The 140,700-nt window shown below is 55.8% G+C and overlaps 3 protein-coding genes and 1 pseudogene across 5 annotated transcripts; 1 reads left to right on the top strand and 3 right to left on the bottom strand.

Moving 5' to 3' along the window:
* Nucleotides 1–13,820: 13,820 nt before the first annotated feature.
* On the bottom strand, nt 13,821–15,613 carry LOC102531374 (tryptase-2-like). The gene is made up of 6 exons (XM_072942349.1): nt 15,572–15,613; nt 15,313–15,373; nt 14,974–15,145; nt 14,601–14,866; nt 14,274–14,437; nt 13,821–14,197 (listed from the first exon to the last, which is right to left on the bottom strand). The coding sequence occupies exons 2-6, from the start codon at nt 15,371–15,373 to the stop codon at nt 14,033–14,035; spliced, it is 828 nt and encodes a 275-aa protein (XP_072798450.1). The 5' UTR covers nt 15,572–15,613; the 3' UTR covers nt 13,821–14,032.
* Nucleotides 15,614–31,409: 15,796 nt separating this feature from the next.
* LOC116284114 (tryptase-like) lies at nt 31,410–34,052 on the bottom strand (annotated as a pseudogene).
* A 14,316-nt stretch (nt 34,053–48,368) lies between these two features.
* LOC116278558 (tryptase-like) lies at nt 48,369–51,010 on the top strand. 2 transcript variants are annotated; one of them, XM_072942073.1, is made up of 6 exons: nt 48,369–48,449; nt 48,648–48,708; nt 48,876–49,047; nt 49,155–49,420; nt 50,413–50,576; nt 50,651–51,010. In XM_072942073.1, the coding sequence occupies exons 2-6, from the start codon at nt 48,648–48,650 to the stop codon at nt 50,813–50,815; spliced, it is 828 nt and encodes a 275-aa protein (XP_072798174.1). In that variant the 5' UTR covers nt 48,369–48,449; the 3' UTR covers nt 50,816–51,010. The 2 variants fall into 2 exon arrangements, with proteins under 2 accessions (XP_072798174.1, XP_072798175.1); XM_072942074.1 differs by having other exon boundaries at nt 48,426–48,449; nt 48,606–48,708.
* Nucleotides 51,011–52,750: 1,740 nt separating this feature from the next.
* CACNA1H (calcium voltage-gated channel subunit alpha1 H) lies at nt 52,751–116,724 on the bottom strand. 2 transcript variants are annotated; one of them, XM_072942347.1, is made up of 34 exons: nt 116,437–116,724; nt 115,836–116,151; nt 78,377–78,489; nt 78,143–78,276; nt 77,604–77,701; nt 75,300–75,459; nt 74,679–74,997; nt 74,458–74,550; nt 72,538–73,297; nt 71,040–71,482; nt 69,179–69,330; nt 68,246–68,431; nt 67,477–67,594; nt 67,029–67,184; nt 66,754–66,844; nt 66,398–66,606; nt 64,739–65,155; nt 64,231–64,331; nt 63,970–64,093; nt 63,823–63,891; nt 63,522–63,706; nt 63,089–63,215; nt 62,755–62,880; nt 62,456–62,545; nt 62,050–62,242; nt 60,087–60,238; nt 59,183–59,292; nt 58,849–58,982; nt 58,534–58,604; nt 56,951–57,029; nt 55,911–56,032; nt 55,395–55,818; nt 55,122–55,282; nt 52,751–54,548 (listed from the first exon to the last, which is right to left on the bottom strand). In XM_072942347.1, exons 2-34 carry the CDS (start codon nt 116,131–116,133, stop codon nt 53,544–53,546), a joined length of 7,020 nt encoding a protein of 2,339 aa, XP_072798448.1. In that variant the 5' UTR covers nt 116,134–116,151; nt 116,437–116,724; the 3' UTR covers nt 52,751–53,543. The 2 variants fall into 2 exon arrangements, with proteins under 2 accessions (XP_072798448.1, XP_072798449.1); XM_072942348.1 differs by lacking the exon at nt 74,458–74,550 and having other exon boundaries at nt 72,538–73,246.
* Between the last annotated feature and the right edge of the window lie 23,976 nt (nt 116,725–140,700).

The following is a 140,700-nucleotide window of genomic DNA, read 5'->3' as shown; positions in this document are numbered from 1 at the left end:
CAATGTGATATAACACTTTAACAAATTCAAGGAAAAACTATGTGATCATCTCTATAGATGCAGAAAAATATTTGAAAAATCAAAATCCATTTATGATAAAAAAAAAACTCTTCAGAAAGTGGGTCTAGAGGGAACATACCTTAACATAGAGGCCATATATGACAAGCTCACAGCTAACATCATACTCAATGGTGAAAAGCTGAAAACATTTCCTCTAAGGTCAGAAACAAGACAAAGATGCCCACTCTTGCCACTTTTATTCAACATAGTATTAGAAGTTCTAATCACAGCAATCAGATAAGAAAAATAAAAGGAACCCAAATTGTAAAGGAAGAAGTAAAACTGTCACTGTTTGTAGATGACGATACTATACACAGAAAATCCTAAAGATGCCACCAAAAAACTAGAGCTCATCAGTGAATTCTGGTAAAGTTGCAGGATACAAAATTAATATCCAGAAGTGTGCAGCATGTCTATACACTAACAAACTATCAGAAAGAAATTAAGGAAACAATGGATTTGCAATTACGTCAAAAAGAATTAGATACCTAGGAAAAGACTTATCTAGCGAGGTAAAAAGACCTGTGCTCTGAATATTGTAAGACACTGATCAAAGAAATTGAAGACAACGCAAACAGATGGAGAGATATACTGTGTTCATGGATTGCAAGAATTATTGTTAAAATGACCATGCTACCCAAGGCAACCTATAGGTTCAATGCAATCCCTTTCAAAATACCAATTGCATTTTTCACAGAACTAGAACAAATAATTCTACAATTTGTTTGGAAGACACAAAAGACCTGAAACAGCCAAAACAATTTTAAGAACAGAACTGGAGGTATCACACTCCTTGACTTCAGACTTCACCACGATGTTGCAGTCATCAAAACTGTATGGTACTGGCACAAAAACAGACAGGTGGCTCAGTGTAACAGAACAGAGAGCCCAGAAGTAAACTCACACATTTACAGTCAATTAATCTATGACAAAGGAAGCAAGACTATATCATAGGAAAGAGACATTCTCGTCAGTAAGTGGTGCTGGGAAAACTGGACAGCTACATGTAAAAGAATGAAATCAGAACATTGTCTTAACACCATATACAAAAATAAATGCAGGATGGATTAAAGACCTAAATGTAAGACCAGAAACGACAAAACTCCTAGAAGGAAACACAGGCAGAACACATAAATCATAGCCATATTTTTTGGATCCATCTCTTAAAGCAAAGGAATAAAAGCAAAAAACAAAAAGAGAGAGAGAGAGACCTAATTAAACTTAAAATCTTTTGCACAGCAAAGGAGACCACTGGCAAAATTTAAACAAATCTAGTGAGTGGGAGAAAATTTTCCGAAAGGCGTGACCAGCAAGGAGTTAATATTCAAAATACATAAGCAGCTAATAGAACTCAACATCAGAAAAACAACCCAATTAAAACATGGGCAGAATGGAGGGGGAAGGGTATAGCTCAGTGGTAGAGTGCATGCCTAGCATGCATGAGGTCCCGGGTTCAATCCCCAGTACCTCCATTAAAAAATAAATAAATACACTTAATTATACCCCCTCCACACACAAAAGAAGATTAAAGAAAAGAATTTTTAAAAATTAAAAAAAATAGGCAGAAGACCTGAATAGACAAAGAGGAAATGCAGATGGCAAACAGGCACATGAAAACATGCTCAATATCATGAATCATCAGGGAAATGCAAATCAGATCCTCAATGAGGTATCACCTCATACCTGTTAGAATGCCATCATCAAAAAGAACACAAATAACAAATGTTGGCAAGGATGTGGAGAAAAGGGAACCCTTGTACACTGTTGGTGGGAATGTAAATTAGTCTAGCCACTGGTCGAAAACAGTATAGAGGTTTCTCAAAACAAAACAAAACAAAACAACAGCAACTAAATATAGAACTACCAAGTGACCCAGAAATTCTACTCCTGGGTATATATCTAGGAAAAAAAACCCCCCAAAACACCAATTTGAAAAGATACATGCACCCTAATGTTCATAGTAGCATTATTTGCGGCGTTGGTGGTATAGTGGTTAGCATAGCTGCCTTCCATAGTAGCATTATTTACCCTTGCCAAGATATGGAAGCAACCCTGTGTCCATCAACAAGTGAATGGGTAAAGAAGAAGTGGTATATATACACAATGGAATACTACTTAGCCACTAAAAATGAAACTTTGCCATTTGCAGCAACATGGATGGACTTGGAGAGTATTTTGCTAAGTGAGTAAGTCAGACAGAGAAAGACAAATATTGTATGATATCACTTATATGTGGAATCTAAAAAATACAACAAACTAGTGAATATAACAAAAAGGAAACAGACTCCCAGATATAGAGAACAAACTAGTGGTGACCAGAGGGGAGAAGGAGAGGGGGAGGGGTGAGATAGTAGGGGATTAAGAGGTACAAAGTACCATGTATAAAATAAATAAGCTACAAGGGATCTATTGTACAGCATAGGGAATACAGCCAACATTTTATAATAACTGAATGGAGTATAACCTTTAAAATTGTGAATTACTACGTCGTGTGCCTGAAACCAACACTGTAATTTAACGGTACCTCAATGCAAAAAGATGAACAATGGCTTCAGGGTGTGGCGTGTTAAGTGGCATTACAGGGCTAGGTTCAAGTGACAGTGGAGGCACTGGAGTAGAACCAGTCTCCTGGAAGCAGTAAGGAAAACATTCCAACGAGGAGATGCCTGACTGTTTTCCAAGGAGAGAAAGGGTGTCTCTTGATGGGCGTGATGAGAGATTCCAACGTGTGGAGGTGGGCACAGGTGCCAGCGGGCATGTGCCTGCAGCGCCAGCCTGAGGCCAGGTCTGTGGGGCACCAGGCGGAGGGGTCAGCAGGTGCCAGACAAGAGCAGACGGAGCCTGTTTGCGGGTGTGTGTGAACCCAAACACCGTCTGGGAGATGCCTCGGGCACAGGTGCACACATCCACGTCTCTCCTGCGCCTGCCAACTCTAAGGAGTCATCCAGAGCGTGACAACATCCTCCTGCCCCTCCACCCTCCACCCTCACAACCTCAGCCCTGCCTGATGCTGAGACATCCAGGAGGGTGGCCATGGTCTCCCTAGCCCTGGCTTTGACATACACGAACAGGAGCAGATCACAGCTGAACACCACGAACCAGGCAACCTTCCCAATCCTTGACTAAGTTTTCTAGGGAGAGTCTTGTAAATGCATCTTTTGTTACTGACGTGGGGTATTTGATTTCACCATTTTCATTAACTACCTCGGTAAATATTGAGCCTGAATTTCTGCTCCCAGAGCTCACTTTCAGCTGCCTCGTATTTGAAAACAAGCACAGGCTAGGTTGTTCCTTTAAACTTGCTCATCCATCAAAATAAAGGCAGAAACCCTTGCACGTTTTTAAGTTAAAAAATACACTTCTAAAAAAACCCACTGGGTCAAAGAAATGTCGTAATGCAAGTTACAAAACATTTAGAATCACCAACGGCAAAAGTACCATCTACTGACAGTCACGGGGAGACATGTGCTGAAGGGAAAAACCAGTCACCCTCAGATTAAGTGAAAATAATCAAGAATGCAACGTTTGAGTCAAGAAGTGAGAAAAAAACACCAGGGGAATCAAAAGAAAGCATAAGGAATAGAGTAAAAGATAATTAAAGGAATAAATTAAGAGGTGATTTATGATAAAACAGGTGACATAGGTAAAGAAACTGTAATAGAGCTAAAAGTTCCTTGAATCTAATGAAACAGGCACAGCTCTGGCCGGATTAGGCAGGAAGAAGATGCACAAATGATCAGTGATAAAACGAGGAAACACAGCTCGGAAAGGGCAGGGAGTTTTACAGGTCACAAGAGATCAGCATGAACAACAATAAACAAGTTGGTTGGGCGACTTGGACCATTTGTAGCCAAGTATAATGCAAGCAAACTGACTCGAGAAAAGGGAAACCCAAACAGATCCGTAAATCATTAAAGAATAATGGCATAAGGGAAATTGAAACCTTACCCAGAAATTAAACAAGTGAAAACACGTGTCCCTCACAGTTTCGCGGGAGAACCGTATTAAAGCGTCAAGGACCGTAATCCCCGCTTAACATGGAGTTCTTCCAGAGAAATAGAATAAGAGGAAAATTCCCCAGCAAGTTTTATTGTTACAACCTAGAGAACAAAACCGCACACACAAAGTCAAGGAAAGTTTCATGCCAATTTCCACTGTGAACAAAGATTAAAAAAATCCAAAATAAAACACTAACAACTGACTCCAACCACATGTATAAAAAAATCACAATAAAACTGAATAGGGTCTAAACGTGGGTGGTTTAAAACAAGGAAAAAAAATCTATGGGTACAATTTACCACGTGAACAGAATAGAGATAAATGGACAACCAAGTGATAAGCTCAGTAGATAAGGAAGAAGCGTTTGATTCTTTGGGTTGATAAATTCAGGGCTCTTGGTGAAGCTGGGTGAGGGGGACTTCCTCAGCTCAATAACCCACAGCAAACGTTTGGCTCAGTGGTGAGCTCTGGAGGGCCCTCCTTTGATGAGGGAGGGACAGGTGGGGGTGCCCAGCACAGCCCAGGTCATCCCTGACAGCACAAAAGCAAACAGCAACTCTTCCAAGGTGTGGAGATCAGAAAGGAAGAAACGAAGTTGCCAGGACAAGATGGTACTCTACGCTGAATTCAACATCTTCTAGATCCCGCTAGAGCGAATCCGAGGCCAGCAAAGCAGCTTTGTACAAGATCAGGGGAAGAGCAGTACACTAAAGATGAGCCGTGCTTCCAGACACTGGTGTGATCAACCAGAAGGAGCATCAATAAGATGGCGTCACCAATAACTATAAATCACCTGGACAGAAATCTACAAACCACCGCAAGAATTTACAGAGGACGTCATCAGTTGAACTGAAGGACATAAACTAAATAAGTGGATGGAGGTGTCATGGCCTGACATCGTAAAGATGTCAAGTCTCGTAAATTCACAACAGTTCCAACAGAAATACTAAATACATTCGGGAAGCACTGTTAGCAAACCGGATTCATGTGCCTGATGAGCAGTAAGCGCAACACTGAGATGCGGAGGTTTGCAGCCCAGGAGAAAGGGTTTATGAGACAGCCACTCAAGGAGATGGGGACACAGCTCAAACCTGCCTCCCTGATGGTGAGGGGCTGGGAGACTTATGGGATAAAGAAGTAGGGTGGTCTGGGCGTGAGGAGCGTGGGGAAAGGTGATTGGAGAGAAGAAAAAGATGACACAACTGATGTTCTGAGCAGGTGCAACTCAACTACAGGCTTCTTCATGAGGCCGCACGTTTGGAAAATGGGGGCTTTGCCTGTTCTGAGGGTGGAGTTTTGGGACCTCTGACATCAAAAGGTCACTTACTTAGGCCCTAATGGAGGGCCCGTGTCCTAACTAGTCTTAACCAGCTGGAGCTCCAACTGGACACAGCTGACTCCAAGTTCCTGGAAAACAACTCAGGCAAACAGCTTATTATTTAGGCCCTGTTTGTGGCAACAGTGAAAGGACCTTGGATCAGTGAAGGCAGGTAACGGGTGTAGTGGATCCACCTGAAGAGTGCCCTCGGTTTCTGCAAGACAAGCTAATTTTTAAGTTTTGATGACAGGTCTGTGGGAGTGAAAGTTTATCATTAAACTCTTTGATGATTAAAAAGAGAATGAACCTTGGGGTTACAAGGCACAATGGTATTTGACAACAAACTCCTTGAGTGGAATACGTTTTGTTGACACGTGATGGAAGAAATTTTCACATATTGAGGTATGAGGAAGTTCTTCTGGCTTATACATGAATAACTTGAATTTTGTGCCAACTAAAACAGCCTGTTTGTGGCCTGTCAAACAGACATTGTACATCTGCCTTAATCATTAAGTAAAGGGTGTGCTGACCAGAAGTAAAGATTGTTCATTTTATGGGCAGAAGACCCAAACAAACATTTCTCCAATGAAGACGTACAAATGGCCAATAGGCCCATGAAAAAATGCTCAATATTGCTAAGTATCAGAGAAATGTAAGTCAAAACTACAATGAGAATGGCCATCATCAAAAAGTCCATAAATGATAAATGCTGGAGAGGGTGTGGAGCCCTTCTACACTGTTGGTGGGAATATAATTTGGTGCAGCCACTATGGAAAACAGTATGGAGACTCCTTAAAGAAAACCTGAAAATAAACTTAACATATAATCCAGAAATTCCACTCCCGGGCATATGTCCAGAAAAAAATTCTACTTGGAAAAGATGCATGTCCCCCAATGTTCATAGCAGCACTACTGATAATAGCCAAGACATGGAGGAATCTAAATGTCCATCGACAGATGAATGGATAAAGATATTGTGGTATATTTGTTCAATAGAATACTACTCAGACATAAAAAAGGAATGAAATAATACCATTTGCAGCAACATGGATGGACCGAGAGATTATCATACTAAGTGAAGAAAGTCAGACAGAGAAAGACAAATATCATATGATATCACTTATATGTGGAATCTTAAAAAGATTATACAAATGACTTATTTACAAAACAGAAACAGACATAGAAAGCAAACTAATGGTTACCAAAGGAGAAGTGGGTGGAGGGAGGGATGAATTAGGAATTTGGGATTGCCAGATACACACTATTATATGTAAAATAGATAAACAACAAGGTCCTACTGTATAGCACAGGGAACGATATTTGACACTTTGTAATGGCATATAGTAAAAAAGAATATGAAAAGGAATACATATATGTATAAATGAACCACTATGCTGGACACCCAAAATTAACACAACATTGTAACTCAACTATACTTCAATTTAAAAAGAGAATGTCCATTCTAGCAATAAAGATTAAATGCCTCCCTCCTTGGGATGCCAATGCTGGTCCTCCTTCCACTAAGACCCCCTTCCCAGGTGTCAAGGCTGTACTGATTTGCTGTGTACATACTGATCTGTTTTTTTTTTTTGAAACTTAAGAGAATGTTACCCTGACTTTCTCTGTTCTGACAAGATATAAAGCTGTGCTGAAAACCATGCTTCACCAGAGCAGTTCCGCAGAGTTACCCGAGATGAGTAAGACCAAGTTGCCTTCTTGACAGACAGCTCTCAGTCATGAACCAAAAGAAAAAAATTTTTAATAAAGTTCAGATGTGCACGTTGCTTGTAAGAATTCTTAAATTTTAATGAATTGAGTCAGGGTGTCTGTGATAAGTAAATTCTAACTACTGAGGTTATAATATCCCATCTCAAGGTTATGTGGCTCTCATAAAAATATTTATTTTCAAAATTGCATTTGTTCCTATGTTTATAAAAGAAAATTGCTTTTGTTCATTGAAAGCTATAAACAATATTTGTCATTGGAAATCAAATTTATGCATTGGCTTGTGAAAATGAAACTACTGTCTTCATTGATCCTACATAATTAACTAACTGTGAAAGTGAAATAAACACAGTGATTCTGTCAGATTTAAGTTAAAACACAACAGGAAATCTCATCTTTTATAAGGTACGGTGCCAGCAATAGCCAAGGCAGTTTTGAGGAAAAAAGTCACAAGGAAGGGGCCCTACCCTCCAGAAACTGAGACTAATTATGTCATTGGTCCAGGGATAGAGAAATACTCTGATGGAATAAAAGTAGAGGCCTCAGAGGCAAATCTCTGCATGCATAAGTTCCTGGCATCTCAGAACTGGCATTACAAATCAGAGAGGTGGGTGACTAGCTGTATGGTAAAAACAAAAGTGGATCACAAAATTCACACCATTCATAAAAATAAATTCCAGTTATATTAAAAATGAGAAAGAAACACAAATGTTTAGAAAAAATATAAAATATCTCTTAGTGTCCATAATATATAAAGAGCCTCAAGTATTCAATAAAAACAACAGTCCAGTAGTAAGTGAGTAAAGGCTCTTTCAGAGGGAATGGTGAATGGTGGGCAGGAGCCAGTTGGGGTGGGGCCAATGCCACCAGACTCACCATCCTCATGGCCCATTGTGTCTCTTCCTGCTTCTCATACAGCTCTGTGAATCTGCAGGACCTGACTGTCCAGCTGGGAGAGTCTGTCCTGCACACCAGCCTCCAGAGCTCTGTCTCTGCAGCCACCATCAGCAGCATCTGGCACCCCTCCTTCAACAGGAACGCACTCCAGGGTGGCGGCGTGGTCCTGGTGAAGCTGGCGCGCCCCGTGCCTTTCTCCTGCACCATCAGACCCATCCCTCTGGCCTCGCTGGGCTCCAGCTTCCCCGAGGGCACCCTCTGCTGGGTGACCGGCTGGGGGGACATCAGGCAGAATGGTGGGTGAGGGGTAAGTGGGTGGGGCTGGAGGCAGCTGCCCAGAGGTGAAGCAGAATGCACTGTCCCGGGAGCAATGAATCACCCCCCGCCTCTCTGCCCCGACCCCATCCCCTGGGGCCTGGCCCATGCCTCATCCTGCACCACCATCTTTGCTCAGGCAGCTGCCTTGCTGACTGCACGGTGTGCCACTGCTTACCCCGGGAAGGAGCCTGTCCAGCTGCTGCCCTGAGCAGGCTTGGCCACACACCCTAACTGGTGGTCCCCGAGAGCCTCTTCTGCCACCCTGACTGTCCACCCCACCCATAGTGGCCCTGCTGGAGCCCCACAGGCTGCAGGAGGTAGATGTGCACATCACTGGCCTGCAGAGATGTCACAGGTTCTGTCACTCAGAGCCCATCACCAAGGAGATGCTGTGTGCTGGCTACTTCCAGGGCCAGAAGGGCTTCTGCGAGGTCAGTCCCTCTGGCTGGCACTTTGGTCCTGATCCTCCGTGAGGCCTGGGGAGTCACTGGACCCCTCTGGACCTCAGTATCTCAAGGACAATGGAGTGAGGACGTAGAGCTCTGATCATAGGGAATCTGTGATGTGCCTCCCTCATGCTTACCAAGGACCCCCAGGTCCCTCTCTAACCTTAAGTGACCCCACAAGGCAGGCAGGATCCTGGACTTGGAGTGGGGGGGTCCTCTGTCTTATCTCTGCGATAGAACAGTGTCTGTTTTGGAGCTGAAGCTTGATGAATATTTAGTATAAGACTGAGTCCAGAGTCATCCTGAGAATAAAAAGCCAGGAAACTCCCTCTGCCTTGCTGTCCCTGCCTCTCCCACTCCACACCCTGACTCCCATGTGGCCAGCGGACGCTGGAGCCCATGGCCTGGCTTTAGCAGAAAGATGGCCAAGGCATGTGGGTGGTTTGACTTGCACCTGTTCAAAGCAAAGAGCTGGACCAGGATGGAAACACAAGCTGGGAGAGGGACTGTCCCTGGGGGCTGTCAGCAACCATCCCCAAACACTAAAAGCTTAGTAAACCTGCTCCCCTGGCCTGTTCATCTGAGCCGTCAGGGAGGGACTGCAGGACCACTTATCCTAAGCAGAGACCCCCAGAGGTGTACTGGATGCCCATGGTCTGGGGTGGGGTTGTGCAGTGGGGGTGGGGGATGTAGAGGGTGCCAGCTCTCAAAGCAGAGCCCTAATGCTCCCCCTAGGCAGGGAAAGCTACGTAATTGGCAGGGTCCCTTGTTAAAAAGGAAGGAAACGACTTTTTTCCCCATTTTTTTGGAGTTTCCCCACGGGTTTTTAATTTGCTATTTAAGGTCTGGCTCCCGTGGGCATGCGGACACCCAGAGAGTGAGCAGAGACGCTCCCGGGCAGGGTGCAGCTGGGCAAGTAGGGAAGAAGGCCTGTCCTTGCCTGGCTCCACCGTCCCCCACCCACCCCCGTCCCACGTGGCGCGCCTCCCGGCTCTCCTCAGTCCTCGACCTCACCCGCAGCTGCCCACTCGTGCCCTAGAGGTCAAGTCGGACGCTCGGCCCGACGCTCCGCCAGCCGCTGGGGGTCTGCGCCCGGACTCCGGGCGCGGCTGGGACACAGCGTCTCTCGGACCTGCGGAACCGGCGCCCAACTAAGGCGCGCGGGGCATCCAGCGGTGCTGGGGCGCACAGCGGCCGCTCCTGATTGGCTGGCAGGCTCGGCGCCCGCGCGCCCGTGTCCTCTCTTTGGCCGCCGGGAGAGGAGGGCGGCCCCGATTGGCTGCCGCACCCGGTGCGCGCTCAGTCCCCGCCCCGAACCTACCACGCAGCAGTCCCCAGGTGGGCTTCGCCTCTCGCAGCCCTTAATCCCGCGAGCCCCGCTGGAAAGAGGGTCTCGGCCCCGGTTCTCGCCTATCCTCCCGCCAGGCACCGGATAGGAAGAGGGTCCGAGGGGACATTCCACAGTCCTGGAAATGAGGACGGAGGGTTTTAGCTCCTGGGTCCAGACAAGACCAAGAGGGGCCTGGAGTGGGGTCTTGTGGCCTTGGAGTCAGGAGGAGTGGAACTTGGAGTTGGAACAGCGAGGCTGCGCCTGCCTCCTGTGCAGGTGTGGGAAAGCCTCTCCCCTCCCTGGAAGAATCTAGGGTCATTGTTGAAAGCCTGCTGGAATCCCCTAGTACCTCCCTTTAGAAAACACACACTTACATATTTAAAATTTGCAATTTTAAGTTCACTGTTCAATGAATCGGACGAAAGTATCCAGTCATGTAACTACCACCATAACTGAGTTATGCAATATTTCCACCATCCCCTCAACGGTCCCTCCTTTCCCTTTGCAATCATTCCCCTCCCCACACACCAACCGAGGAGGGGGCGGGAAAGTCCTGGGAGGGAGAGTGGGAGGGAAGAGAGAGGAGCTGAGGGCCAGGTTCCACTGGCGGGTCCGACCTGTTCCTTCTGCACACCTGGCAGGAGGACATGTCACCTCCAGTTGTCCCCATGTGGACACTATCCCCTGGCAGCAAGTGGCAGACTCAGGGGTGCACAGTCAGACCACAGCAGGGCCAGGTGTCCTGGCTGCAAAGCTTTTTCTCCCAACTAGACTGGGTTGGAGTTAGAGCCACCCCTTCCAAGAAGCCCTCCTTGGTTCCTGTGGAACACACTGCCTCCTCTTTGTCTTTCAGGACCCTGGTCTTTGAGGTTCCTCAGGAGGGTCCCAGTCAAGGCCCAGATTGAGCCCAATGGAGACAGCTCCTGCCCCCAGGACTGGAGTCTCTGTGCCAGCATGCCCTCCCCAAGGTCCCTGTCCCCCAGCCTGTCCCTGGGTCCTGTGGTCTCCAGCACAGATCAGACAGACATGGCACCAGCTGCCTGGCCTGTGGCAGCCCCTTCCTGTCTTCTGTCCTGCCAGGGCGTGATGACTGAGCTGATTAGGGTCCCTGGGAGGGGCTGGGACATCCACCCCAGCTCCTTGCCCGGGTCCTAGGCCCAGGCTAGGGGGTCTCTCACAGACCCTCTAGGTCAGTACCCCTCTCTTAGGCTGAGGAGACTGAGGCACAGCAGGGCGACCTAGTGGTCCACCAGGACATGGCTTCTGGGTGGGGGTGGGGTGAGGGCAGGGCCCAGACTTGTCTCCTTCCTGTCAGCACCCGGCTGCGACTCAAAAGTACGTGTTCCACATTTGACCTGATGACAAATAAGGACGACAGGGTACCACCTCTGTGTGCAGGGCCTGCACCGACCCTATGAGGACTTCACACTTGTGAAGGTGGCCTCATGGGAGGGAACCTGGCCCGGTCAGCCGGGCATGTGGAGGGGACGGTGAGGGGAGCAGGGTCAGAGCCCAGGCCACCTGTCCCAGTGTAGGGTATGGGGGCAAGTCTGGAAAGACTCAAGTCCTCTGACTCTGGTACCCACCTCCCTCCCCCAGTACCCAACCCTTGTCCTCCCATACCACCCCTCCCCCACACCCCCATCCCCTGAGCCTTTCCCCATGAAATACCCCTCCTTCTACACTCCACCCCGCCCAAGGTCAAATTATACAGGCTTAAGAAAGTTCCAGAAGTTGTTCCCCTAATAATGGACAGTGATGCCCCCTGTGGAATGGGGGAAAGAGGAATGAGGAATGAGGGTGGATTTCTATGTATCTTCTCAAAAACGTCTATCCTCAAGGGTTTACAGCAAGAGTGTGCTATGTTTGTAATTTAAAATGATTCTAGGGAGTAGGATTATAGCTCAGTGGTAGAGTGTGTGCTTAGCATGCATGAGGTCCTGGGTTCAATCCCCAGTACCTCCATTAAAAAAAACAAACAAATAAACTTTAAAATGATTCTAGATTAAGACAGAAAATGAGAAACTCAGTCCTTGCCCTAATATGTAGCTTCAAATCAGAGTTGCAAGTTGATGAAGAGCTAGGGCCCTGGTCTCCGTTTCTCTGGGAGGTGGACCCCCGGGGCCCCTCTGTCCCCTTCTCTCAGTGGGGCTGCAGGGACAGAAGTCTGTGGGGCTGGGGATAGACTTGGAAACACGAAGGAGGCTCCTGCCTCACTTGTTCTGGAGACTCATCTGACACAGAAATCAGTTCAGGAGGATTAGCTTCAAAGTATGTCTGTGCGTGAGGATGCACACATGTGTTTGCATGTGTCTCTGCACGTGTGTGCAACAATTTAGATCTTCAATGTGTAAACACAAACACCTCCAACTTTAAAAATCAAACAAAACAATTTTCAGCAACCATATAAGACAAAGTGTCAATGCATTAATTTAGTCTGAAACCTCAAATGACGAAAAGAAACCCAGAACTCCAATAACCTCATTGCCAAGGAGAGACAGAGTTGCCAGAGGAAATGATCTATTAGACAAACACAGGGAATGAGCTAAATGCAATTTGCAAAATGAAACAGCAAAAGGATGCTATTCATTATAAGAATTGCAAATACTGAATATATATTATGCTTTCCCCCACAATGTAGCATATGATACATTTATTTTATTATGTCTTGTGTATCACATTTATTATACTATATATTCTGCATCATGTTTACAGTATTACACTTTGACATGGTCTATTATATCTCATATCATATCAAGGTGTTGGATTCAGAGAAAACCAGAGACAGGCTGACGTTAAAGTGGCAAAGGCACACTTTCTTCAGGACTGTTGTAACTGGGGAAAAGAGACTCCAGTACAGAACTGGCCTCTATTCTGAACAGAGCAGGGACAAGTGGGGATTTATAGCCAAGGAGCAAGGGGTTGGTGGATGGAGAATTTCTAAGAGTAACTGTCTCACCAGTTCTGGGGGAATTCTGGTTAAACCAACAAAAGAGGTTCCTGCTGACACAGCCCAGGGAGATAAAACCTAGGACAGGGGGTGAGGGATTTTGATCAGATAGCAAGTGTGACCAGGTACCAAGGGCAGAGGGTTCTTTCTAAATTGGCTCAGCAGGGTTCTGGGTAAAACTGAATTTAACGAGGAGGGTACAGATGGGCCCAGGAGAAGGTTCAGGAGCCTGAATAAAGTTTGGCCAAGCAAAGAATATGTGTCGTTGGTCAGTGATGTAGGGAGCACTGTGATAGGTTGGCGGGAGGCGAAAGGGAAACAGCCCTTCTGGAAATAATATATCATTGCCACGGCGGTGGAGGGGGGCGGTTCTCTGGGAATCTTCTCTAGAACACAATCTCCAATAAGGAGGCAGCGCTAGGAGTACATATAGCAATAGCAGCATTATGCATTAGCAGGAACAGGAAATAGCAGACATTTCCAAAAAAAAAAAAAACCCACATTGGGCGATATGGGACACAGATGTGTCTGCAAGGTGAGATGTGTGTGTGGTGGGGCAGCCCTCTGGGGACCTAGATCTGACAATAGCAGATCACTAATGTGTGTTCTATACAACACAAGCTAGTGTGCTGAGAAGTCAGCCCTGGGCACAAGGGGCAGGGGCTGGGGGCCATCCCCATAGCAAGGCCTGGTGCTCAGGGGCCGTGCCCTGGACCCCTTTCCTCTCCCTCAGTGACACCTGCAACCAGAAACACAGCGACCTCCAAGTTTGCTTTCCATGCTCTTTAATGAGGATTAGTCCCTACTGCCTGCACCCTGGGCCAGGCAGGGAGGGGCTCAGGGCAGGGAGAGGCTCAGGAAAGGATGGGAGCTCAGGGCAGGTGGATGGAGAAGGTGGGGGAAGGGTACCACCTGGCAGGAAGCAGTGGTGTGGGGATAGGACAGGGCTGGTTTCTCCACTACTCAGGTGGCAGCCACTAGGACTGGGCTCAGGGCTTCCTGGGGACATACTGGTGGATCCAGTCCAAGTAGTGGGTGACACGGGTATAGATGCCTGGCCGGTTGTGCCGAGCACAGCCTTTGCGCTTGCTGACCACGCCCGCCTGCAGCCAGGTACAGTTCACCCTGCAGACCAGGGGCCCTCCAGAGTCGCCCTGGGAGGGAAAGGGGCGGTCAGCAGTGTATATGAGACCCCAGAGTGTTGGGGATGCAGGGGGAGATGTGGCCCACCTTGCAGGAGTCCCTTTTGCTGTTCCCAGCACACAGCATGTCGTCCTGGACAATTGGGATATTGTCTGCTGTGTACAGGCCAGTGTGGTATTTCATGTCACAAATGCTGTTTTCCACAATGGGGACCTTCACTTGCCTCAGGGGAAATGGAGGTGGCAGGGGTTCTGGGGGTGAGAAGAGAGGAATAATGCAGCATCGCAAGGGAGGGCAATAGCCATTCTGAGCCAGCCCATTGGGATCCCGTTCTTCGAAGTGAACCCAGAATCTAGGTTATGTGTGCGCCCCATCCCTGGGTGCCCAAGTCCTCCAGCTGTCCCCAGTGCTCACGTTCACTGTTCACGTTGCCCCAGCCTATCACCCAGCACTGTGACCCCGGGGGGAAGGTCTCTGAGGCAGGGGGGAGGGGGACTGGATGGACATGGCTGGAGATGTTCACGGGGTCCTCGAGCTCCAGCAGGGCGATATCTGCCCCGTTCTCAGCTCTGTAGTAGTTGGGGTGGGGGATGATCCGGCTGATGGGCAGCAGCCTGTCCTGGTAGTAGAGGTGCTGCTCTCGCAGCTGCACCCTGAACCTGGTGGGGTCCTCCATTTTCCTGGGGAGAGAGGCATGTACTCAGGGGCTGAGCAGCCTCTGAGACACCAAGGAGTGTGGCTGGAGCCCCAGGCCCACCCCCACATGCCAGGACTCGGGGAGACTCACGGTCCGATGCAGTGTGCCGCGGTCAGCACCCAGTGGGGGTGGATCAGGGAGCCCCCGCAGATGTGTTGCCAGTACTGATGCTTGACTCTCAGGCTCACCTGCCAGGGCCACCTGCTCCAAGGGGCCTCATGACCCCCAATGATGCCCGCTCGCTCCAAAGCCTGGCCTGGGACTGGGGAAGGAAGCACCTTCAGGGCAGGACCCAGCCTGGCCACTGGGCTCAGCCCTCCCCTGTGCCAGCACAACCCTGGGCTTCTCTGAACCCACCCACCCAAGGCCGGACCTGTGCGGGGTGGGGTGTGGGGACAGAGATAGCGCGAGCCCGGGATCAGGACTCACCAGGGGCTGAGTGGACCAGGCTCACCAGGAGGGGCAGTGCCAGCACCAGTAGACTGGGCATCTGGAAGGAGAAAGGAGGGGCAGCAGGAGCGTGGCTGAGGGACTGCAGGGTGGAGGGTGCAGCTAGAGGCGGGGTCACCCAGGGAGCAAAAGGTCAGACGAGGCTAGGGGTCTGGGTTCTCAGGGCTCCAGATCTGAGGTGCGGACACCCTGCTCCACAGTGTCACCCAGATGTCGGGGTCCTGGTGGGGCTCCTCACCTTGGCCTGTCCCTGCTGCTGTTTTCCCCAGCCGGGCGTCCCCCACCCATTTATCCTTGCAGAGCAGGACAGGGTCAGAGGAGGGGTGCTGGCCCTCCAATCCAGAGTGGAGGAAGTGGATGACTCAGACCCAGGGCCCAAGTCCCCCTGCCTGGAAGGGGCCCTGCCGCCTTGGCCCCGGACGGTAGCCCCGAGCCCTCCCTGAGGTCTGACAACGTCCATCTCCGGGTGTTATCTGAACAGTTAACGCTGCAATCGGCGGAACCTTGTTATCTGGGGATATGAGCACCATCAGCAGAGGGACAGGCAGATGGAAGTGATGGGGAGATAGCAGGCGAGGCCGGTGCCAGCTTCCCTTCGACACTCCCCTACCGGGCCCTGCCACCACTGTCCCCCGCCATGCATGGCCAGGGTGACCCTTGTTCCTCCCTGTTTACCCACTTCACCTCCTCACTGCTCTCTGGGCCTGCTGGCCATCTGGGATGTTCAGCCCACGTCCCCACCTTGCAGCTTCCTGGACCCCTGCTTACCCCAAGACCGCCATCTGGGTGGACTCTCCTGTACCCAGGGACACCTCCCCCTGCCTGGGCACATATTTATATTGAAGGTCAAATTTTTTTCACTGTGAGCTACCACAAGATCTTGTATATATTTCCCTGTGCTATATGGTATAATCTTACCTATCTATTCTGCATATGCCTGTCAGTATCTACAAATTTTGAAATCCCTGTCTGTCCCTTCCCACCCCATGTCCCCTTGGCAACCACAAGTTTGTATTCTATGTCTATGAGTCTGTTTCTGTTTTGTATTTATGTTCATTTTTTTTTTAGATTCCACATATAAGCTAGCTCATGTGGTATTTTTCTTTCTCTTTCTGGCTTACTTCACTTAGAATAACATTCTCCAGGGACATCCATGTTGCTGCAAATGGCATTATGTTGTCGTTTTTATGGCTGAACAGTATTCCATTGTATAAATATACCACCTCTTCTTCGTTATCCAGTCATCTGTTGATGGACATTTAGTCTGTTTCCTTGTCTTGGCTATTGTAAATAGTGCTGCTATGAACATTGAGGTGCAGGTGTCTTTTTGAAGTAGGGTTCCTTCCGGATATATGCCCAGGAGCGGGATTACCAGGTCATATGGTAAGTCTATTCTTATTCTTTTGAGGGATCTCCATACTGTTTTCCACAGTGGCTGCACCAAACTGCATTCCCACCAGCAGTGTAGGAGGCTTCCCTTTTCTCCACAGCCTCTCCAACATTTGTCATCTGTGGACTTTTGAATGATGGCCATTCTGACTGGTGTGAGGTGATACGTCATTGTAGTTTCAATTTGCATTTCTCTGACAATTAGTGATGTTGAGCATCATTTCAGGTGCTCGTTGGCAATCAGGATGTCTTCTTTGGAGAAATGCCTTTTCAGGTCTTCTGGCCATTTTTTATTGGATTGCTTTTTTTTTTAAAATATTAAGCTGTATGAGCTGTTTCTTTATTTTGGAAATTAGTCCTTTGTCAGTTGCATCATTTGCAAATATTTTATCCCATTCTGTAAGTTGTCTTTTCATTTTGTTGATGGTATCCTTAGCTGTGCAAGAGCATTTAAGTTTAACTAGAGCCCATTTGTTTATTTCTGCATTTAATTCCATTATTCTAGGAGCTGGTTTGAAAAAAATACTGCTGTGATTTATGTCAGTGAGTGTTCTGCCTGGGTTTTCCTCTAGGAGTTTTATAGTGTCTGGCCTTGCATTTAGGCCTTTAATTCATTTTGAGTTTATTTTTGTATATGGTGCTAGAAAGTGTTCTAATTCAGTCCTTTACAGGCAGCTGTCCAGTTTTTCCAGCACGACGTGTTGAAGAAACTGTTTTTGTCTCCATGGTATATTCTTGCCTCCTTTGTCATAGATTAATTGATCATAAGTGTGTGGGTTTATTTCTGGACTTTCTGTCTTGTTCCATTGATCTGTGTGTCTGTTTTTTGTGCCAGCACCATACTGTTTTGATTATTGTAGCTTTGTAGTATAGTCTGAAGTCAGGGAGTGTGATTCTCCCAATTCCATTCCCCCTTTTCAAGACTGCTTTGGCTTTTCAGGGTCTTTTTTGTTTCCATACAAATTTTAACATGTTTTGTTTCAGCTCTATGAGAAATGTCATTGGTAATTTGACAGGGATTGCATTGAATCTGTATATTGCCTTGGGTAGGATAGCCATTTTAACAATATTGATTCTTCCAATCCAAGAACACAGTATATCTTTCCATCTCTTTATGTTGTGTTGAATTTCTTTCCTCAGGGTCATCGTTTTTGGGGTACAGGTCTTTTGCCTCCTTGGCTAAGTTTATCCTAGCTATTTGATTCTTTTTTTGGTGTGATGGTAAATGGGATTGTTTCCTTAATTTCTTTTTCTGCTATTTTGTTGTTAGTGTATAGAAATGCAAATGATTTCTGCATATTAATTTTGTATCCTTCAACTTTACCAAATTCATTGATGAGCTCAAGCACTTTTCTGGTTGCTTGTTTAGGATTTTCTACATATAGTATCATATCATCCATGAGCAGTTACGGTATTCCTTCTTCTTTTCTGGTTAGGATTTCTTTATATTCTTTTTCTTCTCTGATTGCTATGGCTACGACTTCCAAAGCTATGTTAAAGAAACGTGGCAAGAGTGGGCATCCTTGTTTTGTTCCTGATCTTAGAGGGAATGCTTTCAGCTCCTCACCAGTAAGTATGATGTTAGCTGTGGGTTTGTCATAGATGGCCTTTATTATGTTGAGATATGTTCCCTCTATGCCCACTTTCGGGAGAATTTGTATGATAAATGGATGTTGAGTTTTATCAAAAGCTTTATTTGCATCTATTGAGATGATCATACGGTTTTTATTCTTCAATTTGTTAATGTGCTTTATCACATTGATTTGTGGATATTGAAAAATCTTTGCATGTCTGGGATAAATCCCACTTGATCATGCTGTGTGATCTCTTTAATGCATTGTTGGATTTGATTTGCTAATATTTTGTTGAGGATTTTGGCATCTGTATTCATAAGTGATATGGGCCTCTAATTTTCTTTTTTGTGTTATCTTTGGCTGGTTTTGGTGTCAGGGTGATGGCGGCCTCATAGAATGAGTTCAGAAGTGTTCCTTCCTCTGAAATTTTTGGAATACTTTCAGAAGGATAGGATAGGTGTTGACTCTTCTCTAAATGTTTGGTAGAATATGCCTGTGAAGCCGTCTGGTCCTGGACTTTTTTTTGTTGTTGGGAGTTTAAAAATTACTGACTCAAATTTAGTCCTGCTAATTGTCTATTCATATTTTCTACTTCTTCTTGTTTCACTCTTAGCAAATTGGATCTTTCTATGAACTTATCCATTTCTTCTAGGTTGTTCTTTTGTCGGTGTGTGGTTGCTCATAGTGGCCTCTTATGATCCCTTGTATTTCTGTGGTGTCAGTTGTGACTTCTCCTTTTTCATTTCTAATTTTGTTTATTTGGGTCCTCTCCTTTGTTTTCTTGATGAGTGTGACTAAAATTTTATCAATTTTGTTTAGCCTTTCAAAGAACCAGCTTTTAATTTTATACAGCTTTCCTATCTTTTTAGTCTCTATGTCATTTATTTCTGCTCTGATCTTTATCATAGCTTTTCTTCTTGTAACTTTGGGTTTTGTTTGTTCTGCTTTCTCTAGCTGCTGTAGGTGTAAGGTTAGGTTGTTTATTTCAGAGTTTTCTTGTTTCCTGCAGTAGGCTTGTATCACTATAAACTTCCCTCTTAGAACTGCTTTTGTTGTGTCCCAGAGGTTTTGGATCATTGTGTTCTTGTTTTCATCTGTCTCAAAGTATGTTTTTATTTCCTCTTTGATTTCTTCAGTGATCCATTGGTTGTTTGGTAGCATATTGTTTAGCCTCCACGTGTTTGCAGTTTTCGCAGTTTTTCCCTTGTAGTTGATGTCTAACTTCACAGCATTGTGGTCAGAAAAGGTGCCTGGTATGATTTCAGTTTTCTTAAATGTACTGAGGCTTGATTTGTGGGCCAGCATGTGATCAATTCTGGAGAAAGTTCTGTGTGCAAAGAGAAGAATGTGTATTCTGTTGCTTTCAAATGGAATGTTCTATAGATGTCAATTAAGTCCATCTGGTCTAATGTGTCATTTAGGGCCTGTATTCCCTTATTGACTTTCTGTCTGGATGATCTGTCCATTGATGTGAGTGGGACGTCAAGGTCCCCCACTATTATTGTGTTATTGTCTATTTCTCCTTTTATGTCTGTTAACAATTGCTTTATATATTGAGGTGCTCCCATGTTGGGTGCATATGTATTTATAATTGTTATATCTTCTTTCTTGATTGATCCCTTGACCATCATGTAGTGTTCTTCTTTGTCTCTTGTAACAGTCTTCATTTTAAGATCTCCTTTGTCTTATATAAGTATTACTATTCCAGCTTTCTTTCGGTTTCCATTTGTGTGGAATATTTTTCCCATCCCCTCACTTTCAGCCTCATGTGTCTGTAGCTCTGAAGTGGGTCTCTTGTAGACAGCGTGTATATGGATCTTGTTTTTCAAACCATTCAGCCAGTCTATGTCTTTTGGTTGGAGCATTTAATCCATTTACATTTAAGGCAGTTATCGATATGTATGCTCTTGTTGCCATTTTGTTAATTGTTTGGGGTTTGTTTTGTAGATGTTTTGTGTGTGTGTTTTGTGGGGGGTTTTTTCTTTTCTTTTTTTTTTTTTTGTCTTTCTTCTTTTTGTTCTCCTTTCTTGTGGCACTAAAATCGAGTATTGGGAAGCTCTGTTCCTCCTGGAAGTTCCAGGGAAGAATCTGTATCCTGACTTTCTCAGCTTCTAGAGGCAATGCCTCCCTGGGCTCCTGGCCCCTCCTCCATCATCGAAGCCACACTTACATCTCTCTAACTCTGCTTCTGTCTTCACGGCTCCTTCTGACCTCAGCTAGGAAAGATTCTGTGACTTTTAAGAACTTGAGATGTTGTTGGGCCTATCAACTAATCCAGGATAACCTCCCATCTCCAGGCCAGGGACCTTAGCACATCTGCAAAGCCCTGTCAGTGGGTGCCATCTCAGTTTTGGGGGTTAGGATGAGGACATTGTCGAGGGGCCATCCTTCTGTCCCCACGTGTGTAATGGGGTGCAGGTCGGGAAAGGGATCCCCAGTGCTGGATGTGAACTGAGGCAATACAGGTGGCTGGGCAGTGACCCAGTCTCCCCCTTCAGGTCTGGCTGACCAGGGAAGGTCTCCCTGGAGGCCACCTTCCCAGGTATGCAGGCTTCACGGGATCAGTGCAGACCCCGCCCACAGAGGTGGTGCCCTGTCATACATTTTTGTCATCAGATCAAATGTGGAACATGCACTATTGAGCCGCATCTCTAGGCCAAGGTGCTGGCCGGAAGGAGACAAATCTGGGCCCCTCCCAGAAGCCACATCCTAGTAGGGTTCCGGGCACCCCCACCCCCACCACTGTGTCTCAGTCTCCCCCCACCTAAGAGGGTGGCACTGACCTAACGGGTCTCTGAGGGGACCCCCCCAAGCCTGGGCTTAGGATTTGGGCAGGGAGCTGGGGTGGGAAGCAAGCACAGCAAACTCCCAGCCCCTCCCAGGGAACCTAATCAGCTCAGTCATCAGGCTCTGACAGGACAGAGGACAGTTAGGAATGGACGGCCCCAGGCTGAGCAACTGGTGCTGTGGTGGAGACCACGGGACCTAGGGGCAGGTGGGTGCACAGGGACATTGGGGAGGGGGAGTTGGCAGAGAGACTCCATCTACGGGGGGCCTGAGTTATCTCCACTGGGCTCAGTCTGGGCCTCAAACTGTATTTCATTTTTTTAACATTATTTTTCAAAATAGGTCTAAGTTTATAGACAAATTGCAAAGGCAGTATAGACATACCCATATACTCCACACCCAAGCTCCTCTCTTACTTACAGTTTACATTGGTAGGGGTCAGTCAATTATGAACGACTATGATGCATTATATTAACTACACTACACAGTTTACTCACACTTCCTTACTTTCCTCCTAGTGTCCTCTTTCTGTCCCAGGCCCCCGTCCAGGTCCCTCATGGCATTTAACTATCTTGTCTCCCTGGGCTCCTCTGGGCTGGGACAGAGTCTCAGACTCCAGGCTCATCAATGTGTGTTTCCTGCCTCAGTCCCAGAATCAGCCCCACAATCATTTCTCCAAGGAGACTCGGTCCTTTTACTGGAGAAGGACTTAGAGGCCCCAATCCAGGCACGGGGTGGGCTCGCTGCTCTTGGGTTGTCATCGACCCGAGGCACCCTCGGCTGACAGCGCGAGGACGTGTTGTGTGTACTAACTGCTGTGTATACGCGTATCCGTGATGTCTTTTTGTGCATCCATCTGTGTCTACATGAGGCTAAACAGGACCTCAGACTCCGGTCTCCACCATCAGCACAGGGGTCCCTCCATGCTCCGCCTCTGCTGACCTGGAACCTCCCGCCCAACAGCGAGAAGCCCGGCTCCCACGGCAGTCACTGGACGGCAATGTGGGAACCACTCCCTGCGCCCTGTGGGGACTGACTTCATCAACAGTGTGTGCCATGTGCAGTGACCAGGCATCAATGTGCCCCCAGGGAGGTGATGTCCCACATACTTGACTCTGTGGGTTATCCTGCCACCGCCTGCACTTGGGTCCGGTTGCAGGGCTGCACCTGAGGGGGTTCATCCCTCACCGGATGATGAACTTCTGGCTGTATCCTGTTGGGGCCCATATCACTAAAGCTGCCATGAACTATGCCGTTTAAGTTTTTTTTTCTGGAGGGCTCAGCTTGCTTTGACTGTTTCCCTGCACAAGAGGATCCATTGCTCCAATCCCCTCCAGCCCAGGTCTTCAGGGGCTGGTGATATTAAGAAATCACGACCCGGTAATGGGTGATGCTGAGACTCTGGGGGTTTTCCTGGGACAGAGCTGGAGAACGTATGTACACACACATGCACGCACACATGGGCTCACACGTGAGCTCACACGCACACACGTGTGCACAATCACACGTGGGCTCACACACAAGCACACATGTATAGCCACAGTCGCATGCACACACGTGCACACCCAAAAGCACACACGTGAGCACACACGGGCTCGCACAGCCCACATCTATAGTTCTCTGCATTGAAACCACCAGCTCGGCTCAGAGGTTGGGGAGGAGAGGAGGGTGTGGGCAGAGCCGAGACCGTCCGGTGTTTCATGGTGGGTGTGGCAGTGTCTCCCTTTAATCTGCACCTTCCTCATGAGTGAGCAGGTGCCTCTTCTCATGTACTTCTTGGTGGCTGTTCACCAGGTGGAGGGTCTGCACCAGCTGCTGCCCTTTTTAATCACCTTGGCTGTCATCCCAGGCAGTTGTAGGGGTTCCTTTCTCCCTCCCTCCCCCCTTCTACATGTGGGCACAAGTCCTTTAGCAGATAGATGTATTGTGTATATTCCTCTCCGCTTGATGGATAAAGCTTTCGTTTCCTTCAAAGTGTCACTCAAAGTGTAGCTTTTAAAATTTGGCCAAGCCCCAGTTACCACCTTTCTCCTGTGTCCATTAGTGCTTTTTGAGTCCCCTCTGCCTTTCCCCAGGCTGGCAAGAGGTTCTTCTGTGGTTTCTCCTAGGGTCTTATAGGTTTAATGTCTACATTTAAGTCTAGGATCCACTCTGAACTGATTTTTGTATGTCATGGGGTAAGCACTGAGGCTTGTGTCTTTTCCCGTACAGATTACACAGCTGTTCCAGAAACGTGTGTTAAGGCCGTCCTCTCTCTGTTTGGAAAGCAACTGATCATGTATGTGTGGGTCTCTTACTGGGCTGTGATTTTATTCATCTGCACATTATCCTCCCTGCTTACTGCAGCCTTATGTTAAGTCACCAAGGGCTCAATGTGTAGTTCACACTGTGTGTCGATGCCTGGGGTCCAACATGTTGGTTCCTATCTTGGCAACACCACAGCACACGGTTGCTGCCCCCGTGCCTCCGCAGCTTGTCCCCTCCCCCAGAGCCCCTGCGCCTCTATCTAGAATGGACCGAGACTTGTGCCAGGACCAGCTGGCCCGGAGTGTGGTCCCCACTGGTAAGACGTCTGGGGCCCCAGTGATGCCCAACAGGTGAGCCTAGGTGGGTGAATTGGAGATGGGGACGCCTCAACTCTCCGGCATACTGGTCCTCACCCAACAATTCCCCAAGGACAACCAGGAGGGCGTCTAGTGGGCCAGGGACCAGGACCTGGCTACAGGAGGCGTGGTGAGCAGGGTGAGGGCTGTGCAAGCCCCTCTGACTCCCCTGTCCTGGTCTCTGCAGGGCCTGGGTTGGCTCTCCAGCCCTCCTGGCCCTCCCACCCTCTAAATCTTGACCCATGACCCCTCCCTAGCACGGGCACGGAGGGTGTGAGCCACACGCTGGGCTTGGAAGGAGGACCGCTGCAGCAGCCCTGGGTCCAGCCCAGCTCAGTGTCTTCTCCCCGTGGGAACTGAGGCCGAGGTCACACGCAGGAGGGTCTGCAGACCCCAGAGCTCCAGATCTAGCTGGGCACCCCACGCTCACCCTGCATGGCTGCTGGCTCCTGTCAGGCTATTACCTAGACCCGGTAAACAGGTAAGGGGTGGGAGGAAGCCAGCCCCTACCCCTGCACCTGCCCAGCCCCATCCGGCAGGTGCTAAGGGGCCTCTGCTTCGCACAGCCAGGCGCTTCCTCTAGTGGACACACAGGGGACTGGGGGACTCCGGAGGGAGCTGGGCTCAGGACAGAAATAAACCTGCTTTATTCCTGGGTGACATGATCGCATACATAGAAGAGTCGGAGTCTTCTACAAACCCCGGAATAAGAGAATCTGGTGAGGCTGTGAGACACAAAATCAATATGCAGAAAATACTGTGTTCCTAAATATCACCCACCCATGAAAATTATACTACTACTTGCCATAGAATTAAAAACAAACCAACAAAATCTAGTTACTCATTTAAAGAAAGGTGTGCGAAGTCTCTACACCAGAAAGTACAAGGCATCGCTGAGAAAAAACTTTAAAGCCCTAAAGAGATAGGGATATGTCATGTTTCTGGACTAACAGATCAGTTCGACCCATTTTGACTTAGAGTGTCAGGAAATCCAAGTCAACATCCCATCAGCCTTCCTTCTTGCAGACATTCACAGTCTGATTCTAAAATTAAATGAAAATGTGAAGAACCTGGAAGAGCCAAGACAATTTTGAGGAAAAAGACAATGATGCCCCACCCATGCTCTCCGACTTCAAAACAGCCTAGAGTTACCGTAACTAAGGCTGTGCATTGGGGAAGGACGCACACACAGATAAAAGGAACAGAACAGAGCAGATAGAGATCCAAAAATGACAGCGCCACCTGAGTAACGGGAACAATGTCCCCGATACTGAACGGGTAACGGGTGGCCTCTTCAATAAATGGTGCTGGGCTGATAAGATAAGCGTGTGGGGAGAAGTGAGACTTGGGCTCCCCTTCACATCAGACACAAAGATTAATCCGAGATGGTTTATGTGAAGTGTGGGTGTTGATACTATTAAGCTTGCAAAGCAAAGCAGGACACTATCTGCATTACTGTGGAATTGTTCCCACCATGAAGGGCAGTGGGCTACCTACGCACCCTCTGCCCCGGGTGAAACTCAGCACTGATCCGCTGAGCACGCGAGGCAATTCGGCACGGACAGCGGTCCGTGCTCAGTGCTAGGACCGGCAAAACTGCCCATGGTGGCTAAATGATGACAGCGGCTGCCTCCGGGGGTGGAGGAGGGTCTTGACTAGGAGACGTGAGCAAACATTCCAGGTGATGACAATGTTACATATCTTGTTTTGGGTGGTGATTTCATAGGTGCTACAGTCGTCAAACCGCATTGAATTTGGTTGTATGTCAGCAGATCCATATGTGTGTGTATATAGACTTCGGGTTTCTGCTCGGACAGGTAGACAGCTTGGAAGTTGCTGCTTCTGTCCTAACAATGAGAAAATGCAGAACACACTGAAAAGCAAGGGAAGCCCCATTGCAGGTCACAGGGCAAACCACTGTCCCCAAACTGGAGAGATGGATGATCAGAGAGAAGCTTGCACGGTGAGCAGAAGCTGTGCAGCCTGAGAACAGGCACAGAGCGGTTGTTGGACACTCAGCCTGGGCGGGGGAGCGTCCCAGTCTCCTGGGGTGCCAGTCTTGGGGATGCTTGCACTTTGATGGGTTTTCCCTCCAGGAGCTCCACCAGGCTGTCAGGGAGAAGATCTGAGAAACAACCCTTCAGGCTTCAGGCAGAAGGAGGAGAAATAACCCATGAGAAACGTACCCAGAGCTTTCTGTTCTCTGTCACAGAAGCCTGCCTTCAAGGAAAACCACGTTACCAGACCCAAGGAAGGACCGGCAGACCACTCAGCCCCCTCCAGCCTTCCTCTCAGCCCAGGGACCAAAGCCCACCAAAACACGGAGATTTGCTCATGGGATATGAGAGCCCTTCCCCAGCCTCATCCACAGGGTTCGGGCATATTAACACTGGATCACAGCTGGGAGGACTCTGCACGTGCATTCTATTTGAGGAAGAGCTTCTAGGGAAACCAAAGGCAACAGGAGAGGCACAACCAGGACACCAGAGAAGTATGAAGCCTCACAAACAGTGGACACAGCCCAAGGCCAGCCAGGTAAACATAAATCCTCACTCGAAACACCTATTTACCTCCTGTTAGCTGGTACATCGTGTCCACTTTCCTCCAAACTATCACAAAGCACGCTAAAAGGCAATAAAGGCAGTCGGAAGTGACAAAGCAAGCAATAAAGCCAGACCCAGACATGGCAGAGACTGGGAACTGTCACACTGAGACCTTAAAATAGCTATGATCACATGCTCAGGCCGCTCATGGAAAAAGTGAACGCCATGCAGGAACAGATGGGTAATGTCATTTCTTTTCATGCTTGGTAACTTTTTACCTTATTGCACATTGTGGCAAAATACACGTAACGTGAACTTTACCATTTTAGCCATTTTCTGTGTCCAGTTCAGCAGTGTAAAATGCATTCACCTTGCTGTAAGCCTCTCTCCAGAACTGCTTTCCTCTTACAAAACTGAAGCTCTGTCCAGATTAAACAACCCCTCCCCCAGCCCCTGGCACCCAGCTTTCTACTTTCTGTCTCTATGAATTTGACACCTCTAGGGACCTCATGCGAGCAGAATCATATAGAATTTGTCCTTTTGTGTCTATGCCTGGTGGTTTTAAATTGGATGCCAGACCTGGTGTACACTGTGTGCTTGGTGGCTGGATTTTGCTATGTGAGTTGAAAGAGTTTGAGGCTGTATGCTGGCATTCCGTTAAGTAATTTGGAATCCCTCAGATCCTTCTGAGGCTTGCTTACAAACTTTCTTAGGGTGGGTCCGGAGAAGCCGTTACTCTACGGCTAATTCCACTCCAATGCGAAGATGACAGGACTTTGCCAGTGCAGGGTCTTAGGAGGTTTCTCCGATCGACCGGCAGAACATGACATATTCCCAGCCTTGTGTGAGCTCCAGGAATCCATCTGCCTGCTCCCCTCAGATGGATCTCATCCCTGACCTCCTTCCTGACGTTGATGCTTTCCTCCCAGGCATTCGGAGGACGCCACTGGACCCCTCTGTGGGTTTCTGCAACCCGCTGTGCCCAAGGACCTCCTCCCTGGAGTTCTGGCTGCCTTCGCCTTCCCACCCTGCGCTGGGGCCTCGAAGCTGCCTCCAGGGGGGCTGTGGTCATTGTACATCTCTCCTCATCCTTATCCTTCTCTCAGGGACAGCCCCGTGCTGCCTCTCATGTTTGTCAGAAATCGGTATTTCATGTACTTGCCCGAGTGTCCTGCTGTCTACCCTAGGGGGGTCACAGGTGGAAACTATTACCCCATCTTGTCCAGAAGCAGTTGTCTGGGGCTGGGGATCCTTACTGACCACACGGGGCTGGATTCAGAAAGGTAGAGATGGCCTGTGGCACACGTTACCCTCAAACAGAACGAGCGCCTCACAGAGCAGAACCTCTTCTTTCTGCTCACGAGAACCACGCTCGGAGTGTACTGAGTGGGAGACCCTGAGGGTCCTGAATTGGCCATGTCCTCTGCCTTTCTGTGCTTATGTCCCTGACCTCACAAGGGCCATTAACTCCAAGTAGTTTGGAAGACATGGGGCAGCAGTCCAGGTACACGAGCTCTGTCTCTCAAGCATGGATGGCAGGGTGGCCGTGCCTGTCGTGGAAGGTGAGTGCTGTGGGACCAGGCCCCTCAGTGGTGGACAGGTCCTTCCTTCACTCAGCTGTCACCATTGCTGCAGAAAACATAATTTCCCCACAGACATCACAGACAGACGTGTTGTCAACTCTGATCTCCAAGCTCCCTCTGTCATCCCCAGAGCCCATCCATGGGGAGGTGCACCCCAGATCCCTCCTTTCACCTCAGGGCAGCAGCCTGACCCAGCCCCAATTTCTTCTGAGTCCCCCCGTCCCCAGCAGGCTAAGGTGCTCTGGGCATCTCCCAGCTTCCTCTCTCGAGAACTTCCCCCTGACACTTCTCACTTCAGGTCCTACCTCAACACAGTGACTTGCAGTGTCAGGAGAGGCAGGACCCCAAAGACCTCAGCCACGGCCAGAGACTTCCACAGGGGCGACCCCTGGAGCTGGCTGCACCCACCAGCGTTCACTCATTCACTCATCCATTCATTCCACAGTTACGAATCCACAGTAAAGTCAAAGAGGTCATTTCTTTCAGGGCCCTTGATGGACACCAACTGTGGACAGCATCTCTCGCCAATGTCATGGGACACATCCTTGCAACACAGGGTACTACGTCTCAGGAACTTGCAAATTTGAACCTCAAGATGATTGCCCAGTTTAGATTGCATTTTCCTTATAGGCGGCAATATTTTATGTGCCCACGGTCACTTACATTTCCTCAATAAATTGTTTATTTGGTTATTATTGATTTTATTTTCAACTTTTTGTTATTACTCAGATGCAGAGTGAGGAGGTGGTCCTTGAGAACTAAGGATACTCACCCTGTGAGGGTCTTCCCGAGGACCCAGGTGTTGCCCCAGAATCCAGAGCTTCGTCCTCAGGTGCTACGGAATCTCCGGAACCCAGCAGACTGAGCCTCCCAGGCCACCTGGTGACCCCCCAGGGGAGGGACAGGGGCTTCACCTCACAGTCCTCCAGGGCCCCTTGAAGAAATGGTCCCCCCCTCGCCACCCGCACCCTGGGCGACAGTGTAGTTGAGCCCGTGTAGCTCGGGGTGCAGCACTGACTTGGGTCCTGGGGTTGGGGTGCACCCAGCAGGGTGTTGGCCCCAGGTTGCGCCATCCATGGACCCCAGGTCAGGCCCCACCATAGGCAGAGGAACCGGGAGAGTGTTAGCCCAGTTCGGGTGATTCAGACACTGTTCTGGGTGCAGCGGAGCCTGGGGAGCCTGCGGCCCGAAGCCTCCCTCCCGTCCATTCAGGTTTGGAATTTCCGAGTTTGCCGCCCTGCTCTGAGGCCGGGTTGCCGCCTGGTCATAAGTCCTGTAATGAGAGCTGTGTCCAAGGGACAAGGAGCAGAAAACGACCACAAGGAAAAGGCAGAGGCCGCCCAGCAGAGCCCTATACTCACATCCACTTAATTTTCTAGGAAACATGCTTGGGGCCACTTGTACATGCTGGATGGCAGCTCCGTCCCCAAGGCCACGCGGTCACGCTTCATGTCACTCACATTTGTTTGTCTCCACCTCTCATCACTCCCCTCTGTGCCCTCTCCCCACTTCTGTCCCCTCAGCATTTGGAGAACACCCCTGACTGGACTCCCGGAAATGGCCAGGCACCAGGGAGTGGGGACAGTGCAGTGAGTCCCCTCTGCCCGTGGGGCCTGGGCCAAGAGTTTCAGATGATGCTTCCTTGTTTCATTTCATTTCTTTTATAAATTCAGGTAATCTGAAGCAGAAAACCCACTTCACAAGTCAAGGGAACTTAGGGTGGGGGGCAAAGCAGAGCAGAATAAATATTAACTTATTTAAGAAAAGCATTGGATTTCCACAGTCAGAATCCATCCCCTGCGTGGGAGGGTGGTGAGCCCGTGGCCTGGACAACGGTAGAGCTGGGTGATGCCACCACCTATAGGGCTACGTGGTTCCACAGAGCTCTCCTGTCTCCAGCAGTTCCCCTACTTGGGCAGATCACAGATACAAAGGCCTCCTTCCGAGGGGAAAGTCGAGCTCACCTTGGCAGCTGGAACCACGTAACCACATGGTGTCATTCACACGCTGGGGAAATGAAGTGTGCTGCAGTGTAGGCAGAAGTTTCTCCCGGCAGAGATGGTGCTGGGTGGGCAGAGGGGGACCCCCACTGGGGAGAGCTTCCCCACTGGGCAGTGGCCCGGGGCTGGGGGGCCACCCTGCTCTCCACTGTCTCCCTGCCCTGACGCTAGACCCACCCTGCGTCCTGCTGGCCTCTTGGCCCAGGGCTCTCATCTGCAGCCCCTCTGGTTAGATCCCCCACCCCTTACCCGGGAGAGCAGGAGAAGGGGGCCAGGTCAGGATAGCACTTGTGATCCTTCGAGCTGAACGGTGGCTGTGACCACGGTGGGGGACTGTGCCCACACAGAGCTGGTCCAAGATGGGGCCTTCCCTCCACGCAGCACAGCAGGAGCTCGCCGCAGCCAGGAAGTCCTCCTGACCCACCATGGCCGCCTCCGAGCTAGTCTAGGTGGTGGGAGGTGCCTTCAGGGGCCCTACCTGGCTGAGGCCAGGGCCTATTTGCTCTGACCCAGCTGAGCAGTGAATCCCAGCACAGGGCCCCAGGGCTGCCCAGCAGGTGTGGGGTGGGGTGCTGGGGCTCCCTCTGGTGGATAATGGGGACCTGCAGGAGCTCGAGGTGTAGGCTGTCCCTGCAGAGTGGGCTTGGGGGACATGGCTGGACTTGAAGCTCTAGGGTTTTCAGACCCTCCTGCATGTGACCTTGGCCTCAGTTCCCACAAGGAGAAGACACTGAGCTGGGCCAGACCCAGGGCTCTGTACTGTTCTTTCTCCAGGACCAGCATGTGGCCCACCCCCTCCATGCCCATGTCTGGGAAGGGTCATGGATCAAGGGTCAGAGGCCAGGAGGGTGGGAGAGCCGACTAGGCTCTGTGTAGAAGCAGCGATGTGCGCCAGTGACGGCGGCCACAGCCCTCACCCACCTGACCATGACGCCTGCAGCCAGGTACTGGTCCCTGGCCAACTAAAGGCCCTCTGTGTCACACTGGGTGCAGAGTAAGGTGAGCCCAGGATGCCAGGGAGTCAAGGAGTCTCCTTCCTCCACCTTTCTCACCTGGACTAACCTGGCAGGGACCCCAGGGTCCCCAACACACAGCATGTCCCGCCAATGGGGGCCGCCCCCAGGGCCAAGTACTCATGGCTACAGGTCTCGGGGGGGGGGCGGGCAGGGGGACTGGTGGGCATGTAGAGTTTCTGGGGGAGGGGACAGGCTGCAGAGAAATAGAGCCACCTGGGTGTGGGAGCAATGCTTTGAATCTTGACCCCATTTCTGGGACCTGTTGCCTCCTAGAATCACCTAAATGACCTGTGTCGCTTTCTGTGTTACAAAGCCTGATGCCACTCACCAAAGAGACATAAGCCAGTGTGCTGAGAAGTGAGCCCTGGGCACAACGGACAGAGGCTGGGGCCATGCCCACAGCAAGGCCCGGGGCTCAGGGGCCGTGCCCTGACCCCTTCCCTCTCCCTCAGTGACACCTGTAGCCAGAAACACAGCGAACACCATGTCTGCTCACGATGCACTTTAATGAGGATTCGTAATCCCTGCCTGCACCCTGGCCCAGGCAGGGAGGGGCTCAGGGCAGGTGGGTCAGCGCAGGGGGCAAGGGGAGATGGGGGTAGGGCACCACCCCAGCAGGAAGTAGTGGTGTGGGGACAGCAGAGGCCTGACTTCTCCGCCAACCCAGGTGACAGCCCCCAGGACCGGGCTCAGGGCTTCTTGGGGACGTACTGGTAGATCCAGTCCAAGTAGGAGGTGACATGGGTGTAGATGCCTGGCTTATCGGTCGCAGCACAGCCTTCACCCCAGCTGACCACACCTGCCTGCAGCCAGGTGCCCTTCGTCTTGCAGACCAGGGGCCCTCCAGAGTCACCCTGCGAGGGGAGGGAGTGGTCAGACTTGGCTTCATGACCCCGAAGGTTGGGGCTGCAGGGGAGAGGCGGCCCACCTGGCAAGAGTCGTGTCCTTCTCTCCCGGCACAGAGCATGTCATCAAGGACAATTGGGACGTCATCCGCGGTAGAGAGGCCAGCGTGGTACTGCTCATCACAGACGCTGTTTTCCATGATGGGCACCTGCACTTGCTTCAGGGGGAACGGCGATGGCAGGGGCTCTGGGGTGAGAAGAGAGGGAGAATGAGGAAGCCTGGGGGTGGGGCTGACTCAGCCAAGCCTGTCACTGACACCGAGGGGTGGGAGGGCGGGGGGTCCAGGCAGGACTGAGGAGCCTGGCTGAGGCCTCTTCTGTTCCAGGGCCTGGCGTCTCCCAGGACACCCAGGGATGAGCTCTTTCCCTTTCATGGCTGGACCTGATCCTTGGCCTCATTTAAGGCCCATTCAGGGAAGGGAAAGGCGCAGGGTTCCTGGGGTTGGCAGCACCGCAGCCCAATCTCCCCTCGGCTCCACAGCCTCCAATCTGAGTGGGGGCCGGCGTCTTGGGTTCCCCCCAAGGCCTGCCTCCTGGCCAGCCTCTGGCCCCAGACTCAGTTTCCCACTTTTTGTAGGGGCATTGTGTCAGGATGCTGCGTCGTCAGCAGTGACCCATTCGGGTTACTTTTGCAGGACCCTGAGGACACATTTCAGGGCTATTGTTCATGCTAAATGTCCCCTAGGCTTGGCCCTGAATTGTGAATAAAGGGGCACAAGACTGTTCGAGAGAAGTGGAGGCGGTGCTGGAGGGGTGAGAACAAGCTGCACCCATCCCCACCCTCACATCCCTGTCTCCTTGTCCACGGGCACAGGGACAAGATGCACGCCGCCCCGATTAGTGGTTATTGGTAATGTAAGACACTTTCTGTGTGTGATTTTTCTCTTTCCTCACATCATATCCATGAAATACCAGCTGTGACTGTACCCATTTCATGCAAGGAGAAACTGAGGCACAGAGGTGCTGACTGACTTCCCCAGGCATCTAGAGCGGGGATCGGATCTGGTGGGCTCTTCGCACACACTGCCTCCCACCACCTCTCCTTCATCTCGGAGTCTTCCAACCCCACCTTATGAGTCAGCCCATCTGGACCCTGTTTCCCAGAGGAAACCCGAGAGGGTGAGCTGCTATGTGACCAGCTCTATTAAAAGCTGTCCCCAATGCTCATGTCCACTGGCCACATTGCCCCAGCCTGTCACCCAGCACTGTGACCCTGGACGGAAGGTCTCTGAGGCAGGGGGCAGGGGGACCGGATGGACATGGCTGGAGATGTTCACAGGGTCCTCGAGCTCCAGCAGGGCGATGTCCGCCCCGTTCTCAACTATGTAGTAGTTGGGGTGGGGGATGATCCGGCTGACTGGCAGCAGCCTGTCCTGGTAGTAGAGGTGCTGCTCCCGCAGCTGCACCCTGAACCATGCGGGGGTATACCATTTCCCTGGGGAGAGAGGCATGTACTCAGGGGCTGAGCAGCCTCTGGGATACACAGGAGCGTGGCTGGAGCCCCAGGCATACCCCCAGGCCCGCCCCCACATCCAGGCCCTGGGGAGACTCACGGTCCGATGCAGTGTGCCGCGGTCAGCACCCACTGGGGGTGGATCAGGGAGCCCCCGCAGATGTGTTGCCAGGACTGCATAGCTGATCTCAGGCTCACCTGCCAGGGCCACCTGCTCCCAGGGGCCTCATGCCCCCCTACGATGCCTGCTCGTTCCAAGGCCTGACCTGGGGCTGGGGCAGGAAGCACCTTCAGGACAGGACCCAGCCTGGCCACTGGGCTCAGCCCTCCCCTGTGCCAGCACAACCCTGGGCTTCTCTGAACCCACCCACCCAAGGCCGGACCTGTGCGGGGTGGGGTGTGGGGACAGAGATAGCGCGAGCCCGGGATCAGGACTCACCAGGGGCTGAGTGGACCAGGCTCACCAGGAGGGGCAGTGCCAGCACCAGGAGACTGGGCATCTGGAAGGAGAAAGGAGGGGCAGCAGGAGCGTGGCTGAGGGACTGCAGGGTGGAGGGTGCAGCTAGAGGCTGGGTCACCTGGGGATCAGGGGGTCAGACGAGGCTAGGGGTCTGGGTTCTCAGGGCTCCAGATCTGAGGTGTGGACACCCTGCTCCACAGTGTCACCCAGATGTCGGGGTCCTGGTGGGGCTCCTCACCTTGGCCTGTCCCTGCTGCTGTTTTCCCCAGCCAGGCTTCCCCCACCCATTTATCCTTACAGAGCAGGACAGGGTCGGAGGAGGGGTGCTGGCCCTCCAATCCAGAGTGGCGGAAGTGGATGACTCAGACCCAGGGCCCAAGTCCCCCTGCCTGGAAGGGGCCCTGCCACCTCGGCCCCGGACGGTAGCCCCGCATCAGGTCCGACAACGTCCATCTCCGGGTGTTATCTGAACAGTTAACGCTGCAATCGGTGGAACCTTGTTATCTGGGGATCTGAGCACCATCAGCAGAGGGACAGGCAGATGGAAGTGATGGGGAGATAGCAGGAGAGGCCGGTGCCAGCTTCCCTTGGACACTCCCCCACCAGGCCCTGCCAGCACTGTCCCCCGTGCTGCAAGGCCAGGGTGACCATTGTCCCTCCCTGTTTACCCACTTCACCTCCTCACGGTTCTCTGGGCCTTCTGGTTACCTCATGGTTTCCTGGATCCCTTCTTCCCCAACACACCAGCACCTGGGCGGCCCCTCCTTTACCCCAGGGGAGCTTGCCCTGCTTCCACCCTGACCAGAGACACTAGCCTAGCTCTTGGGCCTCCCTGTCCCTAGGTGTGTTTCTTCACACTCCAGAGGTGTACTCAACTGGATTTCTAAACGATCACACCCTTAGAGATTGGCACGGTCTGTCCAGCCCCATCTGAGGCCTCCCTCTAGCAGATTTTATTTCTTACTCATTCTCTTAACAAACTTGCCCCAGGGCCTCCAGGTGCTGCATCAGGTCCACCAGGTGGACGGAGATGGGATCCCAGAAGCCCACAGTGGGTGGTGTTGGTGATGGTGTAGCCACAACAGGGTGACATTCTGGTGCCCAAGGCTTGCAGGGTACAAGGCTGGGATTTGGGAGGGCAGAGGGCCCGCACCTCCAAAAAAAGGTCTAATTGGCTGATGTCTCGGAGGAGGACCAATCAGTAGCTGGTGGATGTGAAGGCTATGATTCGCTAATATTGGACCAATCAGAGAGGCCCTGGATCCTCCCCTTGTGGGGCCATAGCAGGTGGGAGGGAACTAGGTGATTGGAAGGAGTTAACAGACCCCACCTGGGTCCTCGAGAGGAATCTCACAAGGTGAGTATCCTTAGTTCTTAAGGACAAACTCCTCACTCTGCAATTCAGTAATACCAAAAAGTTGAAGTCCCTCATACATGAAATACTGATTTCTGAAAAACATGAGAGGCAGCACGGGGCTGTCCCTGAGAGAAGGATAAGGATGAGGAGAGATGTACAATGACCACAGCCCCCCTGGAGGCAGCTTCGAGGCCCCAGCGCAGGGTGGGAAGGCGAAGGCAGCCAGAACTCCAGGGAGGAGGTCCTTGGGCACAGCGGGTTGCAGAAACCCACAGAGGGGTCCAGTGGCGTCCTCCGAATGCCTGGGAGGAAAGCATCAACGTCAGGAAGGAGGTCAGGGATGAGATCCATCTGAGGGGAGCAGGCAGATGGATTCCTGGAGCTCACACAAGGCTGGGAATATGTCATGTTCTGCCGGTCGATCGGAGAAACCTCCTAAGACCCTGCACTGGCAAAGTCCTGTCATCTTCGCATTGGAGTGGAATTAGCCGTAGAGTAACGGCTTCTCCGGACCCACCCTAAGAAAGTTTGTAAGCAAGCCTCAGAAGGATCTGAGGGATTCCAAATTACTTAACGGAATGCCAGCATACAGCCTCAAACTCTTTCAACTCACATAGCAAAATCCAGCCACCAAGCACACAGTGTACACCAGGTCTGGCATCCAATTTAAAACCACCAGGCATAGACACAAAAGGACAAATTCTATATGATTCTGCTCGCATGAGGTCCCTAGAGGTGTCAAATTCATAGAGACAGAAAGTAGAAAGCTGGGTGCCAGGGGCTGGGGGAGGGGTTGTTTAATCTGGACAGAGCTTCAGTTTTGTAAGAGGAAAGCAGTTCTGGAGAGAGGCTTACAGCAAGGTGAATGCATTTTACACTGCTGAACTGGACACAGAAAATGGCTAAAATGGTAAAGTTCACGTTACGTGTATTTTGCCACAATGTGCAATAAGGTAAAAAGTTACCAAGCATGAAAAGAAATGACATTACCCATCTGTTCCTGCATGGCGTTCACTTTTTCCATGAGCGGCCTGAGCATGTGATCATAGCTATTTTAAGGTCTCAGTGTGACAGTTCCCAGTCTCTGCCATGTCTGGGTCTGGCTTTATTGCTTGCTTTGTCACTTCCGACTGCCTTTATTGCCTTTTAGCGTGCTTTGTGATAGTTTGGAGGAAAGTGGACACGATGTACCAGCTAACAGGAGGTAAATAGGTGTTTCGAGTGAGGATTTATGTTTACCTGGCTGGCCTTGGGCTGTGTCCACTGTTTGTGAGGCTTCATACTTCTCTGGTGTCCTGGTTGTGCCTCTCCTGTTGCCTTTGGTTTCCCTAGAAGCTCTTCCTCAAATAGAATGCACGTGCAGAGTCCTCCCAGCTGTGATCCAGTGTTAATATGCCCGAACCCTGTGGATGAGGCTGGGGAAGGGCTCTCATATCCCATGAGCAAATCTCCGTGTTTTGGTGGGTTTTGGTCCCTGGGCTGAGAGGAAGGCTGGAGGGGGCTGAGTGGTCTGCCGGTCCTTCCTTGGGTCTGGTAACGTGGTTTTCCTTGAAGGCAGGCTTCTGTGACAGAGAACAGAAAGCTCTGGGTACGTTTCTCATGGGTTATTTCTCCTCCTTCTGCCTGAAGCCTGAAGGGTTGTTTCTCAGATCTTCTCCCTGACAGCCTGGTGGAGCTCCTGGAGGGAAAACCCATCAAAGTGCAAGCATCCCCAAGACTGGCACCCCAGGAGACTGGGACGCTCCCCCGCCCAGGCTGAGTGTCCAACAACCGCTCTGTGCCTGTTCTCAGGCTGCACAGCTTCTGCTCACCGTGCAAGCTTCTCTCTGATCATCCATCTCTCCAGTTTGGGGACAGTGGTTTGCCCTGTGACCTGCAATGGGGCTTCCCTTGCTTTTCAGTGTGTTCTGCATTTTCTCATTGTTAGGACAGAAGCAGCAACTTCCAAGCTGTCTACCTGTCCGAGCAGAAACCCGAAGTCTATATACACACACATATGGATCTGCTGACATACAACCAAATTCAATGCGGTTTGACGACTGTAGCACCTATGAAATCACCACCCAAAACAAGATATGTAACATTGTCATCACCTGGAATGTTTGCTCACGTCTCCTAGTCAAGACCCTCCTCCACCCCCGGAGGCAGCCGCTGTCATCATTTAGCCACCATGGGCAGTTTTGCCGGTCCTAGCACTGAGCACGGACCGCTGTCCGTGCCGAATTGCCTCGCGTGCTCAGCGGATCAGTGCTGAGTTTCACCCGGGGCGGAGGGTGCGTAGGTAGCCCACTGCCCTTCATGGTGGGAACAATTCCACAGTAATGCAGATAGTGTCCTGCTTTGCTTTGCAAGCTTAATAGTATCAACACCCACACTTCACATAAACCATCTCGGATTAATCTTTGTGTCTGATGTGAAGGGGAGCCCAAGTCTCACTTCTCCCCACACGCTTATCTTATCAGCCCAGCACCATTTATTGAAGAGGCCACCCGTTACCCGTTCAGTATCGGGGACATTGTTCCCGTTACTCAGGTGGCGCTGTCATTTTTGGATCTCTATCTGCTCTGTTCTGTTCCTTTTATCTGTGTGTGCGTCCTTCCCCAATGCACAGCCTTAGTTACGGTAACTCTAGGCTGTTTTGAAGTCGGAGAGCATGGGTGGGGCATCATTGTCTTTTTCCTCAAAATTGTCTTGGCTCTTCCAGGTTCTTCACATTTTCATTTAATTTTAGAATCAGACTGTGAATGTCTGCAAGAAGGAAGGCTGATGGGATGTTGACTTGGATTTCCTGACACTCTAAGTCAAAATGGGTCGAACTGATCTGTTAGTCCAGAAACATGACATATCCCTATCTCTTTAGGGCTTTAAAGTTTTTTCTCAGCGATGCCTTGTACTTTCTGGTGTAGAGACTTCGCACACCTTTCTTTAAATGAGTAACTAGATTTTGTTGGTTTGTTTTTAATTCTATGGCAAGTAGTAGTATAATTTTCATGGGTGGGTGATATTTAGGAACACAGTATTTTCCGCATATTGATTTTGTGTCTCACAGCCTCACCAGATTCTCTTATTCCGGGGTTTGTAGAAGACTCCGACTCTTCTATGTATGCGATCATGTCACCCAGGAATAAAGCAGGTTTATTTCTGTCCTGAGCCCAGCTCCCTCCGGAGTCCCCCAGTCCCCTGTGTGTCCACTAGAGGAAGCGCCTGGCTGTGCGAAGCAGAGGCCCCTTAGCACCTGCCGGATGGGGCTGGGCAGGTGCAGGGGTAGGGGCTGGCTTCCTCCCACCCCTTACCTGTTTACCGGGTCTAGGTAATAGCCTGAGAGGAGCCAGCAGCCATGCAGGGTGAGCGTGGGGTGCCCAGCTAGATCTGGAGCTCTGGGGTCTGCAGACCCTCCTGCGTGTGACCTCGGCCTCAGTTCCCACGGGGAGAAGACACTGAGCTGGGCTGGACCCAGGGCTGCTGCAGCGGTCCTCCTTCCAAGCCCAGCGTGTGGCTCACACCCTCCGTGCCCGTGCTAGGGAGGGGTCATGGGTCAAGATTTAGAGGGTGGGAGGGCCAGGAGGGCTGGAGAGCCAACCCAGGCCCTGCAGAGACCAGGACAGGGGAGTCAGAGGGGCTTGCACAGCCCTCACCCTGCTCACCACGCCTCCTGTAGCCAGGTCCTGGTCCCTGGCCCACTAGACGCCCTCCTGGTTGTCCTTGGGGAATTGTTGGGTGAGGACCAGTATGCCGGAGAGTTGAGGCGTCCCCATCTCCAATTCACCCACCTAGGCTCACCTGTTGGGCATCACTGGGGCCCCAGACGTCTTACCAGTGGGGACCACACTCCGGGCCAGCTGGTCCTGGCACAAGTCTCGGTCCATTCTAGATAGAGGCGCAGGGGCTCTGGGGGAGGGGACAAGCTGCGGAGGCACGGGGGCAGCAACCGTGTGCTGTGGTGTTGCCAAGATAGGAACCAACATGTTGGACCCCAGGCATCGACACACAGTGTGAACTACACATTGAGCCCTTGGTGACTTAACATAAGGCTGCAGTAAGCAGGGAGGATAATGTGCAGATGAATAAAATCACAGCCCAGTAAGAGACCCACACATACATGATCAGTTGCTTTCCAAACAGAGAGAGGACGGCCTTAACACACGTTTCTGGAACAGCTGTGTAATCTGTACGGGAAAAGACACAAGCCTCAGTGCTTACCCCATGACATACAAAAATCAGTTCAGAGTGGATCCTAGACTTAAATGTAGACATTAAACCTATAAGACCCTAGGAGAAACCACAGAAGAACCTCTTGCCAGCCTGGGGAAAGGCAGAGGGGACTCAAAAAGCACTAATGGACACAGGAGAAAGGTGGTAACTGGGGCTTGGCCAAATTTTAAAAGCTACACTTTGAGTGACACTTTGAAGGAAACGAAAGCTTTATCCATCAAGCGGAGAGGAATATACACAATACATCTATCTGCTAAAGGACTTGTGCCCACATGTAGAAGGGGGGAGGGAGGGAGAAAGGAACCCCTACAACTGCCTGGGATGACAGCCAAGGTGATTAAAAAGGGCAGCAGCTGGTGCAGACCCTCCACCTGGTGAACAGCCACCAAGAAGTACATGAGAAGAGGCACCTGCTCACTCATGAGGAAGGTGCAGATTAAAGGGAGACACTGCCACACCCACCATGAAACACCGGACGGTCTCGGCTCTGCCCACACCCTCCTCTCCTCCCCAACCTCTGAGCCGAGCTGGTGGTTTCAATGCAGAGAACTATAGATGTGGGCTGTGCGAGCCCGTGTGTGCTCACGTGTGTGCTTTTGGGTGTGCACGTGTGTGCATGCGACTGTGGCTATACATGTGTGCTTGTGTGTGAGCCCACGTGTGATTGTGCACACGTGTGTGCGTGTGAGCTCATGTGTGAGCCCATGTGTGCGTGCATGTGTGTGTACATACGTTCTCCAGCTCTGTCCCAGGAAAACCCCCAGAGTCTCAGCATCACCCATTACCGGGTCGTGATTTCTTAATATCACCAGCCCCTGAAGACCTGGGCTGGAGGGGATTGGAGCAATGGATCCTCTTGTGCAGGGAAACAGTCAAAGCAAGCTGAGCCCTCCAGAAAAAAAAACTTAAACGGCATAGTTCATGGCAGCTTTAGTGATATGGGCCCCAACAGGATACAGCCAGAAGTTCATCATCCGGTGAGGGATGAACCCCCTCAGGTGCAGCCCTGCAACCGGACCCAAGTGCAGGCGGTGGCAGGATAACCCACAGAGTCAAGTACGTGGGACATCACCTCCCTGGGGGCACATTGATGCCTGGTCACTGCACATGGCACACACTGTTGATGAAGTCAGTCCCCACAGGGCGCAGGGAGTGGTTCCCACATTGCCGTCCAGTGACTGCCGTGGGAGCCGGGCTTCTCGCTGTTGGGCGGGAGGTTCCAGGTCAGCAGAGGCGGAGCATGGAGGGACCCCTGTGCTGATGGTGGAGACCGGAGTCTGAGGTCCTGTTTAGCCTCATGTAGACACAGATGGATGCACAAAATGACATCACGGATACGCGTATACACAGCAGTTAGTACACACAACACGTCCTCGCGCTGTCAGCCGAGGGTGCCTCGGGTCGATGACAACCCAAGAGCAGCGAGCCCACCCCGTGCCTGGATTGGGGCCTCTAAGTCCTTCTCCAGTAAAAGGACCGAGTCTCCTTGGAGAAATGATTGTGGGGCTGATTCTGGGACTGAGGCAGGAAACACACATTGATGAGCCTGGAGTCTGAGACTCTGTCCCAGCCCAGAGGAGCCCAGGGAGACAAGATAGTTAAATGCCATGAGGGACCTGGACGGGGGCCTGGGACAGAAAGAGGACACTAGGAGGAAAGTAAGGAAGTGTGAGTAAACTGTGTAGTGTAGTTAATATAATGCATCATATTGGATCATAATTAAATGACTCAATCCTACCAATGTAAGAGAGGAGCTTGGGTGTGGAGTATATGCGTATGTATATACTGCCTTAGCAATTTGTCTATAAACCTAAATCTATTTTGAAAAATAATATTCAAAAAAAAAGAAATACAGTTTGAGGCCCAGAGTGAGCCTAGTTGAGATAACTCAGGCCCCCCGTGAGTGGAGTCTGTCTGCCAACTCCCCCTCCCCAAGGTCCCTGTGCTCCCACCTGCTCCTGGGTCTCCACCACAGATCAGATGAGCACAGCACCAGTTGCTCAGCCTGGGGCCGCCCATTCCTAACTGTCCTCTGTCCTGTCAGAGCCTGATGACTGAGCTGATTAGGTTCCCTGGGAAGGGCTGGGACTTTCCTGCCCCTGTTTCCCACCCCAGCTCCCTGCCCAACTCCTAAGCCCAGGCTTGGTGGATCCCCTCAGAGACCCATTAGGTCAGTGACCCACCTTAGGTGGGCAGAGACTGAGGCATAGTGGTGGCGGTGGGTGCGCCCTGTATGCCACCAGGATGTGGCTTCTTGGTGGGGCTCATATTTGTCTCCTTCCTGCTAGCACCTGGCCTGGAGCTGTGGCTCAAAGTGTGTGTTCCACATTTGACCTGATGATGAATATGGATGACAGGGCACCACCTCTGTGTGTGGGGTCTACACTGACCCTGTGAAGGCTGCACACCTGGAAGGTGGCCTCCAAAGAGGGGACCTGCCGTGGTCAACCAGGCCTGGAGGGACAGGCTGGGTCACAGCCCAGCCACCTGTCCTGGCTCAATTCACCTACAGCACTGGGGACCCCTTTCCCCACCTGCACCCCATTACACATGTGGGGACAGAAGGATGGCCCTTCCACAATGTCCTCATCCTAACCCCCAAAACCACTGACAGTGCTTTGCAGATGTGCTAAGGTCCCGGCCTGGAGATGGGAGGTTATCCTGGATTAGTTGATAGGCCCAACAACGTCCCAAGTTCTTAAAAGTCACAGAATCTTTCCCAGCTGAGGTCAGAAGGAGCCGTGAAGACAGAAGCAGAGTCAGAGAGATGCACGCGTGGCTTTGCAGATGGAGGAGGGGCTAGGAGCCCACAGAGGCAGTGCCTGTAGAAGCTGGGAAAGTCAAGTTACAGATTGTCCCCTCGAACTTCCAGGAGGAACAGACCGTCCCAACACTTGATTTTAGTGCCACAAGAAAGGAGAACAGAAAGAAGAAAGACAAAAAAAAAAAAAAGACCTACAAAACAAACCCCAAACATTTAACAAAATGGCAATAAGAGCATACATGTTGATAATTGCCTTAAATGTAAATGGATTAAATGCTCCAACCAAAGGACATAGACTGGCTGAATGATACAAATGCAAGACCCATATATACGGCGTCTACAAGGGACCCACTTGAGCTAGAGACACATACAGGCTGAAAGTGAGGGGATGGAAAATATATTCCACACAAATGGAAAGCAAAAGAAAGCTGGAGTAGCAATACTTCTATAAGAGAAAGTAGATCTTAAACTAAAAATTGTTACAAGAGACAAAGAAGGACACTACATGATGGTCAAGGGATCAATCCAAGAAGAAGATATAACAATTATATATGCACCCAACATAGGAGCACGTCAATATATAGAGCAATTGTTCACAGACATAAGATGAGAAATACACAATAACACAAATAATAGTGGGGGACCTTTGCATCCCACTTACATCAATGGACAGATCATCCAGACAGAAAGTCAATGAGGAAGTACAAGCCCTAAATGACACATTAGACCCGATGAACTTAATTGATCTATAGAACATTCCATTTGAAAGGAACAGAGTATACATTCTTTCAAATGCACACAGAACTTTCTCCAGAATTGATCACACGCTGGCCCACAAATCATGCCTCAGTAAGTTTAAGAAAATTGAAATCAAGCCAGGCACCTTTTTCTACTACAATGTTATAAGGTTAGACAAGGAACAAACTGCAAAAACTGCAAACACGTGAAGGCTAAACAATACGCTACTACACAACCAATGGATCACTGAAGAAATGTAAGATGAAATAAAAACTGCTTTGAGACAAATGAAAACAAAAACACAATGATCAAAAACCTCTGGGACACAACAAAAGCAGTTCTAAAAGGGAAGTTTATAGTGATACAAACCTACTGCAGGAAACAAGAAAAATCTGAAATAAACAAGCTAATGTTACACCTACAGCAGCTAGAGAAAGAAAAACAAAACCCAAAGTTAGTAGAAGAAAAGAAATAATAAAGATCAGAGCAGAATGAAATAGACTAAAAAGACAGAAAAGCTCAGTGAAATTAAAAGCTGGTTCTTTGAAACAATAAACAAAATTGGTAAACTTTTAGTCAGACTCATTAAGAAAAAAAGGGAGAGGACCCAAATGAATAAAATCAGAAATGAAAAAGGAGAAGTCACAACTAACACCACAGAAATACAAGGGATCAGAAGAGGCTACTATGAGCAAGTACACACTGACAAAAAGGACAACCTAGAAGAAATGGATAATTCCTTAGAAAGGTACAATTTGCCAAGACTGGATCAAGAAGAAATAGAAACTATGAATAGACCAATTACCAGGACTGAAACTGAATCAGTAATTTCAAAACTCCCAACAAAAAAAAAAACAGTCCAGGGCCAGACGACTCCACCCCAAATTCTACCAAACTTTTAGAGAAGAGTTAACACCTATCCTTGTGAAGCTATTCCAAAAAGTTGCAGAGGAAGGAACACTTCTGAACTCATTCTATGAGGCCACCATCACCCTGACACCAAAACCAGGCAAAGTTATCATAAAAAAGAAAATTAGAGGCCAATATCACTTATTAATATAGATGCAAAAATCCTCAACAAAATATTAGCAAGTCGAATCCAACAATGCATTAAAGAGATCACACAGCATGATCAAGTGGGATTTATCCCAGACATGCAAAGATTTTTCAATATCCACAAATCAATGTGATAAAGCACATTAACAAGTTGAAGAATAAAAACCATATGATCATCTCAATAGATGCAAATAAAGCTTTTGATAAAACTCAACATCCATTTATCATACAAATTCTCCTGAAAGTGGGCATAGAGGGAACATATCTCAACATAATAAAGGCCATCTATGACAAACCCACAGCTAACATCATACTTACTGGTGAGGAGCTGAAAGCATTCCCTCTAAGATCAGGAACAAAACAAGGATGCCTGCTCTTGCCACGTTTCTTCAACATAATTTTGGAAGTCGTAGCCATAGCAATCAGAGAAGAAAAAGAAATGAAAGGAATACTAAGCAGAAAAGAAGAAGGAATACCGTAACTGCTCGTGGATGATATGATACTATATGTAGAAAATCCTAAGGAAGCAACCAGAAAAGTGCTCGAGCTCATCAATGAATTTGGTAAAGTTGAAGGATACAAAATTAATATGCAGAAATCACTTGCATTTCTACACACTAACAACAAAATAGCAGGAAAAGAAATTAAGGAAACAATCCCATTTACCATCACACCAAAAAAAGAATCAAATAGCTAGGATAAACTTAGCCAAGGAGGCAAAAGACCTGTACCCCAAAAACGATGACCCTGAGGAAAGAAATTGAACACACCATAAACAGATGGAAAGATATACTGTGTTCTTGGATTGGAAGAATCAGTACTGTTCAAATGGCCATCCTACCCAAGGCAATAGACAGATTCAATGCAATCCCTGTCAAATTACCAATGACATTTCTCATAGAGCTGAAACAAAACATGTTAAAATTTATATGGAAACAAAAAAGACCCTGAAAAGCCAAAGCAGTCTTTGAAAAGGAGAATGGAGTTGGGAGAATGACATTCCCTGACTTCAGACTATACTACAAAGCTACAATAATCAAAACAGTATGGTGCTGGCACAAAAACAGACACACAGATCAATGGAACAAGACAGAAAGTCCAGAAATAAACCCACACACTTATGATCAATTAATCTATGACAAAGGAGGCAAGAATATACCATGGAGACAAAAACAGTCTCTTCAACAAGTGGTGCTGGGAATACTGGACAGCTGCCTGTAAAGGCCTGAAATTAGAACACTTTCTAGCACCATATACAAAAATAAATTCAAAATGGATTAAAGGCCTAAATACAAGACCAGACACTATAAAACTCCTAGAGGAAAACATAGGCAGAACACTCACTGACATAAAACACAGCAGTATTTTTTTCAAACCAGCTCCTAGAATAATGGAATTAAATGCAAAAATAAACAAATGGGCTCTAGTTAAATTTAAAAGCTCTTGCACAGCTAAGGATACCATCAACAAAATGAAAAGACAACTTATAGAATGGGAGAAAATATTTGCAAATGATGCAGCTGACAAAGGACTAATTTCCAAAATATAGAAACAGCTCATACAGCTTAATATATGAAAAAAAAAGGGAATCCAATCAAAAAATGGCCAGAAGACCTGAAAAGGCATTTCTCCAAAGAAGACATCTGGATTGCCGACAAGCACCTGAAATGATGCTCAACATCACTAATTGTCAGAGAAATGCAAATCGAAACTACAATGACGTATCACCTCACACCAGTCAGAATGGCCATCATTCAAAAGTCCGCAGATGACAAATGCTGGAGAGGCTGTGGAGAAAAGGGAAGCCTCCTACACTGCTGGTGGGAATGCAGTTTGGTGCAGCCACTGTGGAAAACAGTATGGAGATCCCTCAAAAGAATAAGAATAGACTTACCATATGACCTGGTAATCCCGCTCCTGGGCATATATCCGGAAGGAACCCTACTTCAAAAAGACACCTGCACCTCAATGTTCATAGCAGCACTATTTACAATAGCCAAGACAAGGAAACAGACTAAATGTCCATCAACAGATGACTGGATAACGAAGAAGAGGTGGTATATTTATACAATGGAATACTGTTCAGCCATAAAAACGACAACATAATGCCATTTGCAGCAACATGGATGTCCCTGGAGAATGTTATTCTAAGTGAAGTAAGCCAGAAAGAGAGAAAAATACCATATGAGATCACTCATATGTGGAAACTAAAAAAAAAAAAGAAAAAAAGAAAAGAACATAAATACAAAACAGAAACAGACTCATAGACTTAGAATACAAACTTGTGGTTGCCAAGGGGGCTGGGTGTGGGAAGGGACAGACTGGGATTTCAAAATTTGTAGATACGGACAGGCATATGCAGAATAGATAGACAAGATTATACTGTATAGCACAGGGATATATATACAAGATCTTGTGGTAGCTCACAACAAAAAAAAATGTGACAATGAATATATGTATGTTCATGCAGAACTGAACAATTGTGCTCTACACTGGAATTTGACACAACATTGTAAAATGACTATAACTCAATAAAAAAATGATTTAAAAAAATAGAAGACCTGAATAGTCATTTCTCCAAAGAAGACATCCGGATGGCCAACAAGCACCTGAAAAGATGCTGAACAACACTAATTGTTATAGAAATGCAAATAAAAACAATGAGATATCATCTCACAGCAGTCAGAATGGCCATCATTAAAAAGACCACAAACAATAAATTCTGGAGAGGGTGTGGAGAAAAGGGAACCCTCCTACACTGTTGGTGGGAATGTAAATTGGTGCAGCCACTATGGAGGACATTATGGATGTTCCTTCAAAAACTAAAGATAAACTTAACGTATGATCCAGCACTCCCACTCCTGGACATATATCTGGAGGAAAATATAATTTAAAAAGACACATGCACTCCAGTGCTCACAGCAGCGTTATTTACAGTAGCCAAGATGTAGAAACATCCCAAGTGTCCATCAACAGATAAAGAAGATGTAGTATATATGCAGTGGAATTCTACTCAGTCATAAAAAAGAATAAATTCATGCCATTTGCAGCCACATGGATGGACCTGGAGATTGTCATTCTAAGTGAACTAAGTCAGAAAGAGAAAGAAAAATACCATATGATATCGCTTATATGTGGAATCCAAAACAAAAGGACACAAATGAACTTCTCTACAAAAGAGAAACAGACTCACAGACATAGAGAAGAAATTTATGGTTACCAGGGAGTAAAGGAGGTGGGAAGGGATAAATTGGGAAATTGAAAAATTTGCACCTCTTGGGAAATGACAGACATGTTGGCTATTTTGATTGTGCTGGTGGTTTCATTGGTGTGTACGTCTATCAGAATTCATCAAACTGTACATCTGAAAGACGTGTCATTTAGTATACAGGAATCATATCACAGTAAAGGTGTTAAAAAATTAGAAAAAAGGGAACTATATAACTAATTTCCACCCCCAAAATAAACAAAAAGAATGACACATCATGGCCAAGTACAATTCATTCCAAGAATATATGGTTGGTTTAATAGGTGAAAATCAATCAAGATAACTCAGCCTAATTAACAAACTAAAACAGCAAAATTGTGATCATTTTCTTAGATGCAAAGAAAGAATTCTAAAAACTTCAACAGCCATTTGTGATGAACTGAGATTCTCAGTAAACTAATCAAGGCAATGTGCTCTCGTTAAAAATCCGTGGAACTGAAGAGATAGCCTGAAATAGACTTACACAAATCCAGGTGATTTTTTGAGAAAGATAACAGTGTGATTCAGTGGGTAAAAGATGGCTTTTCAAAAATATGCTGACCAACTAGATTCCTCTATGGAGAAATCAGCCTGGGCCTGACCTCACATCATACACGAACGCTGGGTCAACTCAGAGATGCTTGCAGCCAGGAAGAGCGTTGCTCATACCCCAGATGAACTGCAAATGAGTACATTTCCTTGATTCCTTTAGATATTTGAGGTTACGGGGCAAACAACTAACCCGAAATCTGGAGAGGGGCAGGGCTGAGTGCTTGGTCACCTGGGACAGCTTGTGCTGAAACCGGCCAGGGACAGGCAGGTCCCAGAGCCAGGCTGGTGCCCAGGCAGGGGGAGGTGTCCCTGGGTACAGGAGAGTCCACCCAGATGGCGGTCTTGGGGGAAGCAGGGGTCCAGGAAGCTGCAAGGTGGGGACGTGGGCTGAAGATCCCACATGGCCAGCAGGCCCAGAGAGCAGTGAGGAGGTGAAGTGGGTGGACAGGGAGGAACAAGGGTCACCCTGGCCATGCATGGCGGGGGACAGCGGTGGCAGGGCCCGGTAGGGGAGTGTCGAAGGGAAGCTGGCACCGGCCTCGCCTGCTATCTCCCCATCACTTCCATCTGCCTGTCCCTCTGCTGATGGTGCTCAGATCCCCAGATAACAAGGTTCCGCCGATTGCAGCGTTAACTGTTCAGATAACACCCGGAGATGGACGTTGTCAGACCGCAGGGAGGACTCGGGGCTACCGTCCGGGGCCAAGGCGGCAGAGCCCCTTCCAGGCAGGGGGACTTGGGCCCTGGGTCTGAGTCATCCACTTCCTCCACTCTGGATTGGAGGGCCAGCACCCCTCCTCTGACCCTGTCCTGCTCTGCAAGGATAAATGGGTGGGGGACGCCCGGCTGGGGAAAACAGCAGCAGGGACAGGCCAAGGTGAGGAGCCCCACCAGGACCCCGACATCTGGGTGACACTGTGGAGCAGGGTGTCCGCACCTCAGATCTGGAGCCCTGAGAACCCAGACCCCTAGCCTCGTCTGACCCCCTGATCCCCAGGTGACCCCACCTCTAGCTGCACCCTCCACCCTGCAGACCCTCAGCCACGCTCCTGCTGCCCCTCATTGCTCCTTCCAGATGCCCAGTCTACTGGTGCTGGCGCTGCCCCTCCTGGTGAGCCTGGTCCACTCGGCCCTTGGTGAGTCCTGATCCCGGGCTCATTCATTTCGGTCCCCTCACCCCAACCCCACACAGGTCCGGCCTTGGGTGGGTGGTTTCAGAGAAGCCCAGGGCTGTGCTGGCACAGGGGAGACCTGAGCCCAGTGGCCAGGCTGGGTCCTGCCCTGAAGGTGCTTCCTTCCCCAGTCCCAGGCCAGGCTTTGGAGCGAGCGGGCATCATTGGGGGTCATGAGGCCCCTTGGAGCAGGTGGCCCTGGCAGGTGAGCCTGAGAGTCAAGCATCAGTACTGGCAACACATCTGCGGGGGCTCCCTGATCCACCCCCAGTGGGTGCTGACCGCGGCACACTGCATCGGACCGTGAGTCTCCCCAGGGTCTGGCATGTAGGGGTGGGCCTGGGGCTCCAGCCACGCTCCTGGGTTTCCCAGAGGCTGCTCAGCCCCTGAATATGTGCCTTTTTCCCTAGGATGAAAGTACCCCATGCAAGGTTCAGGGTGCAATTGCGGGAGCAGCACCTCTACTACCAGGACAGGCTGCTGCCAGTCAGCCGGATCATCCCCCACCCCAACTACTACATAGTTGAGAACGGGGCGGACATCGCCCTGCTGGAGCTCGAGGACCCTGTGAACATCTCCAGCCATGTCCATCCGGTCCCCCTGCCCCCTGCCTCAGAGACCTTCCGTCCAGGGTCACAGTGCTGGGTGACAGGCTGGGGCAATGTGGCCAGTGGACGTGAGCATTGGGGACAGCTTTTAATAGAGCTAGTCACATAGCAGCTCACCCTCTCGGGTTTCCTCTGGGAAACAGGGTCCAGATGGGCTGACTCATAAGGTGGGGTTGGAAGACTCTGAGATGAAGGAGAGGTGGTGGGAGGCAGTGTGTGCGAAGAGCCCACCAGATCCGATCCCCGCTCTAGATGCCTGGGGAAGTCAGTCAGCACCTCTGTGCCTCAGTTTCTCCTTGCATGAAATGGGTACAGTCACAGCTGGTATTTCATGGATATGATGTGAGGAAAGAGAAAAATCACACACAGAAAGTGTCTTACATTACCAATAACCACTAATCGGGGCGGCGTGCATCTTGTCCCTGTGCCCGTGGACAAGGAGACAGGGATGTGAGGGTGGGGATGGGTGCAGCTTGGTCTCACCCCTCCAGCACCGCCTCCACTTCTCTCGAACAGTCTTGTGCCCCTTTATTCACAATTCAGGGCCAAGCCTAGGGGACATTTAGCATGAACAGTAGCCCTGAAATGTGTCCTCAGGGTCCTGCAAAAGTAACCTGAACAGGTCACTGCTTGAGGTCCGCTGACGACGCAGCATCCTGACACAATGCCCCTACAAAAAGTGGGAAACTGAGTCTGGGGCCAGAGGCTGGCCAGGAGGCAGGCCTTGGGGGGAACCCAAGACCCCGACTCCCACTCAGATTGGAGGCTGTAAAGCCGAGGGGAGATTGGGCTGCGGTGCTGCCAACCCCAGGACCCCTGCACCTTTCCCTTCCCTGAATCGACCTTAAATGAGGCCAAGGATCACGTCCAGCCATGAAAGGGAAAGAGCTCATCCCTGGGTGTCCTGGGAGACGCCAGGCCCTGGAACAGAAGAGGCCTCAGCCAGGCTCCTCAGTCCTGCCTGGACCCCCCGCCCTCCCACCCCTCGGTGTCAGTGACAGGCTTGGCTGAGTCGGCCCCACCCCCAGGCTTCCTCATCCTCCCTCTCTTCTCACCCCAGAGCCCCTGCCACCGCCATTTCCCCTGAAGGAAGTACAGGTGCCCATCGTGGAAAACAGCGTCTGTGACAAGCAGTACCACGCTGGCCTCTCCACCACAGACGATGTCCCAATTATCCTCGATGACATGCTCTGTGCCGGGAGAGAAGGACACGACTCCTGCCAGGTGGGCCGCCTCTCCCCTGCAGCCCCAACCTTCGGGGTCATGAAGCCAAGTCTGACCACTCCCTCCCCTCGCAGGGTGACTCTGGAGGGCCCCTGGTCTGCAAGACGAAGGGCACCTCGCTGCAGGCAGGCGTGGTCAGCTGGGGTGAAGGCTGTGCTCAGACTGAAAGGCCAGGCGTCTACACCCGTGTCACCTCCTACTTGGACTGGATCTACCAGTACGTCCCCAAGAAGCCCTGAGCCCGGTCCTGGGGGCTGTCACCTGGGTTGGCGGAGAAGTCAGGCCCCTGCTGTCCCCATATCACTACTTCCTGCTGGGGTGGTGCCCTACCTACACATGCCCTTGCCCCCTGCACTGACCCACCTGCCCTGAGCCTCTCCCTGCCTGGGCCAGGGTGCAGGCAGGGATTACGAATCCTCATTAAAGTGCATCGTGAGCAGACATGGTGTTCGCTGTGTTTCTGGCTACAGGTGTCACTGAGGGAGAGGGAAGGGGTCAGGGCACGGCCCCTGAACCCCGGGCCTTGCTGTGGGCATGGCCCCAGCCTCTGTCCGTTGTGCCCAGGGCTCACTTCTCAGCACACTGGCTTATGTCTCTTTGGTGAGTGGCATCAGGCTTTGTAACACAGAAAGCGACACAGGTCATTTAGGTGATTCTAGGAGGCAACAGGTCCCAGAAATGGGGTCAAGATTCAAAGCATTGCTCCCACACCCAGGTGGCTCTATTTCTCTGCAGCCTGTCCCCTCCCCCAGAAACTCTACATGCCCACCAGTCCCCCTGCCCGCCCCCCCCCGAGACCTGTAGCCATGAGTACTTGGCCCTGGGGGCGGCCCCCATTGGCGGGACATGCTGTGTGTTGGGGACCCTGGGGTCCCTGCCAGGTTAGTCCAGGTGAGAAAGGTGGAGGAAGGAGACTCCTTGACTCCCTGGCATCCTGGTCTCACCTTATTCTGCACCCAGTGTGACACAGAGGGCCTTTAGTTGGCCAGGGACCAGTACCTGGCTGCAGGCGTCATGGTCAGGTGGGTGAGGGCTGTGGCCGCCGTCACTGGCGCACATCGCTGCTTCTACACAGAGCCTAGTCGGCTCTCCCACCCTCCTGGCCTCTGACCCTTGATCCATGACCCTTCCCAGACATGGGCATGGAGGGGGTGGGCCACATGCTGGTCCTGGAGAAAGAACAGTACAGAGCCCTGGGTCTGGCCCAGCTCAGTGTCTTCTCCTTGTGGGAACTGAGGCCAAGGTCACATGCAGGAGGGTCTGAAAACCCTAGAGCTTCAAGTCCAGCCATGTCCCCCAAGCCCACTCTGCAGGGACAGCCTACACCTCGAGCTCCTGCAGGTCCCCATTATCCACCAGAGGGAGCCCCAGCACCCCACCCCACACCTGCTGGGCAGCCCTGGGGCCCTGTGCTGGGATTCACTGCTCAGCTGGGTCAGAGCAAATAGGCCCTGGCCTCAGCCAGGTAGGGCCCCTGAAGGCACCTCCCACCACCTAGACTAGCTCGGAGGCGGCCATGGTGGGTCAGGAGGACTTCCTGGCTGCGGCGAGCTCCTGCTGTGCTGCGTGGAGGGAAGGCCCCATCTTGGACCAGCTCTGTGTGGACACAGTCCCCCACCGTGGTCACAGCCACCGTTCAGCTCGAAGGATCACAAGTGCTATCCTGACCTGGCCCCCTTCTCCTGCTCTCCCGGGTAAGGGGTGGGGGATCTAACCAGAGGGGCTGCAGATGAGAGCCCTGGGCCAAGAGGCCAGCAGGACGCAGGGTGGGTCTAGCGTCAGGGCAGGGAGACAGTGGAGAGCAGGGTGGCCCCCCAGCCCCGGGCCACTGCCCAGTGGGGAAGCTCTCCCCAGTGGGGGTCCCCCTCTGCCCACCCAGCACCATCTCTGCCGGGAGAAACTTCTGCCTACACTGCAGCACACTTCATTTCCCCAGCGTGTGAATGACACCATGTGGTTACGTGGTTCCAGCTGCCAAGGTGAGCTCGACTTTCCCCTCGGAAGGAGGCCTTTGTATCTGAGATCTGCCCAAGTAGGGGAACTGCTGGAGACAGGAGAGCTCTGTGGAACCACGTAGCCCTATAGGTGGTGGCATCACCCAACTCTACCGTTGTCCAGGCCACGGGCTCACCAGTCTCCCACGCAGGGGATGGATTCTGACTGTGGAAATCCAATGCTTTTCTTAAATAAGTTAATATTTATTCTGCTCTGCTTTGCCCCCAATCCCAAGTCCCCTTGACTTGAGAAGCGGAGTATTCTGCTTCATATTATTGCAACGTTTAACCTGAATTTATAAAAGAAATGAAATGAAACAAGGGGTATCAGCTGAAACTCCCCACGGGCAGCAGGGGTCTCACTGGAAAGTCCCCAAAGCCCTGGTGACCGGCCGTTTCCCAGAGTCCAGTCAGGGGTGTTCTCCAAATGCCGAGGGGGACAGAAGTGGGGAGTGGGCACAGAGGGGAGCGATGAGGGGTGGAGACAAACAGATGAGAACTCAGACTGTGAGTGACGTGAAGCGTGGCCACGTAGCCTCGGGGATGGAGCCGCCACCCAGACGGCACAAGTGGCCCCGAGCGTGTTCCCTATAAAAATAAGTGGATGTGAGGATCGCGCTCTGCTGGATGGCCTCTGCCTTTCCCCTTTTGGTCATTTTCTGCTCCTTGTCCCTTGGACACAGCTTTTGTTACAGGACTGATGACCAGGCCGCAACCCGGCCTCAGAGCAGGGCGGCAAACTCGGAAATCCCAAACCTGAATGGACGGGAGGGAGGCTTCAGTCCACGGGCTCCCCAGGCTCCGCTGCACCCGGAACAGCGTCTGCCTCCCCGCGCACTGGGCTGACACTCACCCGGCTCCTCTACCCATGGTGGGGTCTGACCTGGGGTCCACGGATGGCCCAGCTGGCGCCACCACCCTGCTGGGTGCACCCCAACCCCAGGGCCAAAGCCAGTGCGTACTGCACCTCGAGCTACACGGGCTCATCTACACTGTCACCCAGGGTGCTGGTGGCTGGGGGGGGCCCTTTCTTCAGGGGACTCTGGGGGACTGTGAGGTGAAGCCCTTGTCCCTCTCCTGGGGGGTCACCAGGTGGAGTGGGTGGCTCGGTCTGCTGAGGTTCCGGAGGTGCCGTAGCACCTGAGGATGAAAGTCTGGGTTCTGCGGCAACACCATGGCCGCCGTCGAAGAACAGGCCCCCGCTAGGGCCCCCCATGTCCAGTGTCTCAAAGGAAAAGTTTGGGATGGCCAGGTGTTCTGCACGGCAGGGGGCCTGGCCCCACCGCTCCCCTTTGGGAGCAGCGTCCACCCCTGCATTGTCCATGGGCTCCAGGGGGTCCCTGTGGGGTGCGGCCTCGCAGGACGGGGTTCTCCGCCGCAGGGTGGTGCTGCTGCCCTCCGCCGCAGGGGGCCGGGCCGCGCCCTCATCCTCCGCGGGGGGGTCTATGGAGATGCAGGGGGGGCTCATCTTCTTCTTCCTGCGTGACCCCAGAGCCAATTCAGCCTCCTGGGCCCGGGCCGTCACCTCACCGGCCTCTGGGCGGCCGTCTACGCAGCCTTGCTCCACTGAGGGCCGCCTCTGTTCGTCGGCTCGGCCCGGCTGTTCCAGGAAGCCCTGGGCGCCGACACTGTAGAGCCCGTGCCGGGCTGGCTCACCACCCACCACCCCACGGGCAGCAGGCGAGGCCGAGGGGCTGCGGGCAGAGCTGGTGATGTGGCTGACCTCCTCATCGGCCGCGTCTGGGGCCTCGCCCTCCTCTCCGCCTGGGGCCGGCGGCCGGCTGGAGATGCAACGCTGTCCAAAAGCGTGCTTGCGGGTGCGGACGTTGGCGGGCCTCGGGGAACGGGGCGGGGACCGCAAGGAGGCCCCCAGGGACGCTTGCCTCACAGGGGTCTTCCCACCAGGCTCTGCCCAACCAGGGCTGCTGTCCCCGGGGGCGTCAACCTGCCCTTCCAGGGACTCGGTGTGCATGGCCTCCTGCAAGGATACGAAGTCGGGTGAGACCAGGCAGAGCACAGGCAGCAGCTGGGGCACAGAGATACCTCCCCACCTCTGGGTCAGGGTGGGCTTGTGACCCCCAAGACTAGGAGCTGGGAGCTGCCGGTGTGGGTACACTGTCCCCCAGACTGCATGCAGTATCCAGCCACCATGCTGGTCAAACTGGGGAGGGGCTGTGAGGAGCAGAGGGCTTGGGCCTGAGCTCCTATGGACATAAGCTTCTATAGGCCCCTGGAGCCCCAGCGACCACCCCACCCTGTGAACCAAGAGCCCATCCTGGCACTCTTGAGGAGGGAGGAAAGGAAAGGGGCTGAAGCCACGGGGCGGTGGTCTGTGGGTACAGGTAGGGTCTGAGAAATCACTGCTGGTGGCTCCTGGGGTCCAAGGTGCTGCCTGAGGAGGGAATGCAGGTCCCCATGGCCAGGTACCATCATCACAGGCTCCAGGGACATGGCACCCACTTCCCTAGTGTCCCCATCACTCATTCCTCAAATGGGGAAGGAATCCCCACAGACCCTCAGGCCTCGGCTAAGGATCGGGGGCTCCTCCTACCTGTCTGCAGAGCAGCCGGCTGAGGCTGGGGGAGCAGGCTGCACCCCGAGGGGGCAGAGCACGGAGAGTGTTGCTGGTCATGGCTGGGGAGGCTGTGGCTGATGGGACCTGGAGAGAGGCACAGGACTCCACAGGTGGCGAGTTGGTGGAGGTGACTGGACCTGGGGTGGGGGAGGGCCTGTAATGTGAAGCTGTCACCAGGCCCATGACCCCGACCTGCCTGCCTGCTCGCCTACCCACCCACCACCAGGCTGCCTCTGCGAGGGGTCGTACCCAAGGTGCCTGGGTAGGTCTCCATCTCCACCTCCTGCAGTGGCTGGGGGTGAGCGGCAGCGGCGGGCGCCACGGGCCGGAACATGTAGCTGTCGTTGGGCAGTGAGAGCATCCGAGAGACGGATACCTTGCGCACAACCAGTAGACTGGGGGTGTCTGGCCCGGTGCCCAGGCTCTGCGGGGCCCCAGGCCTGGAGCGGGTGGGGGGCCCCTGAGCCATCTCCAGCTCAAGCTCAGCGTCCAGCTCGGCATCCTCACGGGCCTCCTTGTTGCTCTCCTCCAGGTGCTTCATGAGCACAGCCACCACCACATTGACCAGCACGAACTGGGCCACCAGCACGAAGGTGACGAAGTAGATGGGTGAGATGGCTGGCAGGTAGCTGAGGCAGTGCTTGTCCTCGCGTGCGCACTCCCGAAGCGTGTCCTGTGGACGGAGGGTGGCCGGCAGGCTCCCCTCTCCGCTGCCAGGGCCACCCCACCGCCTCCCACCTCCCGGCCCACTGCCCAGGCTGCTACCTTCATGATCCCATTCCAGTTGTCCCCCGTGGACACTCGGAACAGCGTGAGAAAGGCCATACCGAAGTTGGAGAAGGTGGCGTGTCTGCTCAGGCCCTCACAGGGGTTGTCCTCACTGCACTCTGCCGGGAGGGACCCGGGTAGCCCGCCCATTGGTGTGGTGCATGCTGCTGCCCTGCCCCTCCCCCAGGGAGAAGTTATGCTCCTCTGGGATGCGGCAGGGGCCTAGCTCTTGGGCCCTGGCATGCAGCCATCTACAGGAGGTAAGGGTCAGGGGGCACGTCCCTTCAAATTAAGGTGGCTCCTCCTAGGCCTGGGGTCTGCCTTGGGGAATGCATGCTGTGTCTGGGTGCACTGGCCAAGCCCTTGGTGTGAGCCTGGCTCTGCTCAGCCCCAGAGGACAGCACTGCCAGCTCCCCAGGTCCACCTATGGTTTGGCATGCCCTCGGGCTCTGCACAGTGATGGGGCCACCCTGGGGCATGAGGTGCCCCAGATCCTGAGCCAGGGGCCAAGAGTGCTCAGTCACAGGGTCTGGACAACCAGCTACTAAGCCACCTCAACCACCTAACAGGCAGGCCCACTAATGACTCTTGGAAGTCACTGCGCCTCTTCAGTGGCACCTGGACAGGAAAGAATGGGGGCCCCCCAAGGTCTGAGCTGCCACCAAAGGTCCCCACGGGTCCCATCCAGTCTGGCCAGAGCCTCAGGCCTGGGGGTCTAAGGAAACTCCTCGTGATAATTAAGAAGGACTTGCTGCAGCATGTCCCGTGTCAACCAGGTGGGGTTCAGGTGGACACCCGTGTGTGTGCATGTGCACTGACACGTGGCTCTGTCCTCCTGGCCACAGTCGGAACATGTGTGCGTGTCTGTGTGCGTGTCACGGGTGTGGCACCACGCTTCTGCAGGAGCTGCTTACATGTCCACCTCCCGCAGCACCCCGAGCTGTGAGCGGGCTGTGTGCGCATGCGTGAAGCTCTACCTTCCGAATCCCATGTAGGGCGGGTGGGGACGGAGGCCGGCACTGCGCAGGCGCACTCACCGAGCCTCCCGAACAGCTCCACTCCCAGGGCAGCATAGATAAAAAACAGGAGCATGAAAAGCAGGCCGAGGTTCCCTACCTACACGAGGAGAGAAGTAGAACGAGGTCAGGGTGGCCTCGGCCCCTCCCCACCCTTCTCACCGCGCGCAGCTGGCCGGGGAGTCACTGCGCTGGCCGGGGAGTCACGTTCCCAGGGACTGCCTTGACGCCTGCTCTTAACTCCTCCTCCTGGGCCCCGAAGCTCCTGTGGCCCCCAGGGCTCCCTGTCCTGCCTGGCGCCCAAGGCCCCTCTGCTGGCCTCTTGCCGCTCCTTGGCTCCTCCGCTCACCCTGCACCCAGGACTACCCTGCCTCCAGCTCCTCCACCCCTCAGGGTCTGGAAGGCCTCCCTGGGACTCTGGTGGACTCTGTGCAGGGCCTGCCTCCAGCTGCGGGGTCCCCATGGCGAGAGGAGGGCTGCAGCTCTGCAGACTCAGCGAGGCCTCACCTGACCCCTGCCCCAGGCCCTCCTGTGGACTCACCGCCCACCATCCCTGCAAGTGCTCAGGCTCCACCCCAGGCAGGGAGCCACGTCCTCACACGCCTCCCATGACCCTGATGTGACTGCTCCCCCTTTTCTCCAGCATCTGCTCCAGCCCTCCGAGGTAGTATACTGGGGTGTGGCCAGGCCCAGGCTTCCCGCCTTGATCCCCTCCCATCTGACAGACACCAGGCAGTCACAGAGAAGCACTGAGGGCTGAGGAATGCTGCTGAAGGGATGAGTGAGGACCGGCTGCAGGCAAAGGGCATGGGGAGCTGCTGAGTGCATGGATGAGTAGATGGTTGGTGGATGGGGTGCTGGGTGGACAGGCAGCTGTCGGAGTGAGTAGGTGGCTGGGAGGCAGCTGGCTGGGTAGGAACAGCTGGACTAGTGGACAGAGAGCTGGCCAGCAGGGCTGGACGATGGGTGGTGGACACATGGGTGGATGAGTGAACAGACAGCTATCTGGATGGATGAACACAGGATGGGCAGTTGGGTGGATAGATGGTTGGTTGAGAGAGATCCATGAAGAATGGACACATGGATGGCTGGCTGGTAAGGTGGATGGGAAGGACTGGGTACTGCAGAGATGAGACAATGATTCTTTCAAGTCTAGAGGCCAGAAAGGATCGGGGTGGTGGCTGTGGGCACAGGATGCAGGGCCTCAACTGGCTCTAGAGAAAAGAGACCTTTGGCCAATACTTGAGCCCTGGCTATGGTCCTCCAAACTCAGGCAAGCCCACCTAAGCCACAGGCTCCGCCCTTGGCCTGAACCCCACTGCATCCTGAATTGCACTGGGGGAGGTGGGCACTGGTTATCAGTCTTCCCCAGAGAAACTGGACTGAGGCCCAGAAGGCAGTTGGCCCACCCCTCTCACAGCACAGCTGAATACTCCCTGTAGGAGGCAGTTACTGCAAGAACGGCGGAACACATGCATGAGTGATATGTGATTGACAGCAAGTGAGGCCCTCCCTGCAGCCTCATCCTCCCGGAGGCACCTGTGATGCCCACCCTGGGAGGAGGGAAGCCAGACCTGGGTCAGGCCCTGGAGCTGCTGACCTACCTGGGGCAGCGCCTGAACCACCGTGTCCAGCAGGGCCCGCATGCCAGTGGCCATCTTGAGCAGCTTCAGCACTAGGGCCGGGAGCCAAGCATTAGCGGGGGGCAGTGGGGTCTCAGGCCAGTCTGACCCTTCCACGGCTGGCCAGACCCAGACCACTCCCCATCACCAGCACCTGGTCCATTGGTGTGTGGCAAGGAAGGACGCAGTGGGGGTGTGGACAGCGGAGCCCCGCTGAAGGTCCCATGCCAAACTGGCCATCAGCAGAGCCCTCTTGACTGCCCAGGGGCATCTCGGCAGGATGGGCGGGCAGCATACCTCGGGCGATTCGAAGCACACGCATGATGCGGATGATTGTGGGGTTGATGGGCAGTGCTGCGTTCATCTCGATCTCCTCCAGGGTGATACCCATGATGGACAGCAGGACGATGGCCAGGTCTAGCTGGTTCCATCTGGGCCGGGGGGACAGGCGAGGCTCAGTGTCAGCCACCACCTCCTCCTCGGCACCCCCAGCCCTTCAGAGCAAGAGGATTCTCCTCCCTGTCCCCTGGGATTGTTCTGGTGTCACCACAGGGTGGCCTGCACCTCTACAAGGCACCATTACCTCTTCGGGCCTCAGGCTGAGGCTCTCACCCGCCCCTGCCCCACACACCTGTCCTTGAAGAACCTCCGGAATCCAAAGGCCACCAGCTTCAGCACAGCCTCGAAGACGAAGACGATGGTGAAGACGTAATTACAGTACTTGAGGGCCTCGTCCAGAGACTGCGGGCGGAGCGTCAGGCTTTGGAGGCACCCTGCTCGGGGTGCCCCTCCCCTCCCTGCCCCCCACCCCCGCCCCGCCTCTCCTCCAACAACCACACTGGGTGCCCCACCCACCCCGTACCTGGGCCCTGACCACCCTGCCCCATCTCTCTTCTCTGCTGACTTGGAAACCTCTCCTCGCATGAGACAGGTCTCTCTGAGACCCAGTCACTACTGGACGTAGGTCTTGCCAGGACAAGGAGGGTCACCTGCATTTACCCTCGCAGCATTTTGAGGATAACCCTCAGGTGGGGAGAACCTGTCCCTCAGAGCACAGACTCCTGGCCCTGCCTAGACCAGCCCCACCCACAGCCAGAGCAGGGGCCGGCCCAGCACATGAGTCAGCTTCACATAAAGAGTCAGAGGCTCTCTGCTCCCGGGGAGGACGGGGTCTTTAACGGAATGGTGGAGATGCTACCAGAGGACGTCTCCTGCCCAGTCCCCTCTCTCAAGTCTAGCTTTTCCTGGACTGTGGAATTCACAGCCTGGGAAGCTGGACTTGGGCACAGTCCCACTGCCCACATTTTGGATCCAACTTCTCTTGGCGTCGGGGAGGCCCTTGGAGCAGGTGGCTCTGGGAATTTCCACCCGTTTTAAAGGAATGAGGACGCTTTGTTCAAGCCACACCTCGGTGGACCCCATAAACCCTGGAGAGGGCTGAGGCATGGCTGTAGACCTGGGGCCCCCGGTTCCCCAGGCAGTGGCCCCGCAGGGGGTTATCTCCTGGCTACTGGCCTGCAGGCAGCGAGCCCCACCTTGGGCTGGTTGTAGTGCTCCATGGACATGGTGATGACGTTGACACCGATGATGAAGGTGATAAAGAGATCCAGGTAGTGGCTGGTGCACAGGGAGTGGATGGAGCGGCGTGTGGGTGAGTAGTCTGCATAGTAGGGCCGGCGCTGGGCCTCTGCAGAGAGACGGTGCAGATGAGTGGGGTGGACAGGGCTGGGCGGGGTTTGGGGGGGCTACCTCCTGCAGGCTGGAGTGTGGGGGTGCTGGGGGAGGGCCGGGGCTCAGACATGGGCCTCAGGGGCAGGTCACCCACCAAACTCCTCCACTGCAGGGGCCCCAGCCCCAGGGCAGACCCCAGGAGTGGGCCTGGAAGCGAGACCCCACCTGGGTTCTGCCCGGACCTCGCCCTGATTGGAGCTCCCAAGCCGGGGCCCATGTGGTCCACTCTCCTGGGCTGGCATCAGGGTTCAGAGACACCTCAGTGATGAAGGGTGGGCAGACGAGAGTTTTCTTGGGTAGCACAGCCCACCAGATACCCCATCTCCCAGGCTGGGCACGCGCTGCCTTCTGGCTGCCAGGCCCAGTTTCCTTCCACTCCCTGTCCTCCGCGGGGGCCAGAGGCCAAATGCCCGCTGTCTGGGGTCTGCCCAGTCTATGATCCATCTGAGATTGATGGCTGTGACCTGGGAGTGGGGGTCATGCATCCCCCAGCAAGCCTGTCTGCACTAAATGCTCCACGTGCAATAACCCTTTAGGGCAGATTGGTGCCTGCTGAGCTCCCACTGGATGAGGGAATAGCCACCACCACTACACAGGGAACCCACCTCGGCCACAGAACCCCATGGGCGAGGACCAGGGCCCGACGGGAACTGATCCCTCCCTGGGGTCTGCATGCTCCTTGCTCTGGCATGCGGTCACTAGAGAGCTCGGCTCAGCTCTTGCAGCCAAAGAGGCCAGTGGCCAGTTGGGCCAGGCCAGCACTGAGGACATGGAGCAGCCAGGAGCCAGCAGGCGTCCCAGGTGTGGCTGAGAAGCAGTCAAGCATGCAAGCCGGGCAGGGGAACACAGATGAGCTTGGAGGCAGCAGTGTGGACACCAGACAGGCTGGCTGGCAACCCTTCCTCCCTCCCGCTGGCACCTGGCACCCACCCTAGCTTCCCATGCCCACCCTGTGGTGGACCCCAGCGGGCTTGGCACCGCCTGCAGTGTCCACCTTTTCCTGTGGCAGTGGCAGAGGGACGGAGATCAGGCCAGTCCACAGCCCCGTGCAGTGGCCGGCAGAAGCAGGGGGGCTAAGGCATGCGGGGCGGGGGCAGGTACCTGGGCTGGGGAAAGTGCCTGGAAAGACAAGGAGACGATCTGAGCTGGCCACAGTGGGCAGGGCCAGGAGACTCCACACGGGGCGGGCGGGGCGGGGGATGCTTAGCAGCCCCTCCTGCAGAAAGCCCTCTTTGCTCCCAAGCTGGGTGGGGTTTTCCTAAGACCTTCTCTCTGTCTTGGATGGCTTTGCTTGCTCCTCCTTTGGCATGAGAACTCATGGAGGTGAGCCTGCCCTACAGTGATCGAGCTCGGAACTGGGTCTCATTCATCACCTGTGTCTCCTGGGAAGGGACCTCTGCCTCTTGCTGCAGCTGCCCTCCCCGCCTGGGCCCTTCCTCTGAGGGCAAGAAGAACAAGCAGGCAGAGCTATTCAGTGAGGCTGGGGCTGGGGGGCCAAAGGGAGCGTGGCCACATGGTGGGCTCCAGGGTGCAGCCACTGAGCTGCTGCCTGGGTGCTGGCTGCATAGCACGGCTCAAGTGCCGGGGAGACCCAGGCTCGGGCCAGTAGTGGCTGGGTCTCGGAGCTGCCGCAGGCTGGTCCTCTGGTCCCCTGCCACCCTCAGGGACCTCAGGGACAGGCGCACAGGGAGCTGGGGCAGGTGGAAAGGACCGGGGTGGCACACAGGTACCGACCAGCCACCGCCACCGCCACTGGGAGTGCCTTACTCCTGCGTTTCCTCTCCAGGCGCCGCTGCCGCTTCTCCTCCCGCCGCCGTGCCTCCTCGGCCTCCTGGTGCTGCCGGCACTTGTGGAAGTTCTCCACCACGACACCCACGAACATGTTGAGCACAAAGAAGCTGACGATGAGCAGGAAGGAGATGAAGTAGAGCAGCATCCAAGGGTTGTGGTTGGGCACTGGCTGCAGCACAGGAGTGGTGCGTGGGTGCCTGCCGGCCGGGGCGCCCCTCCCAGGCACAGCCTCGCCTGCAGGGGAGCTCTAGCCCACGATGAGGAACTCTGGAAGTCCTCAGAGGCCAAAGGCGGCCTCTTGGCAGAGGTTCCCTAAGATGACCAGAGGATACAGGAAGAACGGTCCACTAGGAGGCCCAGGGCTACCCACTGCCCACCGCACCTGCTGGTCTATGCCCACGGCATCCAGCCCGTCGTACATGATGTTCACCCAGCCGTCCTTGGACGAGAGCACGAACAGGGACATGAGCGCCTGCCAGGCCAGAGCAAGGTGGTGACTGCTGGGCGTGTGGGCACGGGCTCCCCCAAAGGACCACACCCCCGACCACAGCCTCACTCACAACACACCAAGGTCCTGCCACTCCTGCCTTTCAGACGAGGGCGAAGCTAGCTGAGACCACTCCCACCAAGCCTGCCCCGACCCTGACCCCTCCCCAGCCCCCAGCCCCCAGTCCCACGTACCTGGCCCAGGTTGTCAAAGTTATACTTGCGCCGCACCCAGCGGTAGCGAGCTGCCCGGCACTCGGCCTTAGTGGAGATGTTCCTGGTGTCGGCACCGTCGCAGTAGTAAAACTTCCCTTTGAAGAGCTGAGCAAGGCAAGGAGGGCACTCGAGGGTCATGCACTGCAACCCCACCTTCCAGATCCGCCCACCTGGGGCACCTGGAGCAGCCAGGCAGAGATTAGGGTTTCTCTCCCTGTCGGCTGGGGCCTTGGCCCTCCCGGGACTGCTATGCTGTTGCTGACCACCAACCACCATCCTGTGGAGGGACACCCAGGTAAGCAGGGCCACGAACCTGCACCCCCAGGATGCCAAAGATGATGAAGAAGGCACAGCAGATGAGGACAATGTTTCCAATGGGCCTGAGCGATGATATCAGAGTCTCAACCACCAGCTTGAGGCCCGGAGCGCGGCTGATGACCCTGGGCGAGGGGCAGAGGGAATGCGCTGTGTGACCCACCCAAGGGAGCAGCCACCAGGACAGGGCCTAGTGCTGCTAAGACCCCAACCCAAGCTGGCCCCAGTCCCAATCTCCCCTGGACTCCACCTGCCCCACCATCTGGATCCACCCCATCCTGTCCTGGACCCCACCTCCACCCCAGCCCCACCCCCCCATCTGGATCCACCCCACCCTATGTCCCTTCCCTGGTCCCACCCCATCCTGCCCCACCATGCCCATCTAGCCCTACCCCACCCTGCCTTGGCTCCGTCCCACCAGCCCCACCCACCTCAGGGGCCGAAGTGTCCGCAGCAGGCGCAGCACACGCAGGATGCCCAGGATCTTGGCACCACCGGCTGAGGCCATGGCCACGACGATGTCGACCAGGGACACCAGGACCAGCAGCCCATCCAGCACGTTCCAGCTGCTCTGCAGATAGGCGTGCTCGCCAGAGACCAGGCCCAGGGCCACTACCTGACAGGCGCAGAGGAGAGGCCCAGTGGAAGGTGGGCTGGTGAGCTGAACAGAGGCCTGGGCCTGGGCCTTAAGGCCAGAAGGACAGACTCCCGGCCCCCCTGGACATGCTGTACCTTCACCATCATCTCAGCCACGAAGATCGCTGTGAAAATGTAGTTGGAGACGCTGAGGAAGACGCGCTCCTGCAGGAGACAGGACTGTGGGAGGGGCCTGCCACGGCTGCGAGACCCCACCCCTCCCGGACAAGAAGGGCGCCTCACGGTGCTGCCAGGGTCGATGTCTGGCCTTTCCAGGGCGATCGTGATGCAGTTAAGAAAGATGAAGACGAGGACAACATGATCAAACATCTTGTGAGCGATGATCTTCTGGCATGAGATGCGGAACCTGGGGGCCAAGGGTAGGGGGTTAGGGAAGCCCTGGCCAAGCCCTGGCTTCCCAGTCCCTGTGACTCCAGAGGAGGCATGCTAGGCGCTCACCGAGTGGTGGGGACACAGGGGCCCCCTGTCAGGCACAGCCCTCACCTGTTCTGAGGGGAGAAGAGATACAGGGCCCAGGGCTCTCGGCTCCGACAGCACTCGGGCTTGTAGGGCTCCAGCACTTTCTGCAGCCGGGAGCAGCAGCTCTGAGGAGGCAGGGGTTGGGTCCTCAGGGCCCCTCCCAGTCTGGTCAGCCCCCAGCCTCTCCTGCCCTCAGGCCCAGCCCTGTCCACCCACCCAGGTACTGGGTGAGGGACCCATGCTGGGAGTCCGTGGAGGCTAGGTGAGTGCCCCTCTCAGATTGAGCCCTCAGCTGGAGCTGGGGCTGACACAGGGATGAATCCCACTCCAGAGCTCCTGGGGGTTCAGCTGAGGCTACATCAGCTGGATCAGGTCCTGTCCAGTTTGTTCTGCTTCCCTCTCCCTTCTGAGGGCCCTCTGTGAGCACCACACCCCAAGTCACACCTTGGGGAACCAGCCCATGGCCAGAGGGAAGCAAGGGGCCAAACCAACTCCCCACAACTAGACTGTGATGCAGTACCCCCCAACTCACATCCTCCACGTCATCATCAAACTCAGCCAGGTCCTCCTTGTGGCTGTCGATGCGCAGGAAGAATTCGCTGGGCAGGGCTAGCACCTGCCCATTGCAGTCGTGAAACTTAGTGGGCAGCAGGGTGGCCGGCCGTGGGGGCTGTAGGTCCAGTGTGCTGCGGTGGTCCAGGGACTCGGCACGCCGCAGTGGCGTGGCACGTGTGCCTGGTGAGGCCCCTGCCCCGGGCCTGCCGTCCTCAGCCTCCTCGTCTGTGCTGCCGCTGCCCTTGCCCTCGCCAGACAGCAGCGACTCACGCTCCCCACGCTGGCTCCGGCGCTTGAGGCTGGGCGCACGGCCCAGGCTGTTCCAGCTCGAGCGCCGGCTGCTCCAGGCGCTGTTGGGGCCCCAGTGGGTGCAGGGCGAGCTGCGCAGGCTGGACTGTGGGGAGGGAGCAAGAGTGAGCAGGCTAGGTCCCCCAAGTACCCCAAACATCGAGCCTCAGGGGTACCCAGCAAAGGGGCCTTTCCTATCCAGTGGTGCCACCATTAACACCTGTAGGTGACATCTGTACATAGATCATCTTTCAGGAGCACACAGCCCTGCTCAGGGGATGCTGGCAGCACTGCATCTTCAGTGAGACTCCTCCAGCACATAGTGGGGTCGACAATGAACTGGAGACAAAGCCAGCCAGTGTCAGAGCACTAAGCAGGCCCCACAGGGCTGCTCGCGGACCAGAGGGTGGGCAAGGGTCATCAAAGGGTCCGGGACCAGCTACGGACCAGGCATCCAAAGATGCCACTGAGATGCTGACCATGATCTCTCAAGTAGGGCCTCAAATCAGCTTCTCATTGGCATACTCTGGACTTGCAAAGAGAAGCTGGGCCATGACCTCAAGAAGTAAACTGGACTGTGACGCAGGGATTTCACCTGTGCTGCACCCATCCCCACTGCCCTCCGTCATTTTTACCTCCTGGGTCTAGCAGGAGCTGAGCTGGAATCCCCACTCAACAGCCCATCCTCTGCCCTTCAGCTCCTAGCAGCTTGGCTGTGATGCATCTTGTTGCTAAATCACTCTGCCCATCCAAGGCTCAGCCGTGAAGCTTTTCCCTTACTGACACACACGATCAATCGGTCTTGATAGTTTGCCCATACTTCCTCCGGGCTCATATCCCCTCCCCCCTCATTAGCTCATCCTGCTCAGCCCACCCCTCTGGGGCTCTTCAGAGAAGCTGGTTTTGGCTGTGTCTGCTGGGGGCGTTGTTTCCTGGGTTTATCTGGAAAGACTTCAGGGGTTCCAGCTCCACAGGGCGCTGTGGATCGTGACGCATGGAACCCTCCACCCAGCTTCCAAAAACTGTTGTGTATATTCAGTTTTTATACCTTTTTGCCATCCGTTCTCTATTTTTCCTTCTCATGTACGCTCTGTACCCTGACAGCTTTTATCTTTGATTACAAATTTGGAAGATAAACTTCCAGCCCAACGTTCTACTTGCCCGTTCGTACTCCTTAGAACAGCAGCTTCTGGCTCCATTTACAGAAAACAAGGCACTCGGGGCCAGAGATTCATGGTGTATGACTGTGGGGCATGTGGGACCCTCAATCATCTCTGGGGAAGGCCCTGGGGAACTGAGCAGGTGGAGCCTGAAAGTGCCCAGAGGCCGAGGAGGGGAGGATCCCTACCAGAGACTTCTGGTCCCCTAGCTGGGGGTCCACGGAACTGCTGCTGCCACGCCGAGAGTCCAGGAGACTGTGGGCTGCGTCCAGGTGTGGGGAGCTCTTAGGGGTGGGCATGGGTGTGGCTGCCGTGCGCATGATGACGGGAGGGGGCAGGCTGCCCCGGCCCTCCAGGTGCCCGTTGGGGGTCACCGCCAGTGAGTACATCTTCATCTCTGGAGGGGAGGAGGTCACTCAAGGCTGCAGAGCTCCCAGGAAGGAGAGTCTGCCCACCCAGGACTCACCCGCAGGACTCCAGCTGCACCTGGACCAGGTGGGCAGCATCCCCTCCAGCCCTGCCCCGCCCTCAGCCGCAGGCACACCTGTGGCCCTGAGGCCTCTGAACTTGTCCAGATCCTCCTCCACATGGGTAGATGTCTTGTCTTCATCTGTGTCAGACCTGTTGGCGTCACCCTGTGCCCATGGAGCAGATGGTACATGTGAGGCTTCCCTTGGAGGCTGGGGGCGGGTGGGGATGGAAGGGCCCAACAGGTAGAGAACCGAGGCCTCTTCACGTCGGTCCGGGCAGGACTCCTGCACAACATGCCTGGCTCCCACTGCCTCCCCCTGGAAGCCTCCCTCACCTCATGCCCCTCACCTCGGCCTGGAAACCCTCCACCAGGATGGCCACCAGCAGGTTGAAGAGCACGTAGTTGCCAAAGGTCATGAGAGCCACGAAGTAGAGGGCGGCCCAGGAGGAGGTGGAGGCCATGCCGTTGTAGAGAACCACGTTCCAGTCCTCCTGGGTGAGGATCTGGGGGAGGAGGGGCAGCCAAGCAGCTCAGGCTCAACATGGGGGCCAATGGGGCACCAGGATGGTGGGCATGGCTGTGGAAATGCTGACAGGCCCTTAGGACCAGAGAGAGCGCTGGACAAGCGAGACCAAGTCCACCTCCCTGGGGCCCAGTCAGTATCCCTGCCACCATCCCCAGCTCTTCACCTGTGCTGGCCTCAAAGGGGCCTCGGTCAGCTCTGGGGTTGCTCTGAGCAGGGCTGTGGCCCTCCAGGGACCATTTACATCAGGGGATGGTCCTACCAGGTTTTACCTGGAACACGGTGACAATGGCCCACAGCAAGGAATCAAAGTTCTTCCTGTCAGGGACCGTGTCTCCGGTGTCCGTCTTCAGGCTGAATTTGCAGCCAAATAGGTGCATACCGAGGATGCTGAGGACGGGAGGCAGGGATGCAGTGGGGGTGGGGGTGGGGTGCAGAAGGGGGGAAGGAGAGTGCTCTGCCTGGTCACCTCCACACCCAGCAGCTGCTCCTCTACACCTCCCCCACCAGGCCCCTAGCTTTCTGGTTCACAGGGCCCTCCCATTGTACAGGTGGGAAGACCAAGGCTAGGGGCAGAAGAAACAACCAGAGGCTCTGGCTTCTGGCAGTGGCCAGGACCGGGACTGTCTCTGCCCCAGCCACTTCCCCGAGGCCTGAGCCCCAGTCCAGGATGGGCCGCGGCAGGGGCTCAGCAAACATCAATTAAAATCAAGGAACTCCAGCCCAGCTGCCCTGCCATTCCTCTGCATCCCATTATTCTTGCCTTTTCTTTAGGCGAAGTCCCCAATCCATCCAGCTAGGAGCCTGACCCATCCCCTCCTCAGCTGTGAGCCCACGAGAGCAGAGCCCAGCATCAGTGCTGTTAGAGGAACTAGCAACTGAGTTTCTGCTGCCACTTGGAGGCTCCCGGGTCTGATGCCAGAAGCACAGGGCTGGTGTGGTGGGAGAGGCCTTCTCTCTGGGGCAGGCACATGTGCTGAGCCCCAGGCCTTGCCCTCACAGCCAGGCTCGGGGTGGGATGACCCCTCAGCGGGCACCCACCTGAAGATGAAGATAAAGAGCATGAGCAACATGCAGAAGGTGGCCACGTTGTCCATGGTCTTCATGAGCACCACCAGCTGGCGCCGCAGCGCGGGCATGAAGCGTACCAGCTTCAGCACCCGCAGCAGCCGGAAGGTCCGCAGCACCGACAGCCCACCATCCGCTTGCCCAATGATCTCCCAGACGCTGCAGGTGAGCCAAGGATCAGGTGGGCCTTTCTCTGGCCACGTGTCCCTGTGCGCACCCTGACCCTGGGATGCCCTCTTCCCAACAACGGGAACAGAGCCCAGGAGCCACTGTGGCCTTTGCTCAACTCCATGTGGGAAGCAGGTTGGGCTGAGGGATGGAGGCCACATCTCTGAAGCCCCCAATCAGCTGCCATCCCTGGTGGTTGCCCGACCCGCAGCAGCTGCCAGAACCTTGGTGCTGGCCTAGTCAGTAGCTCCTCAATTAAGGGCCTTTCCCAATCCTGTGTCTTTTAAGCTATGCCTGGCTTGTCTATTCTCATTAGGGTGGGAGAATCCCTTGACTCCTGAGGGCCCTGCTTCTTCCTGGAGGAGGGAATTCCCCAAGATTATCCTGTTCTTTCTGTGTTGATTTTGCTCCAGCAGATGCCCTGGGGCAAGCTGGCCTTCCTCGCAGGGGCTGAGCCCTCAGTGGAGTCCAGACTCCAGATGAAAGCCTGCCGAGCGCCCACTCTGTTCCTGCAGGGAACAGCTCCACCGGATCCTAGAAACATCCATCTGAGATGCGCTGACCTACCTGTGTGTACCCGACAGTGCCCGTGGGGAGGGGCAGGGGGCCCTGCTCAAGACATTCCCCTTTTGCTTGTCATGAAATGCTCCTGGCAGGGCCTCATCCACTGGCTGAGGCTGTTGCCTGAGGCTGGAGCCTCTCAGGCCCCTGTGGGCTGAGCAGGAGGTGGGGACCCACCTGATAACGACAATAATGCCATCGAAGATGTTGTAGGGGTTCCGGATGTAGCCCACTGGGCCGCAGGCCAGCAGCTTTAGCAGCATCTCCAGGGCAAACATGCTTGTGAACACAATGTTGCTGATCTCCAAGGCGTTGGTCAGCTCGTCAGGCTGGGGGCGGCAGAGGGGCTGTCAGGGCCTGCCCATGGTTCCCACTACTCCCTGAGAGCGGAGGGATACTGCCTGCGTGGTCTAGGAGCAGGGAAGGCTACATCGAGGGGCCAAGGGGCAGTGGCAGCATCTCAGAAGGAGCCCACTTGGCTGCCATCTGGAGGAGGAAAGCAGGACCGCAGGGTACTCCCTCCAGCTGGGCCCAGGCCTGCCTGTATCTCCTGACTGTCCCTGACTTCCCCCCGCCCTGCCCGATCTCCCCACCACCATGTCTGAGAACCAGGGTTCTGGAGACTTCCAAGACTTCCCAAGCGCAGGCCACGGGAACAGGGCCAGGAGCATCTGCACCAAGGATCCAGGGTGGGTGTGGGGGTGCACAGGGTGTGGACAACATGGCTGCTGACTCTGAACAGCTGCCCTGACCCCTAGTGGCCTTGCACACCCCTCCTTGTTGGCAGAAGGCCTAGAGGCCTCTTACTGGGGATGTGCTGGCCTGTGTGTGTGTGCACCTGCACATGTGTATACATGTGCACACCTGCACCAGCATAAATGCTTGCATGTATGTGCACATGTGTGCCAGTCTGTGGCCTGCTTGGGTGCACATGTGAGTTTCCGCCCGCACCCGTGCACGTAGCTGTATGTGCTATGTGTGTGCACAGCCACCTATGTGTGCATGTGCACATGAATCCACATCTGCACAGATAAACTTTATGTGCATACATGTGTGCACCTGTGTTTGTGCTCCTGTACGCACATGTATGCAATCAGGTATATGTGTGCACATTCAAGGGTGTGTACGTGTGTACGTTCAAGGGTGTGTATGCGTGTGTGTGTGCGCACACACACGCATACACGCGCAGAGGCTTTTCCTTGCCAAGGAGTCCTTCATGGCCTGTTGCTGTCTCTGCCTTGGATCTCACCCTCACAAAGAGAACCTCTCTGCCGGGGCCTGCTGGTGGCTAACACTGCTTGGGTTTGTCCCTAAATTGCTCCAGGATGAAAGAACACAGCTGAAGTGACTTGAAAAGCCCAGAGGGCGGAAGACGAGGAAGTCAATTTAGTCGATAAAAGTGAACTGGCCTCTCTCCCCAGAGAGGGCTCCCTCTCCCTGCCTGACCCGGCCGCTGCTCATCTCTGCCAAGGCTCCAGTGCTGGGCTGAGGCTGGAGTGGACCAGTGTGCAGGGTAGGGTCTAGGCATCAGGCAACTGGGGGGCCAGGCATCAACCCCACAATTCCTCCTCTGAAGACCGTTCTACACCACTGGCCTCTTGTAGCCACCTGAGGGCACCCCAGGGGGAATAGCCGGTAGGTCTGGCTCATGTAAGGGGGGGGCCTCTCCCTGCAAGAGCTGGGCTGTGGAGATCCCATCCTGAGAAGAGCACTGAATGGCCCAATGAGCACTTAGGCCCCCTGCTGCTCCTGGGTCTGTGATTTCAACCCTCTACCCAAGATGGGAGGACCCCCGGCTGGGAGCCATGGTTTCTCTGGTCACCACTCATCAGAGGGTGGGCCAAGGATAAGTATTAGTGTTTGCTGAGTGACCAATAAAAATTCCCACAACAGCCAACATCCAACTCCCAGGCCATCCCTGTTCCCCTATCCCCACAAACCCCTCTGTGGGGCCCCGTAAGAAGCTGCATTCCCAAGAAGACACGAGAGATGTGCTCCCGGGGGGTCACTCCAAGGGCCATCCATGCAGCCCACCCACCTGCTCGTGGTACTCGACGCCCATGCTCAGCGTATTGGTGAGGATGGCCACCATGATGCCACGGTTGAAGTACTTGCTGTCCACGATCCTGCGCAGCTTGCCACTGAAGGAGGTCCAGACACGGCCCAACCCACCCAGCTCACCCGCTGCTGCCCGCCGCTGCACCCGCCGCCGTGCCCCACCTGGGCCTGGCGCGTCCACCGCTGGGGATGGCTGCATGGGGTCACGGCGGTCCCCGTGCCGCACATCCTGTGTGAACTCGTAGACCCCATTGCTGTCTGAGTCTCCGCTGTCTGAGTCACTGAATTCCAGCTCCGGGTCCTCCAGGGCGCTGGTGCAGTATGGGCAGTTGCTCAGCTCACAGGTCAGTGTGCCCGCCTGGGGGCTGGGCAGGGGACAGGGCACGCTCAGGCCCGACAGGCGGCTGGGGGCCTGGCCCAGTCCTGCGGGGAGAAGGACACGGGGAGGCTCAGGCTGCTCAGCTGTTACACCAGGCGCCTGGGGTCCACACACATGTGGAGACTGACGTGGGGTGTCCACCTGCACACCTGGGCACACGCACAGCCTGCACAGGGGCTCTCTGTTCACACTCCGGGGCAGGGACACAAATAGGCAGAGAAGCTTATCCACCTGGGGCCACGCCATTCACAGAAGAATAACACAAGCCACTTTCTAGCAGCCATGTTAAACAGGTGAAGGAAACGTGAACATTCCAGCACAGGATGCACTTGAGCCATCATCACTCAGTTACCACCTCCCAGTGCCAAGTCTCTGGGGCCTGGGTGACTCTGCACAGTGGCGGCTTGGACTTGCCACAGTCAGGGGCCCTGTGAGGCCAAGCTGCCTCAGCACACACACACTGTGACACACTTGCTTGCACACCTCAGGCACAGCACGTAGGATGTACACAGCGGTCCAGGCACACATACCCCTACACACCTGCACACATCACCTGGGAGGGCCTCGGTCTGTGTGGGGCCCAGACATCTGGGGGTTGCGCTGTCCTGCCTGACCCAGCTGGGAGGACCGAGTGTACTGGAGGGCACCCTAGCCCCACTCTCCTCGACCCTTGGGGGATCTGTGACCTTGGCTTTTCCTCCCTACCACCCCAGCCTGTCTCCCCACCTATAAAGGGGGCCAGCCACACCCCCAGAGAAGCAACCAGGCTGTGGACATGGGCAGAGGGCCCCTCTCGGTGGGGGCACTGGGACACAGTCCTGGGGGGTTGGGTGGCTTTCCTTTGCCAGCCTCAGAATTCCCATTTCTACATGGCAAATGCTCCTGCCCCACTGAGCTGTCAGCTCTTAAGGACTATGGGCTGGACAGAAACAGTTGCCTTCAGAAGTACCCAGAAGTATCCAGACCCTCCCCCTCTCTTCTTCCCTTCATCCAGGGCTCGAGAGGGGAAAGCTGGGCTCAGGATGGTACCCACACAAGCGAGGATGTCCCCGGAGCCCCGCCCCCACTCCCATTGCTCTCCACAGGGCGGGGTCCTTACCATGCTCCCCAACCAGGTGCTGGAGCTTCTCGCAGGGATCAGGGCTGCTTAGGCTCAGGGGGCTGTGCCCCCCAGCTCCCAGCGGCCCGCTGGACTGCTTCCCCTTGCTGCCGCCTGCAGCTGAAGGCAGGATGGTGGGGTAGTTCATGGCGCCCATCCCAGTGGCCAGCTTGAGGCTGGCAGCAGTGGTGGCCGCGGCGTGTGCCACCCTGGCCCTCTCCTGTGGCCCTTCCACATGACAGTCTGCATGGTACACGCTGTGCACTGACTCAGCGTCAGGGGGCCCACGCCCAGGTGAGGGCGGCACTCCAGCCCGCACCAGCCTGGTGTCCCCGGCACCCTCCTCGGGGCCCGGCCGGCGCGGGCTGCCATGGCTGAAGTGGTAGTGGTGGTGGTGGTGGTGGTGGTGATGGTAGACCAGGTGGTGGATGGAGGCGGTGCGCCCACCCGCCCGCCGCGCCCGGCGCCCAGGACCCTGGCCATGCAGTGCACTGCTGGGGTCGACCTTCTTGCACCAGCGACTCTGCCAGCGGGCGTAGAGGCGCAGGCCTCGGCGCTTCACCTTGCGGTAGATGTGGCCCACGTACCGGAGAAGCTCCTCGTAGCAGCTGCCTGGCTCTGAGAAGCTGGCGAGTGTGCTGTCGTTGGACAGGTAGCGGGCCCGCTGCTCCCGCATCAGCTGGTTCTCTCGTTGCTTCGTCTCTGAGAACTGTGTGGCGATCACCACCAGGCACAGGTTGATCATGAAGAAGGAACCCACCTGCGGCAGGCGGGTGGCAGTGAGCCTCCAGGCAACCCGCCCACAGCTCACTCACCCGGCGTGTGCCCCAAAGAGCTGAAGAAGGGGGACACGGAGACCCACCGCCTTGGGTATCAGCGTTGGGTGGGGCAGGAGGCCAGGCCAGCAGCTGTGATTTCCACACAAGAGAGCTGAAGTCCCTGATGGGGGACATACTGAGATCTACCGTGCACTGCTCAGTCTCAGGGCCAGGGACACAGCCAAGTGTGGCTGGTGGGGGCAACCTGTGAGGGGGGTGTCCCTGCTGATTTGAGGCTGGGCCCCAACACTGGGGATGGGTGGTGTGAGGTGGTGTCTCTTGCCTATTTGTGGACAGCTGCAGGACACAAGGGGAGACCCTCCTTGCAACATCTGGGTGGTTTGTCCCCTTCTTCAGATCCGTCACCAACCAGACCTTCCCACCCAGGTCAAGCCTTCTCCAATCCCCACGGCTTCACTGTCCTCAGTGACACTCTCCTCTGCTTGTGCTTATGGTCTGAGATAAGGAGGGGCAGCTGCCTGGTTCAATTCACTGCTGGTCCTTGTATACCCTGCCCCAGACACTGCAGGGCCACTGAGAGAACCAAGTGAGGGCCACACCTGGAGGCCACATGCACTGTGGATGTCTGTGCCTGAGAGAAACACTTATACTGTAGAGGAATGTGCCTGGGCACCTGTGTACACTGGAGGGGTAGGACACCAAGAGGTGGTCCTGACTCTCCTGCAGCCTCCTAATAGGACCTGGCCATAGCAGGGGCCGAGGGGCCATGTGAGGCCTCTCTCCCCTCCCCCTCAACAGGCTTCTGTCCTCCCAGGCCTGCCCATTTCCTCCCTTTGGGGCTGGACAGAAGCTCTGTGCTCCACCAAGGGCCCCCATCCCACTTGCCCTGGACTAGACAACCCTGGGCCTCTGCTGTCCCTGCCCATCCCTGTACCTCAGCCAGGCGCAGGAAACCAGGAGGGCCAACAGAGAACAGGACGGAGCAGCACCGGGGGCACGAGCAGATCACACTGGACCCCAGGGGCAGAAGGATATCCACTAACAGGAGCTTGGGGATCTGAGACAGCCTGTCACAAGGTGTAGCGCCTCCACCCTCTCACACCCTTTACCGAGCACATCCCACCCAGCTGCCCGCACTTACGATGATGAGCAGGATGAAGTAGATGAAGTTGTAAAAGGAGTGAGCATCCATGACGTAGTACATGATGTCCACCCAGCCCTCCAGCGTGATCACCTGGGGGGGCAGGCGGCTGGACACACGGACAGCCCTGGGAGGGCAGCGGGGCAAGAAAGCCCTGCCTGGCACCAGCCCCCAGGCCCCGCAGGCTGGGCGCCCGGCGTTAGGGGGGACCCGGAGCCCACCTGGAAGATGGCGATCCAGGCGTAGCCGATGTTGTCAAAGCTGATGGCCCCATTGTGTGGGTTGGAGTCACCAGAGCGGCACACGTTGTAGTACTGGTTCCAATTGATGCAGGTGTGATGGCCGGCGCCACCTGTGCCCTCGGCCTGCGGCTGCCCATAGGCCTCCCAGCCCAGCGTGCACTCCACGCGCAGCTCACGGCGACTGGGGATGTGCGAGCACTTCTGCATGCCGTTGTCCCGGCGGGAGGAGCAGATGAAAGGGTTCTCCTCGCCCTCCTCCGGCTGGTAGTATGGCCGCAGGAAGCTGAGGTTACTGTTTCTGGGGGCACCAAGATGGAGAGACAGAGAGACACATAGAGATGGAAATGGAGATATAGAGACAAACAGAGAAACACAGAGAAGCAGACACAGAAACAGACGTAAAAACAAAAGGTAAAAAAGATCCAAGCTCAGTAGTGCTAGCGAAGCTCCAGGAAGAGCATGCCCCTGGAGCCCAGCCTGGAGGAGCCTGGAGAGGAGGAACCTGTTGGGGTGGGGCTGGAGGGGAGGAGATTGCTGGGGGCAGGAGGCCAGAGAGATGTGTTAGGGGAGTGGCCTGCTGGGTGGGCGGGGCCTGTGCACCTGGCGAAGGTGCTGTCCAGAAAGCAGCGGTTGCGCAGCAGGCCAGCCCAAAGCTGGACTCCCACGATGCCGAAGATGAAGAAGACAAAGAAGCAGAGCAGGAGAACGTTCCCGAGCATGGGGAGTGTGTCCAGCAGCAGCGTGACCAGGATCCGCATGCCTGCAGGTGGCAGAGCAGCTGGTCAGCATGGCAGAACACTCCTGGGGAATCCCTGAAACCCCCAGTTCCCCCTGGGAACCCTAAGCCACACCCCTCCCCACCCCCTGCCGTTCACAGAGGGGTATCGGTGCCTCTGCAGGAGATCTGCACCTGGCCCCTCCATGTCCAACAGGCCCCAAGAGACAGACACCTGTGGGTCAGACCCCACAGAGGGGAGCAAGGCCTCAGCCTGGAGAGTGTCAGGGAGGGCAGTCCCTGCTCCTCGCAGATGCTGTCCAGGACCACACTGCATACAGGCAGGCCCCTAGGGTGATTGGCCCAGATGCCTCGGGGCCCCAGGCTCCATCATGGGAGCAGCAGCCTCAGGGACCACCAGCAGCTAAGGCTTCAGCTGCCTCTCACACTCAGGAGCCTGGGGGGTCTCGCAACAGGTACAGGGTTCAGGGACCTGCATTTCATTCCATTCTCTGTGAGAATCATGTGGAGCAGAGCCCTGCACTGGAGGGAGGTGGGAGCTGTGTGCACCCCTAGGGCAGGAGACACTTTTGAAGCTCTCATTCTTGGGTGCAATGGGTTGTATGGATGCAAATTAATCCACCGAGTGGACCAGCTGAGCCTCACTTCCCCCTTGCTTGGTCATGGGCCTGCCCCCTCCCCGACCTCGGCAAGATAAGACTCCTTTCTGGAAACAAACAAGGGCCAGGCTAAGGGTGCAGACAGAGCCCTAAACTGCAGGGCAGGTGCCAAGGCTTCATGGAGACCACCTGGGGCTGGCGGATGGCAGAATGGGCCCCTGGGGTCTCAGAGGAGAATCACAGCTGGGAGGGGCACTGAAGTTTCAGAAATACCAGGAGGAAGATTGATCAGGGACAAAAGTCAGTGAGCACTGCCCTGGCCAGACAGCAACAGGCTTAGAAGCCACAGATGGCCCAAGGTTCAGAGTGGACCCCAGGCAGTCAGAGTGAGATACAGCCATGAATATGACCATCTGAGGCTCATCATGAGGTACATGTGGTCCTATCTGGGGGGAAGTACCCTGTATGGGACAGGAGCATGTCCCCAGGGGAGACTGTGGGCAGCAATTCTGGCCACTGGAGGCATTTGGCCTGAAAAGGAAGATCTGTGCTGTGACAGAGGTGGTACTGCCACATGATGCTCTGAAAGGGGGCCCAGGTGAGCAGACCGAGTGCACGGTGGTGCCAGGCACAGAGCTGAGAACCACGTGTGACACCTCACCTCACAGCCATCCTTAAAGGGTACCACTAGTGTCCTGCTATCACAGTTGGGGAAACTGAGGCTCAGAGAGGTACAGTAATTTGCCCAGGGTCACACATCTGAACCCTGAGGGTAGAGCCAGGTAGTGGGTGGAAGGCAGGCCCAGGGGTCCCAACGCAGCCCCAGAAGGAGGGAGTGTCCCACCCTAGGAGTATGTAACTTTTCAGGAGGGCTGCAGGACCAACCCTGACCACCTGGGTCTGGCTTCAGGGGCCACTAGGACTCAGGCCAGGCCGTCAGAAAGGCAGTGCATACCTACACGGTACATGCAGACCCGCACATACGTGTGTATATATACATGCCTCACAGTTGTGTGGGCACTTCCCCCACCCCCACCCCTCCAGGAAAATTAACAGCTGAATTCAGTTATAGCATTGAACACCATGAAGACACAGGAAATCCCAAACACCCTCTGTGTGGACAGATGATCAGGGTCAGGATGGGCTACTTTCCAACAAGCAGCCACATGACTTCCTGGAAGCTTCTCCATGCTTCCCTGTAGTACTAGATAGACACTTCGGCCGCGCTCGGACTTGAGAATCACTGTGATGGGCCAGACAAGAAAGCCACGAGAGTCTGCACAGCTCCCAGGAATGACTCCAAATGCTGTGCAGATGAGAAGACTAAGGTTCAGAGTGGCCCCTGTCACTCAGCAGCCCCATGGGGAGCCAGGACCCCACACAGCCTGACTTTCCATCATACCCTAACATTGTCCAGGGTTGCTCCATCCTCCCCCCAGAAAGCAGCAGCAAATCCTCAGGTGCCCGTGGTGAGTGGCAGGAGGCCAGCCTCTCCTGCCCCAACACCGTATGATGCCATACAGGCAGTGTGGCCTCCTGGTCCTGTGCCCAGGGTGAGGGATTACTTACTGGGCACACGGTTGATGGCGCGGAGGGGCCGCAGCACGCGCACCGTCCGGATGGCTGAGAGGCTCACGTTGTGTCCGTCCAGAGAGTACTCCATCATGCTGGGGTAGGAGCAGAGGAAAGGGGGACTCAGGCTATGGGCATGTGCTCTGGGGTCAGAGCCAGGTCAGCAGGCACATGGTTCTCTCCAAAACACTCTGCCAGCTGAGGCCAGGAGGCCCGGGGCAGATGAGCACGTGCCAGAGGCCTGACCCCCATACTGTGTACTCAGCCATGCTGGGCCCTGAGGCAGAGGGAACACAATCTTGGGACATCACTGGGGGCTCCTCACCACTCATAGGCCACCCCATGCACTCAGAGTCTATCCCGCCGCCCCTGGTGCTGGCACAGGGAGCCCTGGGACAAGTGTCCGCCCCTAGCACCCCACCCCCAGCCATCTCTCAGATCCAGCTCTGCCTGAAGGCACCTCCCCAGCCCTCTTCCTGGGGGACCAAGGGGTCACTCCCAGGTCTAGGGCTTGTCCACAGCAGGGCAGGCCATACCCCGCCATGACAATGAAGAAGTCCAGCCTGTTCCATGTATCACCCAGGTAGCACTTCTGTCCAAATAGCCCCAGGGCGATCATCTTGATGACCATCTCCACCGCGAAGAAGGCGAAGATGAAGTCGTCAAAGGCCTGCAGGAGGCGGGCCTGAGAGGCAGGTCTGCACCCCTCCACTCCCCAGCCCTCATCACCCATGATCAGCCCTGCCCTGCCAGCCCCACCGGACACCCACCTCCAGGATGCTGCAGCGCTCCGAGCGGCACTCAACATCCTCACAGGGCCGGAACATGCCGAGGGTCACGCAGTTGAGCATGATGACCAGCATACTGACGTGTTCGAACCACGTGGGGCCAGAGTTAAGGGTCCACACGCAGGCGGAGGAGCCCTGGGACCTGCCCCCAGTACCTGGCAAAGCTGCCCCAGGGCCAGTTCCTTGACATCCCCATGCCTGCCCCGTCAGCTGGGCAGTGAGGGACAGACCCGACACCAGTCTCTGGACTCTGCTGCCAACCTCTCGTGTACAGCAGGACCCTGGATGGAGGTCGGCCACTGCACCCCAACTCCAGTGTACCAAACTACAGTCAGACTCTTGAATGAGCAGCCTCAGGGATGCTGCCCAACCTGGACCCCAATTACCACAGATGTCCACCAACTGTGAAGGCACCATGAGGGTGGCCCCAGAGCCCCCCTCCCTGCAGCCCTGCATGAACCCTCCTGTGACCTCTGACCATGGTGACAGGCAATAAGGGATGTGAACTTTAGCTCAATTCAGTGTCTGGGCCTGGAGGACCAGCAGCCCTACTCTGGGCCTGGATGAAGGGGGACAGGACACGGACAGAGGACTGGTGAGTGAGGACCACCCACCATCACCGCCCCAACCCAAGTCAGTCCTGGGAGTGGAAGCCACTTGCCCGTGAAGAGCCCTGTCCAAGAGACGTCCTGTTGGTAGGAGGACCAGAGGTCCAGCCAGAACCTCAGGGCACGAGGCCAGCAGCGAATGCTGCGTGAACCCAGCATGGGTGTCCCAGCCACACTCGGATGTCGCTGGCTCTCAGGGTGAAAGGCCACCCTTCACCTCAGTGAGCACTCCCAGTCATTCTGGGAGTGGCCACCAGGTGGCACCATGGTTCCACAGAGGCCACGGTGCGGCTGCAGCTTTTGCCCCCTCTGTGGCTGTCTCCATGAAGGGGTGCACCCCTGTGCCTGCCCCCAGTGGCTCATCAAGAAATTGGGGGCCCCTATGGTGTCCCAGCCATGTTAGGTATAAAGAAGGGGCCCAGAACCCAGACCAGGCAGGGGGCCCAGAGCTGCCCAAATGGGAGCTAGGCTGTGTGTGGGGGTTCCCTGTTTGGAAGACTGGGCCTTCACCCAAACCCGTGGGTAGAGGCAGGTACCCCTCAAGCCTGAGGGGCATTCCTTGTACCCCACATCAAGAACCTCCCTCATCAGGACCCACATCAATCCCTGAGGCAGATTTTCTGCAGGCTGCCTGCCTGCCCTGGGCTGGGCTGGGCTGGGCTGGGCTGGGCTCAGCTGGAGACAGCAAGGGTGGGAGGGCAGGAGGCCCCCAAAGTCGTGCCCCAAGTCCACGTTTGAGCCGATGTGGGGTGGGCAGGGGAACTTTCTTAAAGTGAGAGAACTCGGCACTCAGGAAACACCTTCCGTCACAGACAGCCATGGGAAATCTGGTGCTGCAACCCCGCAACCCCTACCCAGCCTGGCACCGAGGGGGCTGAGGCAGAGTGACAGGGATGGGGTGCTCACCCTCACAGACTCCTGGTGGGAATTTCAGCTGCAGCACGTCCTGGCTTTGTGACCTGGGGCCTTGGTGCCCCAGTGCCCCCTTCCCTGCACCCTGCTGGGGAGGAGGTGTTTCATGGATTTATGAGATGACGAAAGCACCAGGGCCCCACCCGGCATAAGGCTGTGCCCCATACAGTGGAGATCGGTCCCCAGGACCCTGAGTGCCAGGTCTGTGTTCAGCTGTATGTGGGCACTGGGCTGGGGGGTCCATGCAGCCCCGCCTGCAAAGGGCTTTGATCCCAAGGGCACCTGACACAGCAGAGGCTGTGCCAAAACCAGGGTCAGGGAGGGACAAGGCTGGGGGAGATTTGGGGCCTCTGTGTTTATACAGGTGGATGGGCTCAGGGAAGAGGGCAGGAGGAAGGCCATGCTGTGTGTATCCCTCCTTCACGGGGCCCTGGCAGCCCGCCCCGCCCAGACCCCCTCCCTCTTCCCCCCTGTAGGGGCAGGGCCAACAGTTGCCGCCCTGCAGCCCCTGGCCCACAGCATGCTGTGCAGTGTGGCACTGGGCCACCGATGTAATTACACATTCCCGCCGAGAGCGCCGTAATTACACTTAATGGGTTCAGCAGTAACAAGTGTCTTTGCTATGATTTGGCAGCAAAAAACAGAAATCAGCGACCTGCTAAGATAGCGAGGAGGGCCTGACTCCCTTGGGCCTGAGATGGGTGGGCCAGGCACATGCGCTCCCCAGGAGCTGGTGGGGTGACTCAGCACAGAGTCAGGGCCTCTTGGGTGCACTAAAGGGTCCCCATGGGTGGGGTTTGGGAAGGAAAAAGCTGCAGCTGAAAGCTGCACCAAACACCCACAGTGCACCTACTGTGTGCCGACCTGTGAGACAGGTGCAGTCCAGGCCCCTCTGCACAGACTGGGGGCTCGGGTAACTTGACTGAGGGGATCAGCGGTCCTGGGCTGTGTCACAGGACACTGAGGCCACACAGAGAAGCCAGAAGCCAGTCCTCAGGCATCAAAGCTCTCCTGGCCCCCTGATGGCCGGCTGCAGCCCCTGGGAACTGCTCACAGTCCCTTTGTCTCCACTGCTGTAAACAGCACCCCCAGAGGAGGGGCTGCGTGGGCATCACTGTGTGTCTCCCGAGGATGGGTTTAAACGCAAAGGCTGTGGATGACCTGCCTGAAGCTAACAAGTACCCCTAGTCCCGCTGGCAAGGGTGTCACCACAAGCAGGGAGCAGGCAGCTCTGGGCCTTGGAAGGTGATGGTCAGATGCTCCCCAGATCTGGCTGGACCCTGAGTCTTGCAGATGTACGGCCCCTGACCCCTGCAGGGAGGCAGGACAAAGCAGCCTGGGCCCTTGGTTTGCCCATCCAGGCAATGGGAGTGTGGGAACTGTCTACCAGAGTCCTGGGACCCTCCTTCCTTGTCCCACTTCTCTGAGCTCTTCCTGACCCCAAGTGCTTCCACCAGGCCAGCCCCTATCTCCTACACAGCAAACACGCTGCTCCCACAGTAGCAGGGTTTCCACCCCTCCTACCCCCCCAGCCTTTCCCGTCCTCCACCAGCATCATGCCCCCCCCATCTAGGACTGACATCCCCAGCCTGTTGACGGATTCCTCCCAGGTCTGTACCCATGTTCACTCTGAGATTACCCCAGACCCTGGAGCTGGTGTGGGGCAGAGCTAAGGACCCTGGCTTTCAACCATGCAGTGGGCATGTCCCAAGCCCTGGGCAGGTCTGGGTCAGGACCCGTGAGAGGCTACTTGATAAGGGGCTAGGGAGGCAAACTCCCCAGCAAGAGCCACAGACCAGGTCCCCAACTTGCAAAGACAGCTCAGCTTGAGGTAGGACATCTTCCCAAACCACTGATTAGCAAATACTAGCCACCAACCTCAGCTTCCTCCTGACCCCACCAGTTCCATGGCTCTACCTGCCTCCCCTGACCTCGAGGCACACCCTAGGGGTTCAGAACAACCGGCCACAGCCACAACCTATGGTGGGAGCACAGGCTCACCCAAGAGGTGGGGACACTGCCCATGCAGCTAGGGTGACTAACCCAGTTAGCACAGCCCAGAAAGTTCTCCACCCATCCTCTTGCGTGTCCTCCCTTTTGGGTTATTATCCTCATGACACACCCTGCCCCCTCCCCCCACCACCCCAAACACCCTAGGAGGAACCAGGTCCTGAAGTCCAGCACGCCTCAACTGTGCAAAGGTGCACACACAAGAAAAGCACTCGGAGCCAAGCTGGCCTGGAGAGAGGCTGCCAACGCATGGGTTCCCACTGGCCCTGCCCTGAGAGGACCTGCAGGGAGGGAAAGGGCTCCATCATCCCCACATGTCACAGCCATCCCCTGGTCATGTCTTGGTAGGCATGTGAGGACAGGCAGTGCCAGCCGGACTTTCATCACAGAGCCCAGTGACTTCCGGAGGCTTAATTATACAGATGGATTTTCTGGGTTTTAATTAAAAATCCTTTAGGTTTTGAACCAAAGTCTACAAATTAGAGTCAATTTCCACCGTGGATCTAAAGAAGCAAGGCTGCTGTGTGGCCAAGAAGAGGCAGCCACACTGATGTGGTGGGGTGCCGCGGTGCTGCCTGAGGCCTAGCCACAGAGGGGCAGAGGGCCTGGGTCCACAGCTTCCTGAGATGGTCTCTCCCATGGGACCCTGTAGCCAGGAAGGCTCTGCCCAGATCTGGAGGCCGAAAGAAGGGCAGAGAGCCCCCTGATCCACATTCCTTGACCACTCTGGGGGCCCCAGGGACCTCCCCCAGCCTAACAGGTCCCTGGTGTCCAGCCTGGGCAAGGTGGGGCCTGGAGTGATTCTCCACAGGGTGGCCTGTCTCACACCCAGGCCAGGGGCTTGTAATGAGAAATGGGGCCCCAGAGAAGCTTGGAGAGGGTCCCAGAGCTGGAGATCCCCATCAGCAGTAGGGGTAGAGGTCCCCTCAAGTGCCATATTCCTCTGTGGGTCCCACATTCCAACTCAAAGCCCCCCCAGCATTCAGCCGACCTGGCCAGATGTCAGCCTCCACGGGGGGCTCTGCAGGTGCTGGACCACCTTCCCTCCCCCAGCCTGTACAGAGCAGAGACCAGTCCTGTCATGAAAGCTCTTGGTGCTGGCTCCACAGCCTCTCAGACCAAGACTCCAACGCACCCCAAAAGAGCCCAATGCCAGGCCCTGAGGGCCAGAGGCCACGGGATGTGGTCGCTGTCCGTGGTGCTGAAACAGCCCCATCCTGGTGTGCTCAGGGCTGGGGAGGGGCACTCACTGGGCAGCCTGGGGGTCCTACTCACCCAGGACCTAGGCTTTGTTGGAAACCATTCCAGGGTTTCTAATCCCACATCCTTCCTCATTCCCAGACTCTCAGCTGGTTAAGAAAAGCATGCCAAGGGCTGCTTGGAAGATGATGCTGGCCTGAGAACACGCTGTCCCTGGGCGTAGGCACAGGGAGGCCCCTTGTCCCGTGGGAACAGCCTCTCACCAAAGACAGTGGCTTCTAGGGTCCTGGAACGGGGTGGAGGTACTTGGGAACTAAATCCTCAGTATCACACAGCTGCCTGCACCCTGCCCCAACCTGCTGGCTCAGAGGCCCTGGGGCCCACAGATGAGCCATCTCTCATCCCATGAGTCAAGAGACAAGAACTTGACCCTCAGTTCTACTGCCATCCACCCCTCACCCTTTCTGAGTCTGTTTCTCTGCCAGTACGACGGGGGTGACAACAGCTACTTTTAAGGTGCTGAAATTCAACCAGACTCCCTTCCATAAAGTGTCCAGCAGGCTCCAAATCCCCCATCTCACCCCTCATCCTGACAAATGTCATCTCACCCACTGGCCCTGGACACACGGAGGGAGGGGATGTCATGTTGTCTCCATGCTGAGGATGCTGGGGATGCTGGGGGGAATCTGTGGGACAAGGTCAGGATGGGAGAGATGCTTTCACCAGGGGACAGACACGGAGCTGGGCTTCCCTCACCATGAGACATGGCTCCCAGTTCCAGAGCCAAAAAACAACAGAGAACACAGTGGCTCAAGGGCTGCAGGGAGAGGTGTGGCTGCAGTCAGGACCCTGTGGTCGCAGTGGCCCTGTGCAGGGTTGTGTGGGGATAAACCCCTGATCCCACAGGCAGTGCTCCCCAAGCGGCCTTCAGGAGATCTCAGGAACAGATACGCAAAGCTCTCAGGAGAATGAGAAGGCCCCAGCTGGTCGGTCCCCCTCAGCCCTTGCTACCACTGACGGCCCAGCGCAATCTGCTCAGCCAGCTTCGCTCCCTTAGGCCGAATCCGAAACAACAGGTGTAGCGCCCCTGCGCTGGGACCACCACAGCAGCCTCCTCCATCTCCCTGCTGTCCGTTCTGTACCCACAGCAGACCTCCAAACCCTGTCCTCCTCCCCACTGTCAGGGCCTCCTAGCCTGAAACACACAGACAAAAGAGGTGGCCCTAGGTGATTTCAATCCCTTGTAGACAGGCAAGGACAAGCTGGACCCCCACGGGAGGCCCTTAGGGGCTGCCTTGCAGGGGTACAGAGCCGGGGATGGCTGGGTCTCCAACCCCAACTCGACATGCAGCATCGGGCCCTCCTGTGTGGTGTGGACGAGCCACCCTGACAGGCAGGAAGGAGTGAGTATGAGCTTGAAGAGGGGATGCTGGGTTGGTCCAGGGGCTACACACGCACTGTGCTGAACTTGCCCCCAGACACACAGCCTAAGGGCTGCTGAGACCCTGGCCCTCCCCTCTCCCGGGGTGGGGGGGGGCGAGTGGGAGAATCCCTCCCTGCCCTAGGGTCGCCCCTTCCCTACTGCTCTGTGCTGGGGGTGGGGGTGGGAGCAGCCTGTGCACCTCCAGCCTGCACGCCCACGCTGCCTCGCCCCCAGGCTTCATCTCCAGGAGCACTCAACCTTGCTCCTCCAATTTGCTGGAGGAGAAAAGCGCATGTTTATTCATGGGGGAGGGAGCCCGGCTCATCCTTTGGAAGAACAACCCGAACCACTGAACAGGGGGCACAGGCTGTGTCCCATGCACTGAGGACACAGCTGAGGCAGAACCACAGCCCCAGGGCCCCGATACCACGCAGACTGAGCTCGCCGCAGCAGGGCTCAGTGGGTGGCACAGGAGACTCTCGGAACTAGCTCCCTCTCAGGGCAGCCTACCCTCCAGAACCCACCCCTCTGTCCACACAGCCACTAGGTCCAGGACCCATTGAGGCCACGGGCCCAGCGACCCTTAAGTCTACAGCCCAGGTGCAGGGAGGCCCTACATGCCAGGCAGCAGCATCTGCGAACATGAGACCAACACGTCGAATGTCTCAATCAGTGGGTTCTGTGAGGCCGCGGAGCTGTGCAGCTGCTGTGAAGGTCTGTATTAGCACAACCATGTCCTGGGTCGTGGAGTGGAAATAGCCCAAGGTGGAGAATGGGGGACCCCAGTTACAAAGCAAGCCACAAGCACAGCAGTGTACTTCTCTACATGTGCATCAATGCACGGCCAAGGTCTAGAAGAACTCGCCCCCCGGGAGAACGTGGCCCACTGCAGGGTGGTGGGGAGATAAGGCCCAGGTAGGGGGCAGAAGGGATGTGGGAAGAGTCTTCTGCACAGTGTAGCCGTGCATTGTTGGTACCATTATGAAAGTGAGGTGTCAGGAAGCCCAGGCCCTGTGGTCCATGTGGGCTGTGGGCACAAGTGAGACCTGGGGAAGGGTCTCCACCTCTTGGGCTCCCCACCCACCTGGAGGGGACAAACTTAGCCCCTTGCTCACCAGGGAAGTTGGAGTCCACGGGCCTCTTGCTCTGCCCCACATTGGTGACTCCCATCTCCTACAGTTGTCACGGTAACAGACTCACAAGTCTCCTCCCTCGCCAGCATCTGAACAAGGAGCTGCGTTTTTACTGGAAACATGCCACTAATGAGAAGGGTTCCCCTGACCAGCCTCATGCTGGCAGGGACCCCAAAGAAAGGCCAGTGGTACACACCCCAAACCCAGGGCTGTGGACCCACAACAGCACCCACTTTTGTTCCTACACACCCGTTCATGGGCCCCACCCGGGCTCCCCTGAGCAACCTGAAAGGAGCAGGCAGGACAGTGATGGCAGAGCTGGCCGGCAGGGCCTCTGTGGACCTCCAGCTCCACATGGAACTCCGAAGGCTCCTGGCAGGACCCACACACACTGTCTGAGTGCAGCTCCCACTCGGGATACCAGGGAGGGTGGGAGATGAAGAGTCACCACAGTTTGGAAGCTCCTCAGATGTTGGAAGCTCCTCAGATGATTAAACCTTAAGTCCCATATGGCCCAGGCACACACCCAGAACCAGTCCTCAATGCACACGCACATGTGCATTCCCAACAGCATGGTTTGCTACAGCCAAAAGGTGGGACCAACCCCAAGCGGCAAATGGACAAACAGAATGTAGTCCATCTATGTGCCGGAGTACTACTCAGTCACAAAAAGGAGTGATGTACTGACACCTAGTACAACACAGATGGATGGACCTTAAAAACGTGGTGAGAGGCCACAAAGAGAGGGCCACATTTTGTATGATCCCATTTATATGAAACACCCAGAACTGGCAAGTCTAGATGTAGGGAATCAGTGGGTACTGGGGGCTGGGACAGGGGCATTGAGGGTCCCTTTTGGTTGATGGAAATACTCTGGAATTAGAAATGGTGGTCGGCCACATGGTGAATGTACTAAATGCCGCTGAACTGTTCCTTTTAAAATGGCTAATGTCACGGTTATGAATTTCACAATGGTCACATTCTGCAGAGTTGGGCTTTTCTTCTCAATAACGCTATCTGGCTGGAACCCTAAGCCTGCTGGGAGAATAACTCAAAGCACCGTTAGGACAGACTCAGAGACCCAGCACCTGGGCGGAGTGGTGGACCTCCTGAGGGGCACAAGGGCCCCCAGCATTCCAGAATCTTCTGGTGGCATTCTGCCGAGCCTTGGGTGATGCTGTTTGAAGTGTGCCTCCAGAAGGTGGGCCCCAGGCTCGTGGGAATCCCCCAGGCTGCCTCACAGGCAGGGTCCCTACCAGGGCCCTGAGCCCAGAGAGCAGACTATTGCCTGAGGGTCCAGCCCAAGTCCCTGGAGGTTTGGGGCATCACTTACAGGAGAGGGATGGAGACCCACAGAGTTGGAGACCTGCTGAGGCCTGGGAGTGTGGGCCTGGAGCCCTGAACCCTGCCAGGACTTGAGGGTGCACTGGGGAGTCAGGCCTGGCACCAGGGGTGTCTGTGCTGACAGCCTGGGTGGATACCAAGTGGTGTTGCCTCAGCAGCACGTGGGCAGCTCCTGCGCTGCCTCTGAAGGCAGCAGAGGGCCACCCATGTCCAAGGGTGCCACTCTCTACATGCGGCCAGAGGGTCCAGGAAGAGGGAAACCCCTGCGACCTGAACACTTCAGCTCCAGCCTGGTTTGCAGCACCAGCAGACCCCAGGGCAGATGTGCCTTCCCTGGAGACTGGAGGTGGTTCTTCCACAAGCACTTTAGGCTAATTAACTTAACTAGTGAGGTAATTCATTAAGTCTCCTCCTGCGGTGATGGGGCCCAGCCAGGGGTGGGAGGTTCGCCTGCAGATCTGGGGGCCTCAGGCCGTGGAACAGAACAGGCAGCTGGGTCACCTGACACACAGGTGGACACATGTGCAGGTGCTTATGCATGCTGGTCCCCCCCAGGGGGACAGTGACAGTGCTGGGGCTCAGGCACCCTGATCTCTACTCTAGAGGGCTCTTCTAAGCCAGCCCCTCACATGGATTGCAGACTGGGGAAATAGGCGGAGGTGAAGCCAGTACGGCCAAGACCAGAAGGTTGAAACAGGGGATATGGGGGGGGGTGAGGGAGCCCCACCGCAGCTGTGCTGGGTCCACCAGGAGCCCCCCAAGCAGACACAGACATCCCTGTGGCTACATCCCTCAGTTGCAACCTGGCATCTGAGCCAGGCCAGCTGCTTCCTTTCCCTGGGGGGTGCCCAGGCCACTGCCTGTAGGGACATGGGAGCAGGGCCCCTGCCCCTGAGGGTATGCTGATCTCCCTAATGTGGAGGGATCCTGACCTCAGGACAGGGGGAAGCAGGCACCCACCCCTCAAGGACTCAGGACAAAGCCAGTCACCTGGGATCCCAGCACACTGTGCCATCCAGGACCTGCCATCACGCTAGGGAACCCCTGCCTCCTGGGCAAGGTGACAGAAACCTCATCCAACAGGGTATGGGAGCGGATGCTGCTCTCGGAGCTCTCGGAGCAGCGCCTGAGCACGGCCATCCTGAAGCCGGGAGAGAGTGAGGTGGGCCGCTAGAGAGGCCTCTGAGGGTGGGATCACAATTGAAGGAAGTTTCTCTCTTTCAGCTGAGGCCATTGACATGACAACAAGCTGCTGACAGGTGAGGAGGACTTGGGCAAGTTTAGGGCTGAGGAGGGGGCTTTCCCAGCCTGGGGATCCCCGGAGGCTCAGCCCCCAGCCTCCCCAACCCACCCCATGGGAAGCCACCACAGGGTTTCAACTTGGGGGGGTGGATCCAGACGGCCCTGTTAGTATTCGAGAAGGAAGTTGGGAGGGAAACACAAGAGATTAGTGAGAAGTAGGCTGTGTGGCTGGTGGCAGCTGCAGGCAGGTTATTTTGAAGTTAGAAACGAAAAGTCCTGTTGGCCCCTTCCCTGCCCTTCCCCGACAGTGGCTCTGCACACGGAAGGGTCCTGGACTACCAAGGGATCCAAGTTGCCCATTTATCTGCACTTGTGGGGACAGACGGCCGGTAGTCCCTGCAGGCCACTCATGCCCCTTGGAACCACGTCTGCTCACCTGTCCCACAACTCCCTGGACACAGCTCACCCAGCATCACAGTAGTGGGATCTGTCCTGGCCACTGTGGCGCACGGCAGCACCCCCACTCCCCTCCTGCTCTGTCACAGGGGCCTGGCGGCCTGCCATGTTCACGTGGGGCAGGGCTCGGGGTCAGGAGCAGACCACGAGGCCTGCAGCAGGCAGGGGCCCCGCCTGCAGCCGCTCCCGGCGCTCGTGCCTGGGCTGCGCCTCGCGGGCCTCTCCCTGACTGGCCCTCTGCTCTGCACCCCAACTGCCCTAGAGCTTTCACTCTGGCTGGACCCCTGCCTCAGGAAGCCGGTCCCCACCCCCCACCCGTCCCCCCATCATGGCCTAGACCCGCGTGACTCACTCGTTCTGCTCAGTGGGGTGGGGAGCAAGGAGAGCCGGCCAAACATGGAGCTGTTTGTTCTCAACCTTGGCTCGAGGTCACATGGGGGAGCTCAAGGGGCTGGACTGTTCCTGGCAGAGCATCTCCCCTAGGAAGCCGAGGGGCTGGGAGCCCACTTCCCACCAAGGCCTGCCACCCACCCCAGTGATGGGAGCTCATCACCCCTCAAGTGGCCAGCTGCGGCTGCCAGAACATTCTTTCTCCAGGACCCAAATGTGTGTTCTGAGGACATCTCCCTGTGCCAGTGGCACAGAAGACTTTGGAACTGCGCCTAGAGGCTCCTCTGGAAGCCAGCTCTGACCCTGGCCTACACGGGACCCCTTCCCCAGACCCCTGGACACTGAGGACTTGGGCCTGCAAGACAGAGAACCACTGTCAGACCCCTGTGCGGCCATGATGCGTGTCTCCTGCCCCAGCAGAGCCCAGTGCCGGGAGACTGGGTGTAATTGCCACGTTGTTCTGAGGAGCTCAGGGCATGGGTACCCACCTCCCTCCCTATTAAATTTCTGAGCTCACTTGGGCAGAGCAGTTCTCACCTTGGCGGTCTGCGCCCATCTGCCATGGGAGGGAGAGGGATGGGGTGGTGGGCAGCCCCTCAACTCCAGCCTGGTAGAGCCGGGGGGTGGGCACAGCACACAGCAGCAGGCCTTGGCAAGAGCGAGCCTGTGCCCCTGGCACCACAACACCTGTGACTGGGCGTATGTTCACTGCCTACTCCCATGTGTGCATCTGGGCAGGACCGTCTATGCACATACACGTCTAGCACACATGTACAACAATCATGCACGCACACCATGACATACGTATATATGTGCTCACACACATACACTAAACACACAATCCTGTGCACACACACCATCATGTGTATATACGCTCACACACACCATCACAACCACACAAACGTGCACATCTTCAAGGTGGTGGCATTGAGACAAGGGGCCAGCGGTCTAGTTTCTCCAGGAGGAATTTCTCCACCCCCAGGACTAAATGAAATGCTCGCTCAGAAACCACAGAACCTGAGCACATGCCTAGCTCCCTAAAATTTAAAATATGCCCAATTTTACTAGCTAATTAGGAAGAGCGCTAATGTCTGCTCAGCTCTTAATAAAGAGCTTGATTTTGGATTATTTTCAAGGGATGAATGAGTGGAAAAGTGTCCCGTCTCCACCTCCGAACACCACCTGCAGGAAGCTGGCCTGTGCAGGCTACAGAGGCTTGTGGAAATCCCCGCCAGCCACTTGGTGGCAGCACGTGCAAGTGCCCTGTGGGCCCACAGACCTCCCCCCAGCAATGCTCCTGCCTGAAAGTGGAGCCACCCCCAACCTGTTTCTCCCCTTTATTACCAGCTTTCCTGAAGGAGCGCCATGTCACGGCTCTGGCACAGTTCCTGCTGGGAGCAGCTGAGGGCTGGGGAAATGCCCCCTCAGACTGGCTCTGTCCTGGGACCAAAGGTGGGAGGGGCTGATCTCGCCAGGTGAAGCCTCTTTCCAGCCACACTTCTGCCTGTCTTGGTCCTCCCCTCCCCCGTGGGGGCTCTGCACAGCCCCAGACCCTGGAAGGCAAAGGCGTGGGCAGGGGGCACAGAGCCAGGAGGGGCCCCTGGGGAAGATGACTGCCTGGCTGTGGGGACAGGCTTGTGGGGCCTGCTCTGGGTAGGAATTCTCCGAGCCAGAAATAACTGCCTCAGCACCACTGCACAGCTGCCTGCGGCCTGAATTAGCGACCCCAGGGGACTGCTGGCTCCTTCCATGGGAACCCGGCCTGGAGCGCCCCGCCCCCACCCCAGCCAGCAAGCTGTCCCCAGAGAGGGGACCCGGGGCCTGCAGAAAGCTGGCGGAAGGAGGCTCCTTCCCACAGGAGAATCAGGGTGAGAGGACCCCTCATGGCCCCCCAGCAGGGCCTCCACCGCCTGGGAACGGCCGTAGGACGTGATCTCCTCGTCTCAGCCACCCCTGCCCTGCTCTCAAGTGCTGGACCCCCTGCGGCCAAGTCTCTCATGTCTTTGCACACTGAGATGGTGACGCGGTGGTCTCACCCTTTGTGTTAAGACCTGGCTCATACCCCGGACACGTGGTGGGAACACACTCCACATGCGGACGTAGATCTCTGCACACGCGGGGACCTGGTCACCCTGACAGCAGGCACATCGTCTGGTAACTCCGGAGCAGATGCGTCCCCGTGCCCTCAAACACTGGCGGCTCCCTGCAAATGCGGCTTCCCCACGAGTGTTGCCTGGCAACCAGACATTTATTAAGAAGGAAGGCTGGGCCTCGCAACAGCACTGCCTACCCACCAGAGGCCTGCCTGCTCTCCCATAGCACATGGCGCACCCCCAGGCTCCCCGCCCCAAGGGCTGGGTCAGCCAGGGCCTTCTTTTTGGGTGGAGGGAAAGATGCACAGCCCCTCGGGGCTGAGGTCAGGGACCCCAGAATCCAGTCCCCACCCACAGATGGGACCAGGCACCCTCCCACAGGCCCCCAGGCACCTTCCCAAACTTTGTAGTGGTCAAGATTCCCTAAGCACTGGATAAAAATAGAGCCCCTTCCCCAGGGTGGGGATGGCGGCTGGGGGCCTCGGCGTGTTTTTCCACCCCAGGCAGGTTTGGAGAGCAGCATGCCGAGGCTGAGTGCCAGCCTTGGGGGTCAAGCGCCCTCTACAGCCCGGTGTCCACTCCCCAGGCTCCAAGTCGCAGCAGCAATCCTGCTGAATGGGCCTGTCCTCCTGCAGGCTGGGAGCCACTTATCAGGGGACCCAAAGGCAGCACCCAGAACCTTTCAGACAAGTTCCAGGCATGGGGAGTTAAGGTGGTCTCCTACCCTCCAGAGCAGAGCTGCTCCAGCAGAGCAGCCCGGTGGGCTATCGAGGGCCAAACACCAGACAGATGCTGGACACAGAGGCTGCCAAGTCAAAAGCTCTGTCAGGACAGTGACTTCCCACACCTGAGCTGGGCAGGGGCTCAGGCCGGCCCGAGGAGCAGAGTGAGCTGGCCAGGCATCTGGCAATCCTGGGATCACAAGACAGAGAGGCTGCCTTCTGTGTCAAACCACCCCGAGGAGAACCTGTGGGTGGGTGAGGCTCATGGTGGTAGGGGACCAGGGCGACCAGCCTCTGACATATGCCTGGGGGTGGGGGCAGCAGCAGCAGGAGCCAGGAGCATCTTGCTCCCAGAACCTCCCCTGCAGGTCTGTGGGGAGCCCTCCTGGAGCCCCACCCTGAGTCCTGACTGAGACAGAACCCTCTCCCCAGGGGGCAGAATCCAGACCCACCCTCTGGCATCCCCTTCTCATGCCCTAGATCCAAGGGCAACTACCAATTCCTGGATGTCCATCCTGGTCCAGTCTCCCCAGGTTGCCTCTGGAACCACTAGCTTCAACCACCTAAGCTTTGTTCTTCCTTCCCCACAGAGGGTACGGATAGCCCAGGACCTGCCCACACAGCTGCCAAGGAGCCTCTGGAAGGCTCAGCCCAATATGGGCGGCGGGGACTGGAGGCCACAGATTCTGACGTCCCGTCTTACAAACCACAAACAGAGGCCCCAGAGAAAAAAGCTCTTGGTGGTGTAGTAAGTTCAAGGCCCACTGAGGTCTCTTGTCTCCTCAGGGCATGGGGATGTGACTCTTATCCCCAAGCAGACCCCCTACCCACACCACTGAACTGGGCACAAGGTCCCAGGTCCCAGCCCCTCTGCGAAGGTCAAGTCAGCCTCGCTTGCTCCACACAGGGCACAGCACCCCCAAGGCTCTCTGGCCAGGGAGGCTGGGATGTCGGCTGGGTGTCTGGCCTTGGCCCTGCCCTCCCCTCCACCAGCAGTGTTATTAATAGCAGTGACATTTAAAAAGGACGGCCCAGACCCTCAGAACGTTGATTTCAAAGTGAAACTGGCTGGACCTGGGCTCAGCATCCCAGCATTGCTGTCCCCTTGCACCTTCCAAGGCCACTGCCCGTCCAGGGGCACCAGGTCCCCTGTTGTCCACCCATCCAGCACCTGACCCTGACACTTACACACTACTGCCACCACTGGTGTCCTTGAAGATCCTGCCCTAAGTCCAGGGCCAGTGGTCCTGCTTGGTGGGTGGGGGTAGGGGGATGGACAGAACAGAGCCCTGACTGCGGCTCAAGGTCAGACAATTTTACCCCAAGTGTGAGGCACCTTCCCTGCCCAGCCACCCGCAATGGGCCATTCCTTCTCACTCTAGATCCCTTCAGCTCCCGGCCCCTAGCCCTCCCTGGTATGGAAGGATATGTCCTGAATTGTGTCCGCTCCAAATTCATATGCTGAAGCCCTACCTTCAGAACCTCAGAATGTGGCTATACTTGGAGATGGGTCTTTATAGAGCTGATGAAGGTAAAGTGAGATCATTAGGTTGAGTTCTAATCCCATTCGATTGTATCCCTCTAAACAGAAGGGATCGGGACACAGATACACACAGAGGGAAGGCCAAGTGAGGACACAGGAGACGGCTGCCTACAAGCCTAGAGAGAGGGGCCCTGGGAGAAACCGGCTTGCTGACACCCTGATCTCAGATATCCAGCCTCCAGGACCAGGGGGAAATAAATGTCTGTTGTTTGAGCTGCCCTGTCTAGGGTGCTTTGTTACAGCCACCTTATGCAAATACTCCCTCACAAGTGCCACCACATCCTTAGGAGACCCTTCCTGTCCCATGGTCAGTCCTGGCTCAACCCCCAGCTGGGCGCTGCCTGTCCCACAAGTTCCAAAAGTTCAGTGAAGAGATTTGGGAAATTGCTGGGGGGTTTCACTGCCCAGAAAGACAACTGGACAGCGGTGACTCCCCTGCCATGGTGGGGGCCCTGTGTCCCCTTACAGCATCGCAGTTTTCCTGGTGGATAAACCAAGGCTCGGGGCATGTCACCTCCCAGATCACAGAGAACTCTGGCCTGGCCAGCCCCAGGCCCCAGTAGACACCTAATCCTGTGTCCCTTGTCCCAAGCTCTCTGGGAATCATCCCCAGATACACAGACTTGGCCCCTGCTGGCCCCAAGGGGCCTTGCTTCCTACTGCCCATGCGTGGGAGCCACCTGCTCCACTGCAGACTCCACCCTCAGCCTCCCAAAGTAGCCAAGCCTGCTGTCTGTGGTGTGACGCCAGGTGCTCCCCGACCCAACCCCGCTCCCAACCCCACTCACCCCCCGGTGCCCAGGCTCTCTACCTATGTCACAAAGGAAGTCCTAGCACCTTGGGGCACACAAACACAGGCAGTCTCCCTGTGCTGCTGCAGGCAGAGGTAGCCGGCCTCCAACTCTGCAAGGTACAGGCCCCTAGACCCAACCGAGACCCATCCCTGGCAGGCTATGCACAGCTAGGCCCTCAGAGCTTCCAGAAAAGCCATCAGCATGGGCGGGCAGGGGCCAGGACCCCGAGTTTCCAAAACATCAGCATGTGCTCAAGCTGGCACCCTGTGCCCAGAGACAAGAGAGATGTTACAACAGGACCGGCGACAAGGCTCCCATCAGATGCTAATTAGAGCCCCGCGTGGCACACCCTCAACACCAACGGTGCACAAAAATTTCAAACGACACAGTATTTGCATTTAATGGGCTGAAATTCTTTAAGCTGAGAACCCAGCCGAGCCATTATGCCGGCCAATTTGCAGCGAAGTGGAAAGCATTGCGTAGGAGCCTGGCCGGGGTGCACCGTGTGACCAGCGGGTAGGACAAGGGTCCAGCCACCAGGATGTCCTGAAGCATCATAGGCCCAGGCCAGGTGTGCATGGAGGACGCAGGGGCAGAGCCCAGGCTGCTGGGGACCGGAGAGCAATGGGGAGGGCCTAAAGCAGTGTTAAACACCTGGATGATGTGCCCTCCTGGGTCTAGTCTTGATAAGCCTGTTGTGTGCAACGCCCATCTACCTTCCTGCCCTGGGAACACCCCTATTCATCCCTCAAAATCCATGCTGAGGGTTCTTCCCCCAGGAAGTTTCCTGAACTAGCCCAGGAGCAACTCTGCCTCACCCAGTGGTTTACTGAGCACGTACTGTGTGGAGACACTGCCCCAGGTCCTTGGACTGAGGGAACAGACAAGGCCAGGCTTCATAGAGCCAGGAAGAGGACACTGAAGGACAGGTGATGCATCGTGCAGCCACACATGACAGCGAGGACATGAATCCAGTGAGGGATATTTCCAGCCTGAACCAAGGGAAGGGAGAGCATCTTGACTAGCAGGGGCACTGCAGCCTGTGGCCAAGCCTGCAGTGGAAGTGGGTGAGTGATGACAGAGCAGCAGGGGTGGGCAGAATGGGGGCCAGTGACACTAAGTCAGAGAGGCAACCCCTCCCGACCTCACCTCACTCCCGCTACCCCACAACTAGGGCTTCATGGAGCAAGCATATACCAGTAGAGTTATGAGGGGTCCTTCGGGACCTCACCCTCCCACCCAAAGAATAGCAGACCCTCGGGAGACCCCTTTATACTGCCAACTTTGCAGGGTAGCTACACCTCTGCATACAGTAGGGCCTCACTCCTAATAGAATCACACACTCAACAGGACCTTGAATTATGTGGGGCTTGGATTTAGGCCTGGGCACACAGTACGAATTCACTCTCAATGGATCATGTACACAGTGGGCCTCACGGCAGGTGGGGCTTGGGAACAGAGGCCTATGCACACAGTAGGGCCCCACCTTCTGTGAGTCATGAACCAAAGACAGCCTCATCAGGACACACCTGTGTGCAGGTGGTCGCGGGTGCGCACACACACACACAAAGGACCACGTACATAGTAGGTCCCTGGTCCCCTGTGGCCCCATCTCCCACCACAAGCTGGTGGCCCAGCCAGTGGGGGTGGGCACTTGCCCCTGGCTGCCCCCTGCCCCGTGGCCCCCTGACCGCAGGCCTGGGCCCCGGGGAGTCTCACAGCCGGGCATGCTGATTCGCCCATCCTGGCTTCCCTCCAGCCACCCGCGTCTGCATCGATCCCCTAATAACTCGATCCATTATGTTGGAGCAGAATTCTTGGAAACCGGCAGGAAAAGGAAGGCTTCTGTGAATCGTCTGAGTCATTTTTTTAAACTAACAATGGGGTGCCTCTCCCCTCTCCAGCGCAGCAGGCTGTCCGCACTCTCACTGCTGCCGCCGCTGCCATATGTCCAGGAAGATGCTGATGGCCCCTGCTGGGGGAGAGGCCCTGGGCAGGACTGGACCCCCAACAGCCTGACCAGAGCAAGGTCTTCCCTTTCAGTGCTCACAGGCCCCGTTCAGCCTGGCCGAGACACAGTCTCCCCCTTGAGTCCAGCCTGGCTGGGGGCTTGGGCCCACACTGGGGGAGCTGCTGGCTGACACCCCCTCCAGAAGGGAGACAGTGAGTCCCTGTGTCTGTGGTGAAAAGTGAAACTTACATCTGCTGCTGGTGAGCGTTACTCTTTCTCCTCAAAGCATGTGCCTTCTGGGTCCCGAGCCCATAGGGCCGGGGTGACCAGCCAGACCCTTGGCCCAACTGCCCAAATGGGTTGGGGCAGACAGCCACCTGGAAAGCGGGGATCCAGACGACACCTCCACCCCAGGAGGTAGCCTTTCGGAAGAAGCCCCGGGAATCCTGAGTGAGTGCTGCTGCCCTAGACTGAGGGTCCTCAGTAGGACCAACACTCACCCCTTCCTCACTCGCGCTCAGGGGCACACAGAGCAGGAGAGATCCTGCCATCTCTGATTCTTCCATCAGGAAAGGTGGTCAAGAGACTTGCAAAACCCTGAAATACCCCTCTTCTGGCTATTTTTTACATTTTGGACAATATAGATGTTTTTCATAAAGCAAAATGCTATGTTAGCACATAACGGGTTTATTATTGTTTTAAATGAATGACTGCACAGCAATTTCTAAACTTCTCAGTTTTAAATTCCAATAAAGTAAACAGCAAGACAAAGCCTCATCGCAGAAGTTCCCTGGGGCCTCAATTAATCCCAAGGCCCTGGAGTTTGGGAACCTCTGTTTCAGGGGCTGGAGAACAGAGCAGCCAGCACATCCCAGGGTCCTGGCGTCCCATCATGCCAGGAGCTCCCATACTCTGAAGGATGTCCCCACCCCACTCAGGGCTCAGATTCATCCCGCCACCCACCCAGTTTCCCCACAAGGGGCTTTCTTCTGAGCCCACTGGGCCTATGGCTCCCAGGTCCTAGACCTGCTACCTATCAGGGACCCCAGACTGTGCAAAGCCCCTCCACAGGCCACCCCTGGGCTCCAACTGGCTCCCAGTAACAACCACACCTTAACATCCACAGGGGATGGAAGCACTTCCAGCTGCATGAATGCTACTCCCACACCCAGTGCAGGTCAGCGGCTCCACCCTGTGCTCCCCCAGGTACCCCTCCCTGTGTCTGCCCAAGGCCTGAGCATATCACCACAGGGCTGGCTGGGGCCCTGAGGGTCCCAGATGTGCCCCCACCCTGCAAGGCCCTGACTGGGGGACACTCAGGGCTCAGCAGGCCCCTCCTGGGAGAGTGAAGCCCATCTTTTCCATGGGTGGACCTTCGCCAGTGAGAGCCCAAAAGCCACCACTCTCAGGGCAGGGACCCCCTGCCCCTCTGCCGCCCCCAAGACTGCCTGCAGGCTGAAGGCCAACACCTGTATGTGTGGCTGCAGGAAACCCGTGCCAAGGACGCTGGGTGCTTTCATAATAAATCCTTTAATTAGGGAATCCCCGACCTCCCAGCACGCAAGTTACCTGCTGTTCCCACGTCTTGGGTTCCCTCCTTGAGCCGCTGCCACATGCTGCCTGGGGGAGGCGAGCTAAGCCCTGTTGGTGGGAAGGGGGCTTGGAAGGCAGCCTGAGGGTGACTGGTAGAGCTGGGGAGTACAGAAGAAGCCCCAGAGGGTGTCCTTTGCACTCAGACATTCAAGGCACAGTTCAGAGCCCCTCCCCCATTTCTAGAAGCTTCCATGAGGCCAAGGTTCAAGGACATGAGCGTTTGCAATTTGGTGGCTGGCTCCAGATGCGGTGGAAGCAGCAGGGAGATGGATCTCAGGCCTGCAGCCAGCAGGTGGGCTTGCTGCCTGGAGGGGGATCTTTGGGGTCTGCAAAGCCTCCAGCAGGCCAGGACTAGCTCCTCACAGTCCAAGTGGCTTTTCCAAGGACAGCTGTCACCAGCTCCCCCAGTTTGGGTCACACCTTCATACCCCCATAGAGATCTCCTCGATGGCTGATGCCCCACACAGGCCCACACAGCCCCAGGCCCTTGCAGGCCTCCAGATCCCAAGGTGACAGCATGCTGTCTCTGGTGGCATGAGGGGTGAGCTCAGCCCAGCACCCTCCCAGCTAGGAGTTCCTGCAAGTAGCAGGTGTGTCATGGACACTCCAAAGGCAAGGTCAGTCCCCAACCCAGCCCCCTCCAAAGAGGATGGGCCAGGAGTGGACGTCGAAGGGGCTCAAATCTGGTCGACATGGCAACTGGGAAGCAAGCCTGGCCTCAACCAGATCATTATGGCCAAAGAAAGAAATATATTTTCTAATTAAAGTTGGAAACAACATAGATCCCTGGGACGGTCGTTAGCGAGCTGGAGAGGACCTGCGTAGGGGGAGTAATGCAGGCTTGCTTTCCCTGACTGGGCTCTTCTCCCCGTTTCTCTAGTCCCTCTTTTACGGTAAAATTCAGATGAGGCCACAGCTGAGTCCTCCTGGCCTTGCCGCCAGATTCCTCACAACTCCGAGTCCCGGCCCAAAGAAAAGCCTGGAAGGCGTGGGAGGGGGCCACCCCTCCTGGAGGGTGGGTAGTCCCCAGCTGACTGCACAGAGACACCCCATCTAGGAGGCCATCGGGGGCTGGCTGGGGTAGGGGCCCAGAGGGGAGACCCCACCCGTGCCCCAGTGTGCTGGAGGCGGGAGGCGCCTGGGAGGGACGCGGCAGTGGGGGGAGAGTCTCTTCCCGCCCGGCTTCCAGAGCTTTGCAGATAAACAGTCTAAATTAGGAATTAAAACATCGCTTGCTCCCACCAGCCCACAGGCCAAACGTAATTCAAATGTGCAGAAAACACCCCAGCCTCTGTCTGGAGTCCCAAACTCCCCAACGTGGCCCTGCAGGGTTTGGCCTCACAGAGGGGAGCAGGTCACAACATGACACAATCTACTCACCCGGGACTGGAGCCAGGCTTGGGAGAGACGGACAGAGGGATCCCGGCCCCCAGCCCACAGGAGAGTCACACCACCCTGTCCGGACCTCCTGCGAGGCCGCAAGAAGGCAGGCATGGGGAGCCCAGTGGCTGTTGATAGGGGGTGCGGCACTGGGACAGTAAACACCCTCCCAACTATACCAGCAGCACCCCGCTCCACCCAGGGGTGGGCCTTGATGGGTGGAGGGCAGGCCTGCACCCCAATCTCGTGCTCCAGGGCTCAGCCCCGCCCCCAGTTTCCTGTCCACAGGCTTCCAGGGTGACTGCGGGGGACAGGGGTTCTGCTTGGAACAGGGTGCAGCCCTGGGACAGAGTGCACTCCGCGATGGAATTCCAGGCATCAGGCGGTCAACAGAACTTAGAGGCTTGTTCTTGAGTTCTGGCCGCCAAGCCCGGGACCAGAGGCTGCCCGTTCCACGAGGGGTCAGCCTATGAGCCAAGAGGCTGGTACAGAGAACGTCGCCTTCCTGAGAGGGTTCTGGGACAGGACTTGCAGCCAGGGCCAAGGTGGGAGGAGGTAGTGTGCTGGGAGCTGAGAGGGACGAATCAGCGGTGAAGCCCCCAACAGCCCCTCTCCCGCACAGTGCCCCCTGCAAGGTCACCATCTGGGTCTGCCCCAGGCCAGGGAAGAACAGACACCTCCTGGGATGTCCGCTGTCACAGGGGGCCCTGCTCCAATCCCTGCACTGACACCACCACGTGGGCCCCATGTTTGGGGACCATGACAGAGAGATCTGCCTATTCTGGCAGCACACAGCAGAAGCCACTGGCTGGGCACCTTGGGCCCCTGTCACCCTATGCACACACACCCAGCCACAAATCACAACAGATACAGACTTGGCTACATTTCAGGTCACGTGACTATGAGAGGAACAGAGTAGACCTCGGGGACCAGTCCACAGGATCCCAATGGCCAGAATGGATCCTGGGGATCTGGCCCCGAACACCACATAGCCCACCTCTGCCCTGTCCCACCGTGGGTTGGGAGGACCTGTGGAGCCCCCTGGAGACACCCCTGCACATGGCCGCTCAGGCAACATCTCTACTTAAATACCCCGCCCATGGGGGACGCACGGCTGCCCAGTCCTTCCGCCTCTGGTCAGTGCCTCCACCAGCAGACGAGATGACATTCCTTCAAGAAGGACGCCTAACAGAGAAGTCCAGGGAAGCTGGACCACGACCTCAACAGCCACCCAGAGGAACAGGGGCCTCACAAGCCTGGGGTGCTGTTGGCTAGCAGGGCAGGGATGACCCACGACTCCTGGCTCTGTGCAGGGCCGCGGTCACTCTAGACATTAACTCATCAGGCTCAGTAACTCCAGGAAGCAGGGCACAAGTACATGGTTGGGGGGCCACTGTATGACAAGCCCAGGATGGCCATGGGCTCTGGGGGACAAGCCTCTGATCTAACTGCTGACCCTTGGCCTGTGGTGTCAACCCAAGGAGGGGACACCCAGTGTGTGAGACAGCTTGGCAGTGGGGACAGGGCGCCACTCAGGCTTCTGAGTCCCACCCTCCGCCTGCACCTGTCCACCTGCCCCCTTGCCTGCCACTCACTCACCTGAAGAACTAGAGCAATTTCCAGACCCCACCCCATCACCCAGGACCCTGCAAGAAGGCTGTATCCCTGTCTTCAGGGTGAGATCCCAGCCTCTTCTGTCAGAACAAACGTCCTGTATGGACATAGCCATGGGCCGGGGAGCTCCACCAGCCACGTAAGGAGCTGAGAGACCTCAGGCCTGGAATGGCCGCCCAGGGCCCGGCCACACTCCCTCCCATCTGTGACCTCAGCACCCCCAACCCCGGCAAACTCCACAGCTGTGGCCCCCAGCATCAGACCACTCTGCTATCTGTAACTGCCTAGAACCTTTCCTCCATCCTCCCTGCTGCCCTGACTCCGGTATTTACCAAGCCTCAGGCCCAGGGCAGAAGCACCCCTTCTCTCCAGGGCAGGCAGGGGCTCTCCAGGGTCTGAGACCCTGGCCCCAGTGGGCAGCCTCCCCTTCACTTGGGCCATGTGGGGCTCCATGGGCCCCGTTTCAGGCCTATGATTCAGACCGTCACCAGCCAGGTGTTTGAGAGTGGGGTGCTGCCAGGGACCCCAAGGCAGGCACAGAGAGCAGACTGGGAGGTGTGGCTGGACGCACCCACATGGGCTGGGAACGACTTGTCAGAGGGCTGTGGGGGAAGCACCCCACCGGGAGCCCTGCCTCGTGCTCCAGGGGGGCCACCTGGGCCTCAGAAAGACCAGAGAACCCCAGAGATGAAGGCTGGGTCCAGCCAGCACCTGGGGGGGCTCTAGGGAAGTGCTATGGGTGGAGTGGCCTCCCCTGGAAGTTTTTATGTTGAAGTGTAGCCCCCCAGGACTTCAGAATGTGACTATATTTGGAGATGCAGGTCTTTAAAGCAGTGATGAAGGTAAAAGGAGGTCACTGGGTTGGACCTTAATCCAGACTGTGTCCTTATGAGAAAAAATGAGATGCTCAGAGGGACATCACATAAGGACACAGGATGAAGACACCAACAGGCCAAGGACAGAGGCCTCAAGAGAAGCCAGCGCTGCCCACACCCTGATCTCAACATCCAGCCTCCAGGACTGGGAGAAACACATTTGTGTGGCTTCAGCCGCCCTGTCTGAGTAGCTCTGTCACAGCCTCCTCAGCATGCTCATTCAGAGGGAGTGGCTCAGGGTGTCCTGATCGGCTCAGGGTGTCCTGATCACCCCAGAGGGAGGGGGTGGGAGAGGGCATGCTCAGGAGTCTGAGGGGCTTGGTGCCCCTAGCAGTCCCCAGAGCTGGAATGAGGGGCTCTCAGGGGAACCAGGGTCCAAAGACACGCTGGGTATTACCCTGACAGGGAACCTTGTTCCCACCCTCCTGCCATCAGGGCCCTGTGGAGACCACCTCCTCTGGGAAGCCCTCCCACCTGCAACTATGAGAAAGGCCACCTGCCTCCAACCCAGCACTCACTCGGCAGCTGCAAGATGTCCAAGAGTAGCTGGAGAGAGAGCCAAAACCCCAAGTCCAGTGGCCTCCTTGCCCAGGTTGGTGGGCCCCACAGCACCTCCCTGCACGGCAGACACAGTCCTAGAGCCAGGCCCCTGGGCAGACAGCAGGACCGCTGAGAGCAAGATTCTTCCACTTCCCAACCCTTTGCAAGCACCTGCACACAGCAGGGCCTCAAATATTCAGGCCAGAAGAACAAAGAGGGAGGTCATCGATGTCTACCAGATGCCTACCACGTGCAGCCCCAGGCATCAGGCTATCATCAGAGCAGTCCAGACCCTGTGGGCTCCTGGGGGTGAGTGAGGGCGTGCACGGTCACCGCAGGATCCCTCCCATTAACGGGACAGGGCGGGACTCCTGGAACCCACCCTCACCTCCTATGCCCACGCCTCAGGATTCTGGTCCATCTCTCAGAATCAGGTGCCCATGCTCCTAGAATGTCTCCCTCCTCCTGGCCTGGGGATAAGCAGCTACCTCTGGGGGCCCTGGAGCCACAGGCCACCTGGGAATGAGCCAGCTCCACAGCCTTGAGTGTCCCACCTGTGGTCTCCTCAGCATTCACCAAGCACTTGCCAGTGCCAACCCTCTGGGCACCGCACACACAGTGGACCAAGCAAAGATCCGACCCTCTGGGGCTTCTCTTTCTAACAAAAAGTCAAATGCCACAGGCACTGGTGCGTCCATCTTCTGAGTCTAGGGAACCCTACCTGTGGCCCCTGGAGGGGGTGGGACGGCAGTTAGCAGGGGCACCCTGGAAACAGGCATCCAAGGTGCCAGCTGGGGGGCAAGGGGTCTCTAATCTGGGAGCAGCCCTGAACACACTAAATTGCTTTATGTAACTCGGGCCAGGCCAGTAAACCAGGAGCTGGGCTGGGGATTAGTGACAGGCGTTGCCACGGCAACCTGATTGATTAGTCGGAAACATGTCGTCTTTGGGAGCATGGCTCGGGCCTCGAGCTTCTCTGCAGAGGTAAAAGGAAACCCCAGAGATTCATTAGCAACAGGTTCCCATGGAAACTGCACCAAGCTCATTAATAATTTTTTTTTATTCCAAGTGTGGGTGTTGAAATTCTCCAGAGGGCTGATGGAGAAATAGATGCTGGGCAAACACACGCCAGCTACTCCCACCTGCAGGCCGGCACCACTGGCCCAGGTCTGAGCACCGCCCCTCCCATGCACCCATCTGTGTGCCAGGATGTGGTTCCAACAGCTCCACTTGGATGGTCCATCGAAAGGAGATCCAGACCAGAAGCCCCACTCAACCCAGGACCCCTCTTCTAAACCCACTGGGCAGTGTTGACTGACTCCCAAGGGGACGCCCCATGAGCATCTGCAGGAGAGGAGACGAGTGCGTCCTGCTCACACAGTGGGCTCAGGCATGGGCTGGGTGTGGTGTCCAGTGCCCACCAGCTGCCTCCTCTGGGACTACTGCCAAGGCCGCTGCAGATCCACTGGCTCAGAGACCCCAAGTCCAGGGGGCAAATGGACAGGAAGGAGGTGCTGTTTTGGAAAATGCTTTGGCATCTCAAACAATGTAACACGGTTCCCTATAACCCGGCAATTCCGCTCCTGGGTACGTTCCCAACAGAACTCGGACACAACTGCTCATGGCAGCACCATTTATAGCAGCCAAAAGGGGAGAACAGCCATGTCCACCAATCAACGAACAAGGAACACAATGTCCCACCACATCAGACTTAAGAGGAGTGACGCACTGATGTGCTGGATGAGCCCCAAGGATGCAAAATCACAGACATTTCATGTGCGTTCCCATTTCTGTGAAACGTCCAGAGCAGGCACATCCAGAGACAGAACGCAGACTTGGGGAGGGGTGACCGCTGATAGGGAGGAGTGTCCTTTTCGGGTGATGAAAAAGTTCTGGAATTGACTAGAGTGACAGTTGCACAAACCTGACCACAGCAAAGACCAACAAATTGTGCATTTCACTGACTGGGCTGTACCATGTGCATGTTACATTTCAACAAAATGAAAGAAGAAAGCGGGCGCCAGGGTCTGCCTGCCTGGGCTCCAAATCCCGGGGGCCATGCAGGAACCCACTCTGACCCTTGGTTTCCTCACTGGTAGACAGAACTCAGGTGCTGAAGTGCCCCTCCAGGGCTGAGACAGAGTGAAGAGCTCCTCAGAAGAAACAGAGTGAGCCCCAAGGTCAGAGGTGACCAGGCACCTGACCCACAGGGCCCTCCCAACTCCTGTGGGCAGAAACATGACCCAGGGCTCAGCACGGCCTTCTGGGGTGAGACACACCCAGGAAGAACCTGGCAACCCCATCCTGACCACACGAAGCGGCCTGCCCCCATCCCCCAAGTCCTGGTGCCATCCAAGTGAGGAAATACACAAATGCAAGGAATCCCTGCCACTCAGTCAAGGTCCAGACCTGAATCTCAGGAACTAAGAGAAACCACGAGGACAGGGCAAGGCAGGGCAGGGCTGGGTGGGAAATCAGTAAAATACTGGACTCGGAGACCGGGGTGTGGGTGCTGCCAGACCTCGGAGGGGCCAGATGGGGAGTGGTGAGCACACAGTTTGCTCTCAGGAGAGGAGCTTGGTTCCACAGACCTCCAGGCCCAGACACCCCCCTTTTCTCTGCCTAGGCATCACCCTCACCAGCACCAACACCCAGAAGTCCACTGGGCTATGACTAGCACTGAATGGAGGTGGGGTGGGGTGAGGCTGGACCCACTTTCCTGAGCCTACCCACCTCTGCCTGCAGGTCCTTGAGACAGTTCTGCCTCCCCCTCCTATTTAAGCGACCCAGATTTCGAGAGTAGATCTTTCAAAGGTTCTGGAATAGCAAGGAAAACCCACTTCTGAAACAAAAACCCTTGGTCTGGGGACTTGTTTTGTAAGTCTGTGCCCCAGGCTGACTGGCTGGCCATTCTTGACACAGTTTCTGACTTCTAAAACATTCCTCAGGACAGTGGTTCCTGCCCCCTGATCCTGCATCTGAGTACTCACACCACTGCACTCAGCAAATGGGGGGTTGTTCCCAGGGAACCCAGGTCCCCACACTCAGCTGGCCTCCTCCTGCCTCAATCCCACCCAAGGCGGTCCACCTGCCAGCACCTCTCACGTCTCCTGCCCCTGCTGGGGGACCTACCCTGCACCCCTGCCCACCTCCCAACAGGTCAGCTCCACCATCTGCACCCTTGTGTGCCCCCCCCTTCACCGCGGGGGACTCCTCCTTGTCCTAGAACTCCCACTGAACCAAACAACTCTAAAACCTGAGCCTGAGGGCGCTCCCGCGGGACTGAAGCTGCCCGAGCACCAGGCCTGCCACGCCCGAGGCACAGCACACAGCATCAGAGGGACGCAGCAGGCCCACTCCACAGGCTGGGCCTGGCGGCTGCCCTGCCAGCAACCCAGGACTTGGGACATGTTCTTGTCCATTTCGATGAGGTGCTAATGCAGGCTGACTCATCAGACCAAGGCCGCCTGGCGACTGCTTGAAAGACAAAGGGACGCAGCAGGCAGAACCACGTGGCCTCCACCCTTTCCGGTCGTTGCCGCCCTCACACCTTCCCAAAGGCTTCCTGTCCCTGTAGCAGGAGGGGCCCCACAGGGCTGGGCATCCAGGAAGCAGGCTAGCTGCTCAGTGGACCCTCCTGGCTACTCCTTCTTGGGAGAGCACCCAACATGCTCCCAGGCCCTGAGGCTCCTGCCCACCTCCAGATGCCCCCACACTTGTTTCCCTGTCTCCAAGCCAGGTCCCTAACCCCCATCCACCCTTCAGGGGGGCACCCGAGGCCCACATACCCGGCCTTCACACCCAGGCCCCAGCAGATTGTTCCCCAGCCCCATCCCACTGTCCACCCAGGACAGGCAATGGTCGATCTCAGCCATGACAGGACCTGGATCTCATCTGTCTGCGTGTCCCCTGCCCCCCTACACACAGCCAAGTGCTGCCCCAGAGCCCTGAACACAGTCCCAGGGCCATAGGAAGGAGCCTAGTAGCCTTGAGAGACCTGAGGCCAGTCCATGGGAACCTCCAAGAGCCAGGCCTGAAGCAGGGCACCCTAGAAATCTGTGAAAGCCCAGGGCTGGGCTCCAGCAGGGAAGGGGTGGATCCTGGGGGCGTCCAGCTCCAGTCCCGAGCCCGTCTCTTCCCTGGCCAGTTCGATGTGACAGCAGCTGGAGCCCAGACGCCTCCCAAAGTCCCTGCTGCTAGGCCAGGTCCCCAGCTGGGAATCCAGCCCATCACCTGCCAGCCATTCATGCTGCACCCAGCAGGACACCCTCAGCTCAGCCAAGGGTCTCAATACAGAGCAAGGCGAGGCTGGACACCAGGGGCTCCCTTGGCAACCACTGCCCCTAAACTGTACCCTCCAGGAGCAGCAAGAAAGCCCCCAACGGCCCCCGAGTGAACAGGGGGAGCTCAGCAAGGGCCCCAGACTCCCAGAGGGCTCTCCGCAGTCTGCACGCAGCAGAAAGCACCTGAAGGACTGAGGTCGTGGACAGATACCCCCTCAGGGAAGCCCCCCAGGCTGGGGCAGGGGCAACCCCCCGGCACCCAAGACACCACCCTCAAAGTCTAACCAGGCCTCCCTGGTGACAAGACCTCCAAATGACTGATTTCACAGCTGGTTTTCCCTCTCCTGCTCCTCGTTGAAGAGCCTGACATGGGGCGGCTGGTGGGATTTATCCCAGGAGGGTCTGCCTCCTGTTAATACTTCCCACACCTCCTGCCTCTTCCTCTGGGGGTACTGCACAGGGCAAGTCCAGGTGTTGGAGCTGGGGAGGGTCCCTCAAACAAAGCACCACAGACCAGTGGCGGGCGGCAGGGGCTTAAACCACAGCAACGTGTCCTCTCACGATCTGGAAGTCAGGAGACCAAGATCAGGGTGTCAGCAGGCTGGTCCTTCTGGGGCCCATGAGCAGGGATCCATCCCAGGCCTCTCCCAGCCTCTACTGTCTGCAGGACACCCTGGGCGTCCAAGGTGTATGACCGCATCACACAGCATCTGCCTCTCTTTCACAGTCCAATTTCCTTTTCCTCCACCTTCAGGTGGCTTCTCCTTGCATATGCTCCTCTTATGAGGACAAGAGGACAACCTGTCATCGGACTGAGACCCACCCCAGCCCAGTCTGACCTCATCCTAACTTGACCACATCTGCAAAGACTCCATCTCCACATGAGGCCACGTTCTGAGGCTGCATGTGAATTTGGGGGACCCACTTGAGCCTGTGTACGAGCCTACACATGCCTGTTTGTGTGTATGATGTGCATGCCCCCCACAGCCACACCCTGGACACTGCACCCCAATGGGCGCAGTGCCCCTCATGCTCTTTCCACCCTCAGTGCCCAACCTGCCTTCCCCCACCGCTCCCGGTACCCCCACCAGCCTGGCTGCTCTGCCCGGGCCTGCAGTGATGTCCCCAATCTAGGGCAGGGGGTCCACCTCTGCCAAGCCCCCAACCCTGCTACCCTCATGCCTGTTCTCTGTTCCCTTTGAGGGCTCCCTAGGGCTCCACCCCAGGCCAGCACCAAGGGCAAAGCCCAGAGTGTGCACACTGCTGCAGGGGTCTGGCCCACTCCATGTCAACCACACAGGACTCAGGGGAGGTGGCTGTCCTGACCAACCAACAGGTGGACACCTCCTTACAGTCACAAGAACCATTGAGACCAAGGCCAAGATCAGCGGCAGCTGGCCCCAGACCTCTGGGGTGCCTGGGAGGGGCTCAAAGGTCACCCTAGTGGTGCCAAGTCAGCAGCTCAGGCCTAGCACCTGAGAACCTGAGGGGTAGGCTCCCCTATGGCATTGCCCAAAGGCCCTCAGTGGCCAAAGGAGGCCTAGAGCAGTCTGAGAAAGGCTAGTCCACCAGTTTGGGAAAACCAAAGTCCAGGAGGTGACTTCTCACAACAAGGCCCCTTAGCTTTGGAGTGGTGACCCTAGTGGCCCCAGCACTTGGGTGCAATGGGGCCCCAGCCCCTGATACACTGACAGGGCCTGGAGCAGGAGGGGACCCCAAGCTCAGAGCCCACCCTCACCTCCCTGCCTCGGACTTCAGGGACACAAGTTCTGTCCACTCCAGAAGTTCTACCACCTTCTGGAAAAATCCTCCTAGTCTTTCCATTCCTCCATTAATGCACCCAACGCTGCACACCCTCCATGCAGGCCAGGGTGAAGGGACCCTGGGGCAGGACTGGGCACTCTCAGAGCTGGGGAGGGGGCTGAGAGTGGGGCCGGTGGTCTGTGTCCCGATCAGCTTCCAGTGCCTCTCACCAGCCGGCCTGAACTAAACTGCGTCCTTCACTCCCTGAACCAGGGCACTTGGCAAACCCTGCTCCGTCAGTGATGGAAAAGAAAATGGTGACATGAGAGAGAACCTGGGGCTCCACTCAGGCTAAGGAAGGGGCCGTAGACCTTCCTCCAGTGACCAGGAGCCCCCAGGAATGTTGGAGGCCCTGGCCCCAGCCTCACTGGGTGGGGGGGTCCTGCCTCCAGGGATCATGCCCCACAAAGTGGTGTCAGGGTGGCCCCACCACAATCCTCAGGCCAGCAAGGGGCTGAGACACAACCACTCCCAACCAAGGGCTCCAACAGGTGCAGGCAGGTGGGCAGGAAGCAGAGAGGCCCCTGCAGCCCAGAAAAGGGGTGTTGTCCTCACTGCGTCAGCACACTGACCTCACCTGGAAGCCAGCTGGGGAGGGGTGCTGGTAGAGCCCAGAACAGGGAGAGGACAGCATGACCAAGCAGGCCAGCTGCTGCCTGCCAGGCGTCTTGGCACTGGTGCACGGTCAGGCTTTGCACAGTTCTAGGCAGGGGCACAGGGGCCATGCCCACCCAGGAGGATTGACCTGTCCCCCAGCTCCAAGTAGGCCAGGGGGCTGCTGGCCTCCTCCCTGCACCGTCAGCCAGCACACCAGCCCCCGAGCAGCCCCCAAGCATCACCACCCACCCAGCCCACCTCTGCCCCTCACCCAGCCACAAACGCGTTCATTAACATCAGCTCCCTATGTGCCTGAGTGGTTCAGGCGAGCCATGCTGGGTGCTGAGGCCTGGCCCAGGGCCCGTGCAGGAGGGAGACCTGACACCACCAGACAGGGCTAGAGGCATACTTGCACCAGTCTAGACCGACTGGAAGGGAGGGGGCTGGTCTTACCCAGGGCAGTCCCTGCAGAGGGGGTTCTAGGTCCTCTCTCTGCCAGCGCCGTTCCCTACTTCAGCAAAGAGAGAAGCTATGGCTGAGGCTGGGGTTGGGGGCTGCTCTGGGACACTGCCTTGATCCACATCAGCATCACACTTAGGAAGGGGAGTCTCCCAGAGCCCCTGAAATCCCCACACATCCAAGAGCTGCTTGTGGCCATGGAGGGGTGGGCTGCTCACACAAGGCTCCCTGCTCCCCACTGAACCCCAGAAGCACAGAGATTTGGCACTGTCCCCACCGGCACGCTCTAATTTAGCACATTCACCAATTGTCCCCACTAATCAGAGCTCCAGGCTCCTCCAGCACTGCCAACACCCTGCTCTTCCCTGCAACAGAGGGGCAAGCGCCCCAGGGGCCCAGGACACCAGTGCCCTTGCACACGCCTGTCGGGCCACACAGGACAGCACACCCTCACCTCTCTTGGAGGTGTTTGTGTGTTCAGCGGGGCTCCTCCTGAGCAAGATGACGACGAGCCACTACTCACTCTGTGAAGACAGCGTGGCAGAGCGGCCCCCATCTGTCATCCATGGCGGGCGCAGTGCTCTGGGGACGGTGCCCAAACTCGCTGCCAACTCACAAGGGCTGAGCTGCTTCCCCGAGACCCATCCTGCCTGGGCTCTCCCTAATGTCCGCCAGGGAGCCGGGCCCTAAATCACTCCCCACATCTGCCAGAACGGGCGAGCGCCTGTCTTTTAACTTCCCGCGTGGAATCTCAACCGAGGCCCCCCCGTGACTCAGAGGTGTTCCCAGTTCTGACAAGGTTAACCGTTGAGAGGAGGAGAGAGCAACTGGTCTTTTGTGCCTCTGATTTAAATACCCACTTGCAGAAAGCGGAGGGAAAAAAATTCCTAACTCTGTTGCAAGGGCTGCCACCTCCTTCCCAGGCAGTCTCTTGCAGGCAAGGACACATGTGTGACACCCACATACATGAAACTAACATACTACCCGCCTGACCTTGACTGCTGGGCCAAGGTCTAGACTTTAGAGCCTGAGACGGGCTGCCTTGGATTCATCCTTCGAGTGTTTGACAGGCTGGCCCATCCCCCACATTCCTTCACATCCTGACCCTGGAACGGAGAGTCTCGAGTCTCGTGCCAGCAGCTCCAGGGAGCCGCTGCCTTGCCAGGTGCTGCTGGAAGGTGCAGGGAGCACCCAAACTACCTCTGAGCGCTCTGCCGTGCCAGAGAGGGCGCCCACAGCCTGCTGCAGTCAGATCGGTGCTTGGGTGGTCAGAATGTCATTCTCGCTGCATCCAAGAGCTTGCCCTGAAGGGCTGGCACCAGCCTTGCCCTCACCTCGGGCCACTGCTGCTGCAGGACTCTCCATCTACCCTCTCCTCAACGTCTCCCCAAGCCTGGTCCCAATACCATCCCTCCCTCAAGGAATGAGCCCCAATCCCAGCTGGAGGCAGACCCACACTCTGAGACCCCAAGACAGCCCATCACCCACCCACCACGCTCACAGGTCTTTCCTGGTCTCCCTCCCCACGGCCCAGTCTGCCCCTCCTCACCTTCACTTCACAGGACACCCTCCACCTGCTCCAGCTACATGGACACATGCTCCAGCTACATGGACACATCTTACCTGCCTCAGGGCCTCTGCACATGCCGTTCCTCTGCCTAGAACACTCCTGCTCTACATCCATCCTCTCTCCAGGTCTCCTCCCCTGATAGGCCTCTGTGTCCATTGAGCAGAGAGCCTCCCTGGCTCCCAGCCCCCAATAGCCTTCATCTAGCTCATCCCGCCCAAGCACCCCCATCACGATCATGCTGGCCACACTGGGTACACAGCGCAAGTTTGCCAAGTCCCAGGGCATGCCTGCTGGGAGAACCCCACGGGCCCAGCACAGAGCTCAGACCTGGAGAGGTTTGTATAGTGAGGCCACCCGCCAGTGAGCCTTCACAGGAGCCCCTGCTCAGCTCCGCACCACTCTCCCTGCCCCCAGAACATCCCCAGGGTCCAGCTGGGCAGCAGATGTGGGGGCGGGGGCCACACTTGGCCTCACTGTGCCACACACACAGCACTTAATCAGCGCATTCTGGCCTCTGCCAACTAATCAGGCCACCAGTAAGCTGGAGAGACACCAACTGTTTGTTTGCCCGGATCAGGGCCCTGTAGGTGCCTGGGTGGGGCATGAAGCAAGGCTAGAAGTCCAAGCCACTTTGGAGAGTGGGGCTCAGCCAAGACCCTTCCTGGGCAGTCTCTGAGGGAGGGATACAGCACTGAGGGAGGGACACAGCCAGGGCCCTCCTGGGCAGGCAAATCCTAGCTCATGCGAATTCCCCCTTCTACACCCCACCTGCCCCAAGGCCTTCTTGTTCCTTCTCCTATCTACCCAAAAGGCCCAGCCCAGCCTAGCCTCATCTCCTCCAGGAAGCCTTCCTGAGCACAGAAACCAGAAGGATGACGCAGCACAGCCCTACTCTTAACTCAGGGATCAAGGAGAGCTCAGGCCCATGTCAAAGGCCTCACACCCCAAGCAACCACCCCACCTCCTGCAGGTGCTCACGGATCCACCTCTTCACTGTTGCCCTTCCCAGCTCTCAGGGGAAATGCCCCCTTCCCCAGGAAACCCACCTACCATGAACTCCTATCTCAGCAGATGTCGTCTACTTCCACCCTCCTCCCCAGCCTGGGGCACACAATTGCTGCTCAGCATGAACAACACATGCCCTCAAAACATGAGGCGACAGCAGGGGAACACGCAGCTCCCCACAGGGGCACAGCTGGCCTCGCAGACACACACACTTTGCAACTCCTTTCTTTTCCAGTCAGAGTAAGTCGAGGCGGCCTCATTAGCACCAGAACACTGGGGAGCCCAGGGCCCCCGTGCAGACACACAGGCCCACCAGCCTGGAGGTGTAAGGCCCCCAGTCTGGGCACGGCGGCCTGAGGACTCCAAGTCCAGGGAAATAAACACACGTCAGAATCAGGATGACAGACCCAGGATGAGAAGCAGGTGCTGGGGTGGGGAGGAGGTTTAGAGGCGGGAGCACCCCTGGGGCCTGTGCTCCACAAAGTGCTCAGGGGTCATGGCCATGGGGTCAGGAAGGTGAGGGGGACATGAAACGTCCACTCAGAGGGGGTTTTGGGGGCAGGTGAGAGAAGATGGGAGTCTGCCCTTTTCCACGTCGATGCCCCGTGTGTCCTCACTGGGACACCCATGCCGCCAGGAACCCAGGCACTGGCAGCAACCACAGAACAAGTGGTACAACAGTCCAGGGCACTGATTTTTACAAGATGCCTTCAAGGACCTGGACTCGTCAGCCTCAACTCCCTACCGGGCAGGGCTCTGCCAAATACAGACCCGAGTCGGGTTGGGCTCACCCAGCTCTGTCCTCCAGCAGCCTCGTGACCTTGCCACGTCCTTTGTCTTCCCCGAGTCCTGTGCCTGGGGAATTCGGTACCCAGTCCCTAGGACATACCTCCTGGAGGTGTTCACCATCCCCAAGCCCCCAAGGACCTCCCAGCCACCTCCTGGTCTCCAAACCTCCCCACAGGGGTACAAAGCTGGCCTCCATGGCTCACACAGGGACTGCGGCAGGGCTCCCTTCCCAGCCAGTAAGCATCCCTGGGAGGCCCCGCCCGGCCTGGGTGCTGGGACGTGGCAGCTGCATCACAGGCAGCACCGAGTCAAGAACCCTGGGGGAGCCCGGGCAGAACACAACCCAGCCGGGCGGGCTACAACACATAGATCCCACCCACTTTCCTCTATAAATAAACCTGTGTAGGAGAAACAGCACCCGCCCCAAAAGTTCTAGCACAATTATATTTTCAAAAAGCAAAATAAATCAATACAGATAAGGGCCATCCTTGGAAGCTCCTTTGCGTGGATCCGATACCCTTTAAGGTAAAAACAGAGCACACGTGTTTATTTGTGTAGGGGGCCATCTACGTGGGGGTTCCAGAAAGCCCAGGGCTTAAGGAAGGCCTCTTCCTGTGTTCTAATTGCCAATCAAATCCCGCCTAGGGGCTGGGCTCAGAGGACATCGGCTGGGACTCTGCCAGCCTCTGGGGAGCAAGGAGTTGCATTATGGAGTGTGGGTTCCCAGAGCAAACCCAATTATCCCATTTCCCTCTACAAGTTTACCTTCTGCAGCAGAAGAGGCTCCAGGCAAGGACGGTGGGCACTGCCAATGTGACATCCACCTGCAGAGAGTGAGACGGAGACCAAGGCCAAGGCACATCCTTGGGCTGCAAAGCAGACACCAAGCAGTCCCTGGAAAACCAGACTACCCGCTGCACCCCTGCCTCTCACAAGGCTGCCCCTCCCAACTCCCAGGAATCCGAAGCGCTCTGGAAAGCCCTGCTGAGGCCCATGGGCTTCCCCAAGGTCCCCACCTGTCCAGCACACAGGCTTATTTTAGTTTCTCTCTGCAGCCAATGCACCCCCACACCAGGGTCTGGCATTTGCTAGAGATCAGCAGCCGTCCCTGTACGCCAGGGGCCTGACAAGCCCACCCTACTCAACAGAGGCATAATTTCCACAGGCTAGCCATGGTAAAATGATCCTGGACCTGCGCTCCTCCACACCACTGCCAGTCAGAAGGGATGCTCTCCCAGGCTGAGGGCCCTCCTCCTCCTGCTCCTGGCATTTTCCTGCTCCTAGGGATGCAGGACATCCTCCTCCTGGGGTCTCAAGAAGCCCAGAGACAGGGATACCAGCAAGTAGCCCCACCAGCCCCATCCCCTATACCCCCTGGTCCTCATCCCACCTGCCTACGGTATCCCCTCAAGCTCCCCTAAACTAAGTAACACAAACCACCTTGTTAGACGTCCCAAAGGACGCAACCTACCCTAAACACCCAGAATACAGGGTCAGACTCAAAGACTCCCTCAGCAGCCAGCAAAAGGACAGAACAGCCAGACAAGGGGGTTGTCAGGAGAGAGAAAGTGCAGGCCCCACTGGGCTTCTTCTCTATCTGGTTTCTGCTCACGCCTGGAAATAACGGATATGCTGGGAGGGCGGCCTCCAGTCCCAAAGCCTTACGGTACTCATCTCGACACTTAACCACCTCACCCAGCCAGGCCACCTTCCTGCCAAAACGATGGAGCTCAGTATCTCCAAGCTGGGTTCTGGAGAGAAGACAAGCCTACAGCCACTTTGCAGGGACAGCCTGGCAGCTGCTGGGGTGGAGGATGGAGGAGAGGGCAAGACCACCCAGGAGGTGGGGGACAAAGGCAGGCAGTGGAGTCTACTGTCATGCTGGGGTGGCCCTCAGGCCACCACCCTCCACCGGGACCACAATGACCCCCTTCAACCTGACTCTGCACAAGTTTAGATTTCAGAGCAAAAAAACACGGTTTGTTACTTTTCTGACAGATTCCTCTTTTGTGTGTGATACTTGCACAGTTAAACACACAAGGTAGGAAAACACATACACCCATTGCTCATTCCGTCTGTCTCCATGCAGAGAAAGTTCACAGGCAAGGTCCCGCCTCTGTCAGCCTCTTTTTGGCACCCCTACACCCTGGACACCCAATCCTTCCAGGCCAAGAAGCGGGAATGCCCAGAGCCCACGACCCAGCCACCTGGCAACCAGGTCCCTGGGGCCAGCGGGAGAACCAGCTGGGACAGAATGAACCAAGGCCTGCTGACAGTCCCTAAAGCTGCCTGCTGGGGGCCACCAGACCTACTACCTGCGTCCCAGAAATGCCCCATGCCCAACCCAGCTCTGCTCCGGAACCTTCTCTGAAAGTCTGTGTCGCTTTCACCAGGAGCAGAAAGGATGGCCCTTTCCTCTCCGGCTAGCGGAGCACCAGGAGAAGGAACACCAGTGTGCCAGTGCGCGGTGCCAGCTGCCTCCCTGCCCCCCACCCCCCAGCTGCGCATGACTTAAATCAGCCCCAACACCGAGTTCAGCCTGGAAAGGCGAGTTCACAACAAACGTCACCGACTCTCTCCGGGGAAAACGAACAGCAAGAGCGCACAGCTTCCCGGCCTCCAGGGTCTCCCGGTCGCTCCAAAGCGCAAGGCGCAGGGTGAAAACTTTGCTCCTTTACCGAGGTCCCGCCAGCCTCCCCTTCCCCAGCGAGGGTCCTGCCTCAGGCCAAACATTCAGTAAGCCAAGAGGGGAGAATTCCCATCCAGACCTGCACTCATGGGGGCGCAGGGAGTTCCGACCTCCCTTCTCTACCAACCCCTCTCCACTCCAAGCCTGCGGTGGCCTCGACGCTTCTCTTCCACCCACTCGTCCCAAGGTGGTTCCGGAGCGGGGACACCCCATTCGGATCACAGGAGCCGCCCCCGCCGCCCCGCAAAGCGCAGCCCGCGGCCGCCTCTCTCGGAGGAGCGCTACCCTCGCGCCTCTGTCCTGCGCACTCAGCCTGCGCTGGGTCCAAAGAGGCCGGGCGTGGGAGGTACACGCGAGTGGGGTCCCGCGCACTGGACTCCCAAGCCCCGGATCCCTACACCCCGACAACCCGAGAAGGATATGGGTTGCAGACCAGCCGGAGACACCAGCTGCGCGGCCGCGTGGTCTGCCCGAGGCAGAAGAAGACAGTGGCCGCCAGTGCCGGGTACGGGACGGGCTGCTCTTCGTCGGCGCCCAGGTCCGCGCCCCGCTCGGCCGCCGGGCTCTCGGGGGGCGACGCACCAGACCCCGACCCCCGCTCCGCGTCTGGCCCCGGCGCCTCAGGGCTCGCCCGGGACGCCCCCGCCGCTGTTGCCGGGCCCGGGGCGGGCGCGCCCAGGGGCACTCGGACCTCGTCGGCAGCCAGCGCGCCCTCGGTCATGGTGGCGGCGGGCAGCACCTGCGGGAGACAGGCGGTGACCGGGTCCCGGGAACGACACCCTAGCCCGCCTCAGGCGGAGCGGATCCCCGGGAACAGCCGCGGCTGCCGGGATGTCTTTGTCTTTTCTCATTAGAGACAAATGCGCCCCCCGCCCCCGCCCGCCCCCTCCCTCCCGCGAGGGCTGAGAGGCCCCTCCCCCACCGCCGGGACGGGGGCAGGCGCCTGAGGGGCTCCCTCGCGGGCTGCCTCAAGTTGAAGAGGGTCCCGGCGCACAGTGGGGCGCGCGTCCTCGTCGCGTCTCACCTCGCTCCGGCAGCCGGCTGCGTCCCCGAGGGCATCGCCCGGGCGGCGCGGTCACCGCAGACCCGGCAAGGCGCTCGGCCCCGGGTAGAGAGCCGCCGCCCCCGGCCCGCGCCCCCGTCCCGCCGCCTCCCGCTCGCGCTGCGGTTCCCGCTCCGGCTGGCCTGGCGGCGACGGCGGCGGCCCGGCGCAGAGGGGTCCGCGGGGCGGACGGGCGCGGAGCAGGGGGCGCGGGGGGCGCGGGCCGGGTGGCGGAGCGGAGACCGAGCTGGGAGCCTGTCCGCCCGCGGCGCAGGAAACTTCGGAGTGAGCCACGGACTGGGCGGGGGTGGGGCGGGGCCGGCGCGGGGGGCGGGGCCGGGCGGGGGGCTTCGGGAGGGGCTGCTCGGGTTCGGAGTCGCGCGCGCGAGCCGCCCCTCCCCCGTAGCGGAGGGCGCCCCGCCCCCCACCGGGGAGGGCGGAGCTGGGCCCGCCCGCGCCCCCCGCGCCCCCCGCTGCGCCCCCACTCTCCCTCTCTAGGAGCTCGGGGCGCCAGGGGGCGCTCGCGGAGAAGCTTGGCGGGGGCGGGGGAGCGGCGCCGGCGTCTTCCCCACCCCCAACTGCGGGGGCGGCCGGAGTCGCGGAGGCGGGCCCTCCCCCTCCTCGCCGCGGCGCACGCCCCAGTCCCTCCGCGCAGTGGGCGGGGGTCGGCGAGGGGGCGGGGCCGGCGGCCTGGACCGCGGCCTGAGTGCCCCTCCCCCTCCGCATGTGTGTCCTGGGTGTGACCGTGCCCGTGTGATGTGCTGCTGTATCCGTGGGTGGGATTCTAGGTACTCGTGCATCCGCATTCCCCCCCAACATACACACGCGCGCGCGCGCGCGCGCACAAGCGCACCTATGGCAGCTTCTGCGAACTTGTCCCTTGCCCAGCCCCCTCCTGGGTCAAGACCTGTAGGACCTTGGGGAAGGGGCCAGGCCGTCCTGCAGCCCCTCGCTCCGGTACTGAAATGCATGAGGGACAGAGCACCGACTCCTGTGCTTCGGGGTCCCACCCAGGCTCCTTGGCCCCTGAGGTACTGCCAGGCTTTTCACTTCTCCACCACCACCAGTCTGCTGGCTCCTGGTGCGTGCGTTCTGGGGCTGGCCAGGGAGAGCAGCCCCTGAGGGGCTTCTCCCTTACTCCTTACAAGCCCACTTAGGATGGAGGAGAGACCCCACTTCCTCTGGACAAAGAGCAGGGCGGCTGGTCCACACATGTGGGCTCCAGGAGCCTTGGGCCTCACCATAAGCTCTGTGGCGGTGGTGGGTGGGAGGGCCTTGGGCCCCAAACCTGGAGAGGCTCTGGCAAGATCATTGGCATACTGGGCTTCCCCACCATGGTGGCATTGCACAGAGTGTAGCCAGGATGGGATGGACATGCTGTTCCTGGAGAAGGGAAGGCCCCAGGAGGCCCTGTACCCTCCCAGACCTTTGGGCTCTGGGGTAAGACCCAGGAAGGCAGGACCATGGCAGCTCCCACACAGATTCCAGGAGGTGTCCTGCTCTGGCCAGTCATGGCTCAGCAGCACCTTCTCTTGTGTATGTGAACTTTTCAAGAAAAAGAAAACATTTACTCTATTTTAGTACTACTACTTAGCAGTGGAGTGCCATGGTCAGTAATTAAGGCCCTCAAAGAGCAATTAGTGCCCCAGCCAGCTAGAAGGGGGACCAGGAGAGCCCTAGGATTCAGCCCTACGGGAAAGCTTGCAAGGGTAGGTCAGACAGGAGCGCCTCAGCAGGATCCTGGGCAGGGGTCACCTGGACCTCCTGATCCTTTTCATACTGTCCATCTCATTAAAAGTTAAGGTGAAGCTCAAAATTGGTTCTAGCTAGGGGCTGTTAGTGATTTGTTGGACAAAAATTAGTGGGAGGTCAACAGTGTGTCAGGCCCTTGCACGGAACTGGGGATGCAGTGACGGTAACCAGTACAGGCCCTGTCCTTGTCCCTTGGAGCTTCATTCCAGCCAGGAGGCAGCCACAAACAAGTCTGTGAATAAAGGAAGAAAACAATTACAAGCTGTGTTAAGTGCCATAGAGAGCCAAGATAGGGGACAGAGGATTTGTTTTAGGACAATAAAGCAACTGGAGAGTAGTAGGGGGTTCTTCCCAGCAGTGAGAGCAGCCTGTGCAAAGGCCCTGTGGCAGGCAGGAGAGAGCTGAAGAGCAGGAAGAACCTGAGATAGCCTGGGGCCAGGCAGTGGGCCAGCTGCTAAGTCGGGTTGGAAGGAAGGGGAGGACAGGACAGGAGTTCCCACAGGGCCCCATGGTGCAGGGAATTCTAAATGTGACAAACTGTCACCCTCCTCAGTCACATTCTGTCCTTCAGAAGTCTACAGAAGGCACAGGGCATGGATGTTTTAAATAGGCATTATTTTTTAAAGACAGCATCTCTAAACTGACAAAGCCTGTAGCCTTCAGGTATTCTGTGGCCCATTTATAGACCTGTGAGGCCGCAGAGATACTGGAGGGGCGTTGTCTAACTCAAGGTCTTGGAAGGAGACCTCCTCCCACCACCTTCCACTCCAGCAGCCCATCCAAGAACCTTGTCCTCGAAGGCTCCGAGTCCCCTGGGCCAATATTCACTGACTCTGTGTGGGTGGCAGCTGATCAGCAGGCTCAGCCTTGAGGCTCAAACCTGAGCTCTTCAGCCAGAGGGGGCTGCTCAGCACTGGACACAGCCTCACCCTCCAGACGGGAAATGAAGAACAGATCATGGATTGATATGAAATGAGAAAATGGCATTAGAAACAGTGAAGCAGTTATATGTTCACATCGCTAGAAAGGAATTTGGAGAGATGAGCATAGGACAATTTGGAAATTGGCATTAAAAATATTTAATTGAACTGTACAGAGTGTTCAGGTTTTTTTTTTTTAATCCTCCTGGCCTCTGGAAAATTTGGTTCTGCTTTTTCTATTTCCTCGTTTTGTTTATTAAGTGCAAAGCTTCTTCTTGACAAAACTGGAGTTGGGGGCAAATGGCCCATTGGTTCAGCCAGTGGGAAGTAGAAACCAGAGAACCCCTCCCCGGGGCACATGGCTGTGATCATGGGGTTCAGGCTGCCTGGAGGGCCCTCCATCTTGGCAGGCTGGGCCATGGGGCAGTGGGCAGTGAGACTACCTCTGTCAGATCGTGCAGGTGCCCACGCAAGCTCAGGGACTTGGAGGTCACCTGCATCACCATACCCACCCAGCGACTCTGCTTTGTGGAGGCCCCTCACTCCACATTGTTCCCTTCTCCTGCCCTTCATGTGGCCTTCTCCTCCTCCTTGTTCCAACCGTCCCCCTCCATACCACATACCCTTTTCCTTCTTGAAGCTCTCAGTGGTCCTGGGCTCTGTGTCAGCCTCCTCAAGTCGGCAGGACCCACTTCTGGGCACTGTCTCCAATCTGTCCTGCCCTACTGTCCCTTTGGACCACAGACCCACCAGCCAAGCAGTCCCGCCAGGCCCCAGCCCTGGCCTTACAGCGCCCACCACTGGGATGCTAACGCCCCACCCGTGCTTAGCCAGATGCTAGCGGTGCCTGCTTTGGGGCCTCACTGACCCCACACACCTCCTTTGCAGCACTTACCTCGCAGTGTTCAGGCCAGACAGTAGCTCCTGAGGGTGGCCACAGTGTCACGTTTAATGCGCCTTTGATACCTGGCACCTGCCTGTCCAAGGTGGGTGGCCAAGAAACACTTAGCAAGTGCATGAGTGGTGGGAGCAGTGACCTGAACAGAGGCTGGGAGAGGTGAGATGCTGGTCACCCAGCAGGTGAGCGTTTCTGGAGAAGTGGAGGTTGAGCCCCACCTCCCAGCCATGCTGAGCTGACTGGGGCCGCTAGCCCTCCTCAAATGCTGCAGGGGGCTCATGCCTAGAAGGAGGGGGCCTGGGTCTGCTGCAGGGGGCTGATTCACCTTGGCACGCCCCCTCGAACCCCTCTCAACCCACGTCACACCATCACCAAGGAGCAGGGCCCAGCCCTGCACTGCCTGGAAACAGGGCCTCAGAGGTGTTCCCTTTGGTGTATGTGGGGCTGGAGGCCAGCCCAGGCCAGGCTCTGTAGGGAGTGGCCTTCAGGGCAGATGGCAGGGTCAACACAAGCCTGGACCTCTGTCAGGCTGGATGCCTCCAGTGACAGGTGCCTCGCTCCCACACCCATGCCTGCTTGGGCCCGAGCATCCTCTGCTGTCACCCCAGCTCAAGGGCCACCTGAAATTGGGGGATGCCCCGCCCCACAGGCCATGCTGGAGCCCTGATGATGTTCTTTCCCCAGCCCCCAGGACAAAAAAGTAGCTAAAGGAGAAGCTTTTCTAAATTCTTGTTTGACACTCACAGCACCCATTGACCCGAGCAGAAGACACCTATTACTGTAATGCACGGTGCATTTTAGAGCCCTGTTTATCTTTCAAGCTGCCCCTGCCAGTCTCCCAGACAAGCCACTCTGCTGCCCCCACCCCAGCTCCCCATGGTCCAGGCTCCTCTGCCTTCTAGGTCCCCATAGGGTAGTGTTGGACCAGGGACAAGGTGGAGAGGATGCCTGGGGCCTCAGGCTTCCCTCCAGTCTCTGGCTACAGAATGGGCACAGTCCACTCTACTCTCAGAAGCCTCCAACTTGGCAGATAAGAGTACAGTTTTCCCAGTTAACTCTGAATTTCCGACAAAGAATAACGTTTAGTCTAAGTATATCTCATGCAACATTTGGGATATACTTATACTTACAATGTCTGTTTATATCTGAAATTCACATTTAACTGAGTGCTTTATATTTTGTCTGGTGACCCTACTTGGGGCAGCATAACGGGTCTGTGAAGGGCTGAGAGTGAGGGAGGGGGCTGGGCCCCACCTGAGCCAGGTGCCTGCTGCAGGGCTCTGGGGTGAAATAGCAGGTGCCCAGAGAGGTGATGTTCAACTGGGGGCTGCCAGGTGTGGCCTTTGAGCTCCCAGACTCCAAAAGCAGGAGAAAGCGTGATATGTCAAACTGGAGCATGGAAGCTTCTAGACCTTCATTCTCCAACTGCATGCCCCATTCTCCTTGGGGCTCTGACACAAGGCCCTTGAGGTGGGGAGTGGTGGGGCTCCTGGCACGCAGTAGTTGTTAAATGGGCATGTGCTGACTGGATGGCTGTAGGGCCTTAGGATTGCCTTGAGGGCTTTGGGGAATCGCAGCCCCCTAAGTTGTGCGAGGAGGGGTGACCCTGCCACCATGGGCCAGGGTCCTGTGCCTGGCGAGTGGGCACCCAGTCGCCAGCTCACAGTGGGGACTGCCCTTTCCCTGGGGACCTCAGGTATTGTCCTGAGTCTTAACTCAGCAACAGTTTCTAAGCATTTCAATATCAAGTGACTAAGCTTTAACAGTACTGAGTGAGCAATCATCCCACCTTATTACAGCTGGCTTAAAAACACCCCTTCCTAGCCACGTGTAGACGTTCCCACCGCCTGCCCTCAAGTGGAACTTGCCCTTTCTCACCTTCGCTGTCACTTGGTCATCTGAGCCCTGGGAAGGCAGGGAAGGGAGCACAGCTCCTCTATTCCCTGAGTCCACTGGGCTATGGAGAGGGACCCCAGCCAAGGCAGGCCCTAGAAGGGCCATGCGTCCAGGCCTGCCAGGGGGCTGGGAACATTTCCCCAGCACTGACCCAGACCTGTGATGGGGGCTGAGGGCTGTGCCAGCTTAGGCATTAGGCTGCCAAGAGGCTGGGGTGGAGGCAGTGCCGGTGGGGTAGGGGTGGCCCATTGTCACCTGGGAGGCAGTGAGGGGAGAAAGGGTCAGGGTCTTTTTTGGGCTTTGCAACCACAGGCCCTGGGCTCTAATCTCAGCTCTGCCACAAACTGGCTGTGTGGCCTTGGGCAAGTGTCTTAACTCTTCTGAGCCTTAAATTGCCCCCTCTAGAAAATAAAACCTGCGTCAGGTGAAAAGTGATATTGAACTGGCTGTTCCTCTTGACACCCATGATGGTGGCAGTTTTTAATAAACCTGAGACTTGGGGCGGGGGGAGCTAGGCAGTCCTCCCAAGACCTCCTACAAGGTTGGGGTTTGGGGTGTGGGGTGCAGCCCTTCCTGCCTGACCCACTGAGTGCCCCCTAACAAGCACACTTCCGAGGAGGGAAAGATGAGGGCTGCCTTGAGGGGAGGAAGTTGGGGGTTAGCTGGCCTGGGTGCTTCCAGAGGACTTTGAAGGGGCCGTGGGAAAGCTGGAGGCCAGAGGCAGATGTCGGCCCCACCTCATTTCCTCCACAGCCCCCTAGCTCTGCCTGCCCCCTGCCTGCAGGAAGGGCTGGGCCTGGCAGATTCACTCACAGGGTCCCTTCCAAGGCTGGGCCTCAGAGTGGTCGTTTATCACAGCAAAGCCCCTGGAAGGTCAATTCTGCTGGCCCCACAGACACCAGGCTCCTCCTCAGCCCGCCTCCCTGCTCACCTGGCCCTGACCATCGGTGCCTCACCGGGAGGGTCCAGCTCTTCCTGAGACCTAGCTGAGATGAATCACACCCTCTGGGTGGTCTGCATGCCAGCATCTTCCCTGACCCTCACCCCTCCCACCTGTATTTGCCAGTGCCGAGCTCAGGGGGGAGACCCTTGGACAGGTGACCCTTGGACAGGTGACTGCAGGGGACAGGACAAGGATGGGTGGGAGCGTGATCTGAGGGATGGGCGAGTCAGCCCTAGTCTGCATGAGTGACACAGGGGACAGCATGTGAAGGGCTCCTTGGGAGCCAGGGCTGCCCTGTGCCCTGCGGTGGCACTGACTTCACACCTGCCCCTGCTCTCTCTCTCTGTTGGAGAGACCCTAGAGGAGGCCTTGACCAAGGTGGTCGGTGGTCAACAGTCAGCGTGACGCAGGGACCTTGCTGGGAGAGAGACCCCTCCTCTTACTCATTCACCCTGGGGGATGTTTTTATAATGTTGCATTTAAATGGGTTAAGCTGTCAACCCCCACGTATTTGAGCAGCCCCTCCCGAGGAATGGGACACCCCTCCCAGCTGTGATGGCTGCCAAAAGCCTCCCCAGCTGCAGTGTCAGGGGACTGCAGTGGCAGATGTGTCACCCAAGCACCCCGGCCACCACCAGGGCCTGCCAGAGGCTGTGTCTCTGACAGCATTTACATAATTTATTGTAAATCATTCTTGCTTTGTTTAATGTCCCTCTGATTCCACTTAATACTGGCTTCTCCAGCGCCTGCTGGCCAGACATTGCTGGCAGTTCACATTTTCAGGGAGGAGGAGCCACACCCAATAGGGGAGATGCTACTATGACAGTGGGACTGCCACTCCACCCAGAGCCATGGCCATCCGTGCCTCAACCACTCAGCTCTCTTGGTGTCCCTCTCTCAACGGGGGATCCCTGCCTTCCCTGGAAAGAGTTTCAGATCACCCTGGGCTCCTGACTTGTGACCATACCAGGTGGCAGAGCACAAACTTCTGACAAGCAGCAGCCTGACTCCACCAATCAGGACCCCAGGGCTTCAAGGAGATGACACAGGACACACAGAGGCACTCAGCTTGGCCATCTGGGCCAGAGCCAGACTGGGACAGCTCCTTAGACGGGATGGTCAGAGCTCATGGAACTGAGAAAACAGAAGATGCAGAAAAGGCCTACTTGGTCCATTCCTGCCCAGAAATGAAGTGGGGAGGCACCACCCACAGCCATCCTCCCCAGCCCCCAGGAGCAGCCTGACCCCGCCAGAGCTGGGAACTGTCTCTGAGCCCCAGGGGTGCCTTGAATTCCCTGACATTGTGTTCCCGAAAATCCACGTCCTTGAAGCAAACATGGGCAGGCCAGCAGCCAGAAGGATTCCAACCCCAAGTAGAGACTTTGGAACATTCCAGCTTCTGACTGTGGGCCACACAGGCCTGGCCAGTCCAGCACCAATTCCTGACTAATAGCCGGCGAGCTTTGCCGCTGGTCCGGGTACCCTGCCATTGTGGGACTAGTTAATGGGCCTTACAGACTGTGGGTGGAGATGGAGGCTCAGCCAGGCCGGTGGCCACGTCCTGAAAACTTGGGAAGGACGCGTGGGAGTGCGGGGAAGGCCGCAGGCCTCAGGGCAGGAGAGTGGGCGAGATCCAGAGCAGCTTCCTGGGCCCCGTGGGCAGCATCCTCCTCTCTGTGTCTGGCCTGTCCATAATAGCGCTAGCTCTTCTCGCCACCTGGCTCCCTGGTGGTGGCCTGCAATCCTCAAATTAGTCTTGCTGAACCCCAAAGAAATGGGGCCTCTCAGGCTAGGCGAGGCCTGGTCTGTATGCCCAGAAGCACGTTTGTGCAGGTGGGTGGACCAGGTGGGTGGGCCAGGCGGGTGGGCCAGGCAAGTGGGCCAGGCGGGGACAGCACTGAAGGCTGTGGGGTGACAGGGGAAGAGCGGGCAGCGCTGGCAGGCAGAGGGAGGACACACTCTGTGTGGGGGCAGAGCTCGGGGTGGCCATCCGAGGGTCTCAGCACTGACACATGAGGCAGACAGCCTAGGATGTGCCTGGACCCCAACAGGAATGAAATTTCTCCTGGAGAACCCTGGAGGGCTCCCAGACTAGAGACCAGGACATGTGGGGTCTCCCTCACAGCCAGCAGTAGGGTCAGGCCTGACTGAGACACTGGGCCCCGAGACTGAGCCCCATGCAACACAGAGTCCTAGCTGGTGAGTTGGGGCCACCCACTACAGCACTGGTCCTTCTTCCCTGCTTTCTCAGTGTTGAAGGATGAAGGGACACAGCCTTTCTCCTGAGGCCTTAGAGGCTCTCAGTCTCCCAGGCCTCCAGCCCTCACTGAGGTGCGACCTGTCTCCCCGTCACTGGAGGGGTGACCCTCACACCCAGTTCTCCGAGAGGCATTTCCCAGGCCAGGCTCCAGGCGCAGCAGGAAGCCAGGGAGGGTGGGACCAATGCTCAGTGTTCCCGGCTTCTGGACCAACCCTGCATTCTCTGAGGCCACAGCAACACTAGCGGACCCCACACCAGGACCCAACATGGCCCCTGAAAACCATGATTATCACCACTATGCTCAGAGCATAGCATGAGGGGTGTGGGGACAGCCCCAGCTTGTCAAGGCTCAGAACGTGCCAGGTGGGGCCAGCCTTCTGAGGGAAACTGGGGAAGCGTCAACTGCCGTGGAGCCACTGCAGGGGCTTGGGCACAGCATGCACCAGAGATAAAGCCCTGGAGAGCTATCAGCCTCCAGTGGTCTCCTGGGCACCTGCCTCCCAACCAATCAGAAAGATTGGCACCCAGGGAGGAGGGGTCTGTCCACGAGTGGGGAGGGGCATTCTGAAACTACCAGTCCTTGGGGTTGCCCCCTCCACCCCCTCCAGATGTGACAGAGCTGTCCCAAAGAACCTGCCAGTATCTGTGCCAGCCACAGAGGATAACCAGGAAAGATCCCTACCCCAAACCTGCCCAGTCTACCTGGCCATTCTAAGTCTCTCACCCACCAGGGTCTGTTGCCAGCTGCAATGTCTTATTCCCAGTGGAAGTGGACACTCCAGGGAGTTGTCCCCACCCCCAGCGAAGCCCACATTGATGGTCAGTCATCAACGCTTTAGTATAAATTAGCATGTCAGGCCTTGAAATGGTGGCTCAGAGGCTGAGGATAAAGAAGAAGTCCTGGAGAACAAGCCTCATAGAGGGCACAGGGTGAAGAGAGGGCTGTCAAGGTGTGAGGTCAGCTCAAGACTGAGGTTCAAGCAAGCACATGTTCTTTCTCTATGTATCCAGGACCTTCAGTGAGGGACTGAGTTGGAGGTGGGGGTGAGGATCGCTCCAGGTCTCCGGCTGGGGTGGGTGAGGAGACTGAATGGCTTGGGGAGGGGGTGGGAGCTCTGGAGCAGAAAGGCCGTGTTGAGTGGATGAGGCAGCCTCAGAGTTTAAAGGACCTAGGAGTAAATCATATAAAATGATACATTCTGCCTTAGGTTGGCTTCCACTCTGGGAACTGGGTTTGCTCCTGGGCAGCTGTACTTTCCGTGGGCAGCTGGGCCTCAGTCCTTCTGGGGACCCCCACGGGGATTTGTAGATCATACGCTGGAGTCATCCCGCTGAAGAGTGAGGGAAGGCAGGGTTTATCCACCTGCTCCTGTCAGCAAAGGTAGGTGCCCAGGTGGCTCCTGGCCCTTCCCTGAAGAGCTGGATGTAGCCTTTGCTCAGCCACACCTTCCTGGGTTCTTTCATCTGCCTGTTTCTTGAGTACCTGCTGTTCTCCAGGTATGACTGCCCTGGCACTGGGCGCCTCTGAGTGCCGACCTCAATGCCATTAGATGCAACAAGCTGTCCCCTCCACGCCCGGGGCTTCAGGGTGGTGTGTCAGACCCCTGCCCTCCTCCCCAGCACACAGTAGGTGCTTGGTGGTCTCAGGGGCTCCCTGTTGCCTCATCGCCGGCCCTTGAAGGGGAGCAACGTGGTCAGAGCAATGGCTCTAGCTGGCCCGCCAATCACCCTTAGGCTTTAGATAGCAAGGAGAGAACGGAGGCTTTTCTCCTTCTTGCTTTTCTTAGTAAATCATCTTCTGACTGTTGTCAGAGCAGGTGAAGGTAAAAGAAAACAGCGTCTTTTGCAGTTATAACAAATGTGCTCCTGGCTGTAATAAGGCGGACATCTGTCATCAACTGGCAGGTCCCTTGCCCAGCCGGCCGCCCTGGCCTGGGATACATGCACCCCTCATTTATCTCGTCCACATCTCTGCCTGCCACCAGACAGCCTTCAGGGCATGTGGGGTGGGCCCTGCTAAGTTAATCCTGCTCCCACCACCACAGGCTGCCAGGCTGCAGGGCTGATGGGTGTTTCATCCTCACCTGGAGTGTGGGACTCAGTGAGTGTGCAGAGCAGTAGAAAGCTTTTCCTCCTGAAGTTCCTCTGTTAGCACGTTCCTTCTGATTCAGTGTTGCCCTCCTTGGGCTCTTCTTTTCAAAGACCACAGCCTTCTGGGAGGGGCTGTGTATTGAACTCTAGCAACCATTGACATTTTAGTGTGAATTGATCTCTCTCCCTTCTCCACTGCCAGCAGTGGAGAGCAGACAGTTGGATGAGAAAGGGCACTGAGGTGCTGCTAGGGTGAAAAAGACAGTAGGGGCCGAGCAGAGCTTGTAAGCCGATGTCCAGGGATCTCGGCTGCCCCAGCCCCAGGAGGAGACCCACCTTAGCTTGGAGGCAGGGCCTGCTTCAGAGGCGCAGTTTGGGTCTGCAGAGCCAGGTGGGACCCGGTCTTCAGGTGGGATACTGTTAGGGGATGAGGGCTTGAGGGCAGCAGGAATGGGCCAGGCTGTGCAGGGGTCCAGCTGGCATTATAACCGAAGTGCTCACAGGAAAGTGGGGTCCGGGGGCCTCTCAATGTGAAGTAGGGTTTCCCCTGAGCTGAGAGCAGCCCACCAACTGGGCCCTGGGGAGAGGGCACCTGCACCCCTGGGCTCCTGCTGGGTGTAGGAGGTGCCAAGTCCAGGACTAAGCTTTGGACCTGTGCTGACAGCTCAGCCCCTTGGGTCCCTTTCTGGTCCCCAAGGCCCTGTACAAGGCCTCCCCTCCACAGACTGGGCCTTGGGACAGGGCCCTGGACATGGAATTTCCCCAGGCCAGTCCAGGAGGGTTGCTGTGGGGACCCAGGGAAAATGACGGCACAGCCTCTCCAAGCCCCCTGCCCAACTCCAGCTCTGGCCCCTTTGCCTGGCCAGAGAGCAGCTGCTGGAGACAGGGATTCTGTCCAGCAGATGCCGATGCTTTAATTTCCCTGGATTTATGGCCTCCTCTGTGGCTTTATTACCAAGATAAGGATGGAGCCCATCACTGTCAGGCTCCGATTGCGATGTGCAGCTGCCCTGCAGACCAACACTGACGCAGTGTAGCCTGCACCAGTGGCAGGCCCCGCCCCCACCTCCCGGCATCCACGGGCCTCAGGTCAGTGGCCAGGGCTTGCTCGTCACCTGCTAGGCATCCTCCCACTGGGGCCAGAATAGCAGGAACTTCCTCCACCTGATTGAGGCAGCAGTGAAAACCCCACAGTGGACATCATGCTGAGGGTGAAAGGCTAGAAGGTTTTCCTCTAAGATCAGGGACGAGACCAGGCGACCCACTCTGACCACTGCTATTCAACATAGTCCTGGAGGCCCAGCCAGTATAATTAGATAAGAATAAGAAATAAGAGGCTGAAAGTTTTGGGAAGGAAAGAGTAAAACTGTTTGCACACAGACATCGGGACTAGGTAGGAAATCGTGGACTCCACCCCAAAACAGTTAGAACTAACGTGGAGCTTAGCAGGAGGACAGGACCACAAAGAAAAGTGGGTACTGGCCCAAACAACTGTAAAGTAACAGGAGAAGAACCTCCATTTAAAATATCATAGAAACATAAAATATGTAAAAATCAATTTAACAGAAGACATGCAAAACCTCCGTCCAGAATGAACTGAATAGGAAAACTTTCTACAAGAAGGTCAAAATCTCAGCAGGCAAAGACACAGACTTCCATCTACCGATCAGGGGCCAGGAGACTCCACATCATCAAGCTGTCACCCCTCCCCACATTGCCCTGTGAGATTCAGGGCAACCCCAAACAAAATCCCCAGGCCTCCCTGTAGCAATTTTAACCAGCTGAATCCAAGATACACGTGAAAATGCAAAGAGCACAGGATAGCTAAAATCATCTTGAAAAAGAAGAACAGAGTTGGAGAACTGACACTAAGTCATATCACAATTTGCTGGGAAGTAATCCGTGCGGTGTGGATGTCACAACCGTCGATGAGCAGAACTGAGGGCAGACGTGGCCCTAATAGTGCTGCGGTGACTCTGGAAGAAAGGAAGTCTCTCCAACAAATGGTGCTGGAAAACTGGCCAACTCAGTGTGGAAATGATCCCCAACCCTCCCTCACACCACACACAAAACAATTTGAAACAAAACGTAGACCTCACATAAAAACTAAAACTAGGAAACATCCATAGGAAGTTCTGGGAGAATTTTCATCTTTGCAACTTCGATGTAGACAAATCCTTCTTTAAAAAAAACCTCACAGAAACATAACCATAAAAGAAAAAAAATTGATACATTGAGCGTCATCAATTAAAACCTGCCCATCAAAAGACGCCACCAGGGAACTCCAAAGGAAGATGCAAACTAGGAGAAGGCATTCACGGTCCACAGCAAAGGCTTGTATCCAGGACAGATAAAGAAACACCAACACTGAAGTCAAAATGACACCCCAATTTAGAAATGGTCAAAAGGCTGGAATAGATACATCACTGAGGAAGATATATAGATGGTAGAGAGGCACGTGAAGGGCACCTAACATCACAGGTCACTGGGGAGATGCAGGTCCAACCCACAAACCACACCCTCACCAGCTAGGATGGCTGCGGGGGGGGGCCATGGTACCAGGTGTTGGCTGCGGGGGAAAGAAAGGCGCTCTCGCAATGCTAGTCAGATTGGAAAGTGGTGTGAACACTTTGGGGGAGAATTTGGCCGTTTCTCCAAAAGCTAAACATACACACATCATGTGACCCTGTCTTCCTATTGCTGGGTATTCACTCAGGAGAAACAGAAGTGTATGTCTTACAAAGACCTGTATGAAGGTTCACAGCAGGTTTCCTTGTAATTCTCCTGTCCCGGTTGGCTTGAGTTACCGGAACGAAACACTACAGAGTGGGTGGTTTACAAACAGCAGACGTTTATTTCCCACTGTCTGGAGGCTGGAAGTCCAAGACTTCCAGTGCCGGCAGATTCGGTGTCTGCCGGGGGCGGCTCCCTGTGGCCTTGTGTGGTGGAAGGGGGCGAGGGAGCTCTCTGCGGTTTCTTTTATAAGGACACTAATCCGCCATCCTGAACTGATCACCTCCCAAAGGCCTCACCTTTTAACACCATCACCTGGGGGATCAGATGTTAGCTTGAATTTTGGGGGGACACAAACATTCAGACTCCAAATTCAAGGCCCCACACTGGAAACTACCCAGATGCCCTCACCAGGGGAACCACGGAGTTCAAGTGGGCAGTGCAGAGGAATGAGTGAACTCAGATGGAGCTCAGAGCAGTTATGCCATGTGAAAGAAGCCAGACAGAAAAGATACACATTCTGCACACAGTGCTATTAACGCAGGTTCACCTGCAGTAACAGAGCCAGGTCACGGAGAGGAGGAGGGATCGCAGCTTCTGAGGAGACCGGTATTTCCATTGTCTTCATTGTGGTGAAGGTTTCACAGGCATCTCTGTGTGTGTCAAACTTCAGATGTGTGCGATTTATTGCGTGTTAATCACACCTCACCAAGGCTGCTTGAAAAACGTATGTGATCAGAAATAATAGCCCCCAACCTTCAATGAAACATACACTTTGTGCATTTCACTGTAGGTCACGTCATCCTCAGTAACAAAAAGACTGAGCCAGAGGGAGAATTGCCTGTGTTGGAGGAGAGAGGGGGCAGCCAACGACCCCATCGCGTGCGTGCTGTGCGAGGCTCTGTGTCCTGAACCACCCCCCACCGCCACCCGCCCGGCAGGGGCCCTGAGGGCCTGAGCACCAGGCTGCGTGTCCTGATGTGGCCGAGGTTCCGGCCCAGCACGCAGTTCCTGGAGATGTTTTGATTTCAGACCACACACATCCTCTCTCACTCACACTCTCTCATCTTTTCCTTCCCAGTCTGATCCTTTGCCCGCAGGCAGGGGAAGCGACTTCTCAGCCCTGAGAAAGGCAGAGAAGAGCCTGGGGACCCTACAGCCTCCAGAATGTGCTCTTGGTGGTGCTTCCATGGCTGGGGTAGGGGGTGCAGCCCTCCTGGAGGCGTCCAACCCCTGAGAGGAAGTAGATGTCCACGCAGTGTCAAGGCCTCCTCCTTGGCCAGCGGGTTTCTTCCTCCTACAGTAGCTGGGGAAGGACCAAGGGATGTGCTGCCTGAGGGGCAGGCGGGAGGCCCCTGCCCAGACCTCACCTCCCCGGAGACCCTCCTGCTGGCCCTGATCCAGCAGAGCCCAGTGTCCATCTCAGCAGACTGACCTTAACTCCAGGGGGGGGACACTCCTGCAACCTGAGGTTCAAGACCTGAATCTGTCCCTGGGGCCTGTATCACCCGGGCCAAGATGCTGACCTCTGGGAGCCTCAGTTTTCCTCTCTGCAAAGTGGGGGTACTGGTCACTCCATTGCGGGGCCCCCGACCCTGCACAGTCTCTACATGGGGAGTGCCAGGTAGGTGCCCCCAACAACATTGGTCTTCATGCTCACTGAGGGGGCCTCTGTCCGAGGAGAGCCCAGGGTGAGTGCCTGGGGGCCACAGCAAAAAACATCACAAACCAGGGGGCTTAAAGCAGCAGGCTCTAGGAGAGGCCCCTTCCAGACTCTGGTAGTTGTTGGCCATGCCGGCATCCTTGGTGTCCTTTGGCTCGTGGCTGCATCCCTCCCCCCGCCCCGGTCTCTGCCTCTTCATCACATGGCTGACTCCCCCTGTGTGTCTGGGTCTTATCTTAAAAGGAAGTGTCATTGGATTTAAGGACTACCTGGATTTTCCAGGGTGACCTCATCTCAAGATCCATAATTACAACTGCAAAGACCCTTCTTCCAAATAAAGTCCCATTCACAGGTTACGGGGTTTAGGATGTGCACGTGTTTTTGGGGGGCCAACATTGGTCCCACGACACAACCAGGCCAGGGGGCAGCCACCGGACTTTCTCCAAGGCCCCTGCTGTATGACTGCCCATCATCTGCCCCAGAAAGAACCCCCAGCATCAGCCATCCATTCCCCTCCTCATTCAGCCCTTCTTTGCCCAGTCATTCTTAGAGACCTGGCTCCATTCTGTCTCATGTACAAGCTCACTGGGGCCCCGGGGAAGGCCTGGGATGTCCCGGGCGACCCCAGGGAAATGCCCTGCACTGATGTGTGGGCCTCTTTTATTCCTTGCAGCTTTACTGAGCAGCCTCTGCGGCCACCTGGCCAGTGGCCTCCCGGCATTGTCAGGATGGGCGTCTTCTCTCTCTTTTATTTCTCTCCTCAGCTTCTCTCTCTTTTTATCTCTCTCCTCAGCGTGGACAGTGTGTGTCTAACAGCCCTGCTGGGACAAGGACAAAGCCTGCTCTGCATCCCCAGAGCCCACACTGGCCAGCATGATGCCTGTTTGAAGCTGCTGATACCACAACCTCTGTGAGTCTTCAGTGGGAGCCAGGGTCTGGCCAAGGGGCTCAGAGCTCTGCAGGGACGTACAGGATGTCAGCAGCGGTGACGGAAAAAGGTTAACTAACCTGAAAATCTCACTAACAACACCTAGAGATGCTGAATAGAGGACATCAGATACTATTTTAAGGGCTTAGCTGGGCCAGACAAGAAAGGAAATAATAAATGAAGGGGGTGTCGTGGTCTGCTTGGGCGGCTCAAGAGCAAGAGAATTTTATTTCTCACAGTTCTGGAAGCTGGAGACCAAGACAGGGTGTCGTCGTCGTCAGTATTCCACCGGCTGACCTCTCTCTGTGTCCTCATGGGGTGGAGGGGACGAGGGGGCTCTGTGGCATCTTGTTTGTGAGGACACTAATCACATCATGAGATTCCACCCTCGTGACCTAATCACTTGCAGAAGGCCCCACCTCCTGACATCACCAGGTTTTGGAGCCACGGATCAGGTTTGGGGGTCAGGTTTCCACACGTGGATCTGGGGGGACACAGACAGTCAGACCACAGTGGAGGACACAAAGAACCAGGCCATGAGCCTGGAATCCTCATCTATTGTCTGGATTAGGGCCCTGGGGCAGCACGAGTCCCCGTCTCCTACCAGGGGGATTGGGCGTCAACTGATACGCGGAGACAAGACCTTAGGTCCAGGCAAGGCAGGATTGGAATTGAGGTCCCAGGAGTCTGGAAAAGTCCAGGCAGCGGTGTCGTCTGTGTCTGCCTGGCCACTGGGTGGAAGAGAGAGGTGTGTTCCTGAAACTTGAAAGCACAGCCCAGCCTCAGGCAGTCTGGTAAGAATTGTACTCCCAGCGAGTCTAGAAATCCAGCCAAGACATGATATAAAAGCTGGGCCAGTTACACCTCAGGCCCCTGGATGATATGCTGTCAAACTTGTCCTAAGGGATAATCTTCTATCCAGGTCTTGCTGGGGCTCAGCTCATGAGGAAACCAGCACCGAGAGTCCCAGTAAGCTAACGTATCGGCGACAAGGAATGGGAAAGAGTGTCAAAGAGCATGAAACACACAAAAGAAGGAGCCAAAACCCTAAAGAAGAAATGAGATCTCGTCGGGAAGGGGAGTGGTGCTTGGAAGCATGGGGATGCCGGTCTCAGAGGCTACAAAGTGCAGGGCGGGGTGGATGGCAGACTGGACGAAACTGATGAGAGAATCAGTGAATTGGAAGAAACAGGTGTGGAAACGACTCTGCGTGCCCCACAGAGTGGCCAAAAGAGATAAGATAACGAGAGGTCAGAGGCCTGGGGGTGGGCGATGGGGGCCGCGTATGGCTCCCCACCTGTCTTTTTACTAGAACCACCTGTGCCCAGTGATGTCTGTGGCTGCTCTTGAACCAAAACTGGAGTCGAATAATTGCAACAGAGACACTCTGACCCACAAAGCCTGAAATATTCCTGATCCCTGCTCTAGAAGACACTCCAGCGGAGAGAAAGAGAGAAAGCAAGAGCTGTAGTTACGGCTGAGAAGTATCCAGAGTTGATAAAAGCTAAGGAGCCTCAGATCCCAGAGACACAGTTAACCTCAAACATAAATATGAGCGAATATGATAAATAGGAGCAAATTTCCATCCAGGCTGGGCCAGGTGGGGCTGCAGGACCCAGGTGAAGAGAGGGTCCTGGTGAAAGTAGAGAGGGGGTCTGGTGCTTTGAGGAACGGCCAGAAGACAGACAGCAGACCCTGGAGACAACAGAGCAGCATCCCCAAAGTATGGAGGGAGGAGGGGCTGCTGGGGAGAAGTCTACACAGCACGGAGCGAGACATTTCAGACAAATCTGGACCAAAACGGTTTCCACTCCCTGAGTCCTACTGGAGGGACTGCTCAGGGAGAAGGAAGATGCACATGGCTGTTACAAAGAAAATAGTAAGAAATGTTATGCAAAGGTATGAAAGAGGATCTAAAAAAATTGAAGAACTATATGTCCATGTGTGGGATGACCTGATATGGCAAGGGTGGTAATTCTCCTAAAATTAACCTGTAAATTCAATATAACTTCCAGCAAAAGCCCAATAGGTGTTTCTTGGATCTTGGGAAGCTGACTCTAAACATACCTGGCCGAAGAAACGGCCGGGAGCAGTCAAGCCAATTTCAAGAGAGAATAATCAGGGAGGGTCCCCCAACCAGACATGAAGATTTACCACCAAACTAAAGCCATGAGGACATCTGGGAATAGACAAGGAGAAGAGGGAGGCAGAATGGACAGCTGGAAGTGGGTCCCCACACCCCCCGTTCCACACCTGGGTCTAGAAGCCACACGGCAAGTGGGAACACAGAATTCGCCTGAACATGTGTCTGTACGGCAGCCACCGACCTGGACTGGCTCATCTGTGCCGATGGTTAAACATTCAAAAAATGTGTTAAACACAGCCACTCTGGCAATTGAGTCATACAGACTTACAGTCAGTACTGAAGTGTCAGCAGCTTCCGTTTAGTGAATATAATCTGTTACAGGGTGAGAAAGAACTAAACAGACAAATTCCTTCTGGATTTAGTGACACACCTGGCTGGACTGGGGTGCAGCCCTGAGACTGCACGTAAGGCCTGGATCCCGGAGCCAGGAACGAGTGAACAGAGGAGTCCCGCAAGAATTGCCCAGCCGTGCGTGATTTACAGTAAAGAGTATCACCTGTGTTATCACTGTTTGTGAGTCGTGTGCTCCATATTATTATCCCAGTAAAACTGCTATAAGCTGCTGCTGTACGTATATAAACACAGACAATTATGTACCAGAGGTGGCTCTCTCACGGGGTGAAGATGGCCACTTGCAAAGGATGCCTGTGTGCAACAGTTTACCTGAAGTTCAAAAACACCTGAAGCCATGTGGTGCACGCACATGTTTAATCTCGGAGGAGGTCCAGGGTTGGCACCGTTACTTTCTGAATTTTCCAGCATGCTTGAAATATCTCCCAACTTGAAACTGATTTTAAACCAAGGTTGGTTTTGGCTCTCAGGGTCCCTCTCCTGATGGGATGCCCCAGCTCCCCACACCTTGGGAATGTTTCTGTCCACTTCCGGCAATGGCCAGGAAATCAGGAGTGTCACATGGGCTCAGTGATGCCACCTCCTGGAGCTCGAGGCTGTAGGGAAAGCTTCTCTTTGTCCCAGACTTCTTGGGGACTCAGGGAGCCTGAGAGGGGCACCGGCCTGTCTGCCTCGGGTCCCTGGCTGTGCACTGGGCGGCAGCGCTGGGCTGGGGCAGCACCTGTGGGGCTAAGGGCAGCTGTCTCCGCCAGTCCCTGCCCCCCTCAGGCTGATCTGGGCGCCTGAGGCAGAGTGCCAGCTCGGCAGCACAACCACAGCCCAGAATCGATCTGATTGTAATTGGGGCTTGGAAGAGGTTTAATATTTAACAGGATTAAATATTTAAACAGGATGAGTTGACAGAAAGTGCGGTGACCCAGGGAGACAGTGGGTTAGGCCTTAAAGATGGGGCCAGGCCTCAGACACCCAGGCCTGCCTTCCAGGTATACAGCGGGTGCTCAGGGGTTCCCTACAGAGGGCATGATTTGGTCCCAACTGTCAGGGCTGACCAAAAGAGTCTCATCCTGGCCACTGGCTGGGTACACAGAGGATGTCTCCAGCCCCCTCCTTGGCGCCCTGTTTATTGAGCGCCAATTGTGCCGAGCCTGGCTGGGGTTTGGGACTGCCTTGCAAATGTTCCTATGACTGAGAAACACTGCCTCCTCTAGGAAGCCCACCTGGATTGGGCCAGTTCCTTGTTACACACACTGTCACCCCCTACATGTCCCCTTGCATCCTGTCATTTATAAGGATCTGGAACACTGAAGGAGAAGCAGCCCCACTAGCACCCTGCATGTAGTAGGTGCTCAATGCTATCCTTGACTGAGCCACCCCCAGCATATCGCATGGGTGATCTGACCAGAGGACGTGGGGCTGCCAGGAAGGCCCACACACCAGCACCTCCCACCTGCTGGCCCTTCTCCGGCAGTGCCAGTAAGGGGTTCTGGTCTTGCGTCCCAGTGACCCATCAGAGTCTGTGACACAGGGGGAAGGGGAAGGAAGGGGTGCAGTGAGGCCAGACTTGGCTCACATCCAGCAATATCCAGCCAGGTGGGCAGCTGGAGGGACAGTCACAGGGAGCAGGGTGAAGACTTGGGATGTATGATTCTCCTGGGGCTGCCTGACGGCTGGAAACAACCGAAGTCCATCCTTCCCGAGCCTGGAGGCCAGAAGTCTGAAATCAAGGAGGCTCCAGGGGGGCTCCTTCCTGCCTCTTCCAGCTTCTGATGCTGCTGCTGCTCCTTGGCTGGTGGCTGTGTCACTCCACTCTCTGCTTCCGACATCACATGGACTCCTTGTGTGTCCAAGTCTCTAAATTTCCTCTCTTGTAAGGACAACAGCTGTGGGATTAGGGTCTACCGATGTCTTCATCATAACTTAACCACCTGCAAAGACCTTATTTCCAAATAAGGTCCAGCTTGCAAGTACTGGGGGGTTAGGACCTGGACTTCTCTTTTGCGGGACACAACTCAACCCACTACCCAAGGGACACCTGCACTGGGATGGGGGGCCGACAGTGTGTGACCCTACGTAGCCCCAGGACCCACAAGAGTCCAAGTCTGGTCCCTCAATGCAGATGAACAGGGAGGGCTGAGCACGTGGTCAGCAGCTCCTGACTCCTAGTCCCCGGATGGAGCTGAGATGGGCAGGGCGTGGGCGTTGTGCTGGGGAGAGCCTTCAGATGACCAAAGACATCAGTCTGTGCCGGTCACTGCCCCTCACCAGAAGCTAAGAACTGATCTCTGAATTTCCTCCTCGATCTTCCCCATAAATCTTCTTTCCAAACTGGAATGTTTGGTCTCTGCCCACCCCAAGAAAGCATTGGTGCAGCGGGAGGGATGGTTCTAGAATTTCCAGAGGACACCATCCTCCCCCTACCCCACCCCAGACTTCCCCGAAAGATATCAGTGATCTGAGCCCTGGGACTGACCGGATAGTGGATGAGGCTAGGGCGGAGCCCCTGGGCCTTGTGTCTCAGGGTCCACTGCCCCTTTGTGGCCGCAGGACCAGGGTTCCCACGGGGCTCTCAGTGAAGTCCTCACCCCATGAAGCCTCCGCAACTCCGAGGCCCAGGCGTCCTCCGCAGCTTTCCACACCCGTGGGCCTGCGGGTGGCTGCCAGAACAGGGTTGGAGGGGGCCAGGTGCCCCGCCCACTCGCTTCCACCCTGGGGGGCGGCTCCCCACAGGCAGCACCCACGTGGCCAGGCTGAGTTGTGTCTGCGGAATGTCAGGGCCGCGGGGAGGAAGTGAGGGGGGAGGCCGGCCCCTTGTGATGTCTTGCAGACCCTGGGAACCGAGGGAGACAGAGCCCACACCCCAGGCCAGGATGACAGCCGTGTTCCAGGTGGACCCAGAGCTTCCTGAGGCCATCCAGGTCTGGGGCTGGACCCAAGGCCATGATCAGGACTAAAGGAGAAACAGAGCAGAGAGGGGAAGAGCCAGAGGGAGCCTGAGTCGTCTTGGAGGTGGGGGTGGGGGACGCGCTAGAGCAGCAGCTCTGTCAACTGGGTGGGAGCAGAGGTTTGGGGGGAAGAGACGTTGCTTCTCCCCCAACCCTGCTCCAGGCCTGTCCCGAGTCCCCTCTGCCTCCAACCCCACAGCTGTCCATCTTCCACTGGGTTGGGGGACACAGGCTGGTGGGGATGGGTGGTCATCCCTGTAGGTGCCTAGGACTTGGTGGGAGGGTCAGTGGGGCCCTGGTCCCTGTGGCCAAGAGGGGGCAACACTATTGGAGTGGCAGGCAAGTCGAGGGTCAGAGGTCATTGAGAATGACCTGAGAATGGAACTACCCCTCTCACAGACCTCAAGTAGGGAGGGGGCACTAGGGCTGTGGAGTGGAGGAGGGTGTGGAAGGGGACCCTGCCTGCCTCCCATCAGGCTGGGGCCCTGGGGCCCATCAGACATACAGACACACATGACGGGGATGGGGCTGGAGGCAGTAACCAGGTGCAGATGCTGCTCCTGGGCCACTGGGCACGAGGGCCATGGGGTCAGAGTGGGACAAGATCCTCTTTGCTCTCCTGCTGTGGGAGGGGGGACGGCCAGGTCCGTGCTCACAAGGTTTGCTCCTGAGTTCCTGGATGTCACTTCTCTGTGGGTAGGTTGGGGTGACCCCTAGCCGGTGGCTCTGGCTGGAAAGACCCTGCATCTTGGTCCCCAAACTGGGAGCAAAGGTAACTGATAAACTCCTGCCCTTCAGTCACAGACCACACAACCAGGGTCTCAGAGCAACAGACATTTGTCTTGCAGTTTTGGAACCAGAGGTCGGAGACCAAGGTGTAGATAGGCCCTCACCCCCTCAGAGGATCCAGGGAGGATCCTTCGAGACATGCCTAGCTCCTCGTGGCCCTGGGTGGTCCTGGGCCTGGGCCGTGTTGTTGCAGCCTTGGCCTCCGACGTAACACATTAAGAATCTTCTCCCCTCTTCTCTTCTAAGGACACAGCTGTTGGGTTTAGGACCCACCCAGATAATCAAGGGTGATCCCGTCTTAAGATACTTCACTTAATGACATCTACAAAGACCCCTTTTCCAGGCAGGGTCACAGTCACAGTTTGGGGGTTGGGATGTAGGCGTGTCTTTTGGGGGCTACCATTTGACCCACTGCCGCACTGTCCATGAGCTCATTCAGAAATGAGCCACAGGTCTTGGGGTCATGAGTGGAACGGGAAAAGGTCTCCAAGCTTCACACTCGAAGCTGCTTGTCTAACTGGCAGTGACCAGAGTGTATCAGACATGAGACCTGGAATGGGGTGAGAGCCGGGATGTTAGTTAACAGCCTCAGCTTATACATAGTTCCCTGAACATGAGTTTAGTGGCAAACTGAAGGTATTCCAAATTTCTACTGGGTCTCCATTGGCAAGCCCAAGATCTAGTCAGACCTCAAAAATCTTGTACTTAATCCTTTGAGTGGGGTGCTCTTTGGGGTTTCAGTGAATCATTCTCACAGCTCTGATAAATGGGTGACCGTAGAAGCAGCTTACTAGCATCACTGGCCCTTCAAACTGACCTGCTGCTGGTCATTCTTTATAGCAAGAACATCCTTCCTCATTCTAGCTACCAGAACAAACTCCTATTCAGTCTGCAAAACTCCACAAGATCTATATTCTTAAAATTTGAGCTCTCGACTGCGTGAAGTTGTTCCCCAATAGAGGTAAAGACCTTGGGAAAAATCGTGAGGCAGGAAGTGCCTTCTGTTTCCCTCTGGAGGGGCCGAGGCTGAGTGGGAGGATGCGGATAGTGTGGGTCCCTGATAGTTGGGCTCACTGTGAACTGCCACTCCCCTCCCTGCGAGGGGCAGCTAGCAGGAGGCATTGTCGTCACTACAGGCATCCCCACAAAGGGGAGCTGGAGTGGTCCTGCCTTCCTGTGGGACTGCTGCTCCTGGAGTCCTGGGCAGAGCCCTGAGCTCTGCCTGTGTCCTGAGGAACTACAGGGACTCCAGCCCAGCCTCATTGCCTGCTTCTGCCCCCTCTACTCTCAAGGCCTCACGGTGTCCATCTTTGCCTCTCTGGCTGTCCTGGGGGCAGAGCTTGAGTGGATGGGCAGGGGTGGTCTCCATGGAAACAGCCATGGTGACGAGTCATGGGTGGCTGTGGAAGGCCTTCTGATGCCATCCAGAGGCAGAAAGCCAGCCAGAGAGAGGCCAGGTGGGGAGCTGGTGGCCAGACCCTGGGGGCATCAGCAAGCAGGCTGCAAGGCAGGCTGGGGAGGCCAGGGCTGAAGGTGGTAGGCAGAACGTGGCTTTCTCCAAATGCAGCCCTCGGCCCCTAAGTCAAGTGCCCCCTCCCACGCTAGTCTGGTGGTCCAATGTGCCCAGGTCCCCTCCACCCAGGAGGCTCCTGAGTGCAGCAGTGCCATCTGCAGGCACAGCCCAGCAGGAGGGCCCTCCTGGGGAGGGGCTGGCTGCTCCACTGATCCCACTGCCGTCCAGCTTGGTCTGAGGAAGGGCTCCCAGCAGGTACCAAACCTGGAGCTTCAAAGATCTGGCACCCAGGCAATGCCCAGACCAATTCCCTCCAGATCCGGGGCTGGGCCCGGGCAGGGGGCTCCTAGAAGCTGTGTATAGAGAGCACATACTCGGAGAGGCCCACGCATCGCATCGTGAGGAGACGATGTGGCTCGCT

The sequence above is a fragment of the Vicugna pacos genome, chromosome 18, assembly GCF_048564905.1.
Source record: "Vicugna pacos chromosome 18, VicPac4, whole genome shotgun sequence".
Classification (NCBI taxonomy): domain Eukaryota; kingdom Metazoa; phylum Chordata; class Mammalia; order Artiodactyla; family Camelidae; genus Vicugna; species Vicugna pacos.
Note: the sequence above shows the minus strand (reverse complement) of the source record. Positions and strands in the feature narration are given on the sequence as shown.

Coding starts and splice junctions, on each gene's coding strand:
- CACNA1H (XM_072942347.1), bottom strand. CDS start 116,133: ATGACCGAGGGCGCGCTGGCTGCCGACGAGGTCCGAGTGCCCCTGGGC. Junction 58,983..59,182: donor CGGAGGTTCTTCAAGGACAG/GTGTGTGGGGCA, acceptor CCCCCGGCCCAG/ATGGAACCAGCTAGACCTGG. Junction 56,033..56,950: donor GGAGCTGTTCGGGAGGCTCG/GTGAGTGCGCCT, acceptor CCCTCCCGGCAG/AGTGCAGTGAGGACAACCCC.
- LOC102531374 (XM_072942349.1), bottom strand. CDS start 15,373: ATGCCCAGTCTACTGGTGCTGGCACTGCCCCTCCTGGTGAGCCTGGTC. Junction 14,867..14,973: donor GCGGCACACTGCATCGGACC/GTGAGTCTCCCC, acceptor CTCTCTCCCCAG/GAAAATGGAGGACCCCACCA. Junction 14,438..14,600: donor GGGCAACGTGAACAGTGAAC/GTGAGCACTGGG, acceptor TCTCACCCCCAG/AACCCCTGCCACCTCCATTT.
- LOC116278558 (XM_072942073.1), top strand. CDS start 48,648: ATGCCCAGTCTACTGGTGCTGGCGCTGCCCCTCCTGGTGAGCCTGGTC. Junction 49,048..49,154: donor GCGGCACACTGCATCGGACC/GTGAGTCTCCCC, acceptor CTTTTTCCCTAG/GATGAAAGTACCCCATGCAA. Junction 50,577..50,650: donor AAGGACACGACTCCTGCCAG/GTGGGCCGCCTC, acceptor CTCCCCTCGCAG/GGTGACTCTGGAGGGCCCCT.